The following is a 121,896-nucleotide window of genomic DNA, read 5'->3' as shown; positions in this document are numbered from 1 at the left end:
TAAATGTTATTTTCATAAGTTGTTATATTTAAATGAGACATTAAAATATCAACTTTACTATTGAAGAAAAAATACTATGCATTTCTATTCTTAGATCTTAAAATTTTAAACCATGAGACAAAAGTATCGATACCTTATTATCATAAACCAACTTTTTCAGGTTCATATTTTAAGTACAAAAGTTTGACGCCTTCTGTTTTCAATTAATAATAAGATTTCTGTGTTAGATCATAGAACCTTTAATATAACGAGTACAAAATATGTTACATCTGGAACTTAATAAAATCAAGAACTATCCAACAAGAAGGATTTCCTTGAAAAGTTAATCACCAAGACCATCTTAATATCCACAAATATTATTGAAAGGTAACAAATATTATTGAAAGGTATCTATAAACCTCAATTATGCATTTAAGATTTTTTAAAGGTAAAATATTAGATTCTTACATCATGGCGTTCGTTGTAAAAAGCTTATATTGGTTTCACGGTACGCCATCTAGCGCTTTAAATCAAAGAAGAAAGAAAATTATTCCACTACATACACTTTAACCACTGAACAGGCCATTTATTGACAAAGACTTCAGTATTCTCTGCTCATTAGAACGTTGTGGATAAAACAGCCTATCGATTAGAATGTTTGAACAAAGCCTAAATTACGTCTTCGTTTCTTGTTTTTTTCTTGGTTCTAAGAACATTTCCAAAAGTTTGATGACGTTTCGAACTGAGTGCCTCATCAGGAAGCGAGATATCTTTAAAAAATAAATATTTTATATTACTAACAGTATCAGACACGAGCTCTTCTTACCAGAAATGCCACACTAACACTAATAAGAACATCTTCATTCTTTGCTATTTAAAATCTCGTCACACTGTTCTGAATGTCCAAAAAACTGAGCTAAGGTTTGTGCAAAAATTGACCATTAAATAGCGTAGATTTTTCCAAATAAGTTTTAGTATAACAAGTTTAGGTTATTTAATCTACACAAACTTTCCAACAGTTGTAGTGTATGTATCTTTACAACGATTTTTAACCATATGGGTATTTCTGGTGTTCCACCTTCTCTTGGTTAATTTTGAAAAAAATAAATTATGTATGTACTTCAAGACGTCTAAAATTAAACATGGATTAAGCAAAGAGAAACGTTACTTAAAAAACCGTTACACAAATTCTCTAAAAGCTCAAGATTCTGAGAATCACAATTGTAATTATTTAGGTTATCTCTCTCTCTTTGTATTGCGTATATATCTTTGGTAAAAGCATTTATTTTTACTTACTTTTAATTTCTGGAATTATCGATTCCACAAAGTTCTAAAAGTACTAAGTTAGTTATTATAGAAATCCTCAACCAGGTAATCCATTCTGTGGTAGTGACGTCGCTGCCAGGTATCATAGATTCGTTTTCCTATCAAACCTAATACAGTAAACAGCAATAATAAGCCTAATACTAAAGCAATAATAAGATGAACAGAAGAAGGGTCGTATGTTCGAAAGACTGAATCTCGAGGCACCTTGGACTTACTAGGTGCAGTAGACGTGTGGATTTTTTCTAGATTATTGTGTTTCAGATAATGTTCTGTTGTGGACATATCGTTTTGTTTTACTCTACCGATTCGGACAGTGTTGCCTTGAGGACGAGATGTGCTGTGAAACGTCACAGGAATAGAAGCAGGTTTGTCTGTGAACGAGATTGGAGTTGGCTTAACAAAAATATTAACATAATTGATATAGAGAGGCGAAGTCGGTTGTTCTGGGGAGGAAGTACGATCATCAGAGCTATTCTTAGTGTGAGCGTATTCTGCATAAATTCTATCAGAAAACACCTTTTTGGCTACGTTATGAACTCGCGCAGCATGTTCTGATACATTATTGTTTTTGTAAACAGTTACTGTAGCGACAGTTGGCGATATCTTTGGTTGGCTGTCTTCATTATTCGATGTTGTTTCCTGAAATGCTGTCATCACAGTTTTGAATACATATGTTTGATTCGTTTTATCATCTGTGAACAAATTCAATGAATAATTTCCTGGTATTTTCTTTCCGGCTTTAACGTGTACGTTGTGGTCTTGTAGTGAGAGCACTTTGTGGTGACCTGCAACTTTTGCATATTTATTTGAAATCTCACCACTATCCTGTTCGTGTTTATAAGGAGGTGTGGCTTGTATAGGTTTGTTTTTATGAGGAGGTGTGGTTTGTATAGTTTCGTTTTTTATGTGGATTTTGTAATTCTCAGAAAAAAAGTCCTTTCTATTCTGGGATGGTTTTAGTTTTGGTTCCTTTAGATCGGTAGTCTCTTCTGTGCTAGTGCGATTAGTTCGTGTTTCACCGGAAAAAGTGGAATTTCGCATAACATGTGCAATCACTGATGTTTCCAAGACCGGATTTTCTTCCGCAGTGTGCTCAATAATATTGTCAACAGGAACCATATTTTTGGCTGTCGTAACTATCATGTTTTGTTTGTGATTTTGGAAGTCAATACTGTCCGTCGGCGTTGTCATCAGGCCCAGCTCTTCAGTAGTATAGTTGCTTGACAAAAGCTCTTTTGTTTCATCTAAAATATCCAACTGTTTCATTTTATTTTGGTAATTAAAAACACCAGAATCATTCTTAAGGTTAACGGTTGCTATCTTATTGTAATTTTTCCCATTATTTTCCGCCTCTTTGTTTTCAGTCTGGTTATTCTGAAAAATGTCCTTTTTTGGATACAGTGAAACTCCTTTCCTTGGCTGGACAGAATTTTTCGTTTTATTAAAGAACGTTGTAAAACTAAGATATTCAACACAGTCTTCACTAAAAGAGTTATTGGATTCCGACAAACAGTCTTTAACTCCTTTTCTAGGCTTAGAAAACTTTCCATCTCCTTGTGATCCTTCTAGATGTTTAGACAAATCAGTTTCTTTTTTTGATGCAGTTGCGAGAAGTTCGTTCTGTCCAAGCCCTTCTTTAACACTTTCTGTTAAAAATATTACAGATTCTGCACTGTTGGAAGGTTGTAAGCTACAGTGAGTAACAGGAGAACATTGAAAATGGTAACACGTGACGACACTCTGATTCTGAATGTATGATGAAACAATGCAGTCACCTGAAATAAATAGAAACGTCGAATTTAGCAGCCTATTTTTTATTCAGTTCAACAAAATCTATATCTGTCGCATAAATCTTAAGTAAACATTTCGTAGCTGATGTATATTGTTGTTATGATACGCATGAGCTCAATGTCCAAGTCAAAGATCTCTGTGATTCAGCTATATTTATCCCTAATTTTGAACTACTGACCAAAGACAATGCTGCCAAACAGCAGCATCTACCATCACAAAAGAACTGTCTGATTTAGAATCGACTAAGTAAGATGATTGTCACTCTTATAACTTTTATGCATCAAAATTTGCACAGAGTATTGAGTAGCATGAAGATCATAGCCTTAAACTTTCTGGACGCAGCCCTACACACTAACAAATCGATCACATCCAGCTCTTTCAGTAATATTAAATAACAAGTAAATGACCGTTAATACAATTCAACGATATTTTTTTAAAAACAGAGACAAAAATACAAAATGTGCACTCAATCAAATCCATTGGATCAGAGCATTTATATATAACATAATTGTCTACTAGACCGTTTACAACCATCTTTTGTCATTTGTTATTTCAATACGGAAAAAATGCATTACGTTTGTTTTTAATCAAAGGAGATTGATTGCAAAGGGTTATTGGCAAATATGTTTGGCTTTCAATTCAATTGGTGCATCTAGCACAACAGAATACTCAGGATTGCTAACCAGCCAAGGAGAGGATTTTTTTTCCGCTGAATATCACCATTCTTTGTCTATTTACTTAGCGCAATAAAAAACCGCTACCAAAGAGAGTGCTTTTTTGACAGTTATCATTTCTATAAAAAGTGTCAAAATGGAGATATTCAATTGAAATAAATTTATTCGACATGGTACAATAAAATCATACATGGCGTTATAATATGAAGAACAACCACATTATTCGTTGGTAAAATAGTCCACGAGTTGGCGGTGGGTGGTGACGACTAGATGCCTTCCCTCTAGTCTTACACTGCTAAATACAGGACGGCTAGCGCAGATAGCCCTCGTGTAGTTTTGTTTTGTACATAAAATTTCATCACAACAAGAAGCCCCCCAGTAGCACAGTGGTGTGGACTTGCAACGCTAGAATCAGATTTTTTTATATCCATGGTGAGCAGAGCACAAATAGCTAGCTGACTGTGTAACCTTGTGCTTAATTACAAAATGAAATATTTTTGTTTTCACTAAGTTTTCATCAGCACATATGAAAATTGACAACAGATTGATCTTCATATCAATATGAAATTTTAGGAATTGGAGAAAATGAAGATGGAGAATGTTCCTGTAATGTACTCGTGAAGATGAGCATTTTGATATATATATATATATATATTTGACAATTAAAGTGTATAGTTTATTAAAAATTACGGGGCAAGTACTATAACTCACCCCATAGCTAACGGAAATAAACTTTACGAAATCTAGCTTGACCAACAAAGAGGCAGAAAAGTGCAGTCGAGTCAATCAAACGGCGAGAAATTCCTAAGTTAAAATAATTCATGAATTATAGGAGTATGCATTGGATAACTAAAACTATATACATATACAGTATATAGAAAAGCCAGGCGTTTTAGTAACACTATGTTTCAACAATAGCGTTTATGTGATGTTGCTTAGCAACGAAAGTACAACCATTTACTCTTAGTCTATATACTGAACGTGTAAAAAGAAGTGTAAAGATAACAAAAGTGGAAAAAATGTTTTTTTAATTTCTTAATTTAGAGTTTCCGTTGATTAAAGAGGTTTATTTACTTTAAAATGTTGGTGATATAACAGAAAATAACTTAATTCAGAGATGATTTACATTTAAAATTGAATCGATATTTTTACTTTCACCATGAAAAGTTTATGTACTTGGCTCTAGCCTAAGTGATCCCACACTACGTCTTTGCTTTCGGCTTATTATACCAACACTCAATACGCTTATAAAGTTTCACGGTGCCTCCTCCCTCACGTCACCTTTTCACCTCGTCACTGAAATCGTAAAGGCAGACAATAATCGAACTATTCTAATTGATAAATGGATTTTAGCTTGATAATTCGTATTTTGAAAACTCAAGAGAAGCCGAGCGCGACGAGACACACAGGTATTTATACAGGTTAGATTACATCTATACAGAATGCTAACACGTTATAATCATAAACTCTGATAATAATAATAAAAAGAAGTCACAGCTCTAAGAATTTAATAATAATTGAAGTTGAATTGTTCAAGCTATAAATATAAACGGAAATAATTACATACTTGAAAGATAAGTTTCATAAACACAAACAAAGCTTAACAGGACAATAGAAAATATGATGATATAAGACAGCAAATAAACATGCTGATATAAACACAGCAAGTAAACATGAGGATGTAAGACTGCAACTAAATAAATACAATAAATTATTACGCATCTTTACACGGTGAATGCTTTTCTTTTTTTAATTTATGCATAAGAATGGCCATAGAATACACTAGAATAAAGGGAGACAACATTCAGTTAAGCTTCACGATACAATACTACAGGTAAGCATGATAACGCAAAATGGCAGCTAAGGATAAAGGATAAAACTGCAGGTTAACATGAGGATAACAGTCAGCAATTAAGGCACTAAATATACAAGATTACATCTAAACACAAAAATACAGGACTGCATCTAAACACAAAAATACAGGACTGCATATAAACACAAAAATACAGGACTACATCTAAACACAAAAATACAGGAGTGCATCTAAACACAAAAATACAGGACTACATATAAACACAAAAATACAGGACTACATCTAAACACAAAAATGCAGGACTACATCTGAACACAAAAATATAGGACTGCATCTAAACACAAAAATGCAGGACTACATCTAAACACAAAAATACAGGACTGCATCTAAACACAAAAATACAGGACTGCATTTAAACACAAAAATGCAGGACTACATTTAAACACAAAAATACAGGACTACATTTAAACACAAAAATACAGGAATACATCTAAATACAAAAATGCAGGACTACATCTAAACACAAAAATGCAGGACTACATCTAAACACAAAAATCCAGGACTACATCTAAACACAAAAATACAGGACTGCATTTAAACACAAAAATAAAGGACTGCATTTAAACACAAAAATACAGGACTACATCTAAACACAAAAATACAGGACTACATCTAAACGCAAAAATACAGGACTACATCTAAACACAAAAATACAGGACTGCATTTAGACACATAAATACAGGACTACAGCTGGAAGGCCAAAATTTCTTACCACGATGCCGTTGAACATTCTCCACACTTGCAGTTGCAGGTGCAATACATGTGTGACAGTCATTTCCGTTATTCGGAAAAACTGGGCAAAGCTCTCATAGCGCAGTTGTTTCTAACTGCCTTCCTTCTGATCAGTGATTCAGAATTAGGGACAGTAATGTTGTTGAAAATGTCATAGTAATATCTCGGCGATCAGTTTTAAATAGAAGCTTGGCCGCTATGTTCAGGTGATTAGGGTACTCGACTCGTAATTTGAGGGTTGCGGGTTCGAATCCTCATCATACCAAACACGCTAGCCCTTTCAGCGTTGGAAGCGTTATAATGTGACAGTCAATCCCACTATTCGTTACTAAAAGAGAAGGCTAAGAGTTGGCAGTGAGTGGTGATGACTAGCTGTCTTCCCTTTAGTCTTAAGCTACTAAATTAGGGTCAACTAACAAGATGGATCTCGTGTAGCTTTGCGCAAAATTCAAAAAGCAAACAAATAGAAGTTTGAGACAATCCTAAAAATAGAAGGTCAATTCAAATATAACAGCATACATTTCGGTATAAGGATTTCCACCAATGAAGTTAAAATTTAAAATATAACTTCTACTGTTAAGACGGATAAACAACGCAATGCGTACTTACCGTATGTCTTTTCGCAGCACTCTCTTACACAATCTTGGGCACTTTTAGAGGAGTATAGCTTAATAATTTCTACTTTGGCGCCATTTTTCTTCGATTCCTCTTCACTTAACATTTGGTTTTGAAACCATCGACTGTCTTGTAGGCAGCGATTTCCGCTGGTAACAGTGAAGCACTCGATTAAGTATATAAAAATCAACGCCCACCACCAGGTGGCACCGTTCATGCTGATTCTGTTAAATAAATGTGAACCATATGAATATAAAATTCTTTAAATATTTTAAAAGTTCGCTAATTATCTTTATTAAAAATATTATTGAAATAAGACATAAACACATATATCCGTCATTAACCTATTTATGATATGCCAGAAAATGATATATAAAGTATCATTGTCCTGATTTTTATTTTTTATTATGTCAGATAAAAATTACCCAATAACACAAAGGTACATATTATATTTATAACTACATGCAAGTTCATGTGATATCTTGCGGGAAAATGTTTCAGTAAATTATGCTTTTTAAATTTTCGTTCTTCTTTCTACAGGGTGTTTGGAAAGTCACTGTGCAGTTTTGTAATCATATTTTATTCAGTCTATTTCAAGCCAGCAACTGATAGCGGTGTTTAGAAACAAAATAAGAAGGATCCAGGCCTGTATTGATGCCAACGGGGATCACTTTCAACGTTGTTTATAATTGTCATTCATATTTACCTCCTGTATTCTATATTGAAACATGTCTGTTAACAAATATATAAGTGCACAGCGACTTTCCGAACACCCTGTATATTACTACTGATACTGATTGTTTCTCACAAACTGAAAACTTAGGGACACAAACACATTTCGTCAGGTCTTTAACACGGTTGCAAAAAATAAATAATACTTCTGACATATCACCTTCCAATGCCCCCCAGTGGCTCAGCGGTATGTCTGCGGACTTACAACGCTAAAAACCGGGTTTCGATATCCGTGGTGGGCAGAGCACAGACAGTCTATTGTGTAGCTTTGTGCTTAATTAAAACCAACAAAACAATCAACATATAAAATATGAAAGGCGTGTTTAGGTTATATAATGCTTTCGCACAGAAACATAACATGTACTCTTGTACCATATTAGAAGGGAGAAAATATGATTTTCATATTTTCGTAAAGCCTTCACCTCATTATGATATATTTCAAATAAAGTATTTTAAAAGTAAACACAAAAGTATTGATGGTTCTTCATTTCGCGATATTAATGGATACAAATAATAATAATAGTTCTTATGAAGGAATAAACATTTCCTATTTTACACGACTTTGTAGGGTTATTTATTTGCTCTGTATTTCCAAAACTTACATGCACTCGTTTTTATTTGCCTTTGCGCAGTGGATTATATTATAGTACGTTGTTCAGTATGTTACACTGACAACTTTACTGACTGTTCAAAATATCATGTCACGTAAGTGACAGACTTAAGTACAGGAAGAGTTAGACATGACAACAAGGTGTCCCTGTTTGGTAAGCTAAGTGATGATACTGAATGTTACGAATCAAAACTTAAGCAAACTTTCACTTCAGTGACATACGAAATAACAGTCTTATAACACATTGGAAACAAATCGTACTTACCGTAGTAAAAACATGAGTTATGAACGCAACCTATCAAATTCACGGGCAGACATCTACACAAAAAACTATAAAATCTGTTGATAGGTTTCTCAGCCACGCACGCATTAAGACGACGACCTTATTGGACGTCATCCCATAGCATACATTCCTGTACCCATTGATCGGTACCGGGGCGTTGGCTTATTACACCAGAGAGAATACTTTATGCTGTCACACCCAAGTTAATCTATAAATTCAAGAAAACCAATCACACTCTGACACTTATAATGTACAAGATTTATCTAACTTATTACAGATGAAAAGAAAAATATTTTATCCGAGGAAAAGGGGGGGGAGATCATTGTGTCTTCCAGACTTAATTCTACTCCTATTTCTTCACATCTTCCATGTGTCATTTACACAAAATCACCATCTTTTGTCCATTTCAATATTATTATTGTAACTTTTCTATTTTTTGCTCTACTCCCTGTCGATAAAATTCCATGTTTGTTCCAAATTTTCCTCTTACATCTTCAATGGAAGCAAGTGAATAAGAAAGGTGGAATTTTTCAATAAAGTTGTCATTACGTTATCTCCTTGAAGTATTTTAAAATATTATTATCTTAATTTGAAAAAAATGAACCAATATATTTTAAAATAAAAATAGTCTTCAACCTTGACTCACGTTTTCAGCCAACCTTGAATAATTTTATTTATTTGTACAAAATGGCCAGATCAGAGACCCCAATGATTCAGGCATAGTCGTCCTTAATTTTGAAATGTTGACGAGACGAAAGACAAACAAATTGGCAGCACTGGTCACCTTAAATGAATATTAGGATTGACTGCCATTCCTATAACCCACCCACAGCCGAAAGCGAATCGTTCCTGTTATTTTACATTTTCCGTTAGTTACATTGAGTTAATATTTCATAAAGTACATTGCTTTAAAACATAGAAAACGTTTCAATATAGAATATCGTATGATTTTATAAATGGAGCTGCCTTGTTTATGATAAGAAAATGATCGCTTAGTGGCTTCTGCTTACGTCATTGTTTTTTTTTTTAAATTATATCGAAGCTATTTATAAAACAATATAAACAGGGCGACCGCTAATGATCTTCTTCCAAGTGTTTCACGAAATATTACTACTTTTATATTTCTATAGTGTTACGACACATATACATTTTCAAGATTATAACATAGTAACATGTTTCCAATTAGGCCAGGTATGGCCAGGTGGATAAGGCACTCGACTCGTAATCCGAGGGTCCCGAGTTCGAATTCCCGTCACACCAAACATGCTCGCCCTTTCAGTCGTGAGGGCGTTATAATGTGACGGTCAATTCAGTTGGCGGTGGGTGGTGATGACTACCTGCCTTCCCTCTAGTCTTACAATACAAAATTAGGGACGGATAACGCAGATAGCTCTCATGTAGCTGTGAGTGAATTTTAAAAACAAACAAACAATGTTTTCAATTGAGATTATTGCGACACCTGTGCAAGTTGTATGAAAGAGATAAAGTTGACGTTTCACAGCATACGATATAGTTTAAAATTAAACTGTTCTCAATCTCAAATAGAATAAAAATTGTTTTACGTAAAAATTTTAATTTATAACGATGAAAGAAAATACTGTGAGAGTTATAGAATATATACGTTTAGATGCCTTACTGCGTTATCTTCAACAAGAGTCCAATATTTTGAAAGAGTTAAGACCTATATACAATTTCGAAAATCATATTATCCAATTTACCTGCAATTTAGTTTAAAGAATTTCACGCCACCTATTAACAACATTTCTATCTGGCCCTTCATTCTTATCTAATATTCCAAAATTATTTTTATTTGATTATCTCAATATGTGTACGGATATTAATACCATTGATATTTTTTGCCTGTACTAATTTTCTTTCTCTTTTCCATTGAATCGTGTGTTTAGTTTCATTAGTATATTCAGTTAAAGGCAATATATTTGTACTATTGTTATTTCTAACATTTATTTTGTCTTTATTTATTCTGTATTTTAAATTTCTTCTAGTTTATCCTACATGAACATTTCCACATCGCATGCCATTTTGTATAATCAGTTTTTCCATAACATTAATTTTTATCTTTAGTTATATTAAAAACCTGATTCATTGTGTTCATTATTTTGTATAACGTTAAGATATTTTGTACTTATTAAATTTTTGCATTATTTGGAAAGATACACCAGGTATAAATGGTAATACATGTCATTCTCTCTTAAAGTTTTCAGCAATTTGTTCTCACGTAATACTTTATTCAGGTTTTTTATTAATTGACAGCTCCCTGCCAACAATATCAAAATTCGAACCACTTTCTATGCTACATACTTGATTAATAATAACTAGTTGTTAATATTTTCCTGTTTACAACATAATTTTAAAATTCTATTTTCATAAGAGCAAAAAAACAGTGATTTTTTTTCACAATACGTGTAACATAATTACAGAGAATGGTTTTCACAATACGTGTAACATAATAACAGAGAATGGTTTTCACAATACGTGTAACATAATGACAGAGAATGGTTTTCACAATACGTGTAACATAATAACAGAGAATGGTGTTAATAACAGAGAACAATACGTGTAACATAACATAATAACAGAGAATGGTTTTCACAATACGTGTAACATAATAACAGAGAATGTAACATAATTACAGAGAATGGTTTTCACAATACGTGTAACATAATGACAGAGAATGGTTTTCACAATACGTGTAACATAATAACAGAGAATGGTTTTCACAATACGTGTAACATAATTACAGAGAATGGTTTTCACAATACGTGTAACATAATAACAGAGAATGGTTTTCACAATACGTGTAACATAATTACAGAGAATGGTTTTCACAATACGTGTAACATGATTACAGAGAATAGTTTTCGGTAAGTAGAAGTTTCCAACTTTCGCTTATTTTCTACTTACTAAAAACGTCCAGCAAAAGGTAGACGATTATTTTCCTTACTTTCCGAGGCAAATATTGTAAAACGTTTACTTTACAACACATACACTGGCAATCGAGAGAGAATTTATACAAGTTCTTTCACTATAGTCTCTGTATGTCCATTTAGTATTAAAAATCTACAGTTACATGGAATTACTTTCAGAGCGTCTCAAGGCAACGCCCTCTGTACTTGATTGATCCATTAACGCTTACTTTGTTAAGTGGCACTTCAATCACTTAATACGTGACGCGCTTCACATATATATGTCACTGATCACGGAAAAAAAACAGTGGACGACTTCAACGAAGATACGTCTCACAATGAAAAACTATATGTAGTTTCAATAAAAATATGTTACACCAGTATTAACTTATGAACCTTTTCTCAAAGAAAGGAAAATAAATTCAATGTTGTCAAATCTTCGCTTCGGAAGTTTCGAAAAGTTAGCTAATGTTAAGATTTTTTTTATCAAGAGTTGATATAAAGAAAGTGTCATCATTTTTTTACAAATAATTTTACTGATATCAAACTTGACTCCAGAATTTTTTAGGGAAGTTTACTGTCGTAAGACTTTGTATTTTAGGATGTGTTTAAGTAAGTTCACTTTTTCAGTTAGACAACTCTCACATATTGGAGTTTAAAGATGTTCACAACAACAGGTTGTAAATAAAGGCAAGTAAATGAAAGTGACTCATTAACTGAATTCTAGGAATAGCTGGTACTTACACAATTCTAGGAATAGCTGGTACTTACACAATTCTAGGAATAGCTGGTACTTACACAATTCTAGGAATAGTTGGTACTTACACAATTCTAGGAATAGCTGGTACTTACACAATTCTAGGAATAGCTGGTACTTACACAATTCTAGGAATAGCTGGTACTTATACAATTCTAGGAATAGCTGGTACTTACACAATTCTAGGAATAGCTGGTACTTATACAATTCTAGGAATAGCTGGTACTTACACAATTCTAGGAATAGCTGGTAGGAAGAGCTTATACAATTCTAGGAATAGCTGGTACTTACACAATTCTAGGAATAGCTGGTACTTATACAATTCTAGGAATAGCTGGTACTTACACAATTCTAGGAATAGCTGGTACTCACACAATTCTAGGAATAGCTGGTACTTACACAATTCTAGGAAGAGCTGGTACTTACACAATTCTAGGAATAGCTGGTACTTACACAATTCTAGGAATAGTTGGTACTTACACAATTCTAGGAATAGCTGGTACCTACACAATTCTCTAATTTCAGTTTTTTTTCTTCCATGAAGTGAATAACTACCGTTTTAAATCACTTATAGTTAAACATAAGATGTTTATGTCATTAATCTAAAATGTAATATTAATACTTTCGATAAACAAAACAAAAAAAAGCACGCAAGATTTTCCAAAAACATCTAACTACCATTACGTCATCGTTAGTTCTTAATACCACTTTGTATATCTTCTATATCTTTATTTACAAAACTCCATAACCAGTCCTCATTCATGACTTTAGTTCAAAAAACAGAAACATAATAACAAATAATATATTAGTTCGGATCCATTGTGAATCGAATCATTCTTTTCTCTATAGTATACCAATATTTACTGCTTTTTTAAAGCAGTTTTATCACTTAGCTATAGAAAACCACAGAATAAATGTTTAGTTCTATTTAATTTGCTACAGAACCACACAACAGTTTAGTTCCATCCACTTTGCCACTGAAATAAATGTTTATTTCCTTTTAATCTGGCATAGAAGTGTTAGTTCCGTTCAATCTGCCATAGAACCATAGAAAAATTTAGTTCCGTTCAATCTGCCATAGAAACATAGAAAAAATTTAGTTCCGTTCTATTTGACATAGAACCACAGAAAAATTTAGTTCCGTTCTATTTGACATAGAACCATAAAAGAAGTGTTTAGCTCCATTCAGTTAGTTCCATTTAGGATACTCGAAAGTGAGTAGCTAATTATTTAACTAATGAAAGAATACTTCGCAGCATCATAAAAACTTGGATACATTAAACTACAAGATATGACAGTGCCTAAAACAATACCAAATAAACGTAGTTCACCCTTATACAAAATATGGTATGTTGCAATTGAAATAATTATGACATAACATAATTTTGAAGAAATAATTACAATAAAGTAAAATAAATAAGTAATGAATTAAATATGCATTTCCTGTATACCTGTATAAACCTAAAATAACAAAATCTTTTAAAAGTTAGTCTGTGAATTAAGATGCACTCAGAAGTATATTAACTTTTCTAAATTATTGATTTGTTTCACAACAGTGTCTTCTGACTCGAGAATAATGTATACTGTAACTGAAGTTTATATAACGGCTCTGAACAAAGTAAATTTTGCATATTTTTAAATGAATACAAGATAAATTAACTCTATTAGTGTAATCACTGTTTGTGACAAAATATTAAAGTTTACATTGCAAGGTACAGAACTTTCATTACAAATGCCATCCTTGATTTTTAATATAACGAAGTAGTTTTCATCTGAGAAAACAAATCTAATTTTTTCTTTCGGATATTTTCAACAAGGTATTTTTGAATTAACCAGAGCGCGACTGTACTGATGAATGTGATCACGATGGAACATAGGTGACCATGGAAGAAAAAAGAAAATCGTAAAAAGAGGTAAAAGATAGTTTACATCCGAGAAAGGTGACATATAAAAACGACCGAAGCGAAGAAACACCTATATACTGTCAAAGATCAAATAAATAGCTACGCGATGAAAAGTCATCAGCGAATAATAAGGAAGAAAGACAGTAAATGGGTGGTAGTGATTGAGAAATAAATAACTGGCATGTAAGATCGAAGTGGCAGATAGCAGGAAAAGAGGGAACAGAGCTAGCAAACAAGAAAAAAAAACAAAGAAAAGTATTGTGGGGTATACTAAGGGGACCGTTGTTGGTCATATGAAAGACGACCATCATCCAGAACTACTCAACTTTGACACTGTATAACTTATTCACCCGTACAGGCTTCAGCATTTCCAACTACAGAAATAAGGTCGATAAATCTTGGTCTATCCATCCCTCTAAATCACTCACGCTTTTTCAGGATTTACGGAAGTGCCATCCTTGTCAAATTATTATAATTTTCTTTGGTTAAATCAAAGGCTGCTTGTTAAGATATAAGAAGCACAGAAACAATTTCATAACATATAAGAAATGTTAATGTTAACACAATTATTTGAAAATACTAACGAGGCGTAAAGAAATCAGGAAAGGGTCAAACGTGGTCAGAGTTTCATTTCATTTACTAAAATCTTCCTATAGTAAGATTAATAGTATTTTATTTAAAAAATCACATTTCAAGATCCTTACTGTCCTTGGAACCACATTCTCCATCATACTAGTGGCCAAAATTATGTAAAACCTTTACTGCAACAATATATATGAAGGACAACAAGGCCGAATCTTAGACTACAGACCTTGAAAATTTCTCACAAATCATCCATTATAGAGGAACACTGAAAGAAAAAAAAACTAACAAATCTTGTTGCTGCATCAAGAACAATGTTTCAGCGTTATAAATCTATTGATTTAATGCTGAGCCACTAGAGGGCTATAGTTTACCAACAATAGTATGGTATCAAACGTTAGTTATCACGGACCTATCCAAAGCTTTAAATAATTTTCTCTTTCGTCAAATTCCACAAAAGTTGGTTCAGTTATTTCAGAACAAAATTTGACAAGACAAATTCTTCTTCTCTGCTCTGTCATTATGATAAATAAGTGATAATTTCACTTTAGAAATAACCATTATATATTTTATTGTTAAACTTACAATCCTGCAGTCTAGAACTATTTATCGAACTACATTTGTGACGCTTATACAGAAATGTCTAGAACGTTCCACAGATTATTAGATATTACGATGCAATAATATAACAGTCACTAATTCATAGCTATTAAACTACACAACAAAAAGCTAGGAACCAAAAACAGCAAAAGTAAATAATTGCGCTACATAAACTGTCTAAATCATAATTCCCGCATTAATGTAAACTGAAACAGTCATGTATGTCTAACAGTGCATCTCGTAAAAAGCTAAAAGTTTGGAGTTTTACACTTTAAAAAATTTAAGATGGTTTATTTCTACTTTAAGGTTGTATCTATGTATTCCCACAACTGGCTGCAGACAGCGAAAGCCGGTAGGAACTGAGACGTTATAGGTTCAAACACTCAACTGCAAACCCTTAACTAATTGTCCTTGGTTATTGGCCAGTATGACGTCAAACTCTGGATCTTATCTTAAAGATGGAATATTCACAAGGCGCTACAGCAACAGACATTATCCGATATAAATTTTAATGATGACAAAATTGACGAGTAGTGAAAAACATCCTCATTTTTGAGTCTCTTTGTAATGTTTTTGATTCGTATTAATTTTATCGTTATTGTTTTATAGTGCTGATTTTAAAAAATGCCAATCTATAAATAATGTATTTGATAGTTTAAGAACTATTGATTTATTTATATATCAATATACATATAACTAATTAACTAAACCGTGCCAAACATAAAATTATCAAAATATCAACATATTTTAAACTGTTGCAAGAATAACATTGACCTCGAGATCTGCAAAAATAAATTTAATTTCTATTTATAATTTACTTCAAAATCAAAACAAAAAAATATTTCACCTAAACGCTGTTGTATGAAGACATCTAGCCCAACGCATTAGTTCTTAGGTAAAATGTTGATGTTTTTCTGTGTTAATTCTATACACAATTAGATTTAAAACTCAAATATGAATAAGTTGGGATCTTAGAAAATCAAATATATTCAATCATCAATATATTCCACTGATTTGGTCCTTTAGATATTATGCATCCATTTGTTTTTGTTTGTTTGTTTTTGAATTTCGCGCAAAGCTACACGAGGGCTATCTGCGCTAGCTGTCCCTAATTTAGCAGTGTAAGACTCGAGGGATGGCAACTAGTTATTACTGCCAACTCTTGGAGTACTGTTTTACTAACGAATAGTAGAATTGATCGTAACATTATAACTCCCCACGGCTGAAAGGGCGAGCGTGTTTGGTATGACGGGGATTCGAACCAGCGACCCTCGGATTACTAGTGCCTTAACCACCTGGCCATGCCGAGCTCTTATTATAAATGAACTCCCAACTTGAAATAATAGCACTACTTCACTACAATTAAATCTGTTCTGAATAACATGTATAACATTGTTACATTATCCTATTCTTTCTTGTTTGTTTATGTTTTAACTTACTTCATCCTTTTATTGTTTATTTTAATTGATCTTTACAAAACGTCTTGACACGTGCCAAATGTTCATTATAACTATCGTCGTTCATCATCAAACGCAACCTTTACCATACAGCTCAACACATGTTATTAAATACAATGCTCTTGGCTGCAGACAACAATGAAAACACCATCAACATACGTTTGCACATAATAACTTAGTTAAAACAAACAATTCATGTTTGATCTGGGATTAGATAAAAGTATAGCTGGTAAATAATGTGCATCTTTAATCACAGTTATATGCAGTAACAAAAATTGATGTCACACAGATGTTTCTAACTTTTTCCAAAGAATAGAGGTCCACTAAAGATTTATGAGGATCACGTGATTATAATTATCGAGGGTCTGGGTATAAGCTAACTGTATATCAGCCTCTATTTAGGAATAAGTTACTATATAGTAGCGTGTGGGGTGAAAATTGCTTCTTCCTTTCAATTGGTCGAAAACAGAAGTTTTACTGCGGTTAAAGTACGGGATGTAGCAATCAGCTGTAAATTGTGTGAAAGCCTGCTAAAGAGTCTAGAGATTCTGAACTATTCGAAGCAAACATGAGCTTTTCGAACGAAGTACAGAAAAGATACTTCAAAATATATCCTTATGAACCTATGAACGAAGAACTTGATAGACTTTTTTGGTAACCCAACGTCTTCAGTCAAAGGTAAACAATCATAAAATATTTATATAATTCATAAATCCACACGTTTTACTTTCAGATGCAAACAATCAGTTAAAAACGTGTGTATGTTGTGTAGTTCTATTATTTCCTCCTCGTGGGTAACGAGCACTTTAAACCATTAGCTTGTTTTTAAAAAAATTAAAGCATATTTGTTTGTTTTTGGTTTTTTTATACTAAGTTACAGTTTTCGAGATACAAGAATTTCAGATGTGAACTAATTATCAGTTAGAATCATTTTTTAAGAAGGCGAAGCTTGGACATTTTAAGCCAATTTCAGTCATTTTAAATGAGATCTAAGCAACAAATGGAAAATAACGAATCTCTGAATGGAGGCAGAGAAAGAGCATCAGTATTATAGCATTGTAGAATATAAAAAGACATCGGATATAATATGTGATTCATATTCCATTTCATTCTCTCTAATCTTAAATATGGATAAGTACAACTAGAAGTCCACAGAATGAACATTCTAAACAGCAAAGTGAAAATTTCGATTCTACATACAATATGATCAAAATGGCGCCACTGAAGATTCCGCTCATGTGTTTGATGAACTGTAATTTCCTAACATTTCTTGATTTTTAGATTATATATTTTTATAAGATTAATTACTTATCATCAATACGCTTGAATTTCAAATAATAAAATTAACACTCAAAATTTGTAGTGCATACTGGAAGGATTTACACATTTTGATAAAACGTTTGGAAAAAAAGGCCTTGATATACTCCAGATATATACAAAAGTATTTTTTTATTTTAACCAAAAATTAAAAATATATATTATATACCTTGGTTATAAAACTCAACTGTTTTAATCTTTGGGTTGGAATGGCATTGGTAATGATATGAAATTGTCTCGGTGACTTTCACGTTGATAAACTACTATAGAATGTCTACTTGTATCCCAGGGTTCCATGCGGATCAACCAGAAGTTCATCCACCACAAATGGTTCTTGAGACTACAGATTCCAAGGGTTAGTATCTGTACAGTTTGTTTGCCACCTTAACATTAATTACTATTACAAAAATAAGAAAGACATAAAATTTGTACTACGTTTTTATTTTGTTTAGCAATAATAATAAATCCTGAAATATTACTTATAAAACTATTTCCAAAACCGTAATACACGCTAAGTCACATGATTGGCTTTGTCTTATTATTTTCAATCGCCATTTCAGACAGTTGTTTCTCACACTTTCCACAGAGAATAGTCATAGCTTGGAATGCTTGCAATTTACTTTCTTTACTGGCTCGATACGGGTTTCCATAATAACACATGACAGCATTTCAACTAAGCCTTATTATTTACTAGAGTAAAGCCTGTCAATAATGACGAGGCAAGTACCAACATTTTCACCCCATAGTATACATACCCCAACCTCACGTTTCATAGATAACTGTATTGTTCATCAGATAGTCTCAAATGTCTCTGTAATTAATTTAAACTATTTTTATAAACACCTAATTTACGTTTTTGAGGTTTTCAAAAGCTATTAAGACCTTCAGTTTAGCCCAAAAACATCGTTAAAGTAGAGGACTGGCGAGAAGTGTAACAGCCAAACGCTCTGTTGATTATTTTGACTCTGACGTCAGAAGGGCTAGCTCACCAATGATTTAAGTTGTTGCAATCATTTACACATCAAAATACTGCATTTTAACAAGAAAAAGAGGGAAACGAGTAATAAAAATTAGGATGATGTAAGGATGGCAATGCCAAACACAGAACAAAATAAGAATGGATACAGAAAGCCATATAACAATCTGCACATAAGTAGCCACTGAGTCAAGCTTATGAAAATTAGCAACTGAAAGACTTCATAGGATTACTTGGATTTAAATGTTTTTTATTCAAATCTGGATTCATGCAAACGAAAAGAATTTGACATTTAGCTGTAGATGAAAGTTTTTCTTGTTGAAATTGGGCTACTTATGTAGGGAATTTTGTATGACTTCTGTATTTACTTCCATCTTCTTTCTGTACTTTTTGTCATTACCATCCCTATACCATCCTTATTTTTTCAAATGTTTATTTATTACTTATGTGTGTATATATATATATATATATATGTATTTTAGGGAAAATTAATACTGATAAAATTAATTAAACAAAATCAAAAGGAATGACTGCTTTAAGAACAGCAAATCCAAACCTCTGACTAATTAGATTAGTTTGTCATAACCAATAAGCAAGCTGTACCCTGGGATATTTTTAATTAGTGCAGCGTTTTTTGTTTATTATTTTTAATTTATTTTTGTTTCGGCTTCATTTTAGGTTTTATATATCTATATATATTTCAGTGAAAATAATTATATTTTAATAAAGTAAAATTATAAGGAAGGACTGCGTTAAAAACAGTAAATCCAAACCTCCGGCTACTTAGATAATTTGTTATTTTAATTCAAAAACAAGCCAAAACAAATTAAACAACTAGATATTGCATTAACTGAAAAGAGATCAGGGTACAAGCTTCAATGTGGGATTAGAAAATGCACCAAAGGTTTCGGAAGTACATTTTATAATCCCATATTGAAGCTTGTACCCTGGGATCTTTTCAGTGATGCAGCGTTTTTTGTTTGATTTGTTTTTGTTTAGGCTTGTTTTTGAGTTAAAATAACATATTATATACATATATACGAGCATTGGTAAAAAAAAACATATTCACTAAACTTCTTTGTACCTTATATTTCAGGGTATGACATACAAAAAAAATCATTTCCAACGAATAGAAAATTAGAATGTGCGTTTTGTAAAAGAAATGGCGACAGAAAATCATTCACTCAATCACATGTGGTGCGAGACACTATCACAGGGATGGTGGTGTGTCCAGTGTTAAGAAAACATCGGTGTGAGGTGTGTGGTGCTACGGGGGACAACGCTCACACCAGAAGCTACTGTCCTCGTGTCATGTCCACTGGAGGAAAATTAATTTATAACACTGTCTCTTTAAAGAAAACACTTAGAAACAGCACTGGAAAGCGGAAAATTCTTTTTTATAAGTGACGTTCAATTATGTTATGAACGAAACGACACATATATCTTTGTTTTTAATGTTCTGCAGTTTATTTCAATTAAGTTTCCTGTTTAGTATTAGCCTTCTAATTCCATCTTTTTAAAGTTCCTGTCCCTATTTATTAAAATATTTACATCAACCCGATTGTAATAACAGCTATCTTGATAATTACTCCCAAACTTCAGAAGAGTTAACTAGATTAGTGGATAGCTCTGGTAGGTATTTATTATATTACTCAAAAGGTACATCAGTAGTAGAGTAATGAAGTACGTTTTGCATCTGCATCAGTATATTCAACGTTTTACATCAACAGATGCAATGTTATAGCTACTGTAATTCATTTTATGCACGTAAAATATTTTTACAGATCTTCACTTACCAATACTATGTGTTTCTTATACCTAACATATGTCCTCCAATAATACTGCTTATTTTTATATATCTAAAGAATGTAAAGTATTCTTGGTAAATTACAATATGAACACTACGTAAACCTAACAATTACCATAACAACACCCTAGGTAGTTCGCTTCTCTCTTGAGTTATTGACAGAGGCGATATTTAACCAAGTTGATTTCATTGACGAGTGGTATAACTAATAGTTGATTGAATTTACTTATGAGTGGTAGATCTAACAACTAGTTCGACTCACTGACGAATAGTAGATCCAAAAATTCATTTAACTCACTGACGAGTGATATATCCAACAGCTGATTTAACTTACTAACGAGTGATATATCCAACAATTGATTTAACTCACTAACGAGTGGTATATCCAACAGTTCATTTAACTTACTAACAAGTGGTGTATTCAACAGTTCATTCAACTCACTACATTACCCCACTATACTGAATCCCTGCTTGATGATCACATTTATATCCTACATTACACCACTATACTGTATCTAACAGTTCATTCAACTCACTGAAGAATGGTAAATCTAACAGTTCATTTAACACTCCTACGTAAAGACATTTCTAGTCCTGATTTCTCCAAGCCCGTTCCCCTGGCTGTGGTTTCGCTAGATAGTAGATAGGGACAGTGGGAATCTCGTTAATCCATTCATTAATGGATTTAAATGGCAATTTCATTTAAATACAAAATTATTAGCCTAATATTAATAACCTTTCAAGTTGCTCTGGGGCCTATTAGGGCCCCACTTTTCGTAAGAGTGTTAAATCACTAAGTGGTGTATCTTTACATTTATCTTTCTTCTCAGTGTGTTTCATAATGAATACGATACTCGTATTGAAGTTTTGTCGATCTGTTCAACATACGGGTATTTGAAATTGAACAAGAAATTCTCCATTGATTACTTATGAGAAGAATGTAATACACAAACGATACAAACGTGCATAACTGAAATGAGACACTTGGCTTGTAACAACGTCAGTGAAAACACTTAGATTGGGAGAAATTCCAAACGTGCTTTATGGTTATTCAAAAACTTCAGTTATTCCATAATATTCTTGCCATAAAGAATCGGTGGGGACACTGTGTGTATCCTCATTTGTGGAGTTATGTTTATATTTGATCCACTTTCTACTGTTATCAATAAAGTTACAATTCTGCAATGAAAAGTATATCAATTCACCTTTCAAAACTCATGAAGTGATGATATAGAAATAAAATATTCACATAATATTTTCTGATTAGAATAACGTAATTTGCATTCACTATCTTAAACAGCAGCAGTGAAGCTTAACTGGAAAGTAAAAAATATAAAACATTCCACTTAAAAAGGCAGGACTCATTAACACTCACTCACTCGTTCTAGTATTTATATCATTCTCATTTTCTAACTGTATACGAAATTTCTAGATCATTTCGTCATCACCGTGATTAACTCCTTTTTTCAAACATATAAATAAGAAAACTTAATAGTTACAACACTGTTAAAATGGTAAACTGAAAAGAAATGTAATATCATATTGGCTGTGACTATGTTTATGTTATAAATACTGGGTGTTCGGAAAGTCACTGTGCACTTATATATTTATTAACAGACATGTTTCAATATAGAATACAGGAGGTAAATATGAATGACAATTATAAACAATGTTGAAAGTGACCCCCGTTGGCATCAATACAGGCTTGGATTCTTCTTATTTTGTTTCCAAACACAGCTATCAGTTGCTGGCTTGAAATAGACTGAATAAAATATGATTACAAAACTGCACAGTGACTTTCCGAATACCCTGTACAAATACGTGTGAGACACATTCACCGTATAATAGCTCCGTTAAATAACCTTCCTGCATTTGGTGTTTTGTTAGTATATTTTTAAAAATAACGTTACGCTTATTAGTGTTTTATGAAAATTATCAACTTAATAAAGATTACATGATTTTCTAGGTAAAGTGTCTTCCTCAGTACTGAAACTACACGTGTAGGTAAAATGGGAAAAATATCACATATACATTAATGAAGTTTAATTGACCTGATTTGTTAATTTTTAACAATAAAACTAATAAATACGAGTGAAACGTTACCTAGGTTCGTACTCTCAGAACTTGTAGTTCTTTTCAAATACTTTCCAGTGGTTCAGCGGTCGGTCTCTGGACTTACAATGCTCAAAACTGGGTTTCAATACCCATGGTAGATACAGAACATATAACCCGTTGTGTTGCTTTATGTTTAACAGCAAGCAAACAAACTTCCTTTAAAATATAAGGATAAATTTTATTTTATATTACTCGTTTGAGCTTATAGCCACTGCAGGCTTGATACAATGTCTAAAACTTTTGTTACATTGAACAATATCATTAGAAGATACAAAAATATTAAATATCTTATGGCTGATATTAAACAAAGTCGTTTATTGTATGTAGTAAGTATAGACAGTATTAACCTCTTTCAAATCACAATATCAAAAATTTTATTTATTTAATAATAAAGAACACATCAAGCTTATATAGTAAGTGTGGACACTATTAACCACTTTCAAATCATGATAACAATAAATATTTTATTTATTTATTTAATAATAAAGAACATGTCAGGCTTATATAATAAGTGTGAACAGTATTAACCTCTTTCAAATCATAATAGCAATAAATAAATTATTTATTTATTTAATAATAAAGAGCATGTCAGGCTTATATAGTAAGTGTGGACAATATTAACCTCTTTCAAATCATAATATGAAAAAAATATTTTATTTATTTAATAATAAAGAACATGTTAGGCTTAACGCCATATTGTTTGTCTTTTTCTCGATTTGCCTGACTGTCCACCTCAAGATATTTAGCTACAAATTATCATCAACTCCTACAAGAAAAATTATGCACATGCTGTTTGCAGTACGTTAATAGTCGGCTGAATACAGTATGCACAGTGATGTGAAGGTCGCAATAATAAATGTGAATGAGCACAGTAACGTGAACGTCGCAAGTATTGTTTCTTTGCCCTTGTGTAAAATACTTAATATAATGAATAACACAAGGACATTATAAAGTCACGGCCAATCATACTATTCCTTAGTAAAAGAGTAGCCCAAGAGTTGGCGGTGGGTGATAATGACTAGCTGTCTTCCATCTAGTTTTACACTGCTAAATTAGAAACAGCTAGCGCAGATAGCCCTCGTGTAACTTCGCACCAAATTCTAAAACAAACAATAATTACAGTAAACTTATTTGAATTGATATTTAGCAGTATGTAATCAAATTAGGTATAAATCAAAGGTGTTTAAATATAGAATGTTTAAATCAAATACGTGGAAATAATTTCTACAAGAAAAATGTTTAAGCCTCCAATTTTTCACGTATGTTTTACTGTGTTCGGCAAATCAACACCTTGTCCTTTGTAGAAACTTATAAATATACATATACTATACATTTCAAAGCACACTTTACATATGTCACATACGTCTACAGTCTAACGTGTTATGTACGTTATACATTATATGTACTCATGTAATACGTACATGTTAGTACAGATTAACATGTCATTTAAGTCATACAGTTCACGTAACCATGTCAGCCAACACAAATTTATCCAGTGATAGCTTTATATGCTCAAATTTACACATTATATTTACTCTGCGTTAATAAGTTAATAGGTTACGTCAACTTACTTGTTCACCTATGAGTTATCATCGACACTTCCTCTCGTCTAATCCTAACACATTCATCTACGTCAGGCCTGAGGTAAGATCCCTAATGACCTAAAGCGAGTGACAATCAAAATATCTCTTACAACTTAGCTGAGATGTGCTATTGTTATTATCACATTCATTGTTTGTACTCAATAGATTACAAATGCGCTCATCGAGTAATTTAATGTCACTTCTAACACTCCTGCCCAACCTACTTATATGACACGTACTATACGTTCTTTATATTTTGAGTAAAAAAAAAGAAAGAAAAAGAATTCTACTTACCAGTATATCACCTACTACATTATACAAAACTAAATGAGTTCATGAAGTAAGAAAACTATAGATAACTTCGCAAAATTTGTTCACAAATGTCTGAAAATATGATGTGAATGCATGTTGACTGTCTTCTCAGTTTTACCAAACGTTAAAGATTCATTACTACCTTGGATACATGCGATTTAATTAAAGTTAATGACAATTACAAATTTTGTGCTATATTTGTTTTATGTTACTAAATATGATGGTAAAATAAACTCGGTGCTACTGTAACTTGCTATCTACAGGGATATTTAAAGTACTCTTCTGGAGACCCGACACTGACAGGGGGTTAAGGCACTCGACTCGTAATCCGAGAGTTTCGGGTTCGAATCCCCGTCACACCAAATATGCTTGCCCTTTCAGCTGTGGGAACGTTATAATGTGACGGTCAATCCCACTATCCGTCGGCAAAAGAGTAGCCCAAGAATTGGCGGTGGGTGGTAATAACTAGCTTCCTTGAAGTTCACAGTCATACACTGCTAAATTAAGGACGGCTAGCGCAGGTAACCCTCGTGTAGCTTTGCGCGAAATTCAAAAACAAATAAACAATACTCTTTTGGAACCCACAAAGGGGTAGTTAGCCCTATACTCTTCATCATGTATGTAAACAATATGCCACTGAAGGATCCAAATCATGGATTCTCTTCACAGTTCGCAGATGATGTGGCAGTCTGGAAAAGTGCTGCAACACCCACGATAGCAGCCACGAACATACAACCGCAACTAAATAGAATAAGTGAATACTGTCAAAAATATAGAATAAAAATAAACACAGCAAAAACACAACTCGTAGTCTTTACGAAATCCACAAAACAAAAAACAACAGCCAGAACTATATATGAATGGCACTCTACTCCAGACTGCCCCATCGTCAAAATTTTTAGGTCTGACCTATGATTCAAAACTAACTTGGATCAATCATGTGAACGAAATTAAAAATAAAGTCTGACGAAGAACTAACTATGCTAGGAGTCTAACTGGTAAAAACAGTGGAGCATCTACAGATAACATTCTAAAAATCTATAAAACATATGTTAGACCTGTAATAGATTACGCAGCTCCAGCATGGATAACTGTAAGCAATAAAATAATTAAAACCAAACTACAAACAATCCAAAACACACTCCTCACAACTGCATACAGAGTTCCAAGAACAATATCATCTCAGTTCATTCACAAATACTCGAACATACCAACCATACCAGATAGACTCCTACATATTACAATTATGTACTTTAATAAGAATTGGATGAAAAACGAATTACTATGCGAACTAGACAGGTACCCCATACATGATGAAGCTAGTCCTAAATATCTCTCCCCAGTTAACTTATATTTCAAATACAAAAATAAATAAAAAATATAAAAACTTTAAATAAAATAAAAAATATATAAACTTTAAATAAAAATTTTAAAAAAATATATAGTTTATTTATTTATGTATTTAAAAAAATGCCACTAGCAAACTTGACATTATGCTAATAGAATAAAAACTGTATACGAGCCACAATACATGGACATTGTCCTGAAAAGGACCAAATAAAATTCAGTTCACAGTCATAAATATCAATCAGCCAAGAATATAAGTACGGGGAGGAGGAAGAGGTCATAGAGAACCTGACCCTCCAGGTTATGTACCCAAACACCGACGACATCATTCATTCATTGGAACCCAGAACTTATTAAATTATTATTATTTCCTGAACAAAAACGCAGATACACATAAATCACTTATGAAATTATGTTTAGTGAATTATTAAAATGGTGATGACGACAGTACCTGTCTAGACCACACGTCACAGTAGCAACACAAATTCTTATTTGTTCAACGAGCCACTTTTATAGCTTGCTTGTTTTAAAACAAAATATCTGCTGTGTCTACCCAGGCAATCGAACGTTGGGTTTCAGAGTTGTAATTCTGCAGACTTAGCGCTGTCCCACCTGAGAACTGCTTTTATGCGTATTACATTATAATTCACTAATATAGTACAAGTAGCTGCGATGTGGTAGTGTGCGAATGGAAAGTTTATAGTTTAATATTATAATTCAAGTAATCCAAAGCTATTGTTACTTTTACGGGTCAACTCTAGACAACTATACAAGTCGTAATATACCCTGTGAGTTGAATATCCCATCATTGTTTCTATAATGTTATTGCAAAGCTACTGTTACTTTTACGGATCAACTCTGGAAAACTATGACTCAAAAGGTATAGTCATAATTTATCCTATGAGTTAAATATCCCCTCATTATTTCTATAATGTTGTTGTTCCGACAATAGTACTAATTTACAGGATGTTGTATTTCAGAAGAAAACGTCGACCCTCTTCAGGCTTCATTTTATTAAAGAAACGATACGCCTCTACTTTGATTTGTAATATAGTCAAGATCAAAACCTTTTAAACTTAAATTCATTCAATCTGTTAATTATGGAGCACGCATACTCGTAAATGAACATGCGTATAAATTATATGTTAACACAAGATTTCTATTCCAGTTTGCGTCTTACTTGATTTTTCACACAACCAAACACAAAATAGTCAATTTATAGGATCCTGCGTCCTGTGTTTCTCAAAACTCTCTTAGAATAAAAAATTCTAGCTATTTTTAGGGTATTGCATGTTTATGTGTTTTAACACCCTGTAAAACAAAAAGTCAAACAATGTTCCTGCAGTTGTTATGCATCCTGTGTTTCGTGTGTAATAGATTTACTGTTATACATTTATTTTAACATCTGCGTTTGTTTCGGTTTGAAGCATGTGACAATGTTGCTGGATATGTATTACCAGTTCAGCTTATTCTCTAAATTTGTAGAATATTCTCGATAATAAGAATCAGCAATATACGTTTTACGAAAATATTAGTGTATCTTCAAATATTGTTGAACGTTCGAAAATGCCTAATTGGCATAAAAGACAGCCGAGACATTGTAATGTAGTATTGTTGGTTAGCTACAGTTAGTATATTATAAGCCTCGTAAGCTATAATTGTGATTTACGCTTTTTTATCGAAAACTACGGAATTTGACCAAGAACATTTACAGTTTTCGAACATTACAAACCGTTTAACTTCAGCAAATTAACTTCTGACGTTATCAGACGAGGACATTAAATATCTTCGTGGGTGAAAAATCAGCTCATAAGCGGCGTCAGGCTAACCAAGATAGCCACCTTAAGCGAGTTGTAAAAATATCAACTCGGAATTACTTTGTTCGTCGTGGACCAGGACCATCGATGAGATATTCAGCTCTAGACCAGACTGAAGACTCAGTATTGTTTGTAAGTTTGTAAATTTCTTGTATATAAACCAATATTTTTAATACCTATTTGTAATAACCATTACGACTGGTATTGCTATTTGTATATTAAAATATATTTGTGTTAAGAAAGAAAATTTATCAATCTTGTTGGCAAATATCATTAAATTTAATACATATTGATATATAATTAACTTCTAAATTCAAATTTCCGGTTATTTGAAATCATAATGCGTATTCTACGTAACAAAAACAAATCGGAGACTCGTCCGAGGTACGTAACATAATAAATTTGGGGCTCGTGTCCGAGATCCGAATCAGAGACAAAATTCGCTCTAAATTAAAATTCAAATCTTAATTCAATTTATATTTTTCATCAAGATCTGATCATGTCTGATTGTCAAGGTTTTCTTGATTAACCCTCCCTCGAACAACTAGATAAATATAATAAAAGTGAATTGTTTGAAAGTGTAAAACTATTAAAGAGGTTAAAAATCTTAGAGATAAAATGAACTTAAAAGCGTATTATAGAAATATTTGTCAATGATGATTTGTTGTCTGAGGAAGCATTACAGGAACACTCTAGTGTCTTCACTAGCCAATCAGAGTTGAGCGGTAAAGATAAGTTAGAAATCCAGTTAAAAGTCAAACAAATCAAGCTTGAACAAGCACGCATCGAAGCTGAGAAAGAAATTAGGCTGAAATAAATGGAAATTAGACTGATCTCTGATCGACCACGGCAAAATAGCAGCTTTGAACCAAATCGATAAGTTAAAGTACCATCATTCAATGAAAATTAAAGTTGATAAATAATCCAACATAATGAGAAGGTTGCCCAAACCATAGAATGACCCATCGAAAAGTATTCACTATTATTACATGTGTCTTAACATGTAAAGCATAAGAGGTTTATGCTTCCCTCTATCTAGAAGATTGTTCAGATTATGTCAAAGTTAAAGCAGTTGTTCTCAAAATATAAGAATTATCACATGATGTCCAAACGTTTCGAGGTTATCACAAGTAAGATAGTCAAACTTATATGGAATTTGCCCACGAGAAAAAGTGGTTTATTTCAGTCGATGGTGTAATTCCATTCATATTGATAACAGTTTCAACAAATTAGGATAAAATTATGTCTAAGTGTAGAATTTAAACTCTGTAAAGTGACGACCTCAAAACTTAACTAGATAAAAAAAAAAGGTGAACCACTGCAGGAAGCAGCTCTTTCTGATGATTATATTTTAGCACATAAAACTACTTTTCATAAAAAGAAATGCCTGCTATTACATCAAAAACCTGTACCTGTTCAATCTACTAAAGTTGAAGATTCTTCTAAAAATCCAGCTCCTCTAGTTTGGAATCCGCAGACAGTCAGAATAAAACTTCAACAAGGCCTGCCTACCACTTCTGTAAAAAACCTGGACATATTATGTCCGATTGCTGGAGTTTGAAAAAGAAATAAAAAAGAGGCAACGCCCAGTGCGTTCGTCTCCACACACGAGTGAGTGTGTGTGTGTTTTTCTTATAGCAAAGTCACATTGGGCTATCTGCTGAGCCCACTGAGGAGAATCGAACCCCTGATTTTAGCATTGTAAATCCGTAAATGTACCGCTGTACTAGCGGATGGCATCCACACATGAACGTAGTTTTACCAGATCACCTAATGTTGTTGATTTGACCGCCGATAAAATGTCTGATTAATTTAGACATTTTGTTTCTGTTGGTTCTGTGTCTTTAACAAATGACACTGCTAATACCATACCCGTACATATTCTATGTGATACTGGGGCGACTCAGTCATTGTTGTTAGAAGGTATATTGCATTTAGATTTAGGTTCTACCACTGATGAGTCTCCTAGTTCCCAGGGTATTGAGGGCGGCTTTGTTAATGTTCTTCTTCATGACGTTTGTTTATCATCAGACCTCGTTTTAGAACCAGTTGTGGTTGGAGTAAAACGTACTCTGTTAATTAAAGATGTATCATTATTGTTGGGAAACGATTGCGGTGGAGGAAAAGTTGTTGCCGAAGCCAAAACGGTTAGTGATCCAATCACTGTTTCAACTAAGAATGATGTTTTTGAGGAGAATCCAGATGTGTTTCCCTCTTCTGCTGTGACTCGAGCTTAGGATGAGAAATTACGCCAAAAATAGAAGACAGACACGTGTTCAGAGGACTACATTATAGATTTGACTCTGACATTTTTTTTGATCCAACAATGATCTTGTCAATAATTGTCCTACTAACAATTCATTGGTGAGGGACAATGATGAGCGTGAGGGATCTGGTTCGCCTGGTGAAGTTCAATTTGCCAGAAGTAAATTGATCACTGAGCAAGAAATGGATCCACATGTTTTCTTCAATATTTAAATATGTACTTCTAAAGAATGAACTGGATAAAGTTCCAAAGGGTTACTTTTTTAAAAAATGGTGTGTTCATGAGAAAAAGGAAACCATTAAATATACCAGTTTCAGTGGACAGGGCTATAGTTCATTAAATCGTTGTTTTAAAAAAATATCATTCTATAATATTGAAAGTAGCTCATGAACTCCAACAAGACATGTGACAAAATTATGAGAATTTCTTTTGGCCAAAAATTAGGCAAACTATTTATCGGTTTTGCAAAACTTGTCATACATATCAATTAATTGAAAAAAAGGAACAACAGAAAATTTCTGTTGTTCCTTTAAAATCTATCATAGCTTTCGAAGAGCACCTCAGTCGTGTGATTATTTATTGTAGTAATCTTGAAAGATAACATTTGTGTTTAAGTACTTTCACGTGCTATGTAATTTTATTATCATAAGATTATTTCTATTAATTGTGAAATATATTGATATGATTTTTGAAATTGTGTAATTCTTGAACAATGTATTATATATTTAATATATTGTTAAAGCTAGCCGAGACACAGTAATGTAATATTGTTGGTCAGTTACAGTTAGTATACTATAAGCTTCGAAAGCTACAACTGTGATTAATGCTTACTAATCGGTAAATTACAGAATTTGATCAAGAACATTTATAGTTTGACCAGAAACACTTATACTTTTCGAACATTACAATCCGTTTAACTTCAGTGAATTAACTTCGGATATAACTATTTATACGAGGATATCAAATATCATCGTCGGTAAAATGTCAGCTTAAAAGCGCCGTGAGGCCAACCTAATTGCGAGCTTAAGTGAAGTGTAACAATACCAACTCAGAATTAATTTGCTTGTCGTGGATCTGGATCGTCGTTGAAATATTCAGTTCTAGACCACATAGAAAACTCAGTAGTTTGTAAATTTAAAAAAACTCTTGTATATAAGCTAATATTTTAATAACTATTTGTAATAATCGTTATTATAAATTATATTCTTGTTTGTATATTAAAATATATTTGTGTTAAGAAAGAAAACTGTGTATCAGTCTTGTCAGCAAATATTATAAATTTAATACAAATTTCATGTTATTTGAACTCGTAATATTTACTGTCTTAACATAATAAATCGAAGACTCGTCCGAGATGTTATAATACATAATACATGCTGTGTTAAAAACGCCTAGCTATGTTTTCGCAGTCGTTACAACTTCTCTGCTTTGTAACACTTCGCGCATAACGAAAAACAAAAACAATAATGTTCTTTACTTAATAGTTGATATGCGTCGAATGTTTCGTTACAATTCTCGTCTAGCAAAAAAAATATTAAAAAATCCCAGTTTTGTTTCCGTAACCGTTATACTTCCTATATCTTGTAATACTTCCCGTATAACAAAAAAAAACTTGTTCTTAATCGGTCGATATGCGTCGTGTATTCCGTAATACTTTCTGCATTTATTCCACTACAATGAAAATGAGTCGTCTTAACGAACAATTATAATAAACATTTCTAAGCGTATAAATGGATTTATATTAAATTTGCTGAATCGATATTCTTCTCGGATATCACTGAAACGAATATATAAAACAATAACTAAACTCGTCAACTTTTAAAAATTTCAGTATACATGAAATAGGGTTTAACAAATAAGCCGGCTCGACATGACCAAGTGATTTGAGGGTTACAGGTTCGAATCTCTCTCACACTGCACATGCTCGCCCTTTCAGCCGTAGAAGCGTTACCGTCAATCCCACTATTCTTTGGTAAAAAGGTAGCCTAAGAGTTGGGGGTAGGATGGTGATAACTAACTTCCTTCCTTCTGGTCTTTCACCGCTAAATTAGAGATAGTTAGCGCAGATTGCTCTCGTGTAGCTTTGCGCGAAATTCAAAACAAGCAGTTCAAGAAATGTCATTAAATAAAATGCCGGTGGGAATAGACGGTCCAAGATGAACCTTTCAATACAAACAAGAAACTACATGAAGTAAAACAAACTTGTGTTCATAATTCAGTTGCATGACAACCGAGTCTGTCTAAAATTACAAGAGTTATACCCTGTTATCAGTGTATAGAGGTAGATCTCAAAAATCGTACGAAATGAGATTTAATATCCTTACGGATTACGGAGGAGGTCACTACGACTCACCTTATAATGTGCAGTACATCTCACAGTAGCAGAATCCAGCATCGTCTTGAAATGTGATATAACTTTTAAACAGTAACCTTGTAGCCCCCTGTAATTCATAAACATTCTGTAATAGATTATGTTTTTTTCAAAATTGACCTAAAACATCCTATAGTCTTTAAACATCGTTAGTAGTTCTTAAAGACTTGCTAAAATAGACTACTTTATCCTTCAATATATTGCATTTCTTGATAACAGTCTTTAAAAAATCATCCTTGAACATAACCCTAAACACATCCTTTAGTGTAATATAGTCCTTGAACACAATCCTAAACACTATCCTTAAATATAATACAGTCCTTGAACATAATTATGTATTATAACACAGCCCTTAAAAAGGATCCTGTATTATGATCCGCACAAATTAACCTTAACTACAAATAATTCTTAATATAGTGTAGCATAACGTATCCTTTCAAGTTATTCTGTATATGAAACAGCCCTTAATATCAATCTGTGATATATTATTCCTTAAACAGTTCCTTAACTGACCCACCAGGAAGGTGACCTAATGGTTTGCTTCTTTTTAGGCGCAAAGCTACAGAATGGGTTATCTGCGATCTTCCCACAACAGGTATCAAAACCTGAATTCTAGCCAGCAGACTAATCGCTGAGCCACAGGGTTGTGACTTCAGGGAGTGAAAATAGTGAAAAGCGAGCGGCCTACTATACCTTAAATACATACAGATGTACAGTGAAACACGTTCTAACAGTTAATATGAGAATTATCCAATTGACAGAACGAATTGACAGAAATTCTAGAGGCATTTAATTATTCAGAACTACACTATCCTAAATATAAAACACTAAATACGTTTTAAGGTGAAAGTTTCTATTTTATTCATTGTACAACATGGGTAAGCAAATACATATATGAGAATGTTTTTTATGTTTGTTTCTGAATTCCGAGGGAACTACACGAGGGCTATCTGTGCTAGCCGTTCCTAATTTAGCTGTGTAAGACTAGAAGGAAAGCAGCTAGTCATCATCACCCACCGCCAACTCTTGGGCTACTCTTTTACCAACGAATAGTGAATTGACTGTCACATTATAACGCCCCCACAGCTGAAGGTGTAAGCATGTTTGTTGTGACTGGAATTTGAATCCGTGACTCTCAAATTACGAGTCAAGCGCCTTAACCAGCTGGCCCAACGGGGCCATATATGAGAAAACTCATTAAAATGCTGTGATTGAAGATTCATCATTAAAGTAAATCTGCCAAGGCTGAACAGACCATTGAAATATTTTCGCTAGCTGCTGGTCGATTATCAACAAAACACATACAAAAAATGTAAATCAGAAATATTTCTCACTTTGATATCGTGTGGACGCCTTTTCAAGTCTGACAAAAGTTATAATAGGCTTCATACTAATGTTGTATAACAATTGGCTTCAAACTAATGTTGTATGACAACTAAAATTAATTGTACCCAAGATTTGTCAGTTTGGAAAAAAGCATTTCTACCATAACCACTGTTATTGTAACAAATGACTTAAACAATAATGATCCGACCACTACTGTGTTTGTTGTGCCCCAGCTGACCTGATGAGCTCTGGATTGAGTAAAACGTGTCATCAGCACTAGATATGACGGATACAGTGTGGTTGGAATGCTATCATTTTCCACTCTTCCAATTTTTGAAAATCCTTGAGGGACTATGTAAAAAACGTAGTTAAATACATGCACACACACAAATAGACATATTACTAATTTCTTATGACAATTAAGATTAATTATTTGTCATTTTTTCTCAGGAAATAGATTAATTTGTTTGGTTTGTTTTGAATTTTGCGCAGAGCTACGAGTGGCCTATCTGTGTTAGCGGTCCCTAATTTAGCAGTGTAAGACTAGAGGGAAAGCAGCTAGTCACCACCACCCACTGCCAACTCTTGGGCTACTCTTTTACCAACGAATACCAGGATTGACCGTCACATTTTAATGCCCCATGGCTCAAAGGACGAGCATATTTGGTGTAATACCGCGACTATCGAATTACAAGTCGAGCTCAGGAAATAGGCAAACAAAATAACTTCATTTAAGACTTGTATTTATATGCATCCTTATGATCTAATAAATCCAACATCTTTATATTAAGTAGTATAATGAGTATACGTGTGTCAATGTCGCCCGGTGGGACAGCAGTAAGTTTACAGACTTACAATGCTACAATTTCAGTTTCGATTCCCTTCTATCAGCAGAGTGCATATAGTCCAGTGTGTAGTTTTGCATTAATCGAACAACGACTATTTGTGATTCATGCATTTTAATACGTACAGAGCAGAAGTTCCAGATTCACCCGATGATGTGTCTTAAGATAGAATACTAAAGTCCACAAGAAATTCTTTACATTTTGTACAAAGTTAAAAGTATTTTTATGCTTATTTCTGTTCCGTTTATATTTTATTAACTGTTTGTTTGAAGTTAAGCACAAAGCTGCACAATGGGCTATCTGTGTCCTGCCCGCCATGGCTATCGAAACCTGGTTTCTAGGGTTATAAATCTGCAAACAAACATATCTAGGATTAATCGACATTTATTCTTTCGAACTTTAAATAGTATCGGACCAAATCAAGAGCAATGTAAATAAATAACGTAACAAACGTATTTAATCGTACAGCAGAATAAAATACTGACTGTCTTTTGTAACACTTTCTAAAACGAATTCACCCTTGTATATAAAAAGAATCTTTGAAAATATATAAGCATAAATGTTCACTTACTGAGTTAACATTTGAAAGTCTTTTGTATCACAAAATATACTTTTGACCTTCCAAGTCATAATAACAAACTTTTAAAATGTTAGGTGCTCTGTTATGTATATATCCTAACAAACTATCTGAATTTATCTAATATCCATTACCTAATTATGAAATTTCAACAGGGTAAAATTACAGTTAATTATATCGAAGACGTTTTCATGTCATGCTTTATATGTTTTGACTACCCAAAGATCAATTATAGTTCTGTGAGTGATTGTTACCAACTTAACGAAAATGAATTTTTTAAATTTATTTATTTTTTATATGAAGTTGTGTAAGGATTTGACTGCATAATGACAAGCACTGCACGAGTTCGCGGAAAGATTCATGAGGGCTATCTACGCTAGCCGTCCCTAATGATTCATGAGGGCTATCTACGCTAGCCGTCCCTAATGATTCATGAGGGCTATTTACGCTAGCCGTCCCTAATGATTCATGAGGGCTATCTACGCTAGCCGTCCCTAAAGATTCATGAGGGCTATCTACGCTAGCCGTCCCTAATTTAGCAGTGTAAGACCTCTAAGAAGGCAGTTAGTCATCATCACCCACCGCCAGCTCTTAGACTATTCTTTTACCGACGAATAGTGGGATTGACCTTCACCTTATAACGCTCCCACGGCTGAAAGGGCGAGCATGTTTGGTGTGAGGATATTCGAATCCGCGACGAGTCGAATGCTTTAACCACCTAACCATGCCCGGCCTCTCTCTGTTACAAAACTTACCTGGAAGTTTATAATGACGATTATTACAACTTCTAGCGTAAGTTACAAACCAAAGGTCCTTTTTTTTCGCAAATAATAATGGACTACTCGCAAACACTAGATTGTTATGGTACTGGTATCTACAACCTGAATAGCACCTTCTGTTAAACAGCCAGGTTAGAAACCCCTAATACTCAGGCATGGTCATTTCTAGTTATGAATTGCTGACCAGAAGTTGGCAACCAGTTACTAAACACTGTTGCCTACAGGCTGTTCTTAGTCAAAAACGCTTTCCAGTAGCAGAGTGATATGTCCACCAAGTTATACCACTAAAAAACGTGTTTCGATACCTGTTGTGGGCAGAGCACAGATAGCCCTTTGTGTAGCTTTGTGCTTAATTGTTAACAACAACAAAATAATCGAAATTTGTTACTGATTATCACATTTATAACGCTGTTACAGCTAAAAATGTGGAGAGTGTATAATGTCATATCACCATTCGACCTTTCGATATTTCGATACACGAGCTGCAGCATGCTAACTACTAGGGCCCGCTTCATAAACTAAAGCGGTAGATGTTACTGCGAATCTGAGGGTTGTTACAAATATACTGTTATTGAGCGTATACGTTTTTCTTTTTTTACGTTTTAATTAAGAATTCAAGGTCACTCTTTGTGACAATAAATGGTATTACTTGATACATTTTTTTACAGTCGAATGTCGAATGTCGATTATCCGAATAAAATTTTGAAATATATTATTCGTAAAATTGTTTGTTTGTTTTTCGATTTCGCGAAAAGCTACACGAGGACAATCTGCACTAGTCGTCCCTAATTTAGCAGTGTAAAACTAGAGAGAAGGCAGCTCGTCATCACCACCTACTCTTGATGTGACGAGGATTCGAACCCGTGACCCTTAGATTATCAGTCGAGTGCCTTAACCAACTAGTCGTGCTGGGCTTTCTAGTAGGTACATATACTTTAAGTATATGTTATTGTTTTTAGATTTTGAACAAAGTTCTAGCACAATCTTTCCAAAATATTTTTAATGTAGGTGTGGCGTATCTTGGTTGTTAGGGTATTAAACTAAGTATCGGAAGGTCCAAGGTTCAATCGAGCCTTCAATGCACAGTTCCGCACCTTCAGGTTTAGGTAAGTTATAGAAGTGACGGTCATTCTTGATATTCGGTTTGCGGATATTGCTGAGTAGTTTCTCTTACAGTTCTTATAAAATGATTTGAAGGGCATATGTTATACTTTTTTTCCACATGGTTCCATGTTGTCATCCTTTTAAAGTCTCTTCAGTTAATTTAAAATCCAGCCTGAAATTAGTTAACGTAATCACTCCATTGTTTTACGACCAGTAACTTTGGTTTTATCCAAAATTAAGTACTATTTGGGTTCTACATAATTTTGAAAGTTTTAGTTTGTTTTGAATTTCGCGCAAAGTTACACGAGGGCTATCTGTGCTAGCCGTCCCTAATTTTACAAAGACCAGAAGGAAGGCAACTAATCGTCACCACCCACAGCTAACGCTTGGGCTACTCTTTTACCAACGAAAAGTGGGATTGACTGTACATTATAATGCCCCCACGGCTGAGAGGGGGCACGTTTGGTGTGATGGGAATTCGAACCCTCGACCCTCAGATTACGAGTCGAGTGCCTTAACCACCTGGCCATGCCGGGCAATTTCTTTTTTCTTTTTTTAAATAAAAATTCCATTACCTGCACTGAATCAAGATTTTGCACAGATCTCTGTTCCATTCAATACTGCGAACTGGCAATACTGATATTTATCAAAGATGAAGTCAGTCTGGTTTAGGTTTGTCATAAAATCTCTTTTTCACACCATTAGGAAGTTCAGCAGTGTTTAAAGTATAACAAACAAACCATTTGTTTCAGGCAGTTCTTTGACAACATATACTGCTCTTAACTTATTGATATTAACATTTGATATATGTAATCACAATAATTTTTTACATCGGTTCACGTGTTGATCGAAAGTGTAACTGAAACCTTTCAAAATATAGCAGATTGCCGATTATTTGGACATAATTGGAACTAAGGGTGGTCCAAGATATCGAAAGTTCAGATAATTAAATAATATTAAAAATTCGTATCTTGAACTATGTTTAATAGTTTATCTATTCTAACTTTTCACCAGATTCGTCTTTTTTTAAAAACTTATTCAAAATATACACTTTGTTACTAAACGAAAGAACCACTTTTTTGCGTTTGAAACACATTTTCATCCTAATAAATAGCAGTTTTAATAAAAAAACACAACAGCAACAAGAGAAAATCCTAAATCGCCGCACCAATTGAAATTATTTTAGGCAGGATTACAGTCAATTAAACTGAAAGTTGTTTTTTGTCCTTTGTTATTGTCCCTCGCTAGTATAACGGTAACTCTACGGATGTACAACGCTAAAATCATGGGTTCGATACCCTTCGATGGATCAGCTAAATTTTTGTGTGCCAGCAGAACCCAGCAAGGAACGCACGTATACCAGATTCAATGTTACTACTCATCAGGATATCTACCAGTCTACCCTCAAATTGAAATTATTTTACACAGGATTAGAGTAAATTAATCTGTGAGACCTTGGGTGTGGTCAAATATATCAATCAAAAGTTGACTTCCCCGAGTCCAAAACTATATTTAGTTCTCAAATTGGTGAGACAGAGGTATGAGCTAAACATTTTTACTTAAAAAAGCAAACAAAAACCAATCCATCCAATGAGCCGCTACACCCTGGCTAATAAACATGAGTTTGTTTCTGTTTTTATTTTGAAAGAAACACAAAGCACATCCATAGTCAATATGTGTGATGTCGCAACTGACAGATCTACACGAAATCCACCTTTTTATACGAAATGATCCAGGCATGCTGGGACACGTTTAGCATTTGTGTGGTTTTCATAAATAATGGCCCGGTATGGCCAGGTGGGTTAAGGCGTTCGACTCGTAATCTAAGGGTCACGGGTTCGAATCCTCGTCACATCAAACATGCTCGCCTCGTCAGCGTTATAATGTGACGGCTAATCCCACTCTTCGTTGGTAAAAGAGTAACCCAAGAGCGGGCCTTCCCTCTAGTCTTACACTCCAAAATTAGTGAAGACTAGCGCAGATAATCCTCGTGTAGCTTTGCGCAAAATTCAAAAAACAAACAATCAAATAAATCCTTGATAAAGGAAATAAATCATTCGAAAGATGAGCTTCAAAAGTGAGTTGTTGCTTTTTTAATCAGACGAAAATACTGTGAGGATGTTGAAAGGTTAAATCAAGTAAAAAATACATTTTCCGCTGGTACAGCGGTAAGTCTACGCTAAAATCAGGGGATCAATTCCCCTCGGTGGACTCAGCAGACAGTCCGACATGGCTTTGCTATAGGAAAACACAAACGGACAAATCAAAACACTAAGTTGTTTAATTATACGTCTTGGAGTTTGAAATAGAACAACGGTATAACATAGTTGAACATCCTGGTATGACTATTACAGCGCACTGTAGATATTATTGTTGTGAAACACCTTTAAATTATCTAAAATATTAATATTCAAAAGAGCAGATGTAACTAGAACGGCAGTTATTATGGAGAATAAGAATATGGCCTGGTAGTTAAACGAAACAGTTTCTAAAGACTTGATGAAGCTGCTTTGAAATTAATAATATTTCATATTTTTTGTTTTATATTTATATATGCCGAGGAAGCACAGTATAAAAAGGGTAACATGTTTGTTTTTGAAATTCAAGCAAAGCTACACGAGGGCTATCTGTGCTAGCCGTCCCTAATTTAGTAGTGTAAGACTAAGGGGAGGCAGCTAGTCATCACCACTCACCGCCAACCGGATAGGCCTCGTGCAGCTTTGTGCAAAATTCAAAAACAAACAAACAATCTATGGAAGACAACAAAAATAATTTCCATGAAAATATTTCTATGACCTATTGGTCGTAATGACGGGGGGGAAAGCATAGATGACTATTTGCTGTTTATAATAAAGACATAGGCAGCAAGTGGCCTTGAGGTCAACGTATCGAGCTACCACTAGAATGTTTGACACATACACTCTGGACACGCTCCGCATTTTCAATCGTGAATAAACGTGTTATAAAATGGGCAGTCAATTCCGTCATCCAGTTCAGCGCTGGATAAAGTCGTTTAGGCGGCAGGTGTCGCCTTCCCTATGGTCAGTAGCTCAAACTTAGAATAGATCTATTGAACCGTAACTACTAGCATGAAGTGTGCATAAGTGTAAGATTTTCAATCTCCTGGAGACACATGCATTACAGTAAAATAGTTTAAAAATTACAGATTTGTTATTGTTCACAAATGGTCTGTTTGAACTGTATAACACAAAGGTTCTCACACTTCTGGATATAAGAATAATGTTCCTTGATTCTTAACCTTTTGTGGAAAAATATACGGAGGTAGGGGAATCACAAAAAATATAATTATTTTAACATTTCGAAGAACTTGTTACTGTATCGTCTCTTCAGTGTTTAATTCTGACACTTTAATTATGAACTTGTTACTGCATCGTCTCTTCCGTGTTTAATTCTGACACTTTAATTATGAACTTGTTACTGCATCGTCTCTTCGGTGTTTAATTCTGACACTTTAATTATGAACTTGTTACTGCATCGTCTCTTCGGTGTTTAATTCTGACACTTTAATTATGAACTTGTTACCTCATCGTCTCTTCGGTGTTTAATTCTGACACTTTAATTATGAGACTCTAGCTTTCAAAACCAATTTAAAATTTAAAAATTATCAACTTAATCATGTCAACTACCCATGACTAATTGACAAAACGCTGTATCGTTTATAAAACTAGAACTTGATTCACTGTGTTTTCTGTAGACAAACCGGAGAAAGGCAATTTGTGATTGTCGGTACGAATATCATTTACAGTACGAAAGAGAAAATATTTTTCATTACATAATATTTGGTAGATTTATTTAAGAAAGTCAATACGGTTGCGTATCAGGTGCATTAAACACTTTTTTTTATTATTACTACTTTGAAGTGTAACATCAATTAGCTTGAGTGCGTGCACATAGATCTACAACGTCTGTCATGTAGAGGTCCCCCAAAAAAGTCGGTTATACGCAGTGTTAATAACGAGGGTATATCCACACGAAATGTAGTTGTTTAATTGATATAACAGAATTGTAAATTGTAAAATATATGCGTGTGAGATGGCTAAAGAATAGAAAGTTTTACAACATATATATATATATATAGTTCATAATTTATGAACAATGTGTAGGCAAAACCATGAAAATACGGACGACTAACCAAAAGCGTACGCGCACTGCTTTTGCACATCTGACTCGCGACAAAAGATATTAAAACACTCGACTGGCGCCTAGTGCGCAGTAGGCTTATATCATGCAATTTATATTATGGCCTAGATATGGATTACGTCGCTTGAAGGCTTGAATCTTTAAGAAAAAACACATGTAAGTATTCTAGATTCATTAAAGCCAAGTTACATCGCTCATACAGTAATACATAGAAAATAACCTCAGAAAGTCACGTCAACACAACTTCTGTAGCCGTGCTAATCATGCCTTAAGTGTCACGTTTCCCGTATATACGTATGTAGGCTTTATTCTGTTAATACGGAATAAACTTCTCTTCCAAGGTGGAAACTTTTACAAATCTGTGATTGAAATACGTATATTTTAGTTTCAATATAAAAGGTCAAATTAATTAACTGAAAAAGAAAAGAGGGTTCTTAATCGTATTATAAATGTAGGTATGTAAACTCCTTTCAAACTTTCCCTCAAAAAATATGAAGATTTATAAAGCTAAAAAATATGGTTTCGATACTCTCTGTGGACAAAGCACATATATAGCTTATTGTGTAGTTTTGCGCTTAACAACAAACCTTTCGAAACAACGAAAACATTGTTCACGTTTCCTTCCTAATCGATCAAAGTTACGTCTGAGGGCTGATAACACTAAATTCGAGGTTTAATCCCTGTCCATATAGCCCATTGTTCAGGTTATGCTTTACGGCAAACAAACGCTCTTCGTGTAATAATTTCCGTACTCCATACAGTTAAAAAACAAGCTTAAGGAACCAAAGTAAAACGTTTATTTTTGTTCTGTGGATAAAATTAATATTATTAACATGCTGATGGCTTAAATATAACACACTAAACCCTTATAACTCCCGTTAAATTCAAGTGAAATCAAAACACGATATGATAATCAACTTGCAACAAAAACAAACTAAACATTGTTATGTGTTAAACATTGAAAGCTCGAAACATAAAGTTTAAATATAAAGCCTTGATAGATGAGCGTAAAAACCTTTACTACCTATAATAATTTTTAAAACGTCTTTATTTATATATTACTTATGACCAACTGATTTTATACCAGTCTCAGTTCTTTACAACAATGGCGTTTGTATAACTTCTGGGGCAAGCCGATAAATTTTTCCAATATCGGTCTCACTTTCTGTAAATGTAAGGTCTTCAAAGTTAGAATACAACATTGTAAACACAAAAGGTGAGGTACTTCAGGCGACTCTGCAGAATTTCCCACAGAAAGCATGGGTCCAATGAGTTGTTCTTTTAGCAACTTGGACTGCATGCTGCCTCTACGAAAAACAATACGAGTACAAGTGACTCTTAAGTGTATCTCAAAGTAAGGCTTGAAAATATCGTTATGGAAGGACTGGTTCCAAGGAAGTTCTTTGGAATAACAATAAAGATTAAGATCAGACGGGCGATAGGAAACATACGAAACGATTCTCAATTGATACCGCTTCTCACCATCAAACATGCGATCGTTATTAATTTGATATTAAAAAATATAAAAGGTCCGGAAAGTCGCATTGAAAGTTAAAAGGAAGAAAAGAAGAAAGACTATGATCTTTTAACTATTTTGCGAAGGCATGAGTGTAAATTAAAATCATGTTTCTTAACAAAAACATATCTTGAGCACATGTGATTACTTTTCCTTCAAGCTCGGCATAGCCAGGTGGTTAAGATGCTCGACTAGTAATCTGAAGGTCGCGTCCCTGTCGCACCAAACATGCTCGCCCTTTCAGTCGTGGGGGCACTATAATGTTACGGTGAATCCCAGTATTTGTTGATTAAAGAGTAGCCCAAAAGCTGGCGGTGGGTGGTAATGACTAGCTGCCTTCCTTCTAGTCTTATGCTGGACAATTAGGGACGGCTAGCGCAGATAACCCTCGTGTAGCTTTGCGCGAAATTCAAAAAACAAACAAACTTTTCCTTCATTCACGTGATGCAATCAACTTAAAATGCTACCTTAAAACTTAAACAATCAAATTCGGCATTTAAATTGGTATTTTGACAGACGTAGGACTCTTTTGTGACCCACTCTGTGGTAGTAGTGTGGAAGACAGCGTGGTTAAACCAAAAGGCCAGGAACGCCAATGTCTTGAATCCTCAAGAAGCGAAACACCATTACGAACGAACCCTCCTCAATTTAACCCCTGGTTAAGCGTAGCTCTAAATCAAACATCACTCCAACAACCAATCGATCACCAGTGATATGTTGCTTAATATATTCTACATCTCTAGCTGCAGGTGTATTATTAACTTCCAATCTTTAAATAAAAGTAACAGTACAAAGGAATGGGTGTTGCGGATAAGTTGTCTTCCCTCTGATCAGCAGTTTAAATTTAAATATGTCTACGAATGAGCCTTGTGGTTTCTGACCTGAACTTATGGACCATGTGCAATAATGTTTGCTTGTTTTTGATACATTCTGCGAAAAGCAAATCGTTCCAATTATTCAAATGAAAAACAAGAAGGAAGACACCCGTAGGCACGTTATTGTCTGCTTTTGTCACTCCCAATAGTGTGGTTTTGATCGTTACTGTTTCACCCCACCGCAGCACCAAGGTACTGAGCCTGTTTATTATTACTCTGTTGGAATTACAGAGCTTTAGTTCTACAGTCCTGTTGGTTAACCACCGATCCATTGCTCATCCCGTCACGTAACATCCAGTGACATCGAAAACACTAAATACAATTATTAAAATATATGTATTATTCTTAAACACCAGAGGCAATTTCTCTGTCTTTAAACGCAACTGATTTTGTTTATTAGTTTGAGCATACTTTGGACACTTACAAGTAACCAATACACATTGTGTCGAAGCTGATATAATTTTGTGTTCTTAAGATTATTTGTTTTTTTTTTTCTGTTTTGTTGTTTTAAACAGACATTAAATATCTCAGTTCTTACTAATTTCCTGACCTACAAAAAATTCAACCATATTTTTAATAATCACTTTTAATACTTTGCTGAAGATAACTGTATCAGCTATACAGCTTCTACTGAGCTCTGACGAAATAATCTCTCTCACTTACGGTGCCTTACATTTGTATTTGTTAGCATTAACGTTCATTGTCGTTGTTTTTTTTTCTTAAAACAACTAAGGCCTGTTTTAAGATCTTTACTTTTAATGTTTACATTTCTAAAGTAATAGCTGGAATAGAATGCATTTATTGGAATTTCGCGCAAAACTACACGAGGACTATCTGCACTAGCCGTCCCTAGATTAGCAACGTAAGACTAGAGGGAAGGCAGCTAGCCATCATCACCCATCACCAACTCTTGAGCTACTCTTTTACCAATGAATAGTAGAATTGACCGTCACATTATAACGCCCCCACTAATTTTAGTGGGGAGAGCATGTTTAGTGTGATGGAGATTCGAACCCGCGACCCTCAGATTACGAGTCGAGTGCCTTAACTACATGCCTATATGATCTGTCAGAAGACGAATTAGAGGAAAATGCTCCCGAGATTCAAGTTCGAAGCCAAGATGTACGAGTGGATATTTTAGCCTCCTAAAGTAATTATTTTCCACACAGAACTTTGTCGTGATATTTTGGAAGTTGCACTACATTCAATATATATTCATCGAAAGGATGACTGTAATAGGCTAAGTGCTCCCTGCTAGCTTCATCCCTTTCTACAAGTAATTTTTCGTACCAAGTAATATCACTTGTTTTTTGGGTGTGTTTTTTATGATCCCCGATGGGACGGCAGTAAGGGTACGGGCTTACAAAGCTGGAAGCCAACGTTCGATTCCCTGTAGTAGGCAAATCAGAAAACCCAATGTGGTTTTGCTCCAAAAACAACAACAACAAAAGTTTTATTTGGTATGATTCATAAAGTTAAAAATTATAGAGAATACTTTAAAACTTGTGGGCGTATAAAATTATACGACAAAATTTAAAATATTCTGAAGCATGCGTCAGGGTGTGTGTTTGGAAAACATTCCTACCTGTACATATTCCAACAATATTTCTTCTAGAATCACTGTTGCATTCGCATACAACGAAACAGAAAAGTCTGACATTTTGAAGATATAGAAACAAAAAATAAAACTCCTCAGTCGTAAATAATTACTGAACTTAGTTATTTGTACACAACGATGACGCTTGCCCATGACTATCAGTTACTGTACTAGACAGTACAGCTATCACAACTCTTGACGACAGGGCCTGTGAGCCTCGTTTTGGAACAACAAATATGCATGTAAGAAAATATAAACACCTGTGTTTACTTGTACTCTTATTAATCTCGCTGTTTTCTGTTCGTTTTTTACACAATATAGAATCAACAGAAGCATTTCATATGATATACATAATGAGCTCATCAACAACAAAAATAATACATTACGTCTTGGTGACGAGTGTCCTTGAATTTGTTTTCGTCATAGTCCTTGAAAATTCGTACCATAGTTCAAATTCATCTCGCTAGAACTGTAACTAATCTGTAGGACAGGGCCGGTGTTGGTATTTCGGCGCCATTTGTCAAGTTATTCAACAGCCCATTGCAAAACATCCATTACGAATGATGAAACATAAGATTCTCTGGTATTATCTACTGACAGTTCGTACCTCTCCAAACTGCTTGCATGATTCCATGTGAATTTACAAGTTGCACTAATATTAGCCTTCTTTTGTCTGTATAGAGTGCTACAACGTCTAGTCTAAAGAGTAACGCTGTGTTAGTCACTAAAATTCATACTTTATTCGAGATAGCAGAACTTGTATTTTTAGACTATGCTAAAACGTAATTTATTGATGGATTTAACATTATATCTGTTACCCAAGATTATAATTTCAGTGACACTCACTGCCCTATGCTCAGACGGCGAGTCTTTCTTATTTCAGTAAACCGTATAAATTAAGGGATGCTGACATAAAACGATTTACGTTAATCTAAATATTTATTAGACAGGTCACTTGTTTCATGAATAATACGTTTTGCTTTTGTTTACATTTCTTGAATGGTGTGACTATTAATTATTTGAAACTTGTTCTCATTTTTAGGAAATTAAATATTTCTTGTTCATAATTTTTGTTCATAACCATAGATATGTTTCCTTTTATAAGATTCTTCCTTGTGCTCGATGTTAACATATTTTTGAAGAGCTAATTGTTATTATTGGTGATCTAAGTTATGTTTAATCTAATAACTTTTATGTCTTTTTGTGTGTTTTCTTAGAGTAAAGCTACATCAGGCTATCTACTGAGTCCACCGAGGGGAATCGAACCTGTGATTTTAGCGTTGTAAATCGGTAGACTTATCTCTGTACTAGCGGGATACTTTATGTTACGTCTTTGTAAAACGTTCCTAATCTTTTACAACGCTAAAATAAGAGGTTCGATTCCCCTCGGTGGACTCAGCAGATAGCTTGATGTAGCTTTACTATAAGAATACACACACACTCCTAAATCTTTTAAATCCTCCGCACTTTTTGTTTGAGAGGAAGAAGTTTTTGCTTGTTAGTATCAAAAGACATTTGGAACTGCGTTACTTGCTTGTATCTAAAGCTGAAGAATTTTCAGGAGTGAAGTTAGTGTTTGATTTTTACTCTAAGTTTTAGGGTGTACTGATATAATGGTTTAGTCGAATAGTTAGTTAAGTACCATCGAGTCGGCGTCGACTCCTGTTTTCTCGATGAACAAGCTATCTCCAAGAAGATTTATCACCAACTGCATCCCGAAGATGCTGCAGAGACATACTAGTGGCTTTTCTGACTCTATTCATCTACCTTATCTTAGGTCTTCCTCTCTTTCTTCCAACTTTACCAATTCTTTTTCATTTTGTGCCTCCCTCCCGGTAGCATAGTAATAAGTCTCAAGATTTATAACGCTAGAAACAGGGTTTCGATACCCGTGCTAGACACAGCATGTTGTGTAGTTTTCTACTTAATTACAATCAAGATCTCTATTTCGTTGTTTGCCCGCATCGCATGTCCAAAATATGTCAGTTTCCATTTGAACATCATGGCGTCAAGAGAGCAAGTAGGTTTTATTAAGTCTAAAATGATTGATTTGTTCTCATGGTTGTCCATGGGATCTTGAGCAATCTTCTCCAGAACCACATTTCAAATAAGTTAATCTCCTTTTATTCGCTCTTTTGTAAAGTGCAGCTTCCACATCTGTACATCGTTGCTGGGAAAACCAACGTCTTTACTTATCTTGGTCAAGTTGTCCGAGAAACATGCTTATCCATCATTATCTTAACCTGTTCTTCTTCCTATCATTACCTACTGATTTATTTAAACTTTCCTTTATTTTATTCTGGCCCCAGAGAAATGAATCTTTCCTTACGTCCACTTGGTTGTAGCCGAATTTGAATTCGTTGAGCGGTCTGGATGACATGAAATTTCTCTTTTCACGTTCAACAACAACTGACCACTTCTAACTCTCTTAAGAGGCCTTTTTTTAGATCTTCACCTTCAGCTAACAAGATGATATAATATGCATGTCTTAAATGGTTGATATTTTAAAGTTCTGTTATGGTTCCAGCCTCGACTTCTTCCAGTCCAGCCATCCTCATGACGTTTCCGCTGTACAGGTTAATTAAGTATGGAACTAAGATACGTGTCGCTGATTCTCCAATGTTAAACCTTTCTGTTTCTCCATTTTCTATCTTCTCTATTGCTTTTTGCTCGGTGTAAAGACACCTCAGCAAAAGAATTAGATGTTCTAGTACACCCATTTTTCTCTGTACATTTTGAAGTCCTGCACACTCCACGCAATTGAATACTTTGTTTTAATAAATGAAACATCTTTTTTATATATTATCTTGCTTTCCTTATTATTCACCTCACGTTGGCTGTCCTCACGTTCCTCTACTATTACCGAATCAAGCTTGTTAATCTGGCAATTCTCTTTCCATGACAGGTTTGAATTTTGTCTGTGGGATCTTCGACATAAATTTTCTGGTTTTTTGTCAATATTTGTAGTGAAAGAATTTAATATGTTGTTTGTTTCATCATGCGGACTTGTCTAGTTCTTATCAAATCTCGAGTGACATTCTTTCTCTTTAGATTACATGTCTATATGTTCGTAAAGAGCCAAATGAAAAAAAAAAAAGGAAAAATTGTCTTGGGAAATATTTACAATTCTTTGATTTGTTGAATTACTCTGAGATGTTTATACTTCTTTTTAAATATTAACTGTTGAAATCTAACCAACCTGTTCTGTGATTTCGTACTTTCTTTTAATATAATCTGAAGAAGCCATATAGCAAAATGTTGAATATCCAATTTAATAAAATGCAGTGTTCTAAGGTTCTTTCTAAAATTAAAATGTATTTATTATTTTCATATGCCCAATAGACATTATAATTTGTATTTTGTATGTATGGCAAAGCTACTAAGGCTATCGGCTACAGTCATTAATTTTGAATTATTTACTAGTGGGAAGGCAGCCAGTCAGCAACTCTTTACCATCCATAACTATGACAAGAGATTAACTGTCACTTTTATAAACAATTCACAGCTTTAAGTGTAAGAAATATTTTGTGGTACTGCACAAATTCAATCCTAAATAGACAGCTCTAAAATCCAGAGTTATACCAGAGGAACAATTTGTACAGAATAGGATTACCTATACTAGTTTTCTTTTTTTTTTTGTTATTAATATTTCATTTTTGGTGAAAATAAAATAGATATATAACATAATCATTCATACTTTCCTTTTGTTGTTCATGTAATGGTCTCTGTTGTTGGGGAGATTCTTTTGAATTCTTCAGTAAAAAGAACAGTGAAAAGTCCAGTCAACTTAATGATAAAATATTTTGATTTCTTCAATTATAATCCCCGGTGGGACAACACAAACTCACAATGTTGGTCTAATAATGCTACATACAATCCGGTAGCAGAAACATTTCATTCTCATCTAATCTATATAAAAAACAACAACAACAATAATAACAACAACAGAAACGTGTGTCATGCCACACCTCGTTTGACTTTTTTTGCGTTTCCAGAATAGGAGTCATCAGAGCCAAAATGCATTTATCCAAATATAATAGTTCGATTATTGTCTACCCATTTCAGCATTAGTGACGAAGATGCAAAGGAACCGTGAGGGGTACCGTGAAACCAAATAAGTGTTGATATAATAAATAAGTCTAAAGAGTGTGTGCGTATATTTTCTTATAGCAAAGCCACATCGGGCTATCTGCTGAGTCCACCGAGGGGAATCGAACCTCTGATTTTAGCATTGTAAATCCGTAGACTTACCGCTGTACAAGCCTAAAGTAAAGACATAGTTTGGGAATTGGAATTTCGCACAAAGCAACTCGAGGGCTATCTGTGCTAGCCGTCCCTAATTTAGCAGTGTAAGACTAGAAGGAAGGCAGCTAGTCATCACCACCCACCGCCAACTCTTGGGCTACTCTTTTATCAACGAATACTGGGATTGGTCGTCACATTATAACGCCCCCACGGCTGGGAGGGCGAGCAAGTTTTGGCGCGACTCGGGCGCGAACCCGCGACCCTCAGATTACGAAGCGCACGCCTTAACGCGCTAGGCCATGCCAGGCCCCGTAGTTTGGGATCACCTAGCCAAGTACATAAACTTTTTATGGTAAAAGTAAAAATATCGATTCAATTTTAAACTTAAATCATCTCTAAATTAAGTTATTTTCTGTTATATCACCAACATTTTTAATTAAATAAGCCTCTTTAATCAACTGATACTCTAATTTAAGAAATCAAAAAACATTTTTCCACTTTTGTTATCTATACATTTTATTTCTTAATTTCAGTGCACAGATTAGCAACAATATTAGGGTGTACTCCGGTTGCTAAGCGACATGACATACAAGCCATTATTGGAACGTAGCGTTACCAAAGAAAATTGGCTTTTTTATATATTAGATGTTAATATTATTAATTTTTAACATTAATTATTCTATTAAAACGCAACGAATTTATTTCATGATTGGCTAACAAAGGAGTCTACCGACGTCTGACTGCCTCGACTGCACTTTTTGCTTCTTTGTCGGTCAAGCTTGATTTCGCAAAATTTATTTATTTCAGTTAGCTAAGAAAGTTAGAGTATCTTACTGGATATAGGTTATAGCACTAGTCTCTTCATTTTTTACAGACTATACGCTAGTTTATAATAACGTTTTGTGAAACTGCTTTTATTTCATAACAAAGTACTTTTTGACCATTTTAGCTTTGATTATATATTACAGTTTTACTAATCTAATAAAACGTTGATATGATTCTGTTGCGTTTGCTAAGTCAATTTTTCTCGAACATTAGACAGTTCTAAAATAAACTATAAATATTATATTTAATATTAGAAAAGAGGGTTGAATTAAAGATCCTTCCTGTGTATTATATAGCAATAAATACGTTAAAAGAATTACGATGAACAAGAAGGCCTTTGATAGTAAACAATGGTGAATTAAGCTGGTTTTTTAGCGTAAATACGCTATATATTTTTAGGCTTGAAGTCAGCGCCATCAATTGTACTGGACATCAAAATGAATTGCTAACAGGGAAAATTTTAAAAAGAAGACAAAACAAAGTATTTTTTCTAACTAACTAAACAAACATCCTATCTTTACCGGAATTAAAAATATAATGATGAAAGGTTCCTTCAACAGAAGTCTATTGTAGCCAATTTTGAATACTTTTGTCAGGTTTTTGAGCACACAGAAATTGATTAAATTTCACAAGAAATGTGTGTGTTGTAATAACCCATAGCAGATTTTGACTCAAGCGATGTACATCGGGTAGAGATGGATCGAATGCTTCGAACGATGGCTTAGATGTTGCAATTAGTGCCAAGGAACTGTCATCATTTGAAATTCTATATTATGTTCACTCAATACACATAACAGTGTGTGTGTGTGTTTTCTTATAGCAAAGCCACATGGAGCTATCTGCATAACAGAGACAGATGTTTCCAAATATCTAAATTAACCTTAGAATACGACCCCAATTACTTTTTCTGAAGGAAAGGGGAAGGCTTTTCAAAACTACAATTAATTAAAACTTACCTACTTTCTATTATGTCTTAGAAAGGACTGAATATGGTGTCAATATAAAATGAAATTACAAAAAAGCTGGATTACACCAAATTAATAAATAACCTTGATGCTAGAAAAATCTCAATGATAGAACCTACACAAACAGCCTGTACTGTACTTATAATCAACGCCATAATCGTAACTCTATATGTAGTTCGTAGTTACAGTAACTAAACTATTCAGAATATTAAAATAGTGTTTTAAACACCACGTTTCTTGCTTTTCCTGAAGAGTAGCGCTTGAGAGGCGGGGTGGGGTGGAGGGAGCGTTAAAAGTCGTTCTTGCATTGCCTGCAAAAATGGCTAAAATCGACCCTGCTTTAAGTCTAAAATAAATAGTACTTTGCTATTTATATGCACAGTATAACCGAGTGCGACTGCATAAAGTAAAACTCGTTATCATAAACTAGTTACGTTTAGTTGTAACTTATATGTCTTTTTATGTTTGTTTAACTGGATAAAAACGAGAAATATTTTTAGGCCTAATATTTAGTCATGACAGCTTCTTCAGTGGCTCACACAATTTAGATGTTGACCTCTAAAGAAACCGTCATGGCGAAATATTAAATCTGAAATGAAAAATAGAAAGGTTAATCTTTGAAATCATTTTTTTTTCGTTTTTCTCCTAATTAACAACAAAAAACTTGTTTATTTATAAACAAAACAGTAAGTAATTTGCCAAATAAATTCCAACTGAAAACATCTGATGTAACAGTATAACATTTCTATACTCATTCGTGTATATAGTACATTCTACACAAATCAAGTTGAAAATTAAATAATCGACAAAAATCGATGCTTTTTATCTAGTTATTAGTGTAACTGTCTAATATTTTATAAAATATAACTCTGCAGATTGATATTCTACTTAAGCAGTTGGGTTTCTTCACAGATTTACAAAGATATGACCATGGTTTATTAACTTTCAAGGTGTTATAAATATACAAACAAAGAAATTGTTGTTTTTTTTCATAATTTGATATGGTTGTGCTTCTATTCAAACTTAAGCGTAACGTTTAATATCGGAATACAACAGACATGGAGTAGTGTTGAACTAATTAGGCTATGCTTTATGGTAACATTTTATGAACTATTATAGTGCGTCATTTCATACTGTATTACTACCGCAGTGAATGATGCAGTTAAGATAATTTGTATCAAAAGGAGGAGTGATATAGTTTCACTTCAGAATACAGTAAAAGTGAGTAATGTAGTCCTGACTAGGCCTATAATATTATTACTATTAACAGCAAAATTAACAAATTTATAAGTATAAATAATTTAGTCAGTGTGATGAATTGTGTGCTATGTAATATTAATATTACTTAAAATTAAAAGAGGAAAACTTAATCCATTACTATACACATCATAGATTAGAAAGTGCTGCGTTGTAGTTTGAAGTATATAAACGTGCATTTATACGAGTTCGAATACACCTCATCACTTTAACTTTGCAAGAATATATCACGTAACTTATACGACTTCCTCTAAGGGTTCTCTCATTTTCTTCACCGCAAACGCACTTTTTAAACATATTTACATATACTTCGGTCACTATAATAAAGAGACGTCGATTAACAGTTGATAATACATATATAACTTATAAATTGAAGTAAGTGTGTGTGTATATATATATATAGTGAATTTTTAATTTTTCTTAAACTTTCTAAATTATACTTAAAATCAATCGTCTGAACTCTTTTCTAACCATTCTTCCGGTTACTGCTCACATTTTGTCTAGCAAGTTATAAAGATGAATTGACATTGTTTTCATGAAATTTATAAAATATAAGGTTAAACATGCATGATAATTATTCACGTATACTTGTAAATAACTTGATAATTAAAATCGTTGTTTTCACTTACAAGGTGCAGTTTGAAACACAAGTGGATCCAAGAGAAGCTCAAATTTTTCGTTTGTTGGCAATGTTATAATCTAAATGGTTTGTAATTATATCCTTTACAAATGTGATACTTAAATGCTGAAACTACAATGTCATCACAGCCTGCGTTTCAACTTCTTAAAACTTCTACATTAAATCGTCCTACTTTCATTTGTTAGTCTCGCATTCTAACTACCCTTTGCCTTACTTTGGCTGTCTACAAGAGTCAAAAGTACAACTTGTGATGTAAGGCTTACATCGTTTGCGTGTGCCAATTATTGTGTTCTGTTGCTACACAGTTAAATGCTTGAAGGTATTCTGTTGTTGTTGGTTGTTTTTTTTAATACTTACCTTTCAGCAATATATTATTCCTTGTTTAACATATGCTATGCTAATGATCCTAACAGACTTAAAATAAACGTGCATTTACCTTATTGTCATCATTACCTTGCCACTCTTACAGTTACTTCTTTATAGCGCGACGTAATTTTCGTAATTTTACACAACTGCTAGAAATCTTGAACCTTCGAGAGATGGTTTACACACTAGCTCGACTCAGTCTATCCAGTAAGCTTCCTCCTCGAGCTTGTTGTTATTGGTTGAGAAACAAATTTTGAAGATTACAGGTTTATATTACGTCATATTGTTTTAGGAAAAGTTCCAACATCCGTCTGACAACACACGTGTACAGTTCAAGAACGAGGAAACATTTACATCCAAAACTTGGTGATTGTCACTTTGTCAGCCACAATAGAATTTATGAATATAAAAGTTTCATCAGCTAAACTTGTTTTATCATGGAAAACTTTCGTCCAGTGTAAGACTGCACCGGTATAAAGTTGTTAGCTACGCATTTGACATAGTTTCCGTGTTCGCTCAATATGGCAAGTTCTATGTTCTGTGACGTCATTCCCGAGAGTAAATTATAGATCCAATCAGAAGGCTGAATAAATAAACCTCCTTGGATAGCAATAGTTTTTTAAACGTGACTAAAATAAAATGAATTATTAAACACTATATATTTTACATGACTTACAGTTACAATATATTAATAAGTAAGATATCAAAGATCTTCATGAACATATTTTTATTCAGGAAGAAGAGTATATTTGACAATTTTACTGGCAAGTACATGTATGTATTTATTTTATTAGACGATTTTTTTTTTTTCAGTTACTGTTGTAATTCCTCCTGTCGAGGCCTGACATGGCCAGGTGGGTTAAAGCGTTCGACTTATAATCCGAGGGTTGCGGGTGCGAATCTCAGGCGCACCAAAAAACAAAACAAATAATATTTTGTCCCCCGCTAGTACAGCGGTATGTCTCCGGATTTACAACGCTAAAATCAAGGGTTCGATTCCCCTCGGTGGGCTCAGCAGATAGCCCGATGTGGCTTTGCTATAAGAGAACACACACAAACACACACCCTCCTGTCAAAGAGCTGGTTAAAAACTGGTAAGCTTGTGGGTTAATAAAGCTGTATATCTTTACGTGGTACTTCAGCTTCTAAGTTTGTTTTTTTCGACGTTAATTAAGAAATCCACGTTTAAATGGTATAAAAACAGTAGTTATCTTTCCATTATAATCTGATTGAGACTTAATTTTTTGAACAATTTTTTAATGAAATAATTGTAAGAAAAGTTAAAAGTAGACATAAACTTATCTTTCACTACAAAGTCTGTTTTGAATGAATAATGGCTAAAAATGTAAAATATTTCAACCTGTTCTAGTAATATTTTATTGTTGCTTTCATTTAAGCCATAAATTACCATTTTAACTCTAAAGCTTTTCGTAAGCATCTGTCTACTATCTGGTTTGACTCTCTAATTGCCTTAATAATCAGGTATCCTTTATTTTAAATCTATGCATGGCTACTCAAAGAGGGTCAGGTGAGATCCTTAGGTTATTCTGATCTAAAGTATTAGGAGACGCCACAAAGAAAAATATTAATCAGACTAATATTGCAGTGTATATTAGGGAAGACTTCGTTTAATGATTTGTTTATTTAAAATATACGTCTTGTGCACTATTACAAATTTTCTAGTCCATAAATGATGAGTCTTTTCAAAACTGGTACTAAATGTCTGCAGTTGAATTTGGAAGGTAACAATAACTTTCACAAATATACAAGAACCAATTATAAGACTTAGTAAACAAACAGTGTTAATACTGATCTGTTCATCTTAAGATACTTTAAAAAAGGTACATATGTATTAAGTATGTATTAGAATTAACATCTTTTTATGTGATTCATGGATCATTTTTGTTAACTAATATTTTATATTAATTTTTATGTTTATAAATTTTTAATTATTCACGTTCGTTTCACGAAACTATAATTTGATTATGTTTGAACCCCACTTATCAGTAAAAAGTTCAAATATCATTTTACAATGCTTTCTGAATTACCGAAATTCAAATAACAAATACTATAACTTTGTTTAAGTATATACAGCAAATCACTGATTTTATGCAGTGTTAGGGTGGTAAGAAACCATTGGTTTTACTGTATAATTGGCCAACAATCGCTTAAGGTTTTATTTTTCACAATGGCAAAATAAGTGAAATTTATTTCTTTGTAAGTATATTATTTAGACCTAGATGTCGCCAGCAAATATTGGGAATTTTAGAGCTAATAATATTAAACATATGATCTGAGCCATATACCTATAGAAGAATTTCAATATCCTATATACACTAAAATCATGCCAACTTAAAGATATCGGCCATATAAAGACGTAGTATTAGAAAGAAAAATAAATTATGAAAGGACAAGGTTTCTAAAAATACAATATAAAATTGAGTAGGTTGGTATCATAGTCTGTGAGGTAAGAACCCATGGTTGTTTTGTTACTTTTCTTATCCGCCACACCCTTCACTGTGAATTGCAATTTTGCCTATTTATGGTTGGTCAACAAACTCAAAACTAAAATGCAGTTAGACTTTTTATAATAGAAATGTGTATATAATGTTTATAGATATTTTGGGGCTCTTTTTAACTCATTACACAGTAATTTAAATAAAGTTAGGTGTGTGAATAATATTATGACATTCTGTCGGACTTTCTGTGCGATATTATATAGCATACCAGTTGTTATGTAAATAGGTGAAACTGCAGTCCACAGCAGAGAATGTAGCAGATCAAAGGAGATATCAGGCTTTTACGTCACAGATTACATTTTCAAAAAAAACAAAAGAACTCTAACTAAATCGTTTATAGTTGGTCCGCTGTGTAATGCTGAATAATAAAGTAAACACAATTCTAAAATATTACTCACAGGCATAAACCAAGTTAGCTTACTGTGTGTGAGTGTGTTTTCTTATAGCAAAGTCACATCAGGTTATCTGCTGACTCCACCGAAGGGAATCGAAGGTTAGTTTAAAAAGACTCAACTCTAATATCTCTTATATATTAAATACTTGGTCTTATTTTTATATTTATGTTGCACTTCTTTCATTTATGTTAAAAATGATTAAGTGTTTCCCATTTTGTCCTTGTTTAACTTATCTTTTTGTCATAACTTCATTACAGAATTTGTTTCTTTATATATCGTGGGTCTTTTCTTTTAATAAATCTTTATATGGCCGATTTCTTTATTCAAATTTTAGCTGGTTTTGAATATGTTAAATATTTATATAAGATACCTCATTATTTATTTTATTTTTATTAAAATTTTTAGCACTATAAAGCCTAAATTTATTAAACATTTTTCATTATTATTACATAAAACTTGCTTTTGGGAAATTATGGACTTCAGGAACACAAGTTTGAAGAGGAAAGATTATCCAGAAGTTGTTGAACTACTTTCTAAATTGAATAAAATATAAATCACACCAGTTTCAAAATGTGCGATATATGGAAGACTGATAATTTAATATTTTTCTCACTAGATGGGGTATGTGAATACATGGACATTGGTCGTGGAATTGTTTATAAGACGAAGATATCGGATATGGAATAGTTGCATACCCGAATAATTAGCGCAATTGCAACGAATACCCTGGGGACTATGGCACGTATGGGGGTATCATCTCTGGAATAATCGTTGCAGCATTATCATATGGGCATCCCTCGAATCATTAACGGAGTCCACATTGAGTTATATTAACGGCGCCAGTTACCTGGTAGCTAAGCGATAAGTTCAAGAGCGTATAATGATAAAAATCCGGTTTCAATATTGCAGTAGGGAATATACAGATAGCCAACTGTGTAACTTTATGCTCCGGAACCGGAGTTTTGGCGTTATAAGTCCCAGACTTAACACTGAGCCACTGGCTAGCTTGTCTGTGGAGAGAAATTCACTATTAAAATGTATCAAAAATATTAACGTATTCGCTACAATGCCAACCAGCAGCATCCTCTAACTTGAATCAATACATACTAATGTAATTTTTCTTTTACGTGCATTACTTCTCTTAACCTAAAACAGATATAAATTTGCTATTTTAAGTGTGTTGCAACGTTTAAATATGTTCAGAAACATAGTCCAGAATTTGCAACAGCAGCGAGAATACACCAAGATTTGCCTAAAATGTGGTTCTGTGTATAGTCTCGACAATATTACTCGATCTTTATAACTTGAACAGAGTCACAGCCATATCTCTAGAAACAGAAATGTCCGCAGAAATGGAGATAATACATTATTATGTATAATAAATAAACGTTTATCATAAATGATTTTGTCATTAATAATCTTCGAACAAACGTTCTCACCAGTGTCACAGCACTACATCTGCGGACTTACAATACTGGAAACCTCCTTTGGATACCTGTGGTAGGCAGCACACAGATAGCCTATTGTGTAGCTTTGTGCGTAACTTCAAACAAACTACCAACCAACAAGCGTATCTTTATAAGGTAGTTTTAAACTCGTGTGTTTCTTTTTCACCATCTTACTAAAAAACCTATTGTTAGTTTAGTATATCAGTAGACATTTTAACTTCATTATTTTTCGTATCTTTTTATCAAATACTTAGTCTTATATTAACTAGGCATAGAACAAAGGTTAAAAATGAATCGCAGTATATAAACATGACTGAATAATTAGATTTTTATGTTATATACATACATATACATTTATCTTAAGCTACTCTTATTCCCTCTCTACAACTCTATAGAGTTTAATTGCATTTTACAGAAGAAGACATTACAAAGTTTATTTATTATCTTCAGAAGTTTCGGTTTAATACCCGCCATTTTGTTTATTTTGAAAGAACTTAATACAATAACTTCAGCTGATAAACTCTTTGTGCGTCGCAGACAGTAGTCATCCCATGTTACTTTTGTCATATAGGGTTTATATAAGTGAACAATAACACGAATTTCTAAAGCTTTTTTTTAAGTATTTATCTTTGTAGAACTGCTTCTCGTTCTATTTATTTTGGATAAGACAGGACATGTGTTTCCCTTCCTTCTGCTATCAAGTTTCAAAAGAAGATGGGATTTAAATGAAAGGAGAATTTCATTTCCTACTGCGAAATCAACTACAGTATTATATTCTAATACCAAAAACAGATATGTACACAAGAGTATATAAGTAACAATGGATAACTTTCAGGACTTCCGGCCGGTTGTATTACATTATTGATTTGCGCTATCAGTGCAGTTTATAAGATATTCCTAACATACACTTTCGTGGTTAAATAAAAACTACAATTCCACATTATATAGAATTTACTCATAGATATGAGTCAGAAGTTTACATATGCTTACTGCCTATCTTCCAGAGAAACGTTTTAAACTATTTATTTGTTCGCATTTCAGCCATTGTTCGTTCGTAGTTAATCACAAAGCTACACAATGAGCTTTCTGTGCTCTACCCACTGAGAGTATGCAAACTCAGTTTAAACATCATAAACCTTTAGATTTACTGATGAACCACTGAAAGGCCAGTTCAATATGTATTTTTAACCAAGTAAGATAACATTTTAGGTAATAATCTAAAAAGAAATATATACTGAAGTTCCTGTAAAGAAAATATCATTGTAGAATCTATACTACTTTCAGTCACGCGTAAGTCAATATTCAAAGCCAGCCTTAGGTAAAATTGTGACCTGTGTGAACTTTATATTTGGCCTTACTTCCCTATAAAATTGACAAAATCTGCTCATTGCAATATCCATTTTGATGCCCCTTAGGTTTGGCCCTGTTAGTGTTTATTGTTTTATTTTTATTACTTAGGCATTCAATAGAGTAAATTTAAATTCTGATCTAATTTCAACTTGAGCTGATTTGTTACTGTTATAGAAAACTTAATTATTTCATCATCTTAACCGCATTGTTAAATGTAATAAAAAACACCTTAAGTGTGAATTTAAAAAAAGGTGTGTCCAAAAAGGGTTGAGTGTGCGACTTAATTAAAGGAATGAAATCGAAATTGGCGGCCATACTGGTAGCTGTACTTATAGCACTGGTAATAATTTTAAAGCAAATATACCTTAATTAGTTAGCCAGGTCGCATTTTTTTTGTGCAACAAAATACGCAGCCTAGCTAAGTAATAGATGAATATTTCCTATAAACTTCCTATCAATGCTATCAGTAGCTATCAGTTTTACCGCCAATTTTAATTTCATTTCTTTCATTTGCACGCTGAAGCCCTTTTTTGTAACGAACATTTTCTTCTCAGGTGTTTTTGATTAGATATCACGACTTTTTGCCAATACACACCAACATATCACACCAAATAAGAAAGTGACATTCGATAGTAAACAACACTAACATTAGGATAGCAACCCTATTACTTGGAACAGATCTGTAAGTTACAGAACTAACCAGATTCTTTAAAATACATGGCAGTAGTTTCCTCTCTAAAACAGTGTTAATAACTTCCTTGAAAGTAACGCCATGGAAACGAGATTAACGGTTTCGTGTCATCACCCACGTGCATTCAGTACAGCCGTGTCAATAGTTACTATTTACACAAATTATTGAAATTAATATCGCGTGACCCTGAACAGTCTTTAATTAGGAGAATTTCATAAAATTTATCAAATCTGTGCTTAAAAATAGGCAATGAATAATGAATAATAACCCTTCACCCATATGATTCTTTTCAACGCTAAATTGTTTGGCCTAACCAGTACTAATACGTCTGCACGATAGTTTTGCTTCCCAAAATAAGTCATTCTCAATTCAAATGAAAACAAAACATCTAAAAAAGTCCTCCTTTACTCTTAGATGAAGCTGTTATTAAAATTTCAGGCCGGTAACTCACATGACTTTTTGCGTAAGCGTGCAAAAACATTTTGGTCAAAAGTGAGTGGTTTTTGTTGAATAACCTTGCATATGTGGATTATATTTAAACCACATTTGATATCTAATTATAGGTTTTAAAATCTATCAGTGTATCCAATTTGAAAATAAAATTCATGAAAATTAAGCATGTTTTCTGTGAAATAAAGTGTTTGTGTTTTTCGGTGCGAAGAGAAGAAAAAGAAAGAAATTCAGTCAAAATTGAAGATTTTATGTCTCGTATACTTTGGCTTATATTTAAACCACATTTGATATCTAATTATAGGATTTAAAATCTATCAGTGTATCCAATTTGAAAATAAAATCCATGAAAATTAAGCATGTTTTCTGTGAAATAAAGTGTCCGTGTTTTTCGGTGCGAAGAGAAGAAAAAGAAAGAAATTCAGTCAAAATTGGAGATTTTATGTCTCGTATACTTTTTAATGGATTGTTTTGAAACTTAGTTTGTGAAGTAAGAGTCCAGTAGAGGACATCCACTGAAATTATATGATAGTTTGGATTTTTATTTGTTTGAATATATACCACTTTAAAATAAGTGGACTGTGTGCTGTTTTTTGTTGAAATTCATCGTCAACAAGTCACAAACACCTACAGTGAAGAATCCCACCTATAAATAAAAACCTAACAAACAATAATATGAATACTAAGAAATTATTTGTAACGCTGAGTTCATGAACAATCGGAAGCTTGATATATTCTGCTTATTTATACTAGCTCCCCAGTAACACAGCGGAATATATGCAGACTCACATCACTAGAAACCAGGTTTCGATACTCGTGGTGGGCAGAGCATAGATAGCTCACTGTGTAACTTTATGCTTAATTCCAAACAAACAATCTTATTTATACTAAACATATTTTGAAATTACTTAATAAATTTATTGTGGATACATTACATTTACATTGTTAGCCGCGGCACAGTGGCTTACAGAGTAGCTCTGAGTTTTTTGTTTGTTTTTTTTTATCTCCCCAAGCGCAAACTCTTAACTCATGGGTCGTTATCTCTTGACCGATTTTAGATCCAATTACAGCTTTGGACTGAGGGTGTCAAAATTTTCAACTGATATATTTGATAGTGTGCAAGGTTTCATAGGTTAATTTACTCTTATTCTGTCCAAGATAATTTCAATTTGGCGTTAGGCTAGGGTAGATACCAATTAGTAACAAAATCGAATGGGGTATACATGCGCCCCCACGCTGGCACACACAAATATAGCTAATAAAACGAAAAAAAAAATCTCACAGATTAATTTACTCTAATCCTGCCAAAAAGAATTTCAAGTGGCGTGGCTATCCGAGGTTCCTCTTGTTTAATTTAAGATATCAAATAACGTAGGAGAAAACGTGAACAAAAATGCCATCGATACTATAAATGAAGCCAGTAATAAAATTGTGTCGTCCTGCCCTATTTAAATTACCACGTAATATAAATTACTGTTTGTTTGAATTTCGCGCAAAGTTACTCGAGGGCTATCTCCGCTAGCCGTTCCTAATTTAGCAGTGTAAGACTAGAGGGAAGGCAGCTAGTCATCAATACCCTCCGCCAACTCTTGGGCTACTCTTTAACCAATGAATAGTGGGATTGAGCGCACATTATAACGTCTCCACGGCTGAAAGGGCAAGCATGTTTGGTGCGATCGGCATATAAATTACTCTTAAAAACATTGTTTAAGGCAGTGTTAGAAGGCGATATTGTTTTTAAATATTTTCATACAAACAGCATTATGAAACCGACCGCACAAGAACAACCACAAAATTTTAAATCAGAGTAAAGGCAACACATCTAAGTTTGTGAGGCTTAATTTTAACTATTATTGTTTCTTTCATTAATAATATTGATTATATTAGGTACTACATAGAATGCAATTACTTTTATTTTGATTTATCGTTCTTTATAATGCACTTATTACAAAGAAAGATTTACATTGTTTAGTAATCATATTTACTGCTGTTTGGGACTAGCCTGAATATCTTAAGTAGTAACATATCACAAGGTCCAGCCGCGTAAGACTTAGACTGCTAAATTATGGACGGTTAGCAAAGATAGCTCTCGTGTAGCTTTGCAGAAAATTAAAACAAAACAAACAGGATTCACTGTTGCTTTCATAATACATTTATGGCCAAAACTAGTAGAAGTGAGGGCTTGTTTAGTGGAATATCTGCTTGACCTTTGAACCTTCTGTGCTATAACCCAGCATGCTAGCCACTTGGCCATAGCTGACTCATATCAGAAAGGCAAATTTTTGTAAATCCACAGTATTGGTATTCCTTTTCTGTAGGTTATAGGATATCAAAATATAATACAGTGTAATGCATCCATTGTATTCCTACTCTCTCTCACGTATTCACTTCAAAGGATTGACTGCTAAAATTAATATATTAAATGTTTTCATCCAGAGAATATTTTGGGCCCAACACTCCCAAGAGAGTTATAATGAAGAAGAGTTCAGCATAAAATTAAAATCATTTTAATTTTTAATATGTTTTGGATTCACAATGGTTTTTAAAACTTTTAACTTCTAACTTCTTAATGATCAAAAATAATATGCAAACAATGATTATCTCTAACTTATATTACCTAAAATTCATGATAATGTTACAGCTCTGGAATGCTAGTTACTTAATATTTAGTAAATGAATATTCTGGTTTCTGAATATTTACATTATCGATGAAGGATATATATATATATATATTTATAGTATTCAATATTTCTGTATGTTTTTATACAGGAGTTGATGAAAACAGTTTAACTTACATTGGATTACATCCAGTAAAGGTTTTTCATACCTAATGCCCATGGTTCCTCATATTATACAAAGCAACAGTTAACTCTTACATCCAGCAGCAAGGTGGGAAATAGAACGAATATGATGAGATAGGCAAGTACTAATTTAAAACCTCTTAATATAAAAATGTAGCACACAATCTTATCTTTCTCACTGCATTATTTTCAAAATATGTTGTATGAAAATGAAAATGGACAAGAATAAATACACCCAGACAAGCAACCACCCACAACTTTACCCAGTGGTAGACATGTTCCACACATACACACCAAGTTAAGACCTCTTCATTTGTATCCCAACCAGGCATGTTAATTCATTCACAATTCTGGGTCGTCCTCAAGTTCATCAAGTGAAAATGCAAGTAGTTATCCACAGATGATTCATTGAAATACAGTATATTAAAGTGATTATGAATATGCTAATAAGCAATTTATGTGACAACCACAGCCAATATAAAGTAATGGTGAAATGACGTTAATTTGCACCACATCTTGATGCCACCAAAAACTGATCACTTTTGGGATGGATATGTAACATCCATTTTCAACAAGAAATATTCATCCACTTCAAGTATAATAATGTGTTCAGGTCAGAGATTTAGAACTTTCAAGCCAGGGATATCCCTTATACTTGACACAATATAAAATGAAGGAAAATGGACCAACTTGGAGTACCAGGACCATCTAGAAAGAGAACTGCAAGAAGTCATACACCTTTTGTGGTAAGCAAAATATGTTATCTTTTATCAAATGAGAATATGCAAATACAAAGGCCAGTGGCAAAATCTAACCATATGGATGCCTACAGAAGTATTTTCTAGGAGGCAAAACATGTATTTAGGGGTCAGCTTTTAGAGTGTAAGTCAAGGGATTAAACATATGTGTGTTCAAATGCAAACACACATTTACAGTTTTAATACAAAATTATTAACTTTACATCATAATACATGCAATTTTTTTGAAATGTAAGGTAGGCAAATGACCCCTTGTGCCCCTGCCTGCAGGTGCCCATGACCAGTCATGTGATTCAAGAAACCCCATGCAACAAAATCAAATAGGAGATTCATCTGGAAACAAAGCCTGCAGGGTAGAAGTCACCAAGATAACTTTTCTAGTCGTACCTCCTGTTCAACCAATGCGTACCTCAAGCATCTAAAGAATGAAGTGGGTATTCCTTCTGGCAATATACAGGTCATGTTGTCAAACATTGCAACAGTTGATTCCTGTTAAAATTTCATTCGTATACACTGGATGAATTATGGATAGCAGGTAGGGATAAATGGTGTGCTTTATGTATAATAATGTTATGATGAAGACTTTTTCAATGGAAACTATGCTGCAGGGGTATTATCAAGATACACAGTTGTTATGTAGAGCATGATTAGACATGGCAACATGGACTGCAATGACATGATGAAGCTCCATAATTATTTTAATACAACATACTCAAACCTTTGTACATAACATAAACTTATATCTATATCAACACAATATGATATTTTTGGAGGCAAGCAAATGTCTAAAGTGAAATAGCAAAGTTTTGTGACAGAGTACAAACTCCAATATTCTGTAAGTTATACCAAAGTCAGTATCATTAATATAAATCACAAACATCAGAACACCCAGCACCTGAGCCCTGATCCACACTGCTTGTAACTGTGATCCAGTCAGATCTAATTCCATTTGTTACTACTGTGTGCTTTCTACTCTCCAGCCAATTTGCTATACAATTTAATAACATTTACCCCACAACCACATATTTAATTTTTGCAACAAGTCTTTTGTGAGACACCTTACCAAATGATTTCTGAAAATCAAGGTTAACTAAATCCACAGTATTTCTTTCATCAATTCTTGCAGTAACATTCTCAAAGAATGTCAGAATATTTGCTAAACAAGACTTTCCCATAGTGAAGCCATGCTGGCTCTTTGATACAATATCAAAGTACTTTTAAGTGATTTTGCAATGCATCTTTAATTGCATTTTGCAAAACCTTTCTAACTACTGATGTAACTGGCCTATGATTCTTAGACAATATTTACCACCTCCTTTAAATATTGGACAAGTATCAGCCAGCTTCCAATCTTTTAATACTCTTCCACTACTTAGTGACCTCCCTCTAGTCTTACACTACTAAATTAGGGACAGCTAGCACAGATAGCCCTCAAGTAGCTTTGTGCGAAATTCAAAAACAAACAAACTTAATGTCCTATAAAAAATTATTAGCTAACAGTTTATAATTCTAGGATTAAAAAGTTATCTGATCAAAGGTATTTATCAATTTTTAGGTTTCCCAACTTTTCTCTTACAGTTTCAAACATGTGATATCTTTTACATCTATATTTTTTCCATACATTAAGTGCAAAAGTTAAAGCATAATACTTGTATTTTCCTTTGTGGAATGAAGAGAACATATAATTAAATAAGTCTATCATCTTGTAATCTTCTGAGATCAGCTCACCACTATCATTCTTTAAGAAGCCCAATCCCATCCTAACATTTTGTTTATCCATCACATACCTAAATAACTCCTTGTAGTTTGGTATACCTCCCTCAGCCAACCCTCTTTCATGTAGTTATTACCATTTTATCCAACTCCCTTGATTTCCTGTCACCCTCCAAGCTCTTATTATTTCCAGTAAATTTAAATTTCTTGAATTTATTAGGTTTATCTTTGATATAATATCTTAAACCATTACTAAACCATCCTGGAATATTCTGCTCTGTTGCCATTTTCTTTTCAGTAGAAAATATGTATGTTCTGTATACATATCATTTTTTTCCTTAAATGTCTCTCATATCTGTTTAAGATCCCCACCCAATACTTCAGTCCAATCAACAGGAGCTAGGTCATGTCTCATTCCATCAAATCTGGTTTTTCTGAAATTTGGAATCAGGGTACTATTCTTTTTCAATTCTACATGTAGTAAAATCCCAAATGTAATAGTGCAGTAGTCATATCTACATAAATGCTCACCAACCATAACTCTATCTATTGTATTCACTTTGGATGATAACATTAAATCCAGTATAGCTTCCTCTCTTATAGGTTTCATTACCAGTTGGTGTATAAAAGAATCCTGAAAAATGTACATGTTTTTCATATTTTAAAGTAAATGCATTTTTAATGTTTTATTTGTGACTTAATTATTTTTTTAAATACATAAACTGAATACTAACTACTACTACTACAAGATGTTGCATGGTTCAACTTTCATCAGAAGCTATCTGCTATTAGATAGATTTATATCTCATGAACTTAAAGTTATGGATATTCAGCATTCAATAATCTTTAGACAGATTGCATATAAAGTACTATGAAGTTTTTGAAAAGCTTTCTGCGTTTGATCATGATGAAACATGAAGTGTTAAAACGTAAGTAAATGAACTGCTGACCACTTTTTTCAGAAGTAATAAAGTAATCATGTTTCCATTATTTTCTTATGTCTCTGTGAAATATTCACACATTCTTATTTTGTCAAGGGTAAATGAAATTACCTGTGTTGCCTGACACCAGTCCAAAGGCAAGTTAAGACTGCTTATCTGTTGTAAAGCACAAAGCTACATAATGATATATCTGTGCCCTGTCCCCATGGGTAGGTATTGAAACATGATTTTAAGTGTTATAATAAAACCAATGAGCCACTTGGAGGTAGTAACAAAAGTATGTGACCTGTTTACATCATTACTAAAAATGTTAAAAATGTTTCAGATCTCTATAGAGTATGTGTAGACCAGCATTTCTACAAGAAGTAGGTGGAGTTAATAAAGAATTGTCATAATTCTTCTGTTCTCAGCTCTCAAAAAAAAGAAAAAAAAGAGAGACAGTAGAGCTTTAGAAGATGCCTTCTTAGATTGTGTACACTTCTTGTTGATAAATTAATATAATACACATAAATGTCTAAACTAATGTAAGTCTATTAAAAGCTGTAGAATGTTCGTGATTGTAGTAGTGAAAACGATAAGAGTAGAAAGATGAAAAGTTTTATACAAAGAGAATGAAATAAGAAAATGAAAAACAATTATAAACTTGCACCTTACAGTATAAAAACTGTCATTTTTCTGGAATAAAGAGAATGTGATAACAGGCTGACAATCTTCTTCAGGATAAATTTTACTGGTATTTGAGGTGGGTCATGAACTCCACAGTCTGTTCAAGTTATAAGTGAAAATATTTACATTGGATTTCTTGTAAAAAACATATGAGAGGAATAATTAAAATACCGCAAACACAAGGAAACACCGATCAAACTTTTAGTATTCTTAGAGCCTCAGGCATATCTGAATAATATCAATCATTTATATTCATGGTAGAAACGTTACATGCAGGAACAATGTATTCTAAATACAGCTGGTATGGGTATTAAAGCTTTTATTAAAGTAAAGTAGAGAACAATGTTTCGACATTCTTGATCATGAGAAGAAGGTTAAAATGTTGTTCTCTACTTTATTTTAATAAAAGTTTTAATACCTATACCAACCATTTTTATAATACATATTTACTTCAAGTGAGTTTCTCACAATCATGAATTGCAGGAAGAAATATTCCATACTGAACAAAGGAACAAGATAAGAAAATTTTTCTGGTCTGCATTTCAGGCTGTAAAGCAATCCAACTGTACACCTTAAGCAATTTATTACCTTTAATCTTTGAAGATCAAGAAGATACAAGTTAGTACACATGTGGCTCTCATTGCCAGTTTTTCATCTCTGGTTATCACAGTCCTTCAAACAAACCAAGGCCTAGCATGGCCAAGTGATTAAAGCACTTGACTGGTAACATGAGGGTCATGAGTTCGAATCCATGTCACACCAAGCATGCTCTCCCTTTCAGCCATGGGGGCATCATAATGTTACAGTCAATCCCACTATTCATTGGTAAAAGTCCAAGAGTTGGTGGTGGATGGTGATGAGTAGCTAGCTGCTTTCATTCTCGTCTTACACTGCCAAATTAGGGACAGCTAGTGCAGATAGCCCTCATATAACTTTGCATGAAATTTAAAAAGAAAACAAAACAACCAACCCATCAAAATAATTTATTTCCCCTTTCAAAGAATCACCACCAAACATGCTCACCCTTTCAGCAGTGAGAGTGTTATAATGTGATGGTTAATCCCACCATTCACTTGTAAAAGAATACCTGAAGAGTTGGCAGTGTGTGGTGATGACTAGCTGCCTTCCATCTAGTCTTACACTGCCAAATTAGGGATGGCTAGTGCAGATAGCCCTTGTGTAGCTTTGTGCAAAATTCAAACCAAAAACCAAACCAACACTAAAATAGCCCTCGATACCTTACCTAGTTTAAATCAGCTAGTACAGATGTTCAGATAAATCTTAGATATTCAAACATCAGTGTGTTTCTACCTATTTTGAATACTGACAAAGTCTTTATAGCTTTAGTTAAAAAACATTTTACTTAGCAAGAAAATATATTTTGCTTTTAACAAGCAATCTTTGACATAACCAGAGAAGGTTACAGTAATTTATTAAGTGGTTGAGATCCCAACCTAACATCTAAAAGTGTGAGTAAATTACAGGGATGGGAGGGTAAGGTATGATCTGCTATGGATTTTGATGCAGTTAAAAACGTTAAAGGCTGTATGGATGAAGAGTTACATATTGTCAATGTTGAGCAGCTTTGGATAATTGTCATTATTCTAACCAAGCTGAATGTGACAAGCAACTTGCCAACACTACTTATTGCATCTCTGTCATAATCCTTCCTCACTCCTCTCTTCATGATTAGGGACCATTGAAAATAGCTGGATGTTGTCATTATTCTAACCAAGCTGAACGTGACAAGCAGCTTGCCAACACTACTTATTGCTTCTCTGTCATAATCCTTCCTCATTCCTCTCTTCATGATTAGGGACCATTGAAAATAGATGGATGTTGTCATTATTCTAACCAAGCTGAACGTGACAAGCAGCTTGCCAACACTACTTATTGCTTCTCTGTCATAATCCTTCCTCACTCCTCTCTTCATGATTAGGGACCATTGAAAATAGCTGGATGCTGTTCTTCTCTTCAGACACATATTTATGTCTTCATTTTTGCCATACATAAATCTTCCTTGACCTCCTTTACAACTTATTTTATCGATCATGTGTATACTGTTGTAATTACATAAGCACCCTTAACATTCTGAGTGTTTTGATACTTTATATTTATAAATCACCTTCGAACATTGGAATGGATTTTGAAACAACTGATATAAATGTTTTGTTTCTTAGGAAAAGCAGTGTGTTTTCAGTGAAATCATACTAGAACAGCTGATAGTTAATTTTCAGCAAAACCTCCTTCTCACTAATCCTACAAAATATATTCATCAGTACTTCTCTCTTTCAGGATTGCCATACACTTAAATTTGTTATAAGTTATATTTTGTTCATTTACAACAAATACAATAAAATCCTGCATTGAACTTTCCAAGTGTTTTAACAAATACACTCTAGTTGAGTCACAAGTCACTTGTTGATAATAGAATTTTAAAAAAACATTACTTTTATATAGACTGGTGTCACTGAATGGAATATTTAGAAAGAGAAAAATAAACTTTCTACAGCTGGTAAGCATGTTTTAAGTAGCTGCATGTAAGTAAAATAGGATTAAACATTCCAAAGTTCACTCTTAAGACCCTAAAATTCTGGAATAATAATTCAGTATGGTTATACAGTTCATTTAAACCTATCACATAAATATTACCATAGAACTCATGTTGAGTGTCTATGAATAAGCCAGTTTTTATGGTTATAATCATGAAAAATGAGTTTCAAGAATGTAATGTAAGATAATTTTGTTTGTGATTTGATATGAACAATAAATCCTAAAATTATATGATTTTAAATGAGTGACAATGTCAATATTAAACAAAACACTAAGCTATTAGTGTCAAATTTATATAAAATAGTAGCCAGCTTTGTAGATAAATCAATTATAAAACTATATGTCACATGAAGTAGAAATTAAATGTTAAAAGCTATTGGAAATGCTGTAGAAATAAATATGTGACACACACAATGTGTAATAGACACATGTTCAGGAACACAGTTGACATTAATACAATTGGATCATTTTTCATCATCCGATGACAGAAGTTTGATAGGAAAGAATACTGATGAATCTGTTTGTCAGGTTTTTGTGTATGGGCCAGGATTCTTTCCAGTAGGTGTCTCTGACTTGTTGGCAATAAATGTCAACAATCAATGGACAGCATGCAATCCACTTGTTTTAAAATAATATGTATTCAAAACAAGTCAAACATATGTACAAACATCTATTACATTATTTGTTATGACTGTTGTATCTAAAGACTTAAATAATACACACACCTTCATCTTAGAGCTGTAAATTATATATATGTAAATTAAATATTCAAATTATGTTTCACATTTCTTTCAGGCTAATGATTGTCTTATTTTGTTTTCACGTGTCATCATTTTTTATTTTTATTATAGCCAGGGGTCTCAAAAAGAGAAGTGTTCTGGGCTTTTTAAACCTCTCAGATAACCTAACCAGTAACAGTACTGAACAATGAACCTAGAGTAAGATTCTAGAAGTAAAACACCTACCATGAGTAAAGGTTATTGTTCTTTGTTTTCACATGTGCTCAACTCTTCATTCCTGTACTAACCGTTTTCATCTCAATTTTTGTGAAATATTTCCCAAATATACTGTTTGTTATGAATTTTGATATGCAATTTTTAGATATCAGTGATCTTTAGCAGTACACGTTAGAGAATTTTCTTTCAAAGTTTGTAAGCAGTTGAAATAAATTAGTGTATTAGAACTTACAAGTGAAAGTAAAAAAGTACCTTTTAGTTCTTCAATATACAAGTTACCATTAGATTTGCATTATTAAAATTGGAAGAATAGAATTAAGTAATTAAGACCTGTGAAACTGAAACTGCTTGATACATGCACTAAGTTACTATTGTTTGTTTTTTTAAAAAAAGTCTGTCTGAAAATGGTATGGTACACAGCATGAATATTAACCATATACACAATAATTAAAGTATGAAGTTATCATGTACCCCAGGTTTCATATTTGAAATTTAAAGTAATATGGTTTTGTTATAATTTACAATATTAGAAGTTAGCCTAAAACTGAATGTGGAACAGAGTGATATAATTGAAACAATGGTTTTTACATACAACCTAGTGGAATTATAAATAATAGAAAATACTCTGAAATCTCAAGAAGGAAAAATATGCTTAGTACACAATGGTTTTCAAATGATTAGTTCGTATTAAATTTTTCTTTGGAATAAAAATAAACAAAAACAAAAAGATCTTTTTCTTCTATAATGCTGTTAAAATTATTCCAACATTTACACTTATAACATAAAATATGATAACCCACATGCATCTCCTTGCATTTATTATAATTAACAGCCATTTGCTAGTAATTTGCCCAACTCACCAAATGATCTAAATCCTTTTGTAAAACAGCATCATCATTCTTGCAGCCAACCATCAACACCCAAGACTTTAACATCACCAGATAGTTTTAAGTATAAATGTTAAAATACATATAATGGTTTCTAACTGAAAGCCGCTTACAGCTTTAATAAGGATGTTTTAGTTGTGTAATAATAAACTCTCATGATCTAGTTCTGGATGTGCATCTAACATGATGAATAAGTTGTCAACACTAGCAATAAGATGACTCGTAAATGTTAGACAAGTGACATTCACATGCTGAATGATGAATCCAACCAGCCATTGGTAAGACTTCAACGTTCATGGTATTGCCTGCATAAATTGTACTAATGAAAACTCCTTCCTTACTTATGTACTGTGGCTTAACATATGTTGGTGTCACATGTTTACAATATAATTAACATAACTTTAGATCACAATCCAGTCATCAGTAAACATCTTGTTCACTCAGTATCATGACTGGTGAGTTACACTGTACATGTACTGTAGTTTAAGTTTATAAAGATATGATAATATGTCATGTAATTATTATGTAATAATAAATACCTGTATCTGATGGAAAAAATAAAAGTCATGTAATTCTTCACAAAATATTTCACTCATTTGTATGATTTAAACTCAAATATTAATTATCTTTTTGAGGTATATTTCTGAACATTGTAAAAGCAAGTATCTGCTTTCAGACACCCTTTAACTCTTCCACAACGATTTATCCCTGATACAGTATCTTCAGTTAAGAGTTCCACTGAATGCATAATATGGTTCTGTAACTTAAAATAGGAATATTAGGGTTATGAGCAAAATAATTAACAACTAAGTTAAACAAATGCAGTTTACAAGTTCTTGCAGCAGTTATTGCATGATAGCACCATGCTACATTTCTCAATCTGCTACTAATTACATTGATCAAATAATAATTTTGAGTGTTATTAACTTCATTCAATTACATGCAAATAATTAATGAACATTCAGTATCTGAACATATCAAAAACAAATTATGTCCTTGTTTAAAAAATCCTATGATTTATGTCAATAAGGAAATAAAGTTTTAGTATAGTGAAATATCTCAAAGCCAAACATTAATAAAGAGGTTTTAAATCTCATGGTGCACCTATACAAAATATCCCCATTAAGTTAAAGCACCAATAAGTATTTACAAAAATACATATTGACTCTAATTGACAACGTTGACTCTAACATTTTTCAGCTTTTAAAAGTGTCCTGGATTTTTTAAACATACTGAATGGGGAGAGAGAAACATAAAATGTTCCATATATTTTTAGTCCATAACTATCCACAAATACACTTCTTGAAAATAAAACTCTTGTCAAGAGTTAAGTAAATGTACTCAATATGGTTACTTTTAATGTATTTAAAATGTAGTCTAACTATCAACTACAGAACATTCCCTTTATTTCTTGACCAAATCTGCTATTATTTGCAAGTTTGCTTCATCTGATACTTATTTTCACATAAAGCCAGTTTTCCAACATCACAGTGGCAACAGTCTGCTAAGTGATTCAAATTGATCTAATGGATTTTATGCAATTGGATAGAGATACTTAATGTAAATGAATAATGCTATTATTGAAATTTTAAAAAAATTACACCATTATTTAAAATACATAATGATACAAAAGATATGCAAGATTCACTGCTAAGAAATATTTGAATTACTACACTGAAAAATATCATTATAAAAAAATATCCCCTCCTCACATTACTTTTTAACTGAGTTATGTTTTAGTAATGTATATTCAGATTAATTTACAAAAATAAGATAAAGGATTCTAACACGTAGTTTCTTTTTACTCCAACATTACTTAGTCTTTATTCAACAATATTAAATGTGTATTTATACGTTAACATGTACAACAGAATCAAGAATTCAGTCCAAAAGTGGAGAATTTAAGCACTTCTTAATTGATTAATATGAACACATTGTAACAATACATTAACTTAAAAAAAGTACTGTTGTAAAAATTGTTGACAAGGTAGAGTCATCTTAAGCTAAGGAAGCTTTATTTTTCAAACAGGGTAACTGGCCTTTGGAATGGGTTGCTTTATTTCAGATGCAGTTAATTTAAAGGTAGGTTTTGTAAATAATTGTGAATGGCAATAATTAACTTTGAATGTTGTTGTTTTTTTAAAGTTTAATTTAATGGATAGGAAGGCCAAGATGGACCAAAAGTTCTCTTGTTGTCCTTAAATTATATGTATACTATTTGCAGTAATAAATTTAAAAAAATTCACAGGTCATCTGAACATCCTACACCAAACACACAGTTAACTTATTATGCATGATTTATCTTGCAAGCCTTCATATATCTCAGCAAAAACAAACTTTTGAGAGTTTCATTCTTTTTCCACAATACTAGGGTTCTCCCTCCCCAGAACCACATAAACATCCTGATGTTAACAAAGAGTTTAGAAATGTTTACCTAAATCTTCTGAATTTATTTATTATTAAATTAAAATATCACAAAAGACTACAAGTCAATAAGTTGGACAGTGTACACATGTTCCTTCAGAACTCAACATGACATTATTAATGTAAGAACCCAGTAAAATTTTGAATATATTATAAAAGTAATTTTATATCCAAGCATTTTATTATTAGATGCTTAGCTAGCCATTGGCACAGATCCAGCTGTCTCAAGACCACTAATACTTCTTTTATAAAAACCATATCTAATCTACATTCAACAATTCTTTTTCTTCAAAACACACATATATAAAAAAACGTATTCTACTTAATACAAATATTGTCAATTTAGTTTTCATTTATAGCTGACAATATTTTATAATTTATGAACTACATTTCAGAAACATTCTTATTTGCCTTCTTTGTGATGACAAGAAACCCACTTGAAGTAAAAATGTACTCTCAAGACAGCTAGCATGTGTATTAAAACTTTAATTAAAATAAAGTACAGAACATTTTGACTTCTTAGGTCACCATCAGGTTAACAAAGAAACGTTATTCTGTACTTTATAATACTTGAAAATACATTATTTGCCTTCTATAGATAGTATTTTTACAAACAGTTTGGGAATCCTTTTTACTTCTTATGTAAGTGAAAACACATGTATAAGACAAAAAGTGATTTTGATTGGTTCACTGCATTGTTCAACCTACTTATGAATACACAAGATTAAAGCCATATTGCTACTGCAATATGACTTGTTTTTGTATGAAAACCACTAAGATAACAAACTTATGATATGGAAACTAAGAGGCTTAAAAATACATATATATATATGAAACCTTGTGAGTTTAAAGACTTTCAAGGCCTGGATAATTAAATTTCAATTGGCGCATTAGAAATCCTGCCTCTTCAATGACAGAAAATCTACCCCAAACATTATTTTCTTTCTGTCTAAACTGTATGTGGGAGCTTCAGTCCAAATCAAAAAATAATTATTTTGAATTACTAATATGTATTTTTCAAAAGTAAACTTTCAATTTCATATCGCACTAAAGTCAGACTATTCTAGATTAAAACTTCCTGTGTTAAGTTTCTGAAAACTAACTCTTAATGGTTTAAGTATGAAAAGAGGACTATAACTGATGTATGTTGAAGGTTAAAAATAATTATATTTCAGATGAAACAGAAAGGACTAAAGTATGGTTGAAGAGTACTAGTGACTGGTAGATTAAGTAAAACAGTCAGCAGTATATAAGAGCTTTCATATAACTTTACACAATGCATGTACTATAAAACTTAGCATCTTGTTTAAGATCTAGTTATATCTTCTTTTCTCTCCATCACAAATACATTCCAGTTATTTTGTCAGCTCGAATGAATGTTGCAGAACCTTCCAAGACTTGATAAATTGTAGTCAGATTTATCATTACAATGGTAGATATATTTAAACATTTTTCCTTATATATTATGTATTATTTTTTATTTGACTCTCATAGGTATTATAATGCTGTATAATTTTTCTTTCAAGCATAGTTATGCATTCATAATTTAAAAATAAAATCTGAATACTATTTATGACCAAGTTTGTAGAAATTAAAATGTTCTTAAAATCTTGTGCCTGCAGTTTAAATAAAATTGATCATTTTTGATATACATAAATCCAAGAACATACAGTTACTCAAAGTATTGCAAAAATAACCACTTAGGCATAATTTTGCAAGAAGGTACATATGTTTACTAAAGATGAAATTCTAATTATTTTTTTGAGTTTTCTTCAAAGACACAGGATATTCCAGGAAGTAATTAATAATAAATCCTTCAGTGTCAGATGATTCAAACATTTTAAAGTAGAATACTAAAGAGCTGTAGATATACAAAAAAATTTCAGGAACTGGAAGTTGGCTGATGTTATTTTGCTCTACAAGGGAAGTGATAAAAATGGTACCTGTACTGGGGGTAAGATTTTGAAAGTCTGATAAAAGATGCTTTGCAAACTTGTCTAACAAAGTTTAAAACTGTTGAATAATCATCATGGTTTCATGAGGGGAAAAGTCATTTTTTGAAGAGGTTATAACTTATGCAGGTAAACGTATGAATGTGAATTTGATTTATCTGGATTTTCAGAAGGTGTACAACAAGTTGCCACATAAAATGCTTGTTAAAAGTTATCATTATGGGTGTGAAGGATAGGTTGGACCATCAGATAGAAAACTGATTAAATGTAACAGACAAAATGGTTATTATAAATAAAGTTCTGGCAAGCTGGATTAATGCCATGAGTGAGACATCAATGACATAGATGAAGAGATGATCAATAGATTATTAAAACTTGCTGGTGGCATTAAAGTTTTGGGTGTTGCTCGCCATGAGGAAAATGTTACTATTTTATAAAGGGATTTGGAATATTTTGTGAGTTAAGTGAATTAATGGAAGATGGCTTTAATTATAATAAATGCATGTGGGATATCACAATTTGAATTATGAGTATAATTTTGGTTGCAATAATCATAACAGTATTGAAATAACATTTTGGTTTTCTGTTTGATCAGTCTCTTAAGGTATCAGAGCAGTGGCAGTATAAATAAGATTTTAGATTGTATCTATAGAAATACTGAATACAAGTCTAAAGAGTTTATAATGTCATTGGTTAGGCCACATTTGGAAAGGATTCAGAGGAGGGCTACTAGAATGATAACTGGAATAAAAAGGTTGTCATATGAGAATATATTAAGATATTTCAATTTTTCACTTTTAAAAATAAGTTGTAGGGAATCTAATTAAGGTGTTGGAATTGTTAAGGAAATTTATAGTGTTGATGCATCATCTTTCTCCATGATGATGAGGTTAAGACTAGACAAGGTAGGCATTACCTTCAGCAAAGACAGTTTTATTTTTATAATAAGGTGTTTGGCTTTTGAACTGGGTTGCCATCAGGTGTGGTAAATGTAGTTAATTTAAGAGCTTATGAAAAAACCTAATAAATATTTGAATGATAATGGCTGGTTTTGAGTTTTTTTGTGTTTAGTTTAATGTAGTAAATAGGGTTTCCTCAACAAAACACAAGGTTCTCTATTTTTTGTCATTTAATGTTATGTTACTTTTAAAAAATTGTTACATGTCTTATTTAATAAACAATTTGAACCTGTACCAAATCATTTATAAAAAGATGCAGTATTATATTAAAGCAGTTCTCCCCTTAAGATAAATGTTCTTATCTTCATTTTCTAAATAAATGGTTTAAAACATATTTATTTAACACACACATAGTTCACGAAGTAGAGAAGCAGAAACAAGTTTTACTGCTAATGTTTAGTGACAAGTGAATAATTATATCTTATATTTTATGCTGTTGAATGTATCACAAATTAAAAATTACAAGAAATTTGAACATAGGTAGCTTTAACTTCACTAAGAAACTAACTTTTATTAATGGGAGGAACATACTATAGCATAGAAAGTTTAAGAAACAATTTGAGCCATACATATATAAAAGCAACTTAGACTAGATTGGATTAGTGAGTTTGTTCTTATTAGTCAAAGAGTTATCAGTGTAATAAATTTTTGTCAGTCAGTTATTGCAGTACTGTAATTATTGACTTTGTGTTACAGTGTAGAAATAGAGGTTCAAAGTGAATATATAAATATACTTTCTATTACATCTAATTTAATAATTAAGTTAGGCTTACTGTTGTTTACTGGAGAATACAATGTTTATGAATTTTTAACACAGAAATCAACAGCCTTACTAAACAATTTTAATTTCCATTATTAATGGCAAAAGCTAAAGAAAATGTTAAACATGGGTTATAATTCCAGAAGACTGAAACATGTGGCCCTTATTTAAAAAAAAACAGTTAATTTTATAATTTTTAAATTTAGATTGTGTTTTGTCAGTAATTGTTTCTCATGCAAGTATCAAATTCCTCTTCTTATAGGTCTAAATATAAATTGTACAGTGTAACAAACAATTTTGGCATGGCATGTCCAGCTGGTTAAGGCACTCGACTCGTAATCCAAGGGTTGCTGGTTCAAATCCCTGTCACACCAGATGTGCTCACTCTTTCAGCCATGGGGACGTTATAATATGATGGTCAGTCTCACTATTCGTTGGTAAAAGAGTAGCCCAAGAGTTGGTAGTGGGTGGTGATGACTAGCTGCCTTCCTTCTAGTCTTACACTGCTAAATTAGGGACAGCTAGTGCAGATAGCCCTAGTGTAGCTTTGTGCAAAATTCAAAACAAACAAACAATTTATATATATACTTTCTTCACTATCATTGACATAATATTTTAATATTTGGTTATTAAATAAACACATTTTCAAACTTTTATTGATTAAACCATCTGAAATGGGTATGTTCTGCTACCTCCATGAAGTAAATAAAAAATCTTAACCCATTAGGACACTCTGTCAACTGTGCTTACCATCCTGGCCATACTCCTCTTCAAACAGAAATATGTATAAAAAAAACAGTAATTGTTGAGCCTAGTCTTTAATTTTACTCTTCTCACTGACTTTCGTGATGTTTGAAACAAACAGTGGAAGAAGAAACAAGCAAACAAACAAGCTTTATTACTCTAATGTGAAGACAAACTAGCGATAAAAATATATATATGCATGTATATAATTGACTCTTAAATGTTAGGCTTAACAATAACAGTGTTGACAATTGACTACTGAAATTTTGTATTGAGTATTTATTTTCAGGCTATTAGTATAAATACAATGGTTAAGACTAATGCAGGAATTAAACATTCACAGTTTGTTAGGTGTAATGGGTGCAGTAAGTGGATATTAATATTGGAATTCTGGCGTGGATGCTCAAGGAAGTTGGAGGCTATCATAATTAAAGTAGAGTAAAATGTAGACTGTGAGAAATGGCAGCAGGGGCTCAGGAGGAGCTTGAGCTTTTACATCAAAGGGATGCATCATATAACAATGACTTTCAGGAAGTTAGAAAACATACAATTAGAATATAAAGAAGCAAATTTAGTTGAAATGAATATTCTTCTGAGCAACAAATTTCAGCTCTTGGCTTCTGCAACTGAGGAAGTATTGTAAGAAAGAAAAGCAAAAGGGTCAGAAAAACATGTGGATGATAAGGAGGTTATAGTTACAGTGATTCCTTGAAAAGATGTGCAGATAGAATAGCCTGTGGAGTAAATAGGGAGGAAGGAATCAGATTATGCACCCAGAAACACATATTGAGGACATAACTGACAGAGCAGGAAATGTTATTTTTGTGGTGCATGCAGGGAAAGGTATGTCAGAGAACTCAAATTAATAAATACATGGGGTTGATAAAGGCATTTAAAGAAGAAAGCCATAACTTAATTTTCAGGTATGCTGTCCAAAATTAATAGTGGGGATGAAGTCATAAGCAGGCCACTAGGACTAAATGCTAGGCTTACGTTAGTACATAAGAATGAGCAGATAAGGTGGTTGGACTTGTAGGATCAGTTCAGTGGAAGAAGGAAGTTTGTTGGAATGGATTGTTTACATTTAAATAAGATAGGGGCTGGCTTGTTTGCCACAGCTATTAACTTAGCTGTGAGGGAAGTTTTAAACAAGGACTAAATAGTAGTGAGGATTTGGGTAAACTACATGCAAAACAAAGTAGGAAGCAGAGAAAAGTTTAGCATAGGAAATGAGTATAAATGTAGTTACAAAGGTGGGCTTAATTGTTACTACTGTAATGCTAGAAGTGTCAAATAACTGTAGAGCACTGGTAGGAATGGGGTATTTTGATATAATGGGAACAACTGAAACATGGCTAAAAGCAGATGATTTTGATTATAAAATAGAGGGCTACAAGCTATTTAACGGGAGAATAGTGGTTTTATATGTAAAATGGGAGTTATGTCCTATTGAAGTTGAAAATATCAAAGATAATAGCAAGGAAGTTGAATCCTTTTCGATTTATATTAGTGGATATAAAAGGTTTTTAAATGGGAAATTTTTGTAGACCACCAAATGATATTGATGAAATTAGAGTGAAAATTTACATTGGGATTAAGGTTTCAGCCATTAGTGGAGTCATAATTATGAATGATTTTAATTTTAGGATATAGACTGGGAAATTTGAAATGCTAGAGTCAACCACGAGGGAAAAAGGTTTTTTGGAAACTGTTCAAAATGTCTTTCTTCACTGGTTAGTCAAATAACCTACTAGAAACAATGCTACTTTAGATTTATTGTTAACTTCAAATGCAGAAATGTTTAAGGGGATGTAAGTTGGGGAACATCTGGGTGCAAGTGATCATAATCCTATTAGGTTCAATAAAGAGATAAGGAATAATAATATTTTGGTTACAAATTTCAAAAAAGCAAATTCTGAATCGATGTGACAAGAATTATATGTTGTGAACTGAGCAGCTGAGTTATTAGAAGATACTAATCAGATATGGAAATTTTTAAAGATATAATTTTTCAATACCAGTGTAAATATATTCCTTCTAGAAAGAAAAGGATAGCTAAAAAAACCCATTAAGATTGGCTCACAAAGAGTATTAAAACTAAAATTAAAGAAAAGCATAATACATTTAAGATATTTAATTTGAATGGTATGACAGGAGACTTAAAAGATTACAGAAGATCAAGAAATGTATTGAAACAGGAAATTAGTACATCAAAAAGGATGTGTGAGAAAATGTTTGCTGAAAATGTAAACCTTAACAGTGAGGTTTTCTTTAAGTGCATTAATGGTACACAAAATGTTAAGATAAACATCAGAACCTTGATGGATGATAAAGTAAGGCTCATATCTGATGATGGCTGCATTAATAAATTCTGCTTTTTCTTCAATTTTTACTAATGGAGATTTAAGTGGTATTTCACATCTTGAACAGTTGATAGAGATAAGTTTGAACCAGATGACTGCATTAATTGTGAACTGGTTAAGAGACAACTAGGTTGTTTAAAAAATGGTAATACTACTGAACTAGATAATATTTCTCAAAGGGTTTAGAAAGAGGTTAGAGATTTGATATATTAGCCACTATTTTTTGTGTTTTTTAATAGTGAGCAAGTGCCAGAGGATTGAAAGTTAACTAATGTAACTTCTCTTTTCAAGGGAGGTGGTAGAAAATGTTCCAGTAGCTATACACTTATTAGTCTTACATTATTGTGAGAAAAGTTATGGAAAGTACGACAAAAGATGCTTTGCATGTCATTTAATAACAATTAGAATTTTAGTAGATAGTTGAAATTGTTTCACTTAGGGAGAAATCTTGCCTTACAATTTTTTTAACATTCTTTGAAAAAGTTACTGCTTATGCAGATTAAGGGTAAGGATGTATATTTGGCACATTGAGAGTTTCAGAAATCATTTGACAAGGTTCCACGTAAAAGGCTTTTAAAAAACGATATCTTTATAGATGTGAGGAATAAGTTAGCAAGTTGGATAGAAGAGTGGCTGGATGGAGGAAAGCAGAGGGTTGTTGCAAATGGAGTTTAGACAAACTGGATTAATATTACAAGTGGGGTACCTCAGGGCTCATTCCAAGATACTTTGCTCTTTCTGATTTACATCAGTGTCATAAATGGAAGAATAATTAATAACTTACTCAAATTAGCAGATGATATTAAGGTCTTGAGTGCTGCTAGCTTTGAAGAGGATGCTGTTGATTTATAAAAGGACTTAGATCATGTAGTGAGCTAGGCAAATGGGTTTTAATTATAGTAATTGTAAGATAATGTATATGGGTTATTGCAATTTGAATTATAAACATAATTTGGATAGGAATAATCTTAACAATGTCATGAAAGAAAGGGATCTTGGTGTAAAAGTTGATCAATATTCAAAAGCCAATCTCTGTTGTTGTTAGTGGTAATAGGACTTTAAGTTTATCTACAGAAATACTATATACAAATCTAATGAGTTTTATAATCTCATTCTACAGAGCACTGGTTAGGCCACATTTGTAATATTAGAAAAAGACAATGAATTGTTGAAAAAGGGTCAGAGAATGGTTACCAAAATAGCAGCTAGAATGGAGGGGTTGTCATATGAGGAGAGATTAAGTTCTTTAAAATTTTCTCTTGAAAAAGAGAATAGTGGAAACCTAATATAAGTGTTTAAGATTATAAATGGAATTGATAGTGTTTATACATATTTTTTTCATAAAGAATAATTAATTACGAAAATAGTAGGATTAGATAACACAGGTACAAACTTCGGCATGGTAATATTTTTCTAACACTGAGTAACATTGTAGTTGGCCTTTAGACGTTGTGAATGCAGTAAGTTTAAGAAAAAGTTTCATAAGTATGTGAATGATAATGGGAGATTGTAATAGTTTTTATTCTCTTTAAATTTATTTATTAATAGTTTAGTTTACAGAATGTAACAACTGGGATGGAGCAATAGGTTTCAAAACACGTTATAAATTAACATCCACTGAACTAAGATTTTCATTTTAAACTAAGTATTGTAAACTTGAACTGATTGTACATATTAGTGGATGATTAGTATTTTCCTAGATCACAAAAAGACTAGTGATAATTTTAATTACATCTTTCTTTACTAGCCCGTTACAGGCTTGTAATATTTACGACATATAACACTTACACCATTATAACTACACACTCCGTTGTTGGACAATACTCGAACACTACCGCCCACACGAAACAGTTAAATAGTCCTGCGAGTTACAGAGGTCGCCTTGATATGGAAGGTATTTTGTGAGTATCAGTAATGTTGTTATGAATGTAAAAAAGAAACTTAGAAGACTACGAAATAAATTAGAACTTGAGAAATATAACGAAGAATGTAATCTACAGTGTTAAGATGACTAACTAAGAAATGTTATGAAATACAAAGTTTGCTGTTCTTCAAGATACTACTCAAATTAGTATGTGTTGTTGATCCCCTCTCAGTGGCAAGGGGGCCCGGCATGGCCGAGCGCGTTAAGGCATGCGCTCGTAATCTGAGGGTCGCGGGTTCGCATCCGAGTCGCGCTAAACATGCTCGCCCTCCCAGCCGTAGGGGCTTTATAATGTGACGGTCAATCCCACTTTTCGTTGGTAAAAGAGTAGCCCAAGAGTTGGCGGTGGGTGGTGATGACTAGCTGCCTTCCCTCTAGTCTTACACTGCAAAATTAGGGACGGCTAGCACAGATAGCCCTCGAGTAGCTTTGTGCGAAAATTCAGAACAAAAAAAAACAAACTCAGTGGCAAGGGTATGTCTACAGACTCATACCGCTAGGAGTGGTGTTTTGGTGTTTTTCTTATAGCAAAGCCACAAAGGGCTATCTGCGCAGCCCACCGAGGGGAATCGAACCCCTGATGTTAGCGTTGTAAATCCGGAGACATACCGCTGTACTAGCAGGGGGCCATACCGCTAGGAATCGGGTTTCAATATCCGTGGTGGGGAGAGCACAGGTAGCCGATTCTGTAGCTTTAAGCTTTATCCAAAGCAACAGCAAATGTATTGTTGAAGCCACGAATAGTAGGTTTGAAACAGAAATATAAGTATTCTGTACAAGGAGGAATGGATGGCTAGTTCGTCATAGTTCAGAGTAACAAAGTTCCCACAGTTTAGAAAGGCACGATTCTTAGAATTATATTTTAGAGATGAAAATAAATTATCACTTTTTTGTTAGGCTAATAATCTGGCACAGGAAGCACATAATCTACAAAATATACTGATTTTTCTAAAAATCCTGGTTTATTTGGTTTGTTTTAAACTTTGAGGAAAGTTATGAAACTGTCCCTAAATTAACGGTGATAGAATGGAGGGAAGGCAACTAGTCAACACTGCCCGTTGCCAACTCTTGGGGTACTTTTTTATCAACGAATAATGCCCTCACCGGTTGAAAGGGTGAACATATTCGGTGACAGGGATTCGAACTCGCGACTCTCAGATTGCGAGTTGAATACTTTAACTATAGAGCTGCAACGACAAAATATATTAAAATTGACATTACTACAACCAGTGATAAAGACATTTTTACTCTTGATCAAGAACGACTGGAAACACGTACAGTAAAAAGCGAGGGAAGATTTGCCACACTGGAGGTTTGAAGTCATATGTAAAAAAGTGAAGAAAGAATGGACTTAAAGCAAATATTATGAAGTTCAGTCTGAAAATGATTATATTACTGATTATACCAATAAATTATTTAAGGGTTTCTGTGACAATAAAAGGTGTTTATATATTTAAGTAAGTACATGCTTTATCTACAGACTTCATTATAATGTGTTTTGTGTGTATGTGTTTTTCCCGAAACGTTCAACTCTTTCGTTCAAGCATTGAAATTCCTCATAGAAATTCTTCTTTCTGTTGTTCCTATACTTAGGAAATTGGTTTATAAATACAAATTTTGCCATTCCGTGTTAGAGCAGATAAACTTGAATTTTTTTCACAGTATTTTTTTGTTTTTCTGAATATAGTACCAATAATGTTTTACAGGCACTTATGATACTTCAATGGTAACCAACATATTTTAGATTGTAGATGCTCCCTTGATTAATTTGAGGGCTTTAAACGCTAAACATCGGGGTTCGTTTTTTGATATCCATTGGGGACACGGTATAGATACCCAATTCAATACACACAAACTACCTTTTAGCTGTATCTGGCTAAAACATCTTCACCTCATCACCCATACACCATGGCTTTGTGATTAGTGCACTAAGCTCGAATTCATTTTGTTGTTAAAACTATATGGAATTGTAGAAGCAAAAAATTACACATTATGAAATGTGTAACAAATGTAGAAACTATATGAATTTGTATTGTTTTTTTCCTTTCCATTCCATTCATAACATGTATATATCATAGATATTCAATTGTTCTCTACTTTTTTAATTGCAAATATATTTAAGAATAAAATATGTATTGATCAGCTTCTATTTCCGAGTGCTGTCTTTCAATAAAATGCTACAATACTAAACGACATTCATTTCTTTCTCTCTTTAAATATGTATATTCATGTAATGGGTGCTGTTTTGGTAAAGAACAGACATGGATACCATGATTAATTAAGAGAAGACAAACAGATAAATATTTGCTGATCCTGACAGCCCTAATTAATTGTACATTTTATTGACAAGAACCCTAATTGATTGCACATTTTGTTGACGAGAGCACTAACTTTTGTTTGAAACAAAATTTCAAACACCACTATATAAACACGGACTCTACATTTATTGATAATTAATATGTAAGATTTATAAAGATTTGATTACTGCCAATTAAAAAGAGATATTTATTGTGAGAAAAGAAAGTACAAAGAAGACTATTTGTGCTATCTAATGATACACGTAATACAATAAATAACATGTTTAGCGTTGCTTTACACGTTGATAAATTTGAGAATATATATACGAATATTATAAAATTTCTTCCTACTTTCAGTCATCTTCAATTAAAATCTTTCTACCGTCGCTTGTACTTACCAGATGGCGCTACAATATTTTATAATTTTTTTTTTTTTTTCCTGTATAACTTCCGCTATTCGGAGTTTTGTTTTTAAACATTGAACAAAACGAAGCAATTGTCAATTAAACTTACTGCCTGGTAACCCTATATAGCCATGAATATTACTAAAGAAGAGATTGTTTGTATGAAGTTAAGCACAAAGTTGCACAATGGACTATCTGTACTCTGCTCACGAAGGTGGTCGAAATCCAGTTGCTAACGTTGCAAGTCCGCAGACATACATACCACTGTGCTATTGGGAAGAAATGAAGAAACTAATTATATTGGAGTATAACAACAGTACACCTTTATTAACTTCGTGTTTTAATACGTCCTTGAAGAAGAAAGGTCCACCTTTCGAAAGCGCTCGAGTTATAGGGTTTTATTCATTCTTATCAAGACTGCTTGAACCTACATGTTTCCCTAACAATAATTAATACAGGTGTTGTTACTTTGATTTATTACTCTGCAGAGGAAAATAATTTCCCAAGCACTCATTTTAAATCTTATTTGCTAATAAGCTATTACGAGGGAAAACAAAACTACTATGACATTCTTTGCAAACAATTTCATAAATAGAAACTGAATATTTTACAAAATAAGTGAAGAAAACAGTTACAGTCTCTTTATGTTAATATGTCAAGGCCGAGTTAACCCTAAACCAAAGGTATTTCTGAAAATGTAAAGAGGGGTAGATGGTTGTGTTTTTCTTATAGCTAAGCCACATCAGGCGATTTGCTAAGCCGACCGAGGAGAATCGAACAGATGATTTTAGCGTTGTAAATCGGTAGACTTACCTCCGTGCTAGAGAGGGGCGAAGACGTGTGAACAACATAAATATTAAACAATATTTAAAAACCACAACACAATACGATCGCTCAAAAACACCTAAAGACCAATTATTTGAAACATCCTACTTAGATATTGTCCAAAGTATATTGAATTAAAAAGAACAGCAACAAAAATTCACTATAATACCAATCTACTGGCCCGGCATGGCCAAGTGGTTAAGGCACTTGACTCGTACTGTGAGGGTTGCGGGTTCGAATCCCCATCGCATCAAATATACTTGCCCTTTCAGCCGTGGGGGCGTTGTAATGTGACAGTCAATACCGATTGATAAACGAGTAGCTCAAGTGTTAAAGGTGGGCGGTGATGACTAGCTGCCTTCTCTCGAGTCTTACACTGCTAAAGTGGGGACGGCTAGCGCAGATAGCCCTATTATAGCTTGCGCGAAATTCAAAAACCAAACCTAAGAAGAAAACGCACACAACTACAAAATCTAAATATTTGAAATCACTTGCTGTTTTAAGAATTGGATGAGCCACTTTTGATGATGTCTGTTAGAGGATCTCAGGCGGATCATATTCCTTCCTCAGAGAAAAAAAAAAAAACAGATTGAATTTCAATGTATTTTATTATAAACTTTAAACTTGACGTCGAGGGAAGTCTTCAGTAAAAACATTCTTTACGATGCAAGTTAACCTTAAAAACAAAAAAGTAATTTGAGAAAACCAGTCTATTCGACAGCTTTCTACCAGTTAGTGAAAATTTATTTTTTTGGCATCAACAACGACAATAATAATCACTTCCGATAATAAAAAGTTATACTTTAGTTAGTACGTTATAGCAGGCAATAAAAATATAATTTATAGCTAAAGTTAAAGATAAAAGCTAATGCCACGGAGTTGTATTCATGCCATCTTATTCTGTAAGCGAAGAAGAAGCTAAATTTATAAGTTATTTTATGGACAAAAACTGCAAACAGATATCTATATCGAAACCACAACATTCTATAAGCTAGGAAACAATTATCTTTATAGGTTCCTTTATGGTTAAGAACTGAGGCCATGATTGAAGGTGACAACTACACAGTGAATCAGAATCTATCTTTTGATATTCTAAAATTAGTCGAGTTTATATGAGATGATATATAAAGCAGATATATGAACTAACAGACTGGTAACTAAAGCATGCCTATGAGCTAATATGATGTAAACTAAGCCTATCTATGAACTAATATGATGGAGAATAAAATATTTGTCGGGACTAATGACATCAATAAAGCAGGTAGAGTTTATGATATTTATGAAATCTTAATATACAGGCTTGACCAAAATGTTTGCATGCTTTGTAACAACAACAAAAAAACATGGAATACGAATACACTTAGTGTTATCAAACTGAGAAATGTATATTACATTAAATATCTAGATATTTAATTTGTTAGGCTCTACGAACATCATGGAACGATTTATTAGAACGGCAAACAATTTTATCCGACACATGTAGAAAGATGTGTAAATCAGTATTTCTCTTGTCAGACAAAACCTTACCAGAACATATATAACAACAAAGTATTATAAATTGTATTTAAAACCTTATAACAGTTCATATTAAACATTCCGTACTTAGTTAATCTTTCTCCTACTCTAGTAACCTTTGCACGATCTCAACGAGGTTATTGGTGTAACCTACTGCTGCCACTCAACTACTGTAGCTGTTTTATGGTAGTTTAAGGTTGTTTTAGCGACCTCTTGCTAGAGTTACTCCTGTACAATACTTGCAGTGTGAGCAGTAGCGTTATTATCCTGGAACGCAAAGTAATTGCTAAGCTATGTCCTAGCATATAGAAAAAATATGGTCTCCACGTGATGTCTGCAGAAAGCACCATTGACGTTTCCCTAGAGGATATGAATAAACAATTTTTCCACATTATGAACTGCCCAAACATATACTGCACTGCCTTCTGTGTATTCCCTGTGGGGAAGACAGTCTTCCTTCATCGTTTCTTCTGGCAAACCACGAAATCGAATCCTACCGTCAACATTAGCAAACCAAAAACAAGATTCACCTGAAAAGATTACGTATCGCCAGTGTAACTAACTGCAATTTGGCATGCTGTCTTGACCAAGTAACACAGTGACGGTGGTGAATTCTGGTTAGTGTCGGATCACAGATAGCCTTTTTTTTTATGCAAAATAACCTTGTTTGGTCAGTTTTCTATTCACTGTTCCTCTGAATACCCAAGAATGAATGTATTTATGTCATTTCTGTTGTAAGGTGTTGCAAGACTTCTTTCAACCTTGACGTCAACTTGATAAAAACAAGGTTATATCGGACAATAGTTTTTCAGCGCTTACTAGTAGACTGTCCTAGAACATCGTTAATAGTCCTATGGCTAGTTGGTTGGTTGTTTGGCATTTTATGGCGCAAAGCAATTAGGCTATCTACGCCAAACAACTGGTAAAAAATTAAATATAAAGTAAAATTATTAAAATTTATAAAAAGGAATCATGTTGAAACAAGTCCAATTTTTGAATTAAGAACTTAAATAATGTTGAACAGGCCAATGACCCTTAAAAAACTAAAAACATTTGTAAGGTGGACAGTGTTACCATCGCTAATGACACTGACCAGCGTCAGTGGTAAACCTGTGGGCAAAACATGTGTAAAATGATGCCACCGTTCAGAGTCGTAACGACTGCACGACAGTAAAATGTTGAGTATTGTGACTTGAGTGTCACACAGACCACACATTGGTGCATCGTTCCCAGATAAAAGAAAACGATGAGCTGAAAAACTGTGACCAATGTGTTTTCTAGTTAGGACAACTTCTTCTCTCCGATCCTTACGGAAACAACACAGCCAAAGTTCAATAGAGGGTTTTTTCTGGAAAAGCTTGTTTCCACGTTTATCGCTCCAAGTCTACTGCAAACTGGCACTGAACCGAGCCTTGAATACAGGGCTGTAGTCCATGTATGGAACAGGCACAGCAGTGATAACGCTAGAGCAGACAGTTCTAGCTGATGTATCAGCGAGCTCGTTTCCGCCAATATCAACGTGGCCTGGTATCCAGAAAAACAGGATAGAAGTAGATGTTAAAGCAAAATGAGCCAGTCGGTTTTGAATATCGGCGAGAACAGGGTAAGAACTAATGTGAAGCGATCACAGGACCAGTAGAGAGTTAAGCAAGTTAGTATAAATAGTACAATTTGAGTACTGCTTAGCTTCTATATGATCCACGGCAAGGGAAATGGCGTATAGTTCGGCAGTGAACACAGAAACTGTTGAGGGGATTTTGTGCGCAATCACCGAACCACAATAAGCCATGGCAGAGCCCACAGAATCACCTGATTATGAAACATCCATATGAATTGGAATGGAAAGATGGTTCGAAAGATGTTCAGCAAATAAAAGATGGTACTTCCAGTCGGGAGTATCCGCTTTTCTCAGATAACTCAAAATAAGGTCACACTTGGAGATGATAATAAGCCGTGGTGGGATGGGCTGACCAGTGGATACTGCAATATCATCCAAGGACAGACTCAATTCATCCAACTGCGCCTGGATATGAAGGTCAAAAGGAACAATGGTAGATTGTCTGTTCTGAAAAAAGCATCGCTTATTGAGAAAGGAAAACACAAACCCAGGTGGGATGCTGTGGTAAGGATCGAAGTTTTGAAGCATACAGTAAAGATAGCTGCAAACGGCAGAGGTGTAGAGGAGGTTCATGAGACTATATGTACAAACTCTAGACTGAGGAAGTGTGGAAAGCTCCCGTGCAGAGACGAAGACCCTGATGATTAACGTGGTCCAGCATCTTCAAGGCCAAGGTCCTGGCAGAGCCATAGACCAGAGACCCACAATGCAGTTTCAATTGAATGAGAACACGATATATCTTTAGCATAGAACATCAATCTGTTCCCCAAGAGGTGGAAGAGAAGACACAGAGGATGTTCAGTCCTCTTGTACATTTGGCACGTAGCTGCTTGATGTGTGGTATAAAGGTCAGCTTGCAGTCAAACATAAACCCCAAGAACTTTGCCTCAGAGACTATGGGAAGTACAACTTCACTGACACAGAGTTCAGGATCGGGGTGATCGCGGCAAAAATGTATGCAAACTGTTTTAGAGAGAGAAAAAGTAAAACCATTTGCTGTGATCCACTTCAGTAAACGAATGAGGGCAATCTGCAGCTGCTGCTCAATAAACCTCATGGTCAATGACTGACAAGAGATCAGGAAGTCATCACCATAGAGTCCGTTTGCAACACTAAAAGGGGTTGTCCAGTGATGGCATTAATCTTTATACTGAAAAGTGTGACACTCAAGACAAAGCCCTGAGGGATATCAAGTTCCTGTTGGAAAGAACGAGAAATTGTCGAACCCACACCAACTTGGAATCGCCTGCACATTAAACATTTTTAATAAAAATTGGGAACTGGCCACACAACTCAAATAAGTGGAAATCTTGCAAAATGCAATACCTCCACATAGTGTCATAAGCCTTCTAAAGGTCAAGGAATACTGACACAAAGATGTTCTCGCTTCAGAAAGACTTCTCTAAACGACGTTTTAAGTCAAATCAGATGGTTTACGGTGGAGTGTTGTAGTCGGAACTCACAATGGGTCGGCGAGAGGAGGTTGTTTGATTTGAAGAACCAAACAAGACGAGCATTAATCTTCTTCTCTAAGGTCTTACAGAGACAGCTCGTCAAAGCAACTGTATTGTAATTTGAAGGAATCTTGAGATCCTTCCAAGGCTAAGGGAAGGTAGGACAATATCCTGGCGCCACGCATCAGGTAAAGCATTCTCCTGCCAGATTCGGTTAAAAATAACCAGAAAAATAACAAAAGAAGCTGGAGAGAGATGGCGCAGCATCTAGTAGTTTACATAATCAGGTTCGACCGATGTACTGCCAGACTGATGAAGGTCCAGCTTGTATTCCACCAGTGTAAAGGGAGATTATAGTCATAGAGACGATAAGCCCACAAGGAAAGAGGCGATCACTCTCCCTGAGTCTTGATGGCTAAGAAGTTGGAGGATGAAGCAGAAGTGCTAAATACCCGGCAAAATATTTTACCGAAAGTATCGGCAATGCTCTGGGCATCAGCAACTTCTTGGCGATTAGAGAGAAAGATTGAAAGTGGGACAGAATTATACAGCCCACTGACCTTCCAAATCATGTCCGAAATGGCTTTGGAACTGGTGGTAGAAGAGATGTTGGTTGTGAATTTAATCGAACATTCCTTCTGGCTTTGACGTCTTACCTGCCAAGTATGTACACGGGCCCTCTGAAAAGCGATGTGGTTCGAAAGTGTGGAATACCTACGAAATGTATCCCAGGCCTGTTTTTGAGCTTTCTGTGCCCTGTGGTAGGCAGAATTCTACCACGGATGAGGATACCGTGAAAAACGTGTCGATGTTTTAGGAGTACATTGAACAGCTACCTGGATAATACAGTCAGTCATTGCTATCACGCAATCGTCTATCGATGGGTCGGCAGAATCAAGTTTCACGAGACTAGTGAAGAAGGACCAGTTGGCTTGATCCAGCTTCCACCGGGATACGCCTGTCCGGTGGCATCGACTACGGCCAGTTTCTCTCAAAATGATAGGAAAATGATCATTGCCCTGTGGGTTACTGTCAATCCACCATGAAAAGTGGAAAAATAGTGATGGAGAGCAGACTAAACGACTGACTAGATGCATGAAAATAAGTATAACAAGTATTGAAGAGAGAAAGGTTGTGATCTGAGAGCATACACTCTATGGAACGGCCCCTCTCATCAATATCAGCACCTCTCTAGAGGGGATTATGTCCATTAAAGTCCCCAAGGATTAAAAAGAGAGACTGCCACTGCTCAACGAGAGCATCAAGGCCTCATTGATCATAGATTTCTCCAGGAGACAGGTAGAGAGAACAAACAGTGATGGTACAACTCAAGGAAACACAGTTGGCTACGGCCTCCAAGGATGTGTCAAGTGGCAAAGACAGGATGGGCACATGCTGATCAACCAGCAGTGCTATCTCTTCATGCACTCACCTATCACACAACCTGTCATTTCTGTACAAGGAAAACTGCCGAAAGGTGACTGTATTGGTAGGTTTCAGAAATGTTTTCTGTAAGGAAAGACACACAGGATAGTAAGAATCAGTCAGTGCTTTGATGTCATCCAGATTAGGACGTAAACCTCAACAGTTCCACTGTATCAAAGTGCCCATTTTTACTTATGTATAGGCCAATTCGATTGAGAACCCTTCTATTTTCGACCACGTCTTTTTTATTTTGTTTATTCAAAGGAGGAGGCCCATCGACCTCCATGAATCCTGTCCTGGAACAATTGGACAGGTTTCTGTTGTTGGAAGAAAATTCCAGCGACTGAGGGCGTGAACAAATGATCGTTCTACATCTTGGGGCCGAAGAGAAATATGAACCCGAGGAAACGCTCGTACTCGGGACCAAAGGAAGTGGATCTGGGAATTTGTTGGAAGGAGCAGTAGGGACAGAGATGGGTGTTGAAATTGATTCATCACCTTTATTAACCATGGAGGGCAAAATACTTTTCACATGGTTTGAGAACGATTCTTTCGGAGGCATGGAGAGATCCGTCTGCACTCCCACTGTAGTAGTGGAACGAAGTGCAGCAGCATACGTCCGAAATGGAGTGGTGAACAGTAACTTTTGAGTCTCGGGGTATGGAATGTTGTGAACCGTTTTTAAACGCTGTGCCTTTTTTCTTCCACCCACCTAGAGCATGAACGAAAGTAAGATGGGTGAAAGCCAATACAATTAACATAATTAGGGTCTATTTCACACTCATAGGCATCGTGGTCCTTGCCACCGCAACGAGCACAGCCAAGAAACCACGACATGAGCGACCAAACCGCTGACATTGAAAACATCTGAGAGGGTTCGAAATATATGCCGTACGTTCCAATTACGATAAACTGCCTTGATGGTGGCAGGTGGAGGTAAAAATATAAACGTCAAAATTGGGACATTGGTCGGCATCATAATTCCATCTTTGCAAGTGAATATATGTCTTACCACAGAAACTCTTTGTGTGGAGAAATCAGCAAGGATATCTGATTTGGTGTTGTTCTTCAAATTCCTCTCAACAACAACACCTTGTGACGAATTCAAAGTATCATGGGGAGTAACCTAAATGGGTATTTCCCTAATGGCCTTCGATTGCAAGAGAAATTTACTGTGTTTAGAAGTGGATGTTTCTACTGATATGTCACCAGAACAAAGCTTTTTGACAGAGTTAAGAGAGTAAGCAAGTCTCTATAGTCTCTTCTGAGTAAAAAAGGGAGACATTTGCCCTAAAGATTTGTCTAATAAAGAATGTAATATCAGTAAATGAGGAACAGATGTTGAAGAGGTTGAATATTGTTGCTCAGAATCTTCAAAACGTGGTCGTTTACTAATGGTCTGTTTTTTTACTACTTTATTTTGATTTTGATTAAGGCGATCCACAAGAAAGAAATAATATTTCGGTGCCCGCTGACCTCACCGACAATGCAACCCTACGAGAGGACGCTCTACAGTGCCAAACAAGGGCACTGCAGCAATGCCAAAATTTCGTGAGCACAATACCCAAACACTAGCATTGGATACAATGTCAAAAATATTCATTGATAACATCAAACACTAGTACTTGGTTAACTGTACTCCAAATGGTCCAGTCGATTGACTCTGGGAGGGCTACCCCATGGCCGCCCGTCTACAAGAATTTAAGGCTGAAGTGGTGTGTTAGGGTTAAGCCCCTCAACCACCAAGATCCTCTCCTCTCCTTCACTGGTCACTACGCACGGCAAACACGAGGGTGGATGTTTAGATCCCAGAGGTGGTAAACTGAAAGAACATAACTTTCTCTGGGAGGTCCCCTCACCACGTACAGGAATCCACACCGAGGGGTATAGTCCTATGTAGAGTCTATCACCTCTCAACCACCATGATGCTCTCATCCCATTCACTGGTCGCCACATAAGGCAAACACGTAAGTGGATGTTTGGATCTCAGAGGAGGTAAACTGAAAGATCAGAACCTTCTCTGGGAGGTCCCTCACCACGTAAAGCAATCCACACCGAGGGGTATAGTACATCATATCTCAACCACCATGATCCTCTCCTATCCTAGAGTTATAGTTCTGTGACGTTTCTTTCAGGATTCTGGATACAGTACGTGAGAGGTTCTCCACTGTTTGCTTCATACCATTTCTGGACAGTTAAAAAATTTGACGTCCTCTAACTTGTGGCACGTGGCAAAACATGGCTCTACACCAAGTACAGAGAAACTGTCTGAGCAAAACCTGGATATGTTTCGAAAAAATTAAACCAAAAGCACATCCTTTTATACAAAACAGATATGTATGTGTGTTTTATCGATCAAATGCTCAAAACAACTTAAGCAGACCATAATAACAACTCATACTTGTTTATTGGATTATACACTACCTTTTTTGTTACTAAGTATTCATTCAGTAACTACTCATTGCATATAGACAGTAATATTAATATAGAGCAGTATGTCAAAAAACGTTGGCCACAATTGTATGTGAGCTTACTTTTTCACACTCTATACATATAAAAATAAAAGGTGCCCATATATATGTATATATATACAAATAAAAATATGATGGGATAATTTCCATACATTTAGCTGCATACAATCTGTCCCCTCTGAAACAGCGGTAACTCTTCGGATTTACAAAGCTAAAATAAGCGGTTCGATTCCCCTTCAGCGCGTTGTAGCTTTGCTATAAAAAGAGAACACATACAGTCTTGGAAAGCATACTTCTTTCCATCAACTGACATTGTTTACTTTCCTGTAATTACTTCAGTAGTTTGTTATAACTATATTTTCAGAATCGAAATCAGTTCTCGTATTAAGATTTAAGAAATAAACACCAACGTTTACATATATTCGTTTCTTCCGCGGGAAAATTTTCACTTTGTGTCGCATTAAATGCAAATTATTGATGGTAATGTTTACTTTTCAGCGTAATATTAGCTATTTTTGTAATAAAACAGCCACCAGTCTAGTATTGTAAGAATGAGATAACATGTTACTCCTTTTTTGTCAGGAAATGAATATTTTTATAACTATCCTTTAAATGTTACTCATAAGTAAACAGAATATGAATGTTTTCAGGATGAATTTAGTTTAACATCCTCCTTACGAGCCAGTGTGGAACATTTTTCTTGATAAAAAGAAAGGCTGCCTAATCTGTTTTTTTATTTAAACTGAAATTTTTTGAACATTTTTATCGGCTAAATAGAAGTCATTTCCTGCACTCTATTAGGTGTGGCTGCAAAAAACTGCTTTGAAGTGGTAAGGTGACTGAAATGTGACACCATATCACGAGCTTAACGGCCAAGCACAAGCAGCGAGGACGTCTGAAAATGACATACAAAAGTATTCATGATTTGTTTAAAACCACCTTGGTAGATTTTGTGTAGCAAACCGAGTACAATATTATGTCTGTAGCTACCTTCAAAGTGTTACTGTCTACTAATCCTACTCCTGACTATCGTGATGCTTCGACCTTCCACACTGAATCACATGTAAAATTATTCGTATCCCAGTTGAAAGCTAAACACAAAACATGTGATGGTCAAAGCATCAAGGGTTGAAAACTGCTTAATTAATGATGCTGAGAATGTGCCTTTATTGATATATATGTAATGAATTTACTCCCAACGGTTAAACTTTAGCACTTGCTAGTATGGAGGCTTGAGGATGCTGTATTTCACTTAAAAATTTATTAGTTAACAAACGAAAACTTGTCTCAAAGTCGTGTCGTAGAGATACGTCCAAACCCGCCCTCTTTGAACGTTTCCGGATCGAACTTACTTTTAATACTTTTAAGATAGCCATAGGCTCCAGAGGGATGCCATAAAAGCATGATAAATTAGAGTATAACATTTTATGACTTGAGTAAAATAGTGAAGAATTATCAAGTTCAGTTAGGAAGCAATATTGTCAAATTTATCTTTAAGATTATAAATTACTTCTAGTGTCCGAGTGAGACTTAGTCGTTAGCTTGGCGAGCTACAAGTCAAAGAATCCCGGGTTCGAAACGTGTAACTGCTAAGTATACGCCTCGCATATTTAGCTGTAGATGCATTCTTATAGGTTAAATCGTTCGACTCATAATGTGAGGGCCGCGGGTTTAAATCTTTGTCGCACCAAGCATGCTCGCCCTTTCAGCCGTGAGGGCGTTATAAAGTGACGGTTAATCCCACTATTCGTTGGTAAAAGAGTAGCCCAAGAGTTGGCGGTGGGTGGTGATGACTAGCTGTCTTCTCTCTAGTCTTACACTACTAAATTAGAGACGGCTAAAGCAGGTAGCCCTCGTGTAGCTTTGAGCAAAATTCAAAAACAAACAAACAAACAAGCATTCTTATAATTAAAGTTAATGGGTTCAAAACGCTAAACATATCTATTATGGCGACGGGTGCTTTTATTGCCTTATCTCTAGTCAGTAGTTTAAAATAAGGGATAGCTAGCTATATATGGATCTTAGGGTTCACATACCTGGTCTTTGTATCTCCCTTGATCCTAAAATACTGGGTGTTATAGTCGAAAATTACAATTCCATTACTTGTAGCCTGTTATATTTAATATCATTATTATTTTTGGAGGCGAAGCGCTTTTAATCCTGTCACTAGTTTTTGCTTAAAATCACCAATATTCTATCTTTAAATTTCGTAGCTGTCCAATACACACATTTTCATTATGACGTACCAGGAGTGACATTAGTGTGTATAAAGTGTAAATCTGTAGTTTGTCCTTGGAATATTATTTAAACACAGTGATATACAGGCCTAAATTGTTTGCTTATATTTATTGTAATATTCACACCTATAGATAAAAGTAAACAGGTTAACTCTTAGTAAATGGTCTGCAGACAAAAGTAAGAATTTTTTTGTTTTGGAATTTCGCACAAAGCTACTCGAGGGCTATCTGTGCTAGCCGTCCCTAATTTAGCAGTGTAAGACCAGAAGGAAGGTAGCTAGTCATCACCACCCACCGCCAACTCTTGGGCTACTCTTTTACCAACGAATAGTGGGATTGACCGTCACATTATACGCCCCCACGGCTGGGAGGGCGAGCATGTTTAGCGCGACGCGGGCTCAAACCCGCGACCCTCGGATTACGAGTCGTACGCCTTACACGCTTGGCCATGCCAGGCCTCAAAAGTAAGAAAACTAACTTTTAGTTTAAGGGTATACAGACATAGCTTACCAAACTAGCCCTTATTTTAATGGTCTACGGGCATAATTAACCAAATTACCTCTTAGTTTAATGGCCTACAAAAACAAGCAATCAAACTAACCCATACTTTAATGATCTATAGACGTATGGAACGAGGTTAACCCATAGTTTAATGGTCTACAGACGTAGGTTGTTAAGTTAACGCTTGATTTAATAGTTTACAGACAAAGGTGAATATGTGTCTGTGAATGACAGTTTCATAAATTTTAGTACTATGTTTACTCCTACATTATTTTCACACATGCTGTGGTAATCATATAACGCTTTAGAATATAGGTCTGACTTCTACAGCGTTGTTAGGTTCGCCATTTATTGCACACTATCTTATTCAGGTTTAATCTGTCTAACATTGTGTTATATTTTAATAGCTTGTCATTTGCTCTACATTCAGTTAGTACCGTGCAATATTGTAAACACGTTTACAGTTTAATTTTCAATTTTGTCTTTATTTTGACACAAGCAGCCTTCTAACTGGGAGCTATTATGCTGTGTAAAATAATTTTGTTTATTTCCTAAAACGTAACTGATCCTGCAAGACTGATAAAAAATTGGTCCTTTTCTAAAACGGAATCATCTAGGTTTTAAGCATGAGTCGTATGTAAATTAGAAAATACAGAATGTGCTAGTCATATGGTTTGTAGACCATAACAATGATCGTTACACGTACTGCGTTCACGAATGTTTACGATTTACAGGCACAACTTTTAAAAAACAGGAACGAAACGTGTACATAAACACGCTTTTAAAGGCATTATATTAGCCAACATGTACCAAACATATACAAAAGCGCGTATTAACAGAAACTACATTGATGAATGCATTTTTAGTGTGTGAGTGTGTAAACGTACGTGTACAGGCAGTGGTGCTTAAGAGAACGTGCATCATTGTTTTCTATATACACATACAGGCCTAGAAAAACAATACGGGTATAAGGATACGGTTGTATTTAGGTTTAGTTTAGTTGGTCTTGCGAAACCATTTTATTTATTGTATACTTGTGCATACTGCGGTAAAAGAAATATTCGTCTCCTAAAATGACGTATTACAAGATAATACGACGCCCTCTTTTTCTTACAGTTGTCCATGACGTGAAGCCATTTTAATAGCAAATTAATCCTTTAGATAATTTTGTCACTTTCACACACGAGTTGTTTTGTTGTTACTCTTGAAGACAATTAATAGAGTGAATAACAATTTGACATTTTCTCGTGGGTGTAATGTTTATATCTTTGAATTAATAATACCCATAAAAATATCAGGATTTACAAAACTGGTTTTGTTAGTGTTTATCTTTAACTATATTGAAAATAGAGGTGTCAACTCGAACAGCGTGTAAGACAAACGCAAGTTTGTATTTTTTGCCCCCCAATGGCATACGGTATGCCTGTGGACTCACACCACTGGAATCCGGGTTTAGATACTAGAGCACAGAGAGCCCACTGTGTAACTTTGTGCTTAATTCCAAAAAACAACAACTTGTATTTGTTTGTTTTGAATTTTTTCCAAAGCTATGCAAGAGTTATCTTCGCTAGTCGTCCCTAATTTATCAGTGAAAGACTAGGGGAAAGGCAACTAGTCATCACCACTCATAGTCATCTCTTGAGCTACTTTTCTTTACCAATGAATAGTGTGATTGACTGAAACAATATAATGCCCACAACGGATGAAAGAGCGAGTATATTTGGTGGGACGGGATTCAAACCCGCGACACCTCAGATGCGAGTTGAGCGTCCTCACCACCTGGTCATGCCGAACCCGCGAGTATGTGAAAATGATGTGAGTTCTCTTTGAGTTCACGTTCAAAACAAGGATCAGATGTGATACTTTGTCAGTAAATTTAAAATAAGTGAATACGTTCCAGTGAGGGGTTGTTTCTCACATGCTTCGGTACTATATTATGTAGAAATTTTTTTTTAAGATTAAACACAACTTTGCCATATATGACAAACTTTGACAAAGCGGTTGAACACTTTACAAGATGTACAACTGACATCTCTAGATTGTGCAGGAAACTATTGATAAAAATATTATCATAGGGAAATCTATGTTTCTGTTTAAATACTTTCCTTTTCAGTTTTATTTTTTCATTGGTCTCAGAGTCCGTAAAATTTTCATTGATACCGAACTTTGTACAATGTTAGTCATTCATCCAAGAAGTTGTGTCTTATCCTAAGCCTCTAAGTGCCACGCCTACCACTTCTATTGTATACAAACGAGTTTCACGGTTTTCGATCATAAGAACTTCCAATGGTTGGATAGAAACCAAAATGAATTGACAACAAAACTTCGTGTAACAATGACCATAATAAGAAAGTAAAGGGCAGAAGAAAAAGTCAATTGTTGTACTGACGTCTTTTGTATCGTTTCGTTTCGTTTCGTACTGTAGTAATTTCACACTGTTGATACGTCAGAAAAGTGATTTGAACATACTGCATCTTTGAGTCAACGTTTTTGTCTTGATGCGACAGAGCAAAGGCTAACTGAACCCTGAGATAAGACAATAAATACTGCGATTGTTTTAACATTACCCGGAGATTTTAAAAGAAATACTGTAATTGTGTTTCGCAGTTCTGACAAACTGCTGATGCTATCTGTCGCTGTCCTTTGTTTTAAATTACACAACGGAGGGAAAGCAGATAACGTTAGTATATTTGCTATAGTTACAAAATATAAATACAGGTTTTCTTTTAAAATATCGGGGTACTGTGATAACAATCACAATATTTATTGTGTTCTTTTATTATTGGAGCTTAGAAATAAAGAAAGGATCTTTTATACATGAGCTATCGCTAACTTCGGTTTCAATTAATTCCTATTATAATGATGGAAATTGTGTTCAGTAAAGATATCTGACTGAGAATCACAAAACAACTGAGAATCACTAAGAAACAACATGTTAGAGATGTTAGTACAGAAGAATTACCAAACAACCATGTTCGGTAGAGATATCTGACTGAGAATCACCAAACATTCATGTTAGGAGATTGTGTTCAGTACAGATATCTCACTGAGAATCACCAAACAACCATGTTCGGAGATTGTGTTCAGTACAGATATCTGACTGAGAATCACCAAACAACCATGTCAGGAGATTGTTCAGTACAGATATCTGACTGAGAATCACCAAACAACCATGTTCGGAGATTGTGTTCAGTACAGATATCTGACTGAGAATCACCAAACAACCATGTCAGGAGATTGTATTCAGTACAGATATCTGACTGAGAATCACCAAACAACCATGTCAGGAGATTGTATTCAGTACAGATATCTGACTGAGAATCACCAAACAACCATGTTCGGAGATTGTGTTCAGTACAGATATTTGACTGAGAACCATCAAACAATCATGCTATCGTGCCTTTTCTAATAATTATTTTTGACATATCATCTAACAACTCACCTAAACGCCCTGTATTCAATCTCACTAAATTTCAGACTTAAAACGGATGTTGTTTTATTTTCTATTTGTATATTGTTAAGGTATAAAATAGTAATTTTCAGAGAAAATTATGAACTTCTTTAGTTACTGGAAACTTTATTCTAACAGTAAGGCGCCAAATATCTGCAAAACGTCTTTGTCAAATATATATATTGAATACCAATTGTAAAACATAACTTTTGAGGGATGGGTATTTTTAATGACAAAATTAGAAAGTAGAATGTAATCCTTTACCGGGGCACATTAAAGTCTAGCAAAATTTAAAAATTGAGTTAAAAAGCAATTGCGGAAGGATGCTGTAGCAATTTTTCAGAGGAACTTTTAAGTTGTAAGAAGGGAAGATTAGGAAGATAATATTTGAATAAAAATTAATTATTACTAGCAGAACCTTGAGGGAGTGACAGGAAGGAAATAACCAGTGACAAATTCCCCATACGTAAAATAGTAGTGAACCGTCTTATTTATACAATGAGCAGTTGGTGCTAAAAATATTCAAAATTATAACAAAAAATTGATACACAGTAATGAATAATAGTAGGGTATAAAATAAAAGTGTTTTCTGAAAATCGGTTGGGTCTCTGTGGTTAATGGTTCGAAATTAGGGATAGCGTAATGACAAACGCTCTGTGATAGGACTCCATAGCTGCAGGAAACATTTGTTTGTTTGTTTGTGAATTTCGCGCAAAGCTACACGAGGACTATCTGCATTAACCGTCCCTAATTTAGCAGTGTGAAACTAGAGGAAGGAATTATCACCACCCACCGCCAACTCTTGGGCTACTTTTTTACCAACGAATAGTGAAATTGACCATCACATTATAACGCCTCCCACAGAGACACGGCTTAAAGGTCGAGCATTTTGGTAGGATGGGGATTCAAACCCGTGACTCTCAGATTTCGCGTTGAGCGCCTTAGCCACCTGGTCGTGTCGGACATGATGAAACGGAGGAATAAATGTATGTAGGAAAGTCCGAGGCGCGAAAAATTATTTGTTTGGAACATTCTACAAGAACTTTTCTTAGTACTACGAACAAAGATAAATAACTGAAACGTGTTTTTGGTTGTTTTATTTTAACTAAATCAATCAATAAATAATAAAGACAGAAAACAACGAGTAAGGAGCAGAACCAGAAGTTTTGCTATTTGCAGGGCGTGAAATTTAAAACAAAAAGTATAATTTACTAAAACATTTAGCCTGGCATGGCGAAGCGTGTTAGGGCGTGCGACTCGTAATCTGAGGGTCGCGGGTTCGCATCCCCGTCGCACCAAACATGCTCGCCCTTTTAGCCGTGGGGGCATTATAATGTGACGGTCAATCCCACTATTCGTTGGTAAAAGAGTTGCCCAAGAGTTTGCGGTGGGTAGTGATGACTAGCTGCCTTCCCTCTCGTCTTACACTGCTAAATTAGGGACGACTAGCACAGATAGCTTTCGTGTAGCTGTGTGCGAAATTCAAAACAAAAAACAAACAGCTATCCGCAGTTGAACTAATTTAAATTTCAAGAGAAAATGTATTTGAAATATAATAATTATCAAAGCACAAATATAGAGATTACCGCTGGGAGGACATAACCAGATCTTTAATACGTGTTAAGTCAGAGTTATTTACATTATTGATAAAGTTGAGGAACACATTAGCGGCTGTAGATTTATCGTTTCCTACAAATAGGTTATTTTCTGTATTTATCGTGGTGTAAGACTCTGTTAGAGCTTCAGTTCGCTTAATGACTTTTTAATATAATAAAAAAATGAAATAAAATAAATTAGATAATTTATTATCTCATAAAAATTAAATGAAGATTTTGAAAGAACGCTGAGAATTATATTCTTTGTAAATACACGCCATTTGAATTAGTCGAAAATGTAGAAGACCAGTTTACCTATCTAGCCATCCAAACGAGTTTAAATTATATTTGCTATATAGTAATAACGAGAGGGCGTTCCCAAAAATATTGGGATATAGGTAGACATATTGATCAGATGGAGTACTCCCGGAGATTTAAGAGTTGGCCACGCCCATTACATTAAGTTTAACAGTCTTTTTCTCTTTGTTTTAAAAAGCAATAATAACGTGTAAATGTATCTCGGTTGTACATTTAGGAAAAGAAGATTTAGACCCTGATGCTACACGTTTATTTTATGTTAATTACATAAAACAGTATGGTAACAGGGAGTACAATAATGGGTTTTCACTTTTAAATAGTTAGTTTGTTTTAATATCCAATAACAAGTGTACAGTTTGAATTATTACAATAAGTGATCAGAGTGTGGCTGGAAGTATATATTACATTTTTCTGGGACTGAAGCTGTTAGAAAACGTTAAGTTTCTGATCCACGGGGGGTCAACGGTAAGTGTACGGATTACATCGGAACAATCCACAATTGTGTAGTTTTTGCCTCAAGTAAACAACAAAAAACATCAGTTTTTCATCAGTTAACCCTTTTTCTTACGCATACAAAATTTATTTATTGGTGTTTTATTTGAATAATTTTTGCCATTTCATGCAAGAGAGTACTTAAGCCACATGATAGACAGAAAGATCGTACATATTATGATTTCTAGAGGAAAAAAAAATTTGTACGCTTTGAGGCAGTGGCTTCACTTGTGGTATACAGGAATGTCATGTCCTATAACATCTATAGTGATATAATTTCTTTCTAAATATTGATTATTTAGTTTCAGTACTGTCGTAGCAGCAACACGTGGTCGGAGGTGTTCAATATTATCTTGTTATAGGCTCCTCAGTCCTTTGTTCTTTTGTTAGATGACAAATTCTGCCCTCAGGGATATTGCAGTACATCTTGAACCTGGATTAAAGCTACTTAGAAATAGAATAACCTTCGCATTGTGACGTCAATGATTCTTATTGCTGATCAATGTAACGCTGCACACTGAACAAAGAAAGAAAGCCGGCGTTTAGAATCTAGACATTGACTTTGTATTTGTTCCGTTCCCAAAAAAACTATTAGAAGTTAGATCAGCACTTTAGTGTTGAGATAATCCAGTTCGCTGAAAGGAGATATTGAGGATTAATGTTTGCATAACTCGGAATAAGGCCTGTTCATTTTAATACATAGGTACATCCTCAGTTTTCAGTGTTTTGTATCGGATAAAATAAGGTTTTGGACATTTTATTCGAAATATTTACACTGCTTTCACACTAACTCCGAAAACTCGGCCAAATACTCTCACATGGGAAGTTAAATTAAATCACTGAGTTGAATTACTGAATAGAAAACGTTTTAGGAAATCAATTTCATGTGAAATTACTACACACATACATAAATAAATTGTCCTAAGGCTACTGCCTGTTTGAAAAACTAAAAGAGCAATGCTACCGAGAAAATTAGGAGACTTTCGAAGAAGGCATGTTTTATATGAGCTTAAAAAATTTCGTTAGCTTCTCTTAACACAAAATTATCTTCCTGATAGCATTAAAAAGTGATGTCGAATGTAATATTTGACTATAAGAAATTCAATGACAATTTCTTGCAACTAAAACTGTGCATAAGAGTTGCATGAAAGTTTCTTAAACGTCTGACAAATTGCAAATAAAAACGAATCAGACTCGAAATAGGAAAAAGTATAATTTTACATTATAGGTAAATGTATGTAATAGTGTTCAACCAATAAACTATCATCCTAGTGGTTAAAAATTACAAAAAAAAACAGCTCGTCTAATGTAAGTTTTGTTTAATGATCTTTATAATGTTCATAGCAAAATTTAATTATTCTCAGAATTTTTTGTGTAAAACAACTGTGAGTTCTAAATTTTCTCAGTAATTTTGAGAACCATAAATCCTAGGATTCACGCCGAACATATTAACCACTAGGTCATACCCGAGTCCTGGTTTGTTTGTTTGTTTGTTTTGAATTTCGCGCAAAGCTACACGAAGGCTATCTGCGCTAGCCGTTCCTAATTTTGCAGTGTAAGACTAGAGGAAAGGCAGCTAGTCATCACCACCCATCGCCAACTCTTGGGCTACTCTTCTACCAACGAATAGTAGGATTGACCGTCACATTATAACGTCCCCACGGCTGAAAGGGCGAGCGTGTTTGGTGCGACGGAGATTCTAACTCACTACCTTTAAATTACGAGTCGAGTGCCCTAACCACCTGGCCATGTCAGGCCCGGGTCCTGGTAATAACTGACAATGACAAGTTGCGTACGTGAGAAATATTTCAAAAATGGAGTTAATTCCAAGCACTGCCAAAACAATGTATCGAAATATTTCTTTCAGACAGCAGTGAGAACTGATAAAATGAGGTTTAAATACTTGCTTATATTTATTTTTACGAAGGATAAAAGATTATGAGAGCAGAGCGGTTATCTTTACTGTGAAACTGTCAAATCGTCTTATTAATTTGTAGCTGTTTCAACCAACCCCTTAAGAACAACAAAGAAAATCAATAAACTAACACGTTCGGTGAAAATTCTTGAGAAAGATCATATAGACTGGTGGAATCTCGGTGATTAAACAGAATCTGTTTTTACAGTAGTTCTAAGATTACGATGTAATACAGGAAATTCGACGTCACGGGGCTACAAATTGCATCCAAAAGTAGATATCAACATTTGTTTTTCTTTGTCCGAGTTCCATATTTGCTACAATGCTTTTTTGTCATGTTTGTCAGTTGTATTCTTTACTAATTAATGAGAGTACGACTAAGTTAGTTGAAAACTGGCGAAGTTGAGACAGATTAATGTGTAACTGGTTCACTTGATATCAGAAATCTTTGTCGTAAAAAAAGCTGATGTGTTAACAAAATCGAAACTGTTTTTCAAGGGTTTAACATAACTTTTAAACTATACTATACAAACATGCATGTAAGAACGTTAAAGAACTAAGCAATTTAATGCCAAAATTAATTGTTTTCCTGGGCTTCTTGTTGAGGGATACTTTACTATCACCAGGTGACCACTTTGGAACCATGTTGGAAGGGTAAAAACTTTTTTTTTTCCTGTAGAAGAAAAACAACGTGCTGAGACAATGAGCATGTTTACATCCTCCGTCATCTTGATCACTAAACAATATATGACACTCCGCTAAGTAAAGTAATCCTATATTGGCACGCACTAGTAATGAGAACACGGCAACGTTGCTTCACACACATATTGGTAGTACAGTACTGTAGAGCAACTGGTGAACACTACGCCTGGTAAAGTAGTCCAAAAGTGTTTTAACACTCTAGTAATGAAATAAAGAGCCATTGTTTCAAAAATACTAGTAGTTATTAGTAAACAATGCACCTGTAAAACTGGTCGTCGATATTGGATCGCTGTAGTTACGGAACAAGGCAATATTATTTGGCAACTGGACAGTAACTTGGAGAACACTACATCTGGTAAGATAATCCAACAATATTTTAACACTTCAGTAACGAGACACGACAACGTTATTCGGTACATGGATAGTAACTGTTGAACACTCTAATAAAGAAATGACGCAGAGCAATGCAACGTATAATGGGAACCTTGTATATTTCTCTAAAAATCAGCTAGATTTCAAATAAAATGTATAGAAGTAATTGTTTAACTCCTTTTATAACTGTGAATATCTATAACCGAATAAAATCATTCGATAATTAGTTAGAAAAATTGTCTACTTGCCAAGAAGAGAAAAAGGAGATTCGAAATATGTGAATCAGATGCACAGAAACTCAACTAATTTAACATAAAATATTCTTATTCAAGTTTTAGCTAAACCTACTTTGTCCTTCTCCGACTTAATGATACCAATGTAATCATGTATACGTATAAACGTCTTTGAAGAAATATTCTACATTACACGACACACTCTGGAAATGTGGAATTAATACTCTCCATGCGAGTGTTCGTATCACAATTTATGTCGACACTCATGTTTTCGTAAACTATAAAATTCACCAGATCGCGAAATGTGCTTCAAAACTGCGTCAGTCATTGCATCAAATAACTTTTGAACAACAGGTCGACCACGAGAGTCTTCATCCGGGATTTAGTTACCGAGCATCGGCTGAGATGAAAGTGCATTTCCTCGGGTCTTTACAGTAGAGCGGGGAAATTAAACTACAGGCGCAGTCTTCACTGGAAAAATCTCTGTGTAAAATAATATACAATCGTCTATTAAAAAAGATAGTTTTCACGATCGTTCCCCTATCATTTTTTCTACGACAAAATAATGTTTAATAATTTAGAAAAAAGTCATTCTAGGCATAAAAACAAGTGAGTAGCAAAGCAACCCGCATAATACGAAGCTGTAGCGATTGATGTCATAGAATAGAATTTGTGAGGTCGAGGTTGGCACGCTAGCTGTGCAGTGTTGAGCCGTAGTCCTCGTAGAATGTCAAGTACGGGTTGTAACTCTCCTGCCCACATGTCTGAAACAAAATAAAAACATGCCACGTGACTAAAAGGTCACACAAAAGGTTTGTACTATAAAAACAATACGCCTGTTCCAAGAGATACAAAAGAAATTCAATAAACTATTTTCAACGTTAGTGTTTTCCACAAATATATTTGTAATTAGTCTTAGAATAAAAATAATAGTAAGTTGATTATGAAATGGATATGCAAAACGTACACATTATTTTTTGTCGTTTTTTGTTGGTTTTTTTTTGTAGAAAATAATAATAATGTTAGTAGGCGGCGATGGCGGAAATTTGAAATACTTTTTATATTCTTTGCCTGATCCCCTACGTTGTGTTTCAGCCCCGAGTCAAATAAATAAACTACTAACAAAACTTAAATAATTATTACACAACGTAATGATTTATTATTTATCTAAAGAGATAACGTTTCTAACATATAAAGGTGTTCGTTAATATTATTAATGGTTAGAAATGTTCTAATTTCTCTAACGTCGCTTGAATATTCTCAACGGTTACAAATGTTCTAATTATTCTAACGTCGCTTGAATATTCTTAACGGTTACAAATGTTCTAATTATTCTAACTTCGCTTGAATATTCTGAACGATTACAAATGTTCTAATTACTCTAACTTCGCTTGAATATTCTCAACGGTTACAAATGTTCTAATTACTCTAACGAAATTTCAGCATTCACAACAAACTGGTCACTGCGAGAAAGTTTTATCACGAGTGTGTATTGAGTACTGGAACACTAAAGAGCCAGGTTTGTGTTAATCACGATCATTACGATACTCACAATTAAAATTACTTACCCGCATATCACACAACGCATACCGGTAAAGAAGGAAAGTCTCTCTTTTGAAAGCGCTCGGGTTTCGTGTTTTATGATTCTACGCTATTTTTAGTATAACGCATGCATCCTTTATCTGGTTTTACAGTCTCATATTAGGGGGAATATTGAGAAAAACATATTAACAAAAATTAACTCCATACAGTTAGACAATCCAATGAGCATAACTCACAGTAATATAATTCATAAAACCCGAGATTAAAATTTTATAAATGTATATTGTTGTTTAATTTTATATCTATATATATATATACAAAGCTGTTTCTCTAAGTCGCTCATTAAAACACGTGCTTGAACACGTAACGCACGAAAGATCCAAGTTAGCATTTGTGATTTATGTATAAACGTTTAGCTCTATGTTAACGACTAAAATCTTTATTTAAATTAGAGATCAGTGAACGTTTCATGGAATAAAAATGTATTCGAATGAGGTTTACTTTTCTCTCTCTTTGTTATTTTGTGTGTGCAAAGCTACACAAAAGGCTATCTGCGCACAGTGGTTTCTAATTTTAAAATGATAAATTAAATATTAGAAGGAAGGTAGTTAGCCAACAATCCACACTGCTAATTGATGGATTGCCTTTTGATAATTGACAATACTCTTGTAACGGACCAACAACGTTAAAGTGCGGAAGACGTTTTTCCGGCAAACAGTACATGAACCGGGAATTCTCAGATTCACAGTCTGGGAACGTTAACCACTAGGCCAGGCTCGGCCCAAGATAAGAAGCATTGGAAATAATAAAATGTGGATTAAAAATAATCATTTTGTCATTTAACGAGTACAAAAAGTCCAAAACTCTTAAATATATAACATCTGTATTTATTAATGCGAATTGTCAACTACCGTTTTCGTTTTAACATGTTGCCTTAAACACAACAGCGTTTTGAGAATCTAGTTAGTTCGTGAAAAGAGTCACTTAGTGAGAGACTTTGTCTGAAGAAGTCAATGTTTATAGTAAACCTTTCGTCCAATATCATATATCGTTAACTATATATAGATTACACCTATCTGATCAGTACTATATCTAATTAGCTATCTGATCAGTATTACATCTTCTAGCTATAGGTTCGACCTATCTGCTATGTATTGTGTCTAATGAGCTTTCTGTAGGTTGGGTATATCTGATCATTATTGTATCTTATGAACTATGCACAGATTGTACTTATGTGATCAGTATCGTATCTCATCAACTATCTGTAATTTGGACCTATCTGTAGGTTGGACCTAACTAATCATTATCGTATTTCAACAAATATCTGTAAATTGTACCTGATCAGTGTTGCTTCTCATCAGCTATCTTTACGTTGCACCTATCTGATATCAGTATCGTATTTCATCAAATATCTGTAGGTTGAGCATATCTGATTAATATCGTATCTAATAAACTATCTGTAGGTTGTACCTATGTGATCAGTATTGTTTCTCATTGACTATCTGTAAGTTGCACCCATGTGATTAGCATTGTATCTCATTAACTATCTGAAGGTTGGACCTTTCTGAAATCATAATTACAAATAGGAGTTAAAAATTAAAGCTCAGACATCCAATGAAAGTGTTAATCTGTACATATTTGAGATTAAATGAAAAAATACAAGACTAGAATTGTTATATTGTCAATTTTCATGTTATCTCCTTATAAGTAAAAATAGGCGTTTTCTGTGAATAGAAAAAGATAAAGGAGTTGGTTATAAATAGATATAGGAACTACATATAGGTGAATAAATAGGTAGAACAAGTAGTTAAATCAACACTAAATAGTGTTTTTCAAAGATATGACCAGCTGGTAAGTTCATTTGCAGGATTTTTTCTTCACGGCCACCTTTTATGTCGCTTGTTTCATGCTGCCATAGGGCACAAACGCACCGCTTCCCAATGTAAGCGCGTGCCGTGCACGTTTCAGTGATTTTGAAAACACAGGTAATCGAGCGTTAACCTTAATCCCCCAGCCTGCTAACTTGCAGGATGATTGAATAATTGGGATATTTAATACATTATCTATTTCTTGGGATAGCAGCAGGTGAACGTATGACAGAGTTCATTAATTTGTACCAATACGAGTTTTGTTATTATCCAGAGGTTAACATTAAACCCACGTTTCTAAAATTAACGTCCGCTATGACCAGGCGGTTAGAACGCTCGACTCGTAATCCGAAGGTCGCGGGTTCGAATTCCAGTCACACCAAACATGCTCGCCCTTTCAGCCTTGGGGGCATTATAAAGTGATGGTCAATCCCACTATTCGTTGGTAAAGAGTAGCCCAAGAGTTGGCGGTGGGTGGTCATGACTAGCTGCCTTCCCTCTAGTCTTATACTGCTAAATTAGAGACGGCTAGCGCAGTTAGCTCTCATGTAGCTTTGCGCGAAAATTCAAAAACAAAACAATTATAAAATTAGGCCATACGTGTTATAGAATGAAAAAGATTTATTAATCGGGACAAGGTCACGAGGAAAAGGATACAAACATAAGGAGGAAAAAAGTATTTCTTATGGTATATGGTTCAGAAAATACAGAGAAATTAATATTGAATCTTCAATAACTGCTGAAAAGGCTTAATCAAAGAAAACTGTGTAATAACTCAGGGGTGATTGTTTTACTGGAATAGCCGAGATTCGCTCAAAAGGTTTCTACCTACATTTTCTAACGTGATCCATCGTTGGCTAGCATCATTTTCTTTGTTCACCGTTTCTACTTCGGAAGCATCCAGAAAGTCATCCAAGCTTTGAAGTGGGTCCAGGGGAGATGTCTGGACTGTTTCCGCCTCTTCTAACATCTCCTGGAGTGCAGCAATGTACTCGATAGCTCTGTGTAACGTTTTTACTTTCGATAATCTCTTGCTCTTGTTTTCAACTGGAACGCACTTTCGAAGTCGAGCGAATGCGTTGTTTACGGCCTGAACGCGCCTTCGCTCTCTGGCATTCCGCCTGGCCACTAAGTGTGGAGGTTTCTCTCGATGAGGAATGTGTTTATAAACGGATTTGCCCCCGTTCTTCCTCGATGATTTCTTTCTAGAATTCAGCTGTTGCTGGGACGTTGAAGACACTGTCTGATGGGGCGGCGACCGACACGCGTCCAGCTGAGACGGAAAACACGTGTTCTGTCCGTTCTGAACACCGCTAAACCGGTCCATTCCAACAGGAAAGTCCCAACCTTGAGGTGGTGAGTTGGGCAGTAGTGTTGAGCCATACTGACAAGCAGGCAAGTCACAGATGGGCATTATCGCTTGCTCCATGGTCTTGACCTTTTGGAAATTAGCAACTATTTGCTAGGCTCAGAAACTGCAGTTTTTTTTCGTTTTTCAACGAAATGTCTAGCAAAGTCTCTAAGAGTTTTTTTATTCCTCCTGGTGTGCGTTACTTACCCTCACATGTTAGTATATCATGGTTTTGTGTTGTTCCTTTATTTGACTTTACCACAGAAACTTATTTTCAGAACACAAAATTTGTGGTACTGGTACAGTCGTTGGCAAGACGTTCAACTGAACGTCAACGTATCCTACGAACACCTGGTCGAGCTGAAATTTTATGCAGGCGATGTAGTCCCGTTTGCCTGTCCACCGCTTTATCGTTTTCATTGCTTATCCTACTAGTCAATCTTTACACAGCAGGGCGTGCCGTCGAGCGAGACACGTGCGGAGTATGTCACGCTTGACCAATCACAAGCCTGATGCATTACGTATATTATTAATTTGTTGACGGCAGTGGTGAACCGAGATTGTTACCTCGTGCAGCGCACGTGCCTTTTACACTACGCTTACAATCAGTGGCGTAATTGGATGATAATGTCAAGAACGACGCGGCATCGACAGTCTTTCGGTTACTTCGCAGATATACTCGCAAATCTCAACGAACAAACGCGAAATGTTTTGATGAAAGTAAACAATCAGTGAGAGATTTTAGAAAAGAGAAACAATGAAATATCAAAATGCGTTTCTCGGTAGTTTGAAAACTTAGGTGACTGGTAGCTTGTTCTATACATTTATACTTCTCTTGTGTATTATTATATATAATATACTGACCTGAAGATACACAAAATAAACTAGCATTCAGCTGAGAACTGCAGTTCCAAGCTGTTTCATTCTTACATCTGGGTCAGCGATTGGTATTTGTTTTTGTACGTCTTTAGGTGTGAGAAAAAACAAACGTATTTTTGTTACAATTTCTACTGTTAACTTCGAAGTAAAACTAAATCGAGTGCTAATCAACCTGAAAGACAGTTAGACACGCTTCTGCTTACAACGTTAAAAATTGTATTCTATAATCGAGCTAGAATATCACCATTCTTAACATTATTATGTTTTCATTGAAGTGACAATGATTTCATCCTAAAAGTTACATGTTTGAACAATAAATATTTATAATAAATGCTAACGTTCTGAATATCAGCTATATATTAACAACTAAATAATAATTATCAATTAGTTTTATATACCAACTGTAACAGAGATACGAAATATTCCATAAATTAAATGTCTCCAATCACAAATGACTACTCTAGTGGTCCCAAAAGTCTTAAGCGTCGACATGTTTTGAAGAAAGCTGTTTCTGACAGTTTTATTCTGAGTTTACAAATACTTGTACAAAGGTTTAGTACCTGAACCAAATAACTAATGCTATTCTGAGATATCCCTATGATAGATTGAACTACAACCTACGATATACCTATGATAGATTGAACTACAACCTACGATATCCCTATGATAGATTGAACTACAACTTACGATATTCCTATGATAGATTGAACTACAACCTACGATATCCCTATGATAGATTGAACTACAACTTACGATACCCCTATGATAGATTGAACTACAACCTACGATATTCCTATGATAGATTGAACTACAACCTACGATATCCCTATGATAGATTGAACTACAACTTACGATACCCCTATGATAGATTGAACTACAACCTACGATATCCCTATGATAGATTGAACTACAACTTGCGATACCCCTATGATAGATTGAACTACAACTTACGATACCCCTATAATAGATTGAACTACAACTTACGATATCCCTATGAAAGCTTAAAATACAACCTAAGTACAAAAACCTGTTTAATTATTGAGGTACAGGTTAAAGAGTTCGTCCTTTTCACCCGTTTTGTCTTTGACGAAATTGTCTTTGTTACTGGTGCAGAAAGAGAAACACGGATAGGTCAAGCTGGTTTCGTTTTTTAAATCGTTATTTCAACATCGTTAATAACGTAAAAGTTGTATTTAGTAGCACAAACGCCTCAACATATACGCCGACGCTTGGTGAAAAAGTCTAAATCAAGTCGATGGCTTCTGCTAAGAGTCCTGGAACAAAAACTGAACATTCAACTGTTTTCCAAACGATGGAATTGTTTTCAGTGGTATCTTCAACAACTTGTTTGAATGTATACTATTGTGTGTGTGTGTGATAATGCCATGTATTTCATGAGACAGATTTGGAGACTTATGTAACACCTCCAAGATCTCTTATAGAGCAGCTGTCTGTCAACTCACCACCAGCACCCGGAGGAATGTGTGCCTTGAGGGGGACAGGTGAGCCGAAACCCTCGCGGCCCTCATTGGCACGAGACATGCACGCGAAAGAGCCCTTCCTCGCCGTGTGCGAGATTTGCTGACCCTCGTGCGGCGACTGACTTGGCGGCAGCTGGTGCAAATCCACGTGAAACAAAACGTAAGGTCAAAGTTAAGATACACCACACATGAAGAAGGTATAAAAAAATAAAACAATAATTAAAATGTGCTCTTGTTCTTGGCAACCACTAGTTCGCAAATGTCTCATTCAACACATAGTTTTGACTTAACAATTAAATTATGTTAAAATATTTAGTAATATTTAATAGCTGTTTGTTTATTGAATGCTTATAACAAAAGTATAATTATTTTGTAAAGTATCCTTATTCTCTTGCAACCATGAAGAGTCACCTGGCATAAACTATATAAAACTATATAATAGATACAAATGCGTAGCGTGCACTTGCTAATACATCTAATATAATTCTGTTCTAATATCACTTCACTAGTATATTGATAACATTACAAAAACTCATATTAATCGTACTAATATGTTCGTTTACCTCTGTTTAAATCTTTATTAACATTACCAATATTTTTGTACAAATTTTGTTTCGTAAAATACAGGGAAATATAATTATTTTGTATTTCTTAAAGCAAACTTATAAATGTTGCAACAAAAACTTAAAATTTACCACAGTATAGTACGTTTGAAAGGAGTTAAAGCAGAAAATAGCTCGTGTATAACTGTACACAACCCATTACAGAACAGAATATAAAAAGGTCAATGTGCTACAACTCTCATATAATCAGTATTTCTGACACTTGAGAAGCTGGTGTGACTTGTTAATAATAAAAACAACACACGCACATGGAACAAGGCACAACATTGAAAATTTGGTAAAATTTAGCGTAAGAGATATGATAGAAACATTAGGTTATTTACTTAACAAGCAATACTCAAGTTTTTTAAAGCCTTATTACCAGGGCCGGATTAAGGCAACTAACGCCCTAAGCACAGCCCAACAATGGTAACCGCCCTCGGCCCCTCCATTGCTTAATTGACGAGACATTAAGACTCAATAAGTGCTGAAAGTGAAATAAAAGTTTGAATATTTATAACCTTTCTTCAGTTTCCTTCCAGGCCAGACCCCACAATTATATTAAATAAAACTTTTTTTATTTATTTAACAGATTGGGTATGGATCAAAATCAAGCAATGACTGAGGCTTTTCACTTAGAAATGATGACAGAAATCACTTCTTTCATTAATGATAAATAAAAAGAATTATTTTTACTGTATATTTGTTTTCACTCTGAGTTAACGAAAATGAAAAATTTCCTCAAAACCCTTTTATTAAAAAATTCTTACTTTGAACTTAAAACCCTGTAAGCAAATTATTTACTTATACCTTAATATTTATTTAAATTTTAGAAAGTTTTCTTCTAGACTTTTTTAATTGCAAAGTCTTTGATCAAGTCCTCAAAACTAATTTGGCGTAACAAATCTGCTTCTATACATAGCAGAGACAAGGCATTCAAACTGTCTTGTCACGTAGTTGTTCTGTTGGGATTTTTAATAGGCTTGAGTTCAGAAAATGAACGCTCAGCTGTGCAATTTGTGACCGTTAATTTTAAAAATATACGCAATGCAATGACTACATTTGGAAACGCACACTCAATTTTGTCTTCTAATATTATTTTGTAAACTTCAGCATGACTGAATCTGGGTTTTATGGCGCACATGTGAGTGAAACTGCTGAAGCTCGACAGAAAGATTAGTGTCCAAATCCTCTGGGTAAGCATCAATTAGCGTTTGGAAACACTCAGAGTACCTTTCAGTTTCAGCAGATAAAATGACATCATTTGGCAAATCACTAAGGAAAGAAAATGTTTGCTATTTCTTTGTACGCCTCTCCTCTTCTTCACATCTGGGTTTCTAGTTTATCAACAACTGTGTAGAAGGTGGTGATACGAAATTTATTTCTGGCATTCAGATCTACTTCTTGTGCATCTCCATCATTGAGTACCTTCCTTCTAACATGTTTGCGAGTTTGAGCTGCATTATAATCAACATCTGGTAGTATTTCCTTTGGAACTGCTTCAAATCTTTCAAAGTCATCCCTTAAAGTGAGTAGTTGGTCAGCTAATGACCCGTACAGATCTGCACATTTTTCTTAAGTTCACAACTTCATTTTGCAGAACTTGACTTGTTTCATGAAACTTTTACAAAATCTCATATCACATGATCAACATAAAAACAAATTCTAGCTCTTATTTGCAATATTTTCTGCTTCTCTTCTAGTGTCTCCCTTTTGTGATTGGTCTTCAACTAGACATCCAAAATCTTAAAAAAAAACTACAAAATTGCTGTTGTTGCTGTAGCATGTGCTTTCCATCTGGTATAAGAGAGGGATTTTAACACACTTTCATTTCTAAGACAAGCTTTAAGAATTTTCCACTGGCTGGTTGAGGCTAAAAAAATGTAAAGAGCAAATGCATTATAGAGAAAAAATTAATTATCACTTGACAGCAGTCAACAGCACTTCGGCCTACCAGATTTAGTGAATGGGCTGAACAGGGCACATATATGGCAAACTTATTTTCTTCTAAAATCTTTTGCTGCATCCCCTGATAACGCCCAGACATCTTAGCAGCATTGTCGTAAGACTGGTTCCTAAATTTTAAAAAAATTAAGTTTGCAAACTCCACGTAAGTACTGCAATACCTGGTTTGCCATTTCCCCAAAGGTATAGCTTTTCAGTTCCAAAAAGGTTAAAAAGCGTTCAATAGGTTGCCCATCTTTTAAGTATCGAAATACAACACCTAACTGATGTATATGTGATAGATTTGGTGTCGAGTCAACTGACAAGCAGAAAGAACCAGAAGAATTTACTTCATCAACAATGAACGTATGGACTTTCTGAGCCATTGGTTGAATGAGTTCTTCACAGGTGGTTTTGGACAAGTAAGAATGATTTCCTTTTTCAGAATTTAGGTATTTCGAAATGTGCCCTGCTAAAAATGGATCATACTGATTTATAAGCTCAAGCAGCCCTAAAAAAATCCCATTCTGCAGTGAACCAAAATTTTCATCTGTTCTTGGAAAAGCCTGGCAATATTCAGCTAAGATACAAATAATAGCTATTACACGTTCCAAAACATGTTCCCAGTAATTGCATTCTTCTTTAATTTGTTTTTCCAACTCTTGTCACAAGCTTAAACCTTGCCTGCGAGTTAAGTGTGTTATCATAGAGTCTCGGTGAGTAGTGCTTCTTTCATGATGACCAATTACAATAGCATTTTGCTAGTCACAACAACAAAACGCGAGGAAAGTTTAGGGGCAAAACGTTTACAAACAAACCAGTAAACTGATCCTGTTGGTGGTGAATACAATAACCACTCTCTCTTTTATTGCTCACCATTGGCTTTTATCCCAAAGAAAAGTTTTTTTTTGCGAACAGTATCTCTTTGGTTTGCCACTATTCCAAGTCCGGAAAGACTTGCCAAATGGCCTGTTGTGGTGTTGACAGTCAGTGGGTCCACAAGCAATCCAATAAGCCGCATCATCAAAAGAGAAATCGAGCCACAACCCTGGATCTTTTGCTTTAGTTTCTTCATCTTTTGTAGACTGAAGCATTTTATCATAGTCTAGTAGATTATCATTTTCAGCAATTATTTCAACTTTAGACTGTCTTGTAGAGCAGCTTGCGTTAACATTAACACTAGAGATATCAGGAGAATTTACAGACAAAGTGAGATTAGTTGTTTGACTTGTACTAGTTAAGCCAGTCTGTGACACCCCAACGTCAACATGATGTTCTGGTCTTGAAGTGGATAAAGTGGAACTTGTAGATGTGGAGCTTGGTTCAACTTAAATCTTGTCAGAGTCAGATGCAGTACAAGTGACTTCTAATGGCGGAGATGGGTTTTGATTTGGAATATCATTGTGTAAGTTGAGTGAAAAAATTAGTCAGCTTTCCAGTCTTGACCACTAAATCCAAAGCCTTTTGTTGGTTCTTTTTTGCTAGTTTTCTCTTTTATGCACTACTTAATTGAACACGTTCCATCTTGCAGTCTGAAAAATGCAGAAACAAAAATAAAATAAAAAACACAAAATAATATGGATCATATATAGTTATAATGATTAGAAAAGGGGTTACCTATTTTCACCACACTATACAATAGTGTGTTGTCTGTAAGTCAGTCAGTAGACACTAAAATGACGTCACATAAGGGATGCTGAAAGTTACAATTTGTACTGTATGAAGTCAGTTAAACGTGCGCGCCGAGAATCACGAGAAGAGTCATACATTATGTAGGCTACAAAATAATATGATATACAACCCACAGAACCAAAAAATAAACATATTTCTCACTGTTAATTTTCTTTTTATTTACTTTTGAAAAAGAACACTTTCGGGATGTACATGTATTTATTATCCAAACTTATCCTGTCCTGTATATATTACAAATTATGGGATGTGGATTTGGGTCTTAAAACACAATCAATGTATTAATGCAAACTATCAGAGCAGAGCTAATTTCTTCAGTTCTGTTTGTAGCTTGATAAATATTCAAATGGTCATCATGTATAACATTGTAATTTATCACTGGTGGAAAGCACAACTCCGAAGATTCATTCTTACACCAGAGGGCTTTAACTATGTGAAAGTTTTTTTTTTTTTACGCGTGTTAAAGAGATTTAGAAGCACTTAATACACACATGCACGTAAAGGGATACGTAGTTATGTATATAGCAGAACATATTATATACTTAACTACAGATTTCATGTTTATTTAACAAAATGACTTGTTATACGCACGAATAATTTTAAAACCTGTTTGTAGTCAGTGTTTTGGGAACAAAATATAATCCAGAAGATGGACACCAGTTGTGTGTCCACGTGAGTCCACTGGAAAAGTCAATAATGGTGTTTAATTCTCGGATAAATTTATTAAATTTAATAAATCCTTGAATCCACCGGTGACCTCCCAGTGGATCAGCGGTAAGTCTATGTGTTTACAACGTTTAAAATCGGATTAGTGATACCTTGGTTAGAAAGCACAAATTGTTCATTGTTTTCCTTTGTGCTTTAAAGTTTTGAACCAATTGTGACCATAAACTAACTTAAGGATAAAATTTCTAAATACGATAGCTTTTACATGTTTAGACTTTACTTTGTTTCTTAATTAGACGTGTACCTTAATTATATCTATTTTCACGTAGTACAGAAAAATGTTAGTAACATAAATTGCTAATGTTTATTTTGTTTAAAATATAATCTAGAATAAAGACAAATCATGTTACACAGAAATGTAGCTTTGAAGTTAAGCACAAAGCTACATAATGGGCTATTTGTGCTCTGCCTACCACTGGTATCGTAACCCACTTTCTAGCCTTGTAAGTCTGCAGACGTACCGCTGTGCTACATGGGGAAACTATATTCAACAGGCAAACAAAATAAAGTGTCATATCAATGAAAAATAATGTTAAGATGTAAAAGATTTTATACGCCATACAAACCGGAATGTTAAGCCTGTAAAATAACGGTTTGAATTCGATATGGACAACATTTTGGAAATGTGACATTTAATAAGGAACATTTGGAAAACTATAACATAATGTCTGTAGATATATAGACAAGAAGAGCGACATAAAGTTGGATCAATGAATTTGGAAGTATGTCATGGAGTGTCGGGACAAAGAAGGAGAGTTATTCCGGGTGGAGTGTCTAAACAAGGTGTCGAGAGGAAACGGTGGGAGTGGGGAGGCTGGGATGATGTGAAACGGTGGGAGTGGGGAGGCTGGGATGATGTGAAATAGCTACTTCAAAGTCTTGAAGTCCGTTTGCAAATGTTGAAAACTAATGCTGTAAACGAGAACCTAAATAATTTGTAACATTTTTGGGCGTGTGGGCTAAAACTACTCGATCAACATAATAACAAAGATAAAACGCGAGGAAGATTTACTAAATATTGATTACTTATTTTGTTATGTTTCAGAAGATAAATGCGATGGGTAAACTAAAAGAACAACTTTATACAGATGTATTTCAGGACAACTTGAATGTTGAAGCCTCGGACTGGTATTATATATACATATTGAGTTATAAGCATCTCTCTCTCTCTACCACTCTCTCATATATACAGTACATATATACTCTGTATATATACAGGGGCGTAAGAAGGAAACATAGTGACTGTGTGAATTAGAACTATTTACAACAAAGTATTAACAGACAGACATCTCTCGCTTTCATCAACTGCTAGAGAAACCTATTAATATAGGTAGTCCTCATGTTGTTTATACAAGTCTGGCATACTTGCCTGATGTTAGCGTTGCGCATAGATAGTTAGACCGTCAATCACCTAGAAAGACAGACAGGTATGATGACTTGACTTTACTGCCTATCTTTATTGTATTCTGGGACATTATACTGCATTTTGATTGACCTTTTTCGACTTACTGCTACTTCGAGCGCAGATAGCCCTCGTGTAGCTTAGCGCGAAAATTCAAAATACAAACAAACAAACAGCTACTTCGAACTGCATAGGCAGTAATAAAATTTTGTGTGACCCAGGATCGAATCTGGTACCTCTCGACAGTAAATCGAGTACTTTATCATATGAGATGCAGAATTAGTCTTTTAGTTCCTGCTTATGACGTACGTTTTAAACAACCAAACTACATGGTTACTACATTTCATGACTTGTGAATTTTTATGACCAGTTTAGAAATAAATGTGTTTACAATTGTAATTCAGATGTACCTATGGTCAGTGTTGAATACGTACTCATTTAGACTTACATAGACTAAAGACTTAAGTTTTCTAAAAAGGTAAAAAAATTACCTTAAATTTAATTATTTGTCACACTTGTTAATACACAGTCAATATTATAAATAAAGCGATTACAGTTTATATATGAAAATCAAAATCTCTATTTGGTTGCTTGTTTGTCCGCCGCGTTCACTGCGCAGATCACACTTCCTTCTTTAGAAGGTGCGCAAAACGACAATTTTTTTATTGTTAAACGCGTTTATCGTCTGCTAGCCGAACAGATAATTTTATGATTAAAAATATACATTACACGAACAAATTTTACACAGGTTTGACATTTTCTAGTAAGTTTGAGTTAGCATTTGTCTATAGATTATCATTTTAGGCTTATTTATGTTATTTATTTTAGATCATTTTTTTAGATGCTAAATTTTAGATCATTGACTATACATCTACTAACACATCATATATTTAGCCTCCCACACAAAAGAAATTTATGCAAAGTTAGAATATTGTGCGTGAAAAAATAAACATCAGGCCTGACATATAGAATACAATTATGTTATCTACCATAAAATAGACCACATTAAACGAGTAAGGATTATATTATAATACTTCTTGTGTAAAATTAGATTAAAGCCAAACCAGCAAATGCATTTTATTCTACTTTCTTTTCTCTGGATGGTGTTCAATATCTGTAAGTGGATTTTATACAGAGTTAAATATTGGATTTTGTTTGTAGTAAATTTGAAATATATTTATATCATGATGTCAATACAGTATCACATTTTTAAAAATATATTAAATTTATATTGAAGTAAATTCCACACAATATGACATACATATTTAAGTTTGAAATTTTTATACTAGAGGAGGGATTGCGAGGATGGGGGATTAGAACTAGGTTTATTCTGTTCACAAGAGCGGGTACTCGTACGTACATAAAACAATCTAAATATTCTCCATAAGGACCTCTTCATCTTTGCCACTGAAGGGAAAACAAGAACATTGGTCATAAGGAATCCCTGATTTAAAACAGGTTCGTGGGCTGTTTTCAAAGATCACATTTAAGGTGTTTTCTTTTCA

The 121,896-nt window shown here is 34.1% G+C and overlaps 2 protein-coding genes and 1 long non-coding RNA gene across 13 annotated transcripts; all 3 read right to left on the bottom strand.

The window, feature by feature from the left end:
• Positions 1 to 223: 223 nt before the first annotated feature.
• On the bottom strand, positions 224 to 54,371 carry LOC143240822 (uncharacterized). 11 transcript variants are annotated; one of them, XM_076483960.1, is made up of 6 exons: positions 53,899 to 54,354; positions 24,626 to 24,715; positions 23,043 to 23,210; positions 6,985 to 7,214; positions 1,276 to 3,080; positions 224 to 749 (listed from the first exon to the last, which is right to left on the bottom strand). In XM_076483960.1, exons 4-5 carry the CDS (start codon positions 7,205 to 7,207, stop codon positions 1,324 to 1,326), a joined length of 1,980 nt encoding a protein of 659 aa, XP_076340075.1. In that variant the 5' UTR covers positions 7,208 to 7,214; positions 23,043 to 23,210; positions 24,626 to 24,715; positions 53,899 to 54,354; the 3' UTR covers positions 224 to 749; positions 1,276 to 1,323. The 11 variants fall into 11 exon arrangements, with proteins under 11 accessions (XP_076340075.1, XP_076340078.1, XP_076340077.1 ...); XM_076483963.1 differs by having other exon boundaries at positions 53,916 to 54,354; XM_076483962.1 differs by lacking the exon at positions 53,899 to 54,354 and adding an exon at positions 53,452 to 53,660.
• A 23,072-nt stretch (positions 54,372 to 77,443) lies between these two features.
• On the bottom strand, positions 77,444 to 83,083 carry LOC143237437 (uncharacterized). The gene is made up of 2 exons (XR_013020071.1): positions 82,947 to 83,083; positions 77,444 to 78,596 (listed from the first exon to the last, which is right to left on the bottom strand). It is a non-coding gene; the product is annotated as an uncharacterized LOC143237437 (long non-coding RNA).
• A 20,044-nt stretch (positions 83,084 to 103,127) lies between these two features.
• Positions 103,128 to 112,058, bottom strand: LOC143239439 (uncharacterized). The gene is made up of 2 exons (XM_076480496.1): positions 111,150 to 112,058; positions 103,128 to 107,671 (listed from the first exon to the last, which is right to left on the bottom strand). The coding sequence occupies exons 1-2, from the start codon at positions 111,744 to 111,746 to the stop codon at positions 107,600 to 107,602; spliced, it is 669 nt and encodes a 222-aa protein (XP_076336611.1). The 5' UTR covers positions 111,747 to 112,058; the 3' UTR covers positions 103,128 to 107,599.
• Positions 112,059 to 121,896: the final 9,838 nt, after the last annotated feature.

This window comes from Tachypleus tridentatus, chromosome 13, assembly GCF_004210375.1.
Source record: "Tachypleus tridentatus isolate NWPU-2018 chromosome 13, ASM421037v1, whole genome shotgun sequence".
NCBI classification, from domain to species: Eukaryota; Metazoa; Arthropoda; class Merostomata; order Xiphosura; family Limulidae; genus Tachypleus; species Tachypleus tridentatus.
The sequence above is the reverse complement of the archived record's forward strand: the minus strand, read 5'-3'. Positions and strand labels throughout refer to the sequence as shown.

Coding starts and splice junctions, on each gene's coding strand:
- LOC143240822 (XM_076483959.1), bottom strand. Junction 3,081..6,984: donor GTGCTGCGAAAAGACATACG/GTAAGTACGCAT, acceptor TATTTATTTCAG/GTGACTGCATTGTTTCATCA.
- LOC143239439 (XM_076480496.1), bottom strand. CDS start 111,746: ATGGAGCAAGCGATAATGCCCATCTGTGACTTGCCTGCTTGTCAGTAT. Junction 107,672..111,149: donor GATGGATCACGTTAGAAAAT/GTAGGTAGAAAC, acceptor ATTTTGTTTCAG/ACATGTGGGCAGGAGAGTTA.